General features: G+C 38.0%; 2 protein-coding genes across 4 annotated transcripts; both read right to left on the bottom strand.

Annotated features, from left to right (window-relative positions):
* Positions 1–5,983: 5,983 nt before the first annotated feature.
* On the bottom strand, positions 5,984–52,439 carry LOC150081029 (elongin-C). 2 transcript variants are annotated; one of them, XM_090382034.1, is made up of 4 exons: positions 52,336–52,439; positions 21,244–21,435; positions 9,844–9,892; positions 5,984–6,230 (listed from the first exon to the last, which is right to left on the bottom strand). In XM_090382034.1, exons 2-4 carry the CDS (start codon positions 21,404–21,406, stop codon positions 6,089–6,091), a joined length of 354 nt encoding a protein of 117 aa, XP_090238160.1. In that variant the 5' UTR covers positions 21,407–21,435; positions 52,336–52,439; the 3' UTR covers positions 5,984–6,088. The 2 variants fall into 2 exon arrangements, with proteins under 2 accessions (XP_090238160.1, XP_090238158.1); XM_090382032.1 differs by having other exon boundaries at positions 5,986–6,230; positions 52,246–52,358.
* A 27,177-nt stretch (positions 52,440–79,616) lies between these two features.
* On the bottom strand, positions 79,617–139,332 carry LOC150081028 (uncharacterized). Of its 2 annotated transcripts, none has more exons than XM_090381329.1 (3): positions 139,086–139,332; positions 84,880–85,023; positions 79,617–81,103 (listed from the first exon to the last, which is right to left on the bottom strand). In XM_090381329.1, exons 2-3 carry the CDS (start codon positions 84,967–84,969, stop codon positions 80,258–80,260), a joined length of 936 nt encoding a protein of 311 aa, XP_090237455.1. In that variant the 5' UTR covers positions 84,970–85,023; positions 139,086–139,332; the 3' UTR covers positions 79,617–80,257. The 2 variants fall into 2 exon arrangements, with proteins under 2 accessions (XP_090237455.1, XP_090237456.1); XM_090381330.1 differs by lacking the exon at positions 139,086–139,332 and adding an exon at positions 129,495–129,687.
* Between the last annotated feature and the right edge of the window lie 4,847 nt (positions 139,333–144,179).

Genomic DNA, 144,179 nt, shown 5'->3' with positions numbered 1-144,179 from the left:
TTTTTTTATAGTAACTTTTTTTTTTTTTTTTTTTTGTTTAGAAATTACAAAAATGATGAGCAAACGCAAGAGTTGTGCTTTCAAATTAAACAAAAACTTGAAAACTGTGCATCCGTTAAATCTTTAAAGAATCATTATGATGTAGGTGACCAAACCATACACGACATTGTAAAAAATAAAGGGAAGTATCATATTGGACACACGAGTAGTACATGTTAAGTTTTTTTTTCATTTTTTTCCCCATGGGTAACTGCATCGGCGGATAACTGGGGCACAACTTTACATATTTTAATGAGTGGTACCGAAATTTTTTAGTTTTGGTGGTACAAGTATTAAAAAAGGTTGAGAACTGCTGTAGTAGACCATGGTCATATGAAGTCATAAAAATTAGCCTATCTCACACTGCTTTCTAAACAATGCTTTATTTTATTACTACCATGCATTTAGACAATTTATAGTTAAAACCAATACAAAGAATTTATAACTTGTTATTCTAATATAGATTTAGAATAGCACAAATAAGAAATATACACTATCCTCCAACATTTGGGACACCTCACCCATATAAAGTGTTAATTCCACCACAGGCAGATGGAACATAATGGAATGAGAAGAGAACTTATATCTCTTCACAGGAGGTCTAATAGTGTTTTCACATAGTGGATATGCTCAGTTTGCCAGATACAGGTCATCAAAAAAAAAAGGTGTAACAGTTTTGAATGCCTATATATTTTGATGTATTCTGCTGACATTCGCAATTCTGGTTTCGTGTTTAAGCAAAAATATATTCAATATGTGATCCCTATGTATGCAAGAACACTCACAGATGTCAACCATAACTGTAGCCAGTCTTTCTTCAGAGGTGCTACCTTCCACATTTCCTGCAGACCTTATTCTTCAGGAAATCTCCACACGGAGTGCCTCCGTAGCCAGGTGGGCAGGAGCAGCAGTGTGTAGCACACGCTTCTTGATTAGACCGGGGTTAGAGCCCATGACCACCAAATATGGAGGATGTGGAAAGGTCAAGGAATGACCACTGCATATCCTCGGAGCAATATGGCCTCAGTTGCTAATGCTCCCAAAAACAGAACAAGTGGCAACAAATCTCCACAAGGAATCATATTTGGCTGTTTTGACAAGTTTCTCAAGCTTCCTGTGCAATATTTTGGCATCCACACAGACTTTTCTGGCGCCTCCGTAGCCAGGTGGGCAGGAGCAGCAGGGCGTAGCACACGTTTCTTGATTAGACCGGTGTTCCAGCCCGTGACCACCAAATACGGAGGATGCAGAAAAGTCAGGGAATGACCACTGCATATCCCCAGAGCAATATGGCCTTAGTTGCTAATGCTCTTAAAAACCAAATAACAATAACAAACAGACTTTTCTACCAATAATGCACTTATTATCTATCACAGATCCACACTACTCAAATCTCTTTACTAATCACTGTTGATCTTTCTAGACCTTTTCTGCAGACAAATGTCATTGTAACAAAACTTAATTTTATGAAACCATTTTACACACATAAAACTGTTGTATTTTTTTGGCATGACTATGCCACAAAGTGTGGCACATCTGAAATCAACTGTTGGTAAACATTATGCCAGCTGAAACAGACAGAGAGCACATATCAACCCATGTAGACCATTATTAATTATCCCAGAGCATTATGACAGCTGAAACGGAGAGTGTAAGTAAAAGGAAACTGCAAAAGTCCTTTAATGAAAGGACTATCAAACATTTTATAGAATGGGTTACTATCAAGTAGCAGAAGCAGTTCTTTGGAGAAGAGCAATATTTGTTTTAGAATGACAACACACTGTCACAAAGCAAAACTCTTAGTACAATAGTGATTTGAGGAAAATAATGTAACCTGCTATTTCCAGCCCAGAGCCAAATCCGAGTTAAACCAAACACCTTTTTGGATGTTTTTTTTTTTTTCCGAAAACTGCAACTAGAACAATATATCCTGGTGCAGGCAGAGAACTAGGTACAGCCTTATGGCAGAATGGAAATTCTACTCAACATGCAGAAAGTGTCCCACAGAGTTGCTGATGTCGCTGAAGCTCATATTCTATACCAGAATTTTTTTAAACCATACAGAGAACAGTGAAAATTTAAGCACTTAAACTGTAAACATAAAATACAGAGGTAATTCTTAAAAGAATACAGATAATTTTCAGATGTTTCATTTACCAATTCTTCAGTGACTGAATTTCTGTCCTTATTACACTGCCAACTTTTTCACCTCACAGAGTGCTTAAATTTTTACTATTTTCCATATTGATTTGCCTGTGCACCATGTAGCTAAAAACTACTCATAAGTAACCCCCCCCTCCCAAATTTAGTGTCCCAATACTGAGAGGTTAGTGCATGTTTGAACTACAAGAGCTTTAAATAATAAACCTTTCAAACACAAAGGTTAGGATTTTACACTATAAAAAAAAAAAAAAAAAATTTAAATCAATCCTTGACAATTAAACACCTGATTTGTGACAAAATGCAACAAATTTATCATTAGCTGTGAGTTAGGATATTCTGATACAAGCTTAAATTATTTGATTTTTTTAAAATTTTATTATTTTTTTGTCTCAAAAGTGGGTTTTATAGATCCAGGGTAACCTAAAAGCCTCAATTTCTGAGACAATTATAAATTTTATTTTCATTATGTATTCCATAAAAATATGCTGTTTAAATCCAATTATCAGTGATGATTAGTGGCTATTTTAACTGCATTTGATCTCTAACACCAAAAGGCAAACAAGCTTACAAGAAATACCATACATTTTGGCATAAATTGAATTTATTTTTTTTTTTTTTCGCAATATCTGCATAAAAAATCACTGTCTACTCTTTTAATTTAATTATTTCTGCTCTCTTAAAAGTTTTAACATTATTAAATCTAAGTATTTCTGTACTTACTGTAATTTGGCAATCATTACGGTTTACTTTGAGGACAACCTGTAAACAAATTTCTTCGGCTTTAAAATGTGAGAAAATTTGTGTAATTAACTGTAAATACTGGTATTAATTCATATCTTATTAGGCATGTGCCTTTAATTTGAATTTAAGAATTCATACTCTGTATACAAGTTGATTGACCTTAATATTTCAGATGATTTTTTAGTTTCAAAATGATATACCAGAATATATAGTAGTTTAAAACTAGGCATTTTTTTTATTGTGATATTTACTGAAGAAAGGGATAAATATTTAGCAACAACACCAAAATTTATCCAAAAGGAAATTTCTTTTTATTACTTCACTCCAAACCCAAGTGGTGAAAAAATAAAATAAAACTAGGTGAAACAGGACTCGGAATTGACTGGAGTGCATCATTCTCAGTTGCATTATTCATATGCATCGGTACTATCATTCTGCCTCAGATAAAAAACCTAGTTTTATTATTTGGATGCAAATTCAGTTCTGTGGTCGAACCTCTATACTACCACAGTGTACAGCCACTGTACTGCTTTTGTTCACTGAAAGTACACTTTTTTTTGTACACCAAACAATTACAAAGCTGCAAACTCCTAACCTCATCTGTCCAGAGAATAAACAAAAATAAAATTGCTGCCTCTCAATTTCTACAGAGATAGCTAGAAACATCATTACAGTTCAAAAGGATCCTTAATATGGACTGTTTGTTATATACATTCAGAGAGCAGAGCATGCTTTCTGCTGAGATACATAACATGGTTGAAAATTTTTTAAGAAGAGAAAGAAAATAGTTCCTGTTGCAGAAGAAAACTATATTTTTGATGAAAGTTTATAGAGCATGCAATATTTATGATATAATAAACCAAACTATCCAAATATAAGTTTTGCAAAATTTTTGTCTGTTTTCATCCCATATATATTTGAAGCTTGATCTGACTTCAGCTTTCAGTTCCAAACCCACTGATAAAAAGTGATATTTCTGTAATGATGATTGAGGATAATGTATTAATGGTGTTTTATGATACAAAATAACCACCATTACAAATGAAATGGTAAGCAGTTTTAACTGCTGAAAGCAAAGATAAATAAAATTGAATAGAATTATCAATTGTTTAGAAACTATACATTCATTTTTGGATCTTGGAAGAGATGGGAATTACTGGAACGTAATTCCTGCTTCCCATATTTGGTAATGTCATGTCTGTTTCCTTATGTTGATAATCTCTTTTTGTTGTGTGTTTAATAATTTATTTATTAAACACACAACAATAATTTATTTATACGAATCTCTACAATTGTATTTGTACAGTAGTAATACACGAGTATAATAACATTGCAAAATAACAGATTGGCCATTATAAGAAACTTAGATTATGGTGGTTTCCTGTCAGCTGCCTAAAGATTTTATATGTCATAATAATCCAAGGAAATATTTTAATAAACTACAGTAACACATCATTAATCCGAACTGCCTTTCTTATTTTAAGTATTTCATTTATGCACAATGGCAATTTTTTCTAAATGTCATGACACTTCCAAACTTTTATGTCAGAATGGTTTCAGTCACCCAAGACTGAAAATTCACACAAAAGAAAAAGCCATTCAAAAGGCAAAATTAAATGCAAACATTAAGGCATTGATATTGTTTATTACTGCAACTACTCCTTCCGCTAAAATTTTATCAAGTGACAATGGCATGTGCCTTTCCTTATGATTCAGGTAGTCGCACTCAGCTATAAATATTTATATTGAGGGATTCGAGGAATGATTTTTCTTACAGTGAGCAGCACAATAGGAGAAAAGTCTGTGACCAGTATTAAAAATTATAGCATAGGTGTTATTTATAACTAAGACTGGAATGAAATGAAGCAGAGTACAATGGTAAGTGAATGGAAAAAAAAGCTATTAAACAATGATGTTCTCTTCATTGATTTCAACATAATCAAAGATGAAGCATCTCAAAAATCATATGGGAAAGAAGAAATGACAACAGCAAATCAAGAGGAAAAATTTGTAGGTGAAGTGGAGAAATGAAGTTAAAAGTTGTCCCAATACTCTTTAATTTACTAATTCTGTCAAGGATTTTTAATATTTTTATACTGTAATAGAATGATGTTATGAAATAGGCAATACAATAGGATTGTTTAATTAAATTTCAAATCAATGTCTTATTCACATTGATTTGAACTAATAACATTAAGTCTGATAGTCTAAATTGCTCACTTTAGCATTTTTTTTTTAAATCTATATTCTGTAATGTAAAATGTAATGCTTCATAACTTTTTTTTTTTTTATTTATTAATAAAAACTCTGAATTTATTTTCAGAATTAGGAGAAAAACTGTTCATTCTTTGTCCCATCTGGGACAAAATGATTCCAAACCTTGTGTGTACACACTGTGGTTTTAAACCTAGTTATAAAGGCCACCTTAGGTGTCTGAATGAATCTACATTTTCATTGTACACAATTAGATTTCTCCACCTCCAACCTACTAATATGCTGGCTAGTTTTAACAGCAAAAAATTGGGATTTATCCAAGGTAATCTTAGAAGCAATAGGTCTTTTTATATGTCAATTTACAGGTATGTTGAAACTAATGTCTGCATAAATTTATTTACAGATCTGGGGAATAAATGTCATTAATCTAACAGTAGCATTCACAGATCCCAAACTGCACAGATTTGGTTCACAGTTTATTTTTAGGAGTGTCAGCATTAAGTTCAACTGCAGGCAATGAGATTTTACCATGCATAATTTGGAATCCATGTGGGCTACTGCTCAACTTGCCTATTGCCTTGCACTTCAAAAACAGATGACTTATTGTCTGTAAAAGAAAGAAAACTGTGGGCTTTTTTAAAAACAAACCCAATCATCATGAAACAAACAAGATATAAAATATACAAAATATGTTGCAGCCATATTTCAGCTGCATACTGGAAAGAAAGTTCTGTGGAGATCAACACAATTTCCTTTAAAACAAAAATTTATTTTTCTTGCCATACATTACAATTGTGTATATATAATAACTATACATAGAAAGTGACAAATCTTCAGATGCTGCACCATTAATTTTTTTTTCCAACCCAAGGAAAAAAGGCAATCTTCAAATCACAGCCAGAATTAATATTATTTGAAAACAATTTAAACATTAACAATCAAGAAAATTAGCAGCCATCAGCAGTTCAAGTGCAATTTCTGGGGCAATAGGAAATTCTGGTATTTCTGTTGAACTATTGGTATACCTTACTTTGTATATGAAGTACTGACATACTTTTTGTAGCACATGTGATCTGCAAGAGGGATAAAAAAAAATTGTTGCATTAAAAAAATTAAACTTAAATCAACCTATATGAACATTTTGGAAAACTTATAAATTAATAGTATTATCACTTGCAGCAACTAACTTAATACTAAGTATAACGAGAGATGATCAAAAAAGACAGGCATATTTTACTATACAATGTATAACGAGTATTAATTGTAAAGTATCTAAGAGGTAGAAATCTCAATTTATCTCCTTTTATAAATTAAAAGGAGATGGATTGAGATAGCGGAAACGGTTGAAATGAGAATTCAGGAACATTTTATAATATTCATCATCTTTATATAATCTCGGACTCATTGGCCTTTGTGCACAGGCACGATTAACAGAAGTCTCTCATACTTCTATTATAAATATATATTATAAATATTGGGGGAAAATTTGAAACATCAGTTTTACCATCCTTCTTGTGAAAACGTCTTGATAACGAAAATTTTGGTCCCTTCGAAGATATTACATGGTTTTCTGTGTAGCTGAGCACTTCTGGGAGAAAGATCAAACTTCTCCAGATGATGAAATTACTGTCATTTGTTTGTATAGGTATTGGTACCAGAAACGGCTCAAGAGCTTACAAATTTGTTGTCTGGAACATAATACCATTAATAGAGATAGGGGTAAGTTCTCTTTGAGACTATGATCCTTGAACAGGACAAAAAGTTCTGCCTGGCCATTGCAGGTCTCCATGCATGTGTGGAGGATAGCTCCCATATTCCTCCAGTAACACATATCAAGAGTTGTGATCCTGCTGGTATTATTAAGGATGTACCATGGCTGTAAAGTTTCACTGTCGACAAAGGAGGTGGTCGACAGTGAAAGATCCCCAATTATCCAGGAACAGTTTAACCAAGTTGCAGATTAACTGAGGATGAAAAAAGAAATTTGATTTAAATGTCTTAAAAAAATCAATTACAGCAACTACTTACACTAATTTATTTTTAAATTTAAATGTTTTTTTAAAAAAAAATACTGCTTACAGCCCACAAACTCTTAATCAGCCACCGGAAGTCTATTGTACAATACTGTTCCTTAGGGACTCCTTCAATTCCCGGGGCAATTTAATGCATCTTCTGCTTGGTTAACAAGATTTTTAATTAGACAAATTACTATCCAAGATGAATTCTGATGAACCTGCAGCAGATGAATTTAAGCACCAATTTCAACAATTCATTGAAGGGGAAGGTCTCATACCAAAACAAAATTTTCAATGCTGACAAAACCAGTTTGTTTTGGAAGCATTTACAAAACAAAACATTAGCATGTGAAACTTAATGGAGTGCTTCTGGTTACAAAGTTCTTAAACAAAGGCTGACCGTTTTATGTTGCGGAAACACTGCTAGAAGAACTATTTTATTCAAACCCTGTGCAACTTGGATTGCAAAAACCTCCTGCTTTTCTACAACTGGAATTGATGTTTCAAATTTACTCATTCATTATTACAACAATTAATCAGCTTGGATGGACTGTGAAATTTTTTCAGACTGGTTTACAAAAAAATCCCAACAGTGCAGCAGCAGTATTTCAAATTGCTTAATCTACCAGAAAAAGCAGTTCTACTTTTGGATAAAGCTCCTAGTCATCCAAGTGAAGAAACTAAAGTCAGACAATAGGAACTTTTTTTTTTTTTTTTGTAAAATATTTGACGTGGAAGAAAATCCATTGTCAACAAATAAAATCTCGCATAATACTGGTTTGTTTCATGTGGAGGCTCTGCTTGACTATGCAGAGCATGAAGATATTGCATAATGTACATTCCACCATTCGCAGGAATGGTCAGCAATGCCAAGAAACAAATTTCTTTATTTTCCTTTTTCAATAAATAATAGAAAATGTGAAAATCTACAATATTTACTATATATTAAATGCATATTGCTCATAATCCAATTTTTTTCTCTTATTTTGTGGATTTCAGGGAAAATTAATTTCCTCAGTTAATCAAGGATACTGTAATATGTAGGGTATACAGTCAACTGCAGGCAGGAATGTAAGAACACGTTGCAAACATTAGAACTAGAAACTCAGAGGGCAGCAATGTGACCTACCATACATAATCAGTCATAGAGAACCATCCAGTACGCCTCGCACACCTCAACCATTGTACATCACCAGAGGGGACAAGAGTTTGTAGGTCTAGTCTATATAATTAAAATTAGGTCAAAATTCTAATTAAATAGGAACAAGTTTTAACTATTCCTATTGGTTCATTTTCAAGAACTGGAAACTAAAATCAGGGAAATAAAGGTTCAACCTTTTTTTATTTTTGTGTTTTTGTATGGGCGTCTCCTAGAACAGAAGTTCATCTCTGCATCGTTGCTCTGTTCAGTTTTTACAGCCTCTGTCAAGGAAAGGCCAGTGTGTATCGTGTAAAAAAAACAATAATAATAAATAAAAAAAATGTTTTTTTTTTTCAACCCATATAGGAATATCCAATGATGGATGAAGATAGATGAAAAGGAAGGCGAGAAAGAAAGAGAGAGAGAGAAAAAAAAAAAAAGTTTTTCATCCCGCACGGGAGAATGATAGGAAAGAAACTGTTTGTGAGCTTGTGTGTGTTCTGTAGCGTGATTTTGTGTTTTGGCTACCTGGAAGCAGCGATCACCTGGACGACTTCCTCCAGGTATTTGTCCCTAGCAGAAGGAGGGCAAGGCCTCCCCTACTATCTGCACGCCCTCCTCCCTGGGGAACGAGTTTCCCAGGGAGGAAAGAAAAACTTGTATAAGATGAAGAGAGGGAAGGAGTAAAGAGGAAAAGGACTATCCCAGCCCAGGAAAGTCCCAATCCAGGATGAATTGCTAGAACAACAATGCAAACATACAAAAATAAATAAATTAAAAAAAATAATAAATAAAATAAAAGAAACGTATAGTGTGAGAGAGGAGCTTTCCTGGTCTGGGGAGCCCCAGCCCAGGTCAGAACGTGAAAAAAAAAAAAAAAAAAAAAAAAAGTTTAAATCCCACAACCTGGTCAAGGAAAGGAATAGAGTGCCGTTCAGGATGTCAGCAAGCAAAATGATGGATTTTTTTTTTTTTTTTCCAACATTGGTATCACCTGTACCCCATCCAATTGGGGGAAAGAGGGGGTTCAAGAACACTAACAAAGCAGTCCTAGATCAGCTAGAATAGTGGCCAAAACATCAGTAACTACACAACCACTGTTAACCTCAGCAGAGCCTATTTGTTTCTAGATGGGAACCAGAGCTCTCTGAATGCCATGGGGCAATTACAGTCAATTTGAAGCAGAATGCCAACACTGTTTCCCAGTGATATATCATTTATTGTATTATGGCAGTTGAGATGGTAAACATCTTGAGAAGACTACAATGTGGCACTATACCATTACACATTAATTTAACTGAAGCTTACCTATTAATAGCTTCACTAGCTATTAATAGGTAAGTCCTTGAAATAAAGTAGTTTGTTAACATTACTCTAAACTGTAATAATTAATATTTATCTAGGCATGCAGAGTTGTATTCAGTTTCCATGTTTGTTCTTGTGTTAAATTAAAGCAGTTATTTCACGGAAAAATATTTTAATTAAATGTAATTCAATACCTGAACATATATCACAAAATTGATTACTCACGGAATCTCTTTGAAGTTAACTTCATTTGTTTCATTCTCAGAAAATTGGCCTACAGAGAAGAGAAAAACTTAAATATCACTTTAATAAATAAGCATTAAGCACAATGTGTTTGATAAAATGAAATGGAACAAAAAGTGCTTTATCATGGACTACTGAAACAAAATAAGTAGAATGGTGGTTTTTTTTTTTTTTGAGTAATACTACAATACACTTATATAGAATGTTTCAATTAAAAGGCAATGGGCCTATCTCAACCAATAGGCAAGATGGACCTCACATTTTTAAATTTGGGCAATTTGTCATCTCCCCCCCCCTGTATTTGAGCTGAAATTGACTTGAACATTAAAACTGCATTAAATGTTAGCGTTTAAATTCTATCCAATTACCTGCTTTTTTCTCAATGGGAAAGTTGTTCCTTGTTATCAGTGTATTTCTGAAACAACCCACAATTAATTCGTCCCGCAAGCACATCACACAGAACAAACGTGTTAACGATAAAACATGTATAATAATTACTAGGAAAAATTATAATTGGTGCGTGACCTTCAGGAATGTATAAAAAGAATTTTAAAAATACCTTTTAAATAACTTTTTAACTGTATACCATGTAAAAGATAACGAAAATAATTATAGAATTAAATGTTTATTGCATAAAATATACCATGAAGAAACTATTTGTTATGGAAATATTTGAACAGAGTTGGCTTTGTTTTTTTTTTGATCAATTTCTGATAGCTGACAATCTTCTCTAGGCCCTGGCAAAATAAATATTGCAGAGAACCTCAAACCTTGCACTGTAAGAAGTGTATGTATATATATATATATATATATACACACACACACACACACACACACACATATATATATATATACACACACATATATATACACACACACACACACACATATATATATATACATACATACACACAGTAGAACCCCATTAATCTGGACTTGATGGGACCACAGTCAGTCCAGATTAATCGGAAGCTATCTTTAATGTACCAGTTTTTATTTAAAGTTACTAAATGACAAAATCAACTAAATTGGTTTTTATATTAAATTAATAAAACGATATTTTTAAAGTAAAAATTATAAAAAGTAAAAGAACATGGTAAGTAAACAAAATACTGTACAAAGCAATAAAGTTTTAATGTAGAACATTATATTACACAACCCAAAACAAAACTATTTTCAAAAAGTTCACTTGAAATAGTCCTCAATGTTTTTTGCGCTTTAATTTTGAAACTCACTTTCAAAATTAACGTACGTATGCATGGCCAATGCTAGCTGCAGCTGTCAACTGAATAGGCCAGTACTCAAGATTACTCTACGACTGTCTCCAACCTTACCACATGGCCCGGTCAGATTTCTGGAGGTCACAACCATAAAACAATAGCAGTGCCCTGTTTATTAGGCTTTTCTGTTAGTGCAATCTATTATAAACGGATAGTAAACATGATCTTATTGAATTTGCAATAATACCAACAGCTGGAATTCTGTGGATTTTTACGTTATTATGGTGAAATGCGTTTCCCCTTCCATGAAATCACCAATCATATCAAAAACATAAATAAATTTTCAGAATGTTCTCTTCATTCCTATTTAAGTTTTGTAACTTGTTACTCCGTTCTCACTTGCACGTATCGTGTTAGTTGCAATTTGTGAGTGCGGTGTTTTGTTATTGCTTTTTTTTTTATTGTTTTAAATTTTAAACCCCCTCCCAAATGTCAGTGAACAGAAATATTTTTTTTATCGATAGTTAGAATTTTTCCCAACTGAAAATCCAGTCTGGATTAATGGGATTCTGCTGTGTGTGTGTGTACACATACACTCACAGTAGTGATTCCCTGACTATTATTGGCCTCGTGGTCCTCTGTCGAGATGGGGAATAATGGCCAGTCTATTTTATTTCATTTCATTAATTATTATTTTCAACTTATTTGATCACGTAATGTTGTTAGTCCATGTTTACACCTTAGTGAGATTTCACATAATTTGGAGATGGTGCCTACAAGGGGGTGCCACTAAATTTCTTTTAATTGGCTTAATTTTCTACATTATTTTAGGAATGTTGCTTCAACACTACCCTCTTCTTTATTCCCCCCTTATATATTTTTCTGTTGTTATTTTATTTGGTTGAGTTCTTTTTCACTCTACTGGTTTGCATACTGCTGGCAAATATCCTATTTTAGCTTATTATAAGCAACATGTAGTGGATTGTGCTTTTCTGCTGCCAGCTTATAATAGAAAATAATAGAAAAGATAGCTTTTCTATTATTTTTTCTTATTTTTAATATATATTTTGATTACGTTTTATCTCTATTTAATTTTGGATTATATTTACATGGGGGTAGCGTGAGGATGTGCTAACACTGTTTGTACTGCCATCTATAGCCCAATTTGTTTCTATATATTTTCAGTAACTATTGTTTTGTCAAAAAACAGAAAAAAAAAAAAAAATTTAACTCTCATTATTCCCAAGTAATTACTTTAAGTTAACCTAGCAAAACTGGTATAGAGATAACAGAAACGGGTATGTATAATACATTCCTTTAGTATGGCCATGAGCGAGAATGTTAATTTCCACTAATTTTCTCCAATTTCTCCAGCTTTCTCTAATCTTTAAATTTAGATTAATTTGCTGTTTTAATATGTATCTATGTTATATATAAGGCTATTCATACCAGGGCTAGAGTTATATATAACTAGCGGGTTGGCTGGGGTCACTACAAACCTATGCTCCCAGGTAGTACCATAATTTAATAAGTAATAATGTATAAATAAGTTAAGTGTGTGTGTGTGTATATATATATATATATAGACACACACATACAAAATTGCAATTAATATTGAAGACAATTCAAGAAGACCATACCAAGATAGATTTATAGAAAATGCAAGGGATAAAGTAAGGTTTGTAGAGAGAAAAAAAAAAAAAAAAAATATATATATATATATATATATATATACACAGTTGTACCCCCCCCCACCATCTGCTGATTCAGTTACCCGTGGTTAACCACGGAAAAAAAATGAAAAAAACTGAACACGTACTACCCGCGTGTCCAATACTATGCTTCCCTTGTATTACTATGGAATACTATTTTTTACAATGTTGCGTATGGTTTTGGTCACCAACATTATAATGGTTCTTTAGAGATTTCGCAAATGCACCATTTTCAAACTTTTGAATAATTTCAAGTTTTTGTTTAATTTGAAAGCACAACTCTTGCATTTGCCCATCATTTTCGTGATTTCTAAACAAAAAAAAAAAAAAAAAAAAAAATCCAACATCCCTGACATAAATAATGAAACAAAATTTGTCCTTTTACAGTGCAACAGAATACAACAATCGATGCAATGTACTAAATAAAACTAAACTCTTTTTTTTTTTTTTTTTTTTGAGCAGTGTGTAAAGACAGCGGTGGGTTCCAAGATAATAGGTACACTAATCTCCCAATGATGACTTATAACGCCAGTTCTTGTCGCTTATTTACGACTTGCAAAATATCTGTTTACACCTATTCTAGTTATTACTTGAATTTTATGATTTCTGGTTGATTTTTTTTTTTTTTTGTTTATATTTGGAGTCTTAAGTGTCCCAGTTAATCCGCTTCCCATTAATACTGTGTGTTTAATTTATCAATTAAACTTTATTATACGTATGTATGTACAATAAAATCATGTTATATATGGATTCAAGCAGGTGCTCACTTATATCCGTGGTTTCAGCCATCCACGATAGGTCTTGGAACGTAACCTCCGCAGATACGGGGGTCTTACTGTACATACAAAAAAAAGGGGGGGGGGGGGAACGAAGAGAATATAAATTAAAATATATACACAAAACTTATGGATATTTACCTACAATCTAAGTGACTTCGTCTGGTGCCATCCACCTTGACTGAAGGCAAAAAAACAACACAGATTTCTCTGTTTCTGTAATGATCAATATCTGCTAAGTTATATGAAATAATAATAATAATAAATTTAGAGATTAAGTAATTTGAATCTAAACCAATAAAAGGTAGTTTAAAATTTAGAATCAAAAGAAAGATAATATAAAGTATTAATGCATCATTAACCCGACACAAAATGTAATTTAATAATTAAAATAAGAACTATAAAGCATTTAGGGAGTAAGCCTCAAGCTATGGAAAAGTCTAGACTAGATATAAGTATAGTGCGAAAGCATCAATAATACATAGCCAAATCTGAATAAACAGAATATTAGCAAAGCGGCATTGTTTTAAGTTATATCTCATATTGCGAATACCTTCAAGAGTTGCCATGATATTGCACTACTTCGAATAAGTAACGGCTTCACCTGAGGAGAAGACTAATGTTACTTATTCGAAGTAGTGCAATATCATGGCAACTCGTTGTGAAGGTATTCACAATATGAGATATAACTTAAAACGATGCCGCCTTGCTAATATTCTGTTCATTCAGATTTGGCTATGTATTATTGATGCTTTCGCACTATACTTATACATAGTCTTAAAATAAGAATAAATGTAAAGCATAAGGCATATCCAAGACGCGATGTAATAACAAAATAGTCGTCATGAAAGAAATGCAAATGCAGGATGCTGCATAATCGCAAACCTCTATCTATATTCAACAGAAAGAACATTCCAAGATAACCTACTTATGTTCAGATACGTAGATAATCTATGTGTGCTTAATTATCCACATTTCATTCAGGATTACAGCAGATTATATCCACATGAACTTGTATTGGAAAAACTAATAGTTCTGATACTATAGCAAATTACCTGGATCTTCATATAGAAATATTCCATAATAATATATGGTGTAAACGTATATAATAAAAAGAGATGCATTTAATTTCAATGTAGTCTGCCTTACAAACTGGAGATCTAATATATCGAAATCAGTGCATGCAAATATCATTTTATCCCAATGCCTCAAGGATTGCTTCTATTTGCAATAAAAATACCTGTGCAGCAAACATAATAGCACTGTACAATAAGTTGATAAATAATAATTTCCCTATCACTTACCTGAAATACTTCAGGAAGGCGATAAATATAATTAATTTCAAAAAATTATTTCCTGAACCCATTGTTCCAATATAATTACTTATATAATATCGGTGTAGATACACCATAAATAACTCTTAAGAAACTACGATGGTAGTGTGGCATCATTTGCTCTATATCTCATATTGGGCTCTTCCTTCACAATACCTTTCACTCTTCCTTTACCATAATTTACGGATTTAGAGCCATGTATATTATGTACATAGGATATGCTTTGCTTTCTTGGTGACTTACGGCTTAGAAAAATTGTACTCACAGGCCTGCAAATTATAGTGCAGGGGTGGCCAACAGGTCGATCACAACGAATTTTAAATATATATAAAAAATAGATTAGTCAAAATCTAAATGTTATTATTATGCGCCCCACTGCATACGCTTATTAAAAATCCTTTGACCATTTGACTATTCTTGTCGTTGTGCAGCCGCTAGGATTGTCTACTGAAAATTCACGCAGTGTTACATTGTGGAGAGCATAGTGTATGTGTCGAATTCTTATTTAGCCTACTTAATATTAATAAGTGTCCTATACGTTAATTTAATACTCTGATTTAAAATGAATACAAGGAAAAAGAGTAAAACGTATCATTTTCATCAAGAGTGGGATATAATGATAAAAGAAAAATGTTGTTGTTTGATTTGCAATGCTTCCGTGGCTATATCTAAAAAATGAAATTTAGGAAGGCACTTCAATGCACTCTATGGTAAATACCAATCTGAGCTTAGAAAAAATAAAATTACCACTATTTAAGCTCGTACCAATAACAACAGATGGAGCTAAAGCAATGATAGGGCATCTTAACGGATTCATCGCATTGTGCCAAAAGGATGATGAATTCCTAGATTTTTTTGAGTTACCACTGTATTAGTCAGCAAGATTAAATACTAAAAGTGTTATGGACATAGCTTTCAAAATCATGAATTCCATCAGAGGACAATCTCTTCAAAGGAGACTTTTCAAAATGCGACTCGATGAAAATGAACCAGATCTGACATTACACACAGATGTGAAGTGGATGAGTCAGATTAAGTTTCTACAGAGATTTCAAAATTTGCTGAATGAAATTAAAAAAAATGTTGATCAAAGGGTGATGATTATGAGCAACTACAAGATATGGAGTGGTTGTGTGCTCTGGCTTTTTTTGGCAGATTTTACCAGTAAATTAAGTGATCTCAATTTGGAATTACAAGGAAAAAATAAAAATGTGGGTGACATGATTAGTAGTATTTCTGCATATAGATATCAATTTTTGGTAATGGCTTAGGATCTCAAAGAAAAAAAAAATTCGATCATTTTGCAAATATGCAAGATCATTTGCAAAAATATCCTGTTTTTGAATTTAATAGTGAGAAGTATGTTTCTGAAATTGAGAAAGTTGTGGATGATTTTGAAACCAGATTCAGTGATTTTAAAACAATTGAAGACTGTTCAATATATTTAATGTCGACTTAGATACGAAACAAATTGCAGAAAATATTACTTGAAAATGAAATTATTACACTGCAAAATGATATCTTCCTAAAAGCCAGACATCAAAAAAGGACTTTCGTAAATATGTTTGCCGAGAAAAGTATCCAAATGTGAAAAAATGCAGTGAACTTTTAAATTCCTGTTTTGGTTCCACATATCTATGTGGCTCGGCCTTTTGTATTTGAAACAAACAAAGAATCGCTCTACTCTTACGGACTTGCATACAGAAGATTCTTTACGGTTTGCCTTATCACAGTATATCTCTGATTTTGAAAGCTTGTCAGATGACATGAAGACAAACTTCACATAAATTAAAAATACGTATGAATTTAAAATAAGAATTCTGAATTTTATTTAATTTTAAAATTTATAAACAACATTTTTCAATATGTGTTGATTAACTTTTTTAACCATGTGCAATGAAATTCTTGAGTAGGTAGATCGCGGCACATTTTGAAGAAAAAAAGTAGATCGCATCACAAATTAATTTGGCTACCCCTGTTAAAAGGTATAATTTATTTTATAATAACACTGTATATACTTAAGTCAATGGTAAGGTACATTCAAATTCAGCTCAGGGTCCTACTATAAGAACAGGTTTGCAATCCCAGGCTTACCCGAGCTACAACTTATATCGTCTTTAAGCTGTCCTACACTCTTTGTTCTTATTTCTCTGAAATTATTAGGGTAATCTGAGGATGTAGGAGAAATTAGTTATTTGTACTACTATATTTTCGCCTTCGCTGGGTTCAGGTACTATTATTCCTACTCTATTCATTTTTATTTATCTTGCTATCTGCATGTTTCTCTTTGCATTAACTTAATTTTAACTAATTAACTATTTACCACGTCCATCACAGAGGACATGCATATTCCCTCTCACTAGAGGGATTTGCATTTCTTTCATGACTATTGTTGTTACTACATTGTGTCTTAGATATGCCTTATGCTTTACATTTATTCTTATTTTAATTATTAAATTACGTTTTCTGTCAGGTGAATGATGTTCAATATGTGCTTGCATTAATACTTTATATTATCTTTCTTTCGATTCTAAATTTTAAACCACCTTTTATTGGTTTAGATTCAAATTACTTAATCTCTAAATTTATTACTATTATTATTTCATATAACTTATCAGATATTGATGATTACAGAGACATAACTCAGTGTTGTTTTTTGCCTTCAGTCTGGGTAGTTGGCCTAATACCAAGTCACCTAGATTGTAGGTAAATAGCGATAAGTTTTGTGTATATATTTTAATTTATATTCCCTTCTTTCCCTCTTTTTTGTGTGTATATGTGTGTATATATATATATATATATATATATTTTTTTTTTTTTTTCCTACTATACCTTACTTTATCCTTTGCATTTCCTATAAATCTACCTTGGTATTGTCTTCTTGAATTGTTTTTAATATTAATTGCTATATATAACATATTTTATACACATTATGGTCGTAATGCATCATTGCTGTTACAAGTGCGTTGGCCCATAAAAATTTAAAATTAAAAGGATATGAAAAGTACTCTAAATTTTTTTTCCCCTGATATTGTTACTTTAGTAACAATGTTTTAGAATAAGAACAACAAATTAAGTATATTAACACAGTTTATTAAGCATAAATTTATTATTCAAGTATATAAAAAAATAAGTAAAATGTGAGTAAAATAAGTAAAAATAATTTCATAATAAAGTTTTTGTAGGATATTCCAAATTTTTATTAAGTTCTCATTTGACACCCTATGCCGACTTCTTTTCTTCCTCTGTGTGTCGGTTGCTGAATGATGCTTCCGAAGCAGCCACGAATTGACATATTTTGCTGGATCGAAGCTGGTCAGCGGTGGGCCTATAGTTTTAAGAAACTGTTTTTGTCATCAACGAAGCGCTGGTTGGGCTGGCGATCAGATTCATTTGTGAAAATCCTCATTCACATTCACTCGACGAAATTGGTATCATACTCAGAGCGTTCATCAAATGCTTCAATTCTTCCGAAACCTTCTTATCAATTAGGTATCTCTGAAATCCACGAATTGCATTTAGCTGTAACCTAATTGACAATTTTCTAACTCCATTTTCACCAAATGCCAACAATTCATGTTTAGAAGGATTAATACCTTCGTTGTCCTCGTTTTCTTCTCTTGTCATCGGTATTGTCACTAGTTCCTAAATTGGAATTTTTTCTTTTCTTTTTTTGAAACTGTCCAAAATGTTGGTGTCATTTGGATATTCAGATACTGTGACTATGTAAACAGAGATAGGGAAAATTTACAGAAAAATGTGGAAAAATGTGGCACTTCCAAGAAACAACAGATGATTATTTGTCGCAATAAAAGAAAATCACCTTTCTAATTCTCAAACGGGGCGCTTACAGTTGATTCACAGAGGTGTCCAACCTACGGCCCGTGAGGAAAGTGAACTAAAACAGCATTTTAAATTTTGTCAATTATCAAAAAAAAATTCTCATTAAATGTTTTGTTCAGTATATGTAATCGTGTATTGTACTTAATAAAATTTTCGAATATTTTCAATTTTACTTTTACATGCAACAAGATATGAAAAATTTAACACACTAAAGAAATTAACTGAATTTTTTTGAATATGGTCTCTGTATGGGAAAAGGTTGGACACCACTGCAGTAGAAGGTGGGCCAGAGCCCATTGGGAATACACCTTGATCTGCTCACTCTTGACCAGTGCAACTTCTCCATTTGTGGGATAGGCGGTCAGATAGGTTTTACCAGGTACCACTAAGTTATAAAATGGTAATCCCTTTTGCTCTCTTAATTCGCGCAGCAGCACAAATTGCCTGAAGGCCAGAAATGCGAACAGTGCGTACCGAGTTAATTCTTTCCTAATCCGTTCGCTATATGAAAATTTTCTTTACTCAACAGAAACTATTTTAAATGTAACTTCCAAGGGGAATTCAAAATAATTCGCTATAAAAGGACTTCATTAAATAGAGGTGTGCCTGAGTAATTTAGAATTATAAAAATGGTTATACAGTTTTATATAGAAAATATCTTAACAATAGACAGTAAAAAATATAAATTTAGTTAAATAATTTTAAGCTTATTTGAATAGTAGGTAAATGTGAAAAAAATTTACGGAATATTACAAATTTCGAAGTGCATTGCACCCAAATGTCATGCGCCACTGTTAATAAAGGTGCCGGTACACGATACCGTTGCGTACCGTCCCCCCTAAAAAAGAGAGCACTGTGTGTGTGTGTGTGTGTATATAAAACAAAAATCAATAACTTGTGTGAACCGAGAAAGTTGTTTCTGTGCATCCACCATATTGCATATTAATTCCTCCAATCAGTGCATGGCAACAAACAATAAACAATATATGGATAGCCTATGTGATTTGTGTGAAAAAAAATATATATTATAAATAATAATTGAAGATTTCTATTGGTCCAATTTTATTGAAATTTGGGATGGCTCAACAAATCTTCCTAAAAGAACCAAAAAAAAAAAAAAAAAAAAATTATGAAAATTCATCCAACAGAAGTCAAGTTATTAGGTGAGAAGAGATGCGGTGAAGACAAGGGGTGCTTAACACATACATGCTGATGCATCAAATAAGACCAGAGGCACCCCAAATATAGTGATGTGTCAAGCAGATATTAGAAGAAAAGCATTTACTCTGGATAGGGCTAAAAACCTTATAGGAAAAACGTATAGCATGGAGATAAACAGTGAATGGAAGCCTTCAACATCAAAATCTGGTACACTTACTGGTTGTGTCAGATTTGGATGATAAGTATGTGCAAATAAACTGTCCATGATTTAAAGGCAGTCATATTCTGTAGGATGTAAAAAAAAAAAAAAAAAAACTTTCTTAATTTTGGTTTCTCATCCCAAAAATATTGTTTCATAATCCCAAGCCCCATCTGAGATAATAAGAAGAAAAAAATAAAGTCCCTTGTTAATGACTGGATTTAAACTCAGACCTTGCCAAGTAGCAGGCAAGGTTATTACTCTAAGTCATGGAAGCCAGCACAAAAACCAGGTAGTGCTTGAACCATATCTTGAAAAATTTAATATATTAAAAAGTAAGAGGTTACCTCAATCTTTTTTGTGGAATGTTTCCAGCTAATACTCTCCCATATGTGACGAATAAAATAAGATGAAAAAAAAATTAATGAATTCCCTCACTCATAGAAATACGACCAAACCCGATGCAAAACAGAATCGAAAGCCGAGAGCCCCAACCCGACCCCGAAACACATCAAACCACTGCAGCAAGACCATGAGTGCGAGAAGACTGTGTCAGAATAAATAGTTAAAACTGCTTCCGATAATAAATAATTAAAACCACAATTAAAAAGATTAAAAACACTATTAAAATTAAGTTACAATTTGGATGAATACTCAAATTAAACAAAATGCACAGCTGATTAATTAGTTTAATTTGAGTATTCATCCAAATTGTAACTTTTAATCCTTTTAATTTTAAGTGTTTTTATTCTTTTTAATTGTGGTTTTATTTATTTATTATCGGAAGCAGTTTTAACTATTTATTCTGACATTTATTCTAGTCTTCTCGCACTCATGGTCTTGCTGCGGTGTTTTGATGTGTTTCGGGGTCGGGTTATCGGCTTTCGATTCCATTGTGCATCGGATTTGGTTGTATCTCTATGAGTGAGGAAATTCATTAATTTGTTTTTTTCACCTTTTTTCATCTTATTTTATTCATTACATATGGGCGAGTATTGACTGGAAGCATTCCACGAAAAAGATTGAGGTAATCTCTTACTTTTTAATATATTAAAAAATCATGGAAGTTACTGAGCCCTGTAGCTCTGATATTTTACTAATTACTAGAAAATTTAATTAAAATTTGTGTTAACTAACCTGGCCCACTCAACATTGCTTTAATAGTACCAGAAGTAAGGGCATGCTCCCGTTTGATGATGAATTCGTGCCCATCTGATGATCGCAGTTTAACATACATAGCCTCTGGTCCTTCACAACCACCATATATTCTTTCTTCCTCCTTTTCATTATCATCTGACATGGCTGCTTCTCAGGAGACACCAACAATACCTTAAAAGCAAAATTATATACTTAATTTTTTTTAAAAATTAAGTATTACAATAAATGAATTACCCAAAAGTTTCTGAACTTCCTTTCTATCTGCTCAAAATTTCAGAAATATGGTGCACACTGAAAGACAATGAGCAAACACACATCTGGTTGCTTTGCCTCCATATTTATTCATTTTCTCTGCATGATTTTTTTCAATTTCTAAAATTAATTTTAACTCAAAAGGCACTGCAAGGTAGAGTGGAATGGGGAGGGGTTCAAGACTGGCAGAATTGCTGGAAAGGCATATTACCATATTGGCTAGTTCAAGGTGGCCCTTTGAATATTCTCCTTTAGGGGAGTACTTAAAGGGCCACAATGAACTAGCCAATAAATGAAAAGCTTTTTTTTTTTTTTTTTTTAAACAGGCTGGAAACTCTTGGGTAGCAACTTCATGTAACAAATTACAAAATTACTGAAAAAAGTGAATTTTTACTATATCCCTGCCTCTCCATAAAATGGAACAAAGTTTAATTTTCCACTTTCCAAAACAAAATAGCATAACAAGCCAAACACAAATTTAGCCCCTGATGAATCTTAAAATAAACATCTTAATAAGAAACCACAACTTATGCTTCTAATTGAACTAAAGTAATCTTTTGTTGAGAAGCAATTTTTGGATATTTGTACTGAGAAGCTGCAACCCTTGAGAAAAAAAAAAAGGTAATGATATAATGACTGTGTCATGAAGATGTATTATGAAACAATGTTTTCTGTAGAATTAAATTTTATAAATCCATGTTAAAATAATAATCAGTGGAATATAATTACAACTCACAAAATAATATTTATAAAATATATATATATAAAAAGTTAAAATTATTTAACAATAATGGAAACTAAAAACTAACATAAGACCTTTTAAAATATAACCTGCTTAAGCCACCAAAATAAACTGTCACCATCCATGAAGTGCATAATGTAGTCAGTAATCAGATGCAATGTAATATATAGTTTTTCGGAGTAGAGAAGTTCCATATTTTACTACTAGAAGCTAATGGCCTAATTTTTTCCCCCTTTTCCATGACTACGACTTTAAGGATAAGGACTTTAAATAGCTATATAAATGTCATTTGTTATTGGCAATACAAGAGCATTGTTAGATTCAGGGGAGATCACTGTGGAATGGAGATGTACAAATGTATGCCCAATTCACGAGAAGGATCAAAGGGTGACATGAGTAATTACAGACCTGTTACCTTAACTTGTATTCCATTGAAAATAATGGAGTCTGGTTAAAAAAGTAAGGCATGACCATCTAGACAGGCATACAGTTATACTTCAGTTACAGCATGGGAGATCTTGTCTGATCAATTTGAATGAATACTATGATTCAGTAACAAAGGAACTAGATGCAAAAAATAATATTGATATCATATATTTGGATTTCAAGAAAGCTTTTGATACTGGTGCACATAAAAGACTGCTGTACAAATTGGAGCAGCAGTGTGGCATTAAGAGAAAGTCACTGCTATGAATAAATGGATAGTTGAGTGGGAGAAGACAGAGTGGTTATCAATAGACACTGCTCTTTGTGGACTAATGTTATTAGTGGAGTGGTACAGGACTCAGTGCTTGGCCCATTGTTGTTTTCTGTATTTATTAATGATACTGATGAGGGTATATCAGGCTTAATGTCCAAGTTTGCAGATGATACAAAGGTTGGAAAAGTGGTTAACAACAGTAATGAAGATATGCTCCTGCTACAAGACTTTGCACATGAGGGGGCATATATTCAAATTGAGGAAGGATGGTTGCAGAAGTTTGCCTTCAGCTAACGGGTGGTTGATTGCTGGAATAAACGTCCATCTGATGTTGTCGAAATGGACAGCTTGAATAAATTAAAGGAAGAACTAGACAAATTGTTGGAGGGGGATGGATAGGTGCACTGGAATTTTCCTTTTTTTTTGGCTGATGCTACATAAGCTTGCTTTCTTACATCAATTGCCACTATGAATACTACATTTCAAAAATGGAATAGTATTCCATATTTGAATTAGTATATGATAATTCAAAGAGAAGATTTAATCCCTATGGAAAACAATGTTTATGGAAACATTATAATGAGTTCCTTTTCTGTTAACTCAGCTGTGAATTGCATTTATGCTCTAAACTAGCGTTTCCCAAACTGGGGTCCATAGACAAGTCCCAGAGGGTTCACGAAACTTTCAGAGGGTATCAAGTAATGTGTTTATTTCTTAAAAAATATACTGATAGAATCACAGCGAATTTCGTTATAGAACATTACTTATTTTTGATATGGTTAGTATATATAATTATATACATATTTCAAATTATTCATTCTATGTATAGCAAATTGATAAAATTATTATTATATATCTGTATAAAAATAAGAATAAAGTTGAGTTGTTTCACACAATACCTTGAATTTTCTTTTCAGAAAACACACACACGCTTTTCTGAAAGGGTCCATAAACTTGTTTTGATTTTTGAAGGGGTTCATAAATCTCAGTAGTTTGGGAACCGCTGCTCTAAACTATCCAGTTTATATACTGACCTCATATAAAAATGTTTCCAGTCATGTTATTAAAATATTTCATCATTAGCCCCAAAGAAGGCAGGGGTGAACATTTCTTGCTAACCTTAATGAACTTCAGTGTTCATGATAGAATATTTTCAGCAATGTTTTGATATATAAGTACAAACTTATATATCAAAACATTGATATATAACATTGATATATCAACAAAAAATTTTAAAAAATATTGGCAAAACCTGTTGAATTTAACAGAAGACATTAACCTGCCTTTAAACACAGGAACACAATAAATGAAATTTAAGTATTGGCTCATTATATCAACAAAAACGACTAATAGAAGTAAAAAGTATTGATTCAAAAATGGTACAGTATTCCCAAATGATGAGAGCTGCCAGTGAAATATAAAGCTGGTCTGATGTAGCAAACACTGGGAAAATAAATATGAATTGGAGTTTGTTACAAGGCAACTGACTGTAATAGGTATAATGAACAACTATATAGAAAGAACAAGTAGATCAAAGTAAATCAAAATGTCTTATAATGGAGGATTTTAACTTCACAGATGATTTAGACTTCTAGGTTGGTCACTTCATACATAGAAGTAGAACATTCTGGATTTATTGGATGACTTTTTTCTACACTACGATCTTAGAAGCAAGAAAAAGAATACAGCTGATCTGATTTTGTTCCCTGACGATGCTTTGCTAACAGAATCTTTGGATAAAGGAACCACTGGGTGGCAGTGATCAGTGTATTGAAGTGGAATTTAAAGATTTCAGTCTACAATGGTCTTAGACAGTTTTAAATTCTTTTCGATGGGATCAACTGGTAATCACAGAAGCTACTAGGCTTTTTATACCAACTATGAGATGCTGTTCAAGGTTAGAGCTAAATGGATGTGAAACAAACTGATGAAACTAGTGGCAGAGAAGAACAAGTTAGTTAATGTACTCAGTGCACACGTTTTTGGTACTTTTTTTTTCTTAATTAAATGATTTCCCCCCCCTTTTTTGAGACTAATAGAAGTAAAAGTAAATACAGTTATCTTATCAGTTAATCACTAAGATTATAAATTCTCTAAACTTATCCATACAGTTTACACAATTTTTTTTTTTTTTTTTTTTTTTTCATACAAATTGAATGGAAAAAAGAAATAATGATTGTTGGAGTTCCATCTGTCCAGTTTTTATGTAATTTGGAATGGCCCAACAAATATTTTTAAACGGTCCAAATATAAAATTTCATGAAAATCCATCCACTGAGAGTTATCATATGCAGACAGAAGGACATGGTAAAGAAAATATATGCATATGCATATACTGTGTGTGCATGCACAAACATGCCTAAAAATGCACAGGATGATTATAAATAATCAGGGGACACAGAGACCTGCACTAATAAGCCAAAGCAAATTATAAGAAGTCCTTGGCTAACAGCACAAAAGCAAAGCAGCAAAAAATTCTTTGCTTATGTTAATAGTAGTAAAGGCAAATGATGCAAGAAAGCAAGCTTATATAGCATTTGTCTAGTTCTCCACTGACAATTGGCATTCGAGGTGAGCGGACGTGCTTCGTCAGGGCTCCTCAGTTAAGTAGATTGGATTACAGTTGATTAGTGCTTTTAAATATTTGATTTATTTAGATATTGTTGGATTATTTTGTTATAGGTTTTCCTGCTTATAATTTATAATACAATAATAATAATAATTTATAATACTATAATAATATTATAGATGTAATTTTTTAATAGTTAATTTTCATTGATATTTAACTAATTTTATAATGGTAGTTACGAGATCTGCCTTAAACACGTCACAGGGTATCATGACTCACACGGAAATAGCCGATGGCGATTTATGGGTGAGTCATGATTTAATCCGTTGAAGAACCTGTGGAATGTTTTCCAGGGTCGACCTAGTGACTAATCATAGCTCACCTGGGGATTCTTTTCTTTGTGATTGATGTAAGGAGTGTGCACCGATTTTAAATTACAATTTGGTGCACTGATGGAACAATCTGAGTCACTGAAATAATGGGCTTGCCCTTGAGAATAATGAATCTGGGAGCTCGTCAGGGACTCAAGATTCCAGCAGTCTACCAAGTGATGCACACCCGATTCGGGCCACAAAACAGAAAAACCAAGTGCAAACTACTCTGGTTAAAAAGGACATTGTTTTATTAGGAGACTCCATTGTCAGGGAAACGGGGAATATTTTTTGTAATAAGGATAGGTGAAGTAGAACCAAGGTATGTCTCCCGGGAGCAACTATTAATAATGTCACCAACAGATTGTCAGGTTTTAAGGGGGGTAAAGAGAATATTATTATTCATGTGGGGACTAATGACATTAAACATACACGATCTGACGATTTGTTGGAAAAATACAGGACCATGCTGAGGAAATGCTGCAAGCTAGACCACAATGTCTGTGTGTCTGCAATTCTGCCCAGACACGATAGGAGGGATTATATGTTAAAAGCCTTGTGGATTAACTCCAAGACTTGAAGCACTCTGCAAGGCTTTAGGGAGGAAATTTCTATCAGCATGGCCCACACTTGTAGGTAGAAGGAATTTGTTTTGTAGAGATGGGATACACTTAAACAAAGGTGGTGCAAAAGTTTTTACCAGTATTATTGAGGATACCTTAAAGGTTCAGGGAAACTGCTAGTTGGAGGGGGGGATGTCGGTAATACTGACACACGTTTATCTGATAATACTGGTCAAAGTAACTCTTGCACGTACCTCAAGAGTTCTTATCTCTTACCCCAACTGGACATATTATCTAGATGTTCTGGGGGCAGAAATGTTTCAAGTGAACGGGTAGCTAATTAGCATTAGTAGAGGCATATGATGCAAGAAAGCAAGCTTATGCAGCATCAGCCAAAAAAACCCACTTCCACTTCACCCCTCCGTTTGTTCGAAATACCTGTCCAGCTGAGCCTTAAATTTATTTAGGCTATCAACTTCCATGACAAGGGATGGAAGTCTGTTCCACCAACCAACTACCAGCTGGCTAAAGGCAAATTTCCGCACGTCTATCCTACATCTGTCTTTCCTCAATTTGAATTTATGCCCTCTCAGGTGATTATTCTGAGCAAGAGGAAGAATCCCATCAGCATTGAGCATGCTCAAACCATTCAAGGCTTTATACACCTTGCTGGTGCCTAGTCTCCAGACACTGTAATTTGCAAAATTTAAAGCCTTTCTTCATAAGAGCACACCTTTGTTCCATTCACTAATCTTGTTGCCCTTCTCTATACTTGTTCCAGCAGCTCTACATCCTTCTTGAAATGAGGCCTTCAGAGCTGTATACAGGACTCTAGGTGTGGCCCGACCATTGCCTTATACAAGGGAATAACACCTCCTTATCCCTGCTAGAAAAATTCCTGTATATCATTGACAAGACACCATGAGCTACTCTTGTAGCCCATCTGCACTGCTCAGAGAACTTTAGAGAACTACCATCATAAAATTAAATAATTGTCAATGAAAGTAACTTTAAAAAATTATGTCTATAATATTATTAAAATCAAACAATTAGAGTACCACTGGATTCGGGAGCGATTCCATTGGATTGGAAAAGTGCCAATGTATCTCCAATACATTAGGGTGGTTCTAAGAGTGAAGTGGGAAATTACCGGCCGGTCAGCCGAACTTCACGTAGTAGAGAAAATCATGGACACAATGATCAAGGATGGAATTCAGGATCATTCACATAGAAATGGAATTCTGAAGGATACTCAGCATGGTTTTGTAAAGAGAAAATCATATTTAACTAATCTGGTTAGCTATTTTGACAGGGTCACTCAAGAGCTGGATTTAGGGAATAATTTAAGACTTTATTTGGCTTTCAGCAAAGCATTTGACTCAGTTCAACATGAACGGTTACTTTGAACAGGTTAGAATCACGGGGAAATCCTTAGATTAATAGCTGGGTGGCTTCATGGCAGGAGGCAGAGGGTTTTGATAAATGGTTATTCCTCAGATTGGGTTGATATAGGAAGTGGGGTTCCCAAGGATCAGTATTAGGACCACTGTTGTTTTTGATTTTCATAAATGACATCGATGGATAGAGGGCATGATGTCTAAATTTGCAGATGATGTAAAGATTGGTTAATGTCACTGCCAAGCAGAGCTGCTTCTTCAGAGTGACCTAGATAGATTTCAGAGATGGTCACAAAAATGGCAGCTATTCTTTAATCCTGTAAAGTGCAAGGTATTATACCTGGAGAACAGTAACCCCAAAATAACTTATACACTTTGAGTTGAACTAAAACCAGTAGTGGAGGAAAGGGACTTGGTTGTTACGATATGGTCACATATGAAGTTCTCCAAGCATTGTAAACAGGTTGCAAGGAAGGCCCGTGGTGTCCTATCGATGATTTATTAGACATTTGCTAGTAGAGATAAGGACGTCATAATCCCATTATATAAGGCTACTGTTAGACCACACTTGGAATACTGTATTGAAGTATGGAGACCGCACCTAAAGAAAGACATTGTGTTTCTTTTAAGGGTCCGAAGACAGGTAACTCGCCTTGTGACATTGGCAAAACGGCATCCATACGAGGAAAGACTTCGAATATGCAGGTTGCAGCTTGGAAACTAGGCAGCTTAGAGGAGACTTGATTGAAGTGTTTAAGGCTCTGAGAGGCATAAGTAAAATGAATGAGGATGAAATTTTCAGGGTTATAAATGATTCTAGAACAAGGGGCCATAATTTCAAGTTATGTGGGAGATGTTTAGACTAGATTGCCAGAAGTTTTATTTTAGCCAGTGAGTTATAAATTACTGGAATACGTTACCTACATGGGTGGTATAGGCTGACAGTTTGGGGAAATTCAAAGGTCGGCTGAATAGTTACCTACAAGAGGAGGGAAAAGCATAGGTTTTCTATTTATTTTTCTCTTATTAATTATTATTTTATATTTATTTAATTTTTTGGCTGGTGTAGCATAAGCCATAGGCCATTGCTAATACTAATAAAGAAATATTTTGAAAACACTGATGGTTTTTAATTTACTATAATTTTAGTTCCTTCTTCAAGAAACTTCTACTGTTGTAACCTAAAACCATGAAGTGATGCTTGCTCTTCAGATAAGATTAAATCAATAAGTCATTCAATTCTTCTTGCTTAATTAAGTGTAGTGCATTATAATTTTCTGGCTGGTAGTTTAAATCTGTTGAAGTTGACAATTGAGCAAAGTCTGCAATACAAAAATCCTCATTATATTCATCATCACTTCCTTTATCCCATGATTTTGGGAATCTGACAGAGGCAGGTCTTTATTATATGGAACAGACCTTATCGTAGATCATATGTTAGAACATTTGATGCTGTCTTTACTTTTTTCTGGGCATTCCTGATATTTTTGCCAAGAAGAAATAGCATCGTCAATGTTCTCACTATCAAAATTGTGATAAAATAATATGGCATACATGTGGAGCTCAAGTTTTGTCCTGATCACCGATCTTGCAGCCAAAGTACAAACAATATGCATGTTTAGTAATACCGTAGATTTTTTTAATAGAAATTCTGTCACCAGAAGATAACAATTGAATTTCTCTAATGACCATTTTCAGACAATCTCACCAGTGATACCAGATTTTTCCATATATTTATTCTTCCTTATTATTATTATTTTATTTTATTGTTGAATTATCTTTTAACCAGAGCACTGGTTACAAAACAAAAGTAATTAGCAAAAACTGCCAGGGTGATTCACACACTTTCTTTGCTTCTGTTAAATAAGTTAATGATAATGCAAACACAGAAGGAACAAACCATATACAACAGATACACATACATTATACTACATTACACTAATATACAACTACAGACAAGTTGCTAGGACAGCTCATGGGATTTTGTCAATGATACGTACAAGAACTTTGGTAGCAGGGACAAGGAGGTGATTATCCCTTTGTACAAGGCCATGGCTAGGCTGCATCTTGAGTATTATATACAAGTCTGGAGGTCTCATTTTAGGAAGGATTTAAATATGCTTGAACAGGTACAGAGAAGGACAAGACTGGTGAAGGAAAGAAAAGAGTGCTTTTACCAAGAAAGGTTTCAGTCATGCAGATTGCAGCATTTGGATACTAGGCACCTATGATATCTGATTGAGGTGTTTGATGCCTTAAATAGACTTGGTAAGCTCAATGCTGATGGCCCCAGCACCCTTCCTCTTGCTAAGACTACATGTGAGGGGGCATAAATTCAAATTAAGGAAGGATGGTGTTGCAGGATAATGTGTGGAATGTTTGCCTTCAGCCAGGAGGTGACTGATTGTTAGAACAAACTTCCACCTGTCGTGTAATTTGAATAAGCTCAAGGAAGAACAGTGGCATCACTAGGGGTGCAGACCGCACCAGGTGACATCAAAATGACTGTCTATAAAAGTTTTGTGCAGTGTTTCAGCAGAAATTTATTATTTTTTATAAAAATATCCCTGTAGTTATAACCACAAAAACATTTTTTGTAAACCCAGCTTACGTGTACTGTATCAATATACCTACAAGGCTAAAACTCTATGCTAATTTACTTTTTGAACCTTCTAATGCGCATGCACTCCGGTCAGAGCTGTCATTATTACTCAATTACAATGACACTTCAAATCACGTGGTTTCGTGCTACAAGCACGCACTGTTGTTTTCTTTGCTGCTGGTGTTTTTAGTCACTGATTTTGTCAAATTTTCTAGTATTTTAGCCACAATATTGTGGTAATTAGTATTTGTGAACCTATATCAATAACATTTTTGAGAATAGTGTTACATTTGATAGAACTAACATATCCAATATTTTTATATTTTACATTTTCTTATTTATTTTTTTTTTCAAATATTGCTAATGTCTTTTTTTTTTTTTTATTGTGCAGGGATATTCTATCATGCCACATGGAGTGCATAAATCAAAGAGGCTAAGTGGATGCCAGCAAAGGAAAGCAAAAGAGGCAAGAAATAAATCACTCAAAACACTAGCCAGATCCATGCTTCAATATGTCAAAAGACCGGATGATGGCCAGGGCTCGTCAAAACACACTGCTCATCAGTCTCCAATTGATAAAGCTGATTCTTCTGATGCTAGCATGCATTCTGCAGAAGAGCGAAAATGGCAGAATTTGAAGCAGAAGTGAGTGCTAAAAGTGACTCTAGCCATGATACTGTAAATGAGATGAGTGACGTTAAGGAGAAAGATTTGCTTTCGGGTTGAAATCATCAAAAGGGGAAGTGCTTCTTTCCAGAACAAAGATGGGCCTTTCAGTGCAAGGCAAGATGCAAAAGCAAAGAAAGATGGTGTGCCAGCTTTCAAAAAGAGTGGTTTTACAAGATGATGCCAAATGGCAAAAAAATTCTGTGGTCATGGATGGTTTACTCACTCTTCAGCGAGACAGATACGACATACAAATTTGTGACTGGGTTTCAGATGTGGTGGAAACTGAGCCTGAAAGTACATAACCATGAGACATCCAAAGAGCACCTACGTTGCCTTGAAAAGTGGAAAACATTGGCAGCAGAACTTAGGCTGCACAAAACCACTGATGCCGAAACTATTGCTTTGATGGAAATGGAGATGAAAAAGTGGAGAGACATCTTGTACAGATTGCTTGATATCACATTGTTTCTTGCCAAGCAGAATCTGACATTCCGTCGCCACAAGGAAGATGAATCTTCACTATTAGAAATTGTCAGTGGTCTCCAAAGTGGTGCGCGAGATGATCCTCAATAAAATCGTGAGGGCTGTTTTCACACTGACATATAATCTAGATATAATACATACCATATAAATTATTTATAAAGAAAACAAATAGTATTGCATTACATTTACTACGCTTGTTACATTAATGATTTCTTATCATTTTGTACTTGAACTTCGATTTAATTTTGTTTCGTATTTTTTTATTTGTGATCTTTTAAAATTATGTGATTTTAAATATAATGCCTTTCATGTAAATGATTTATAAAAAAAAATATTAAACATATATATTTTTTTTTTTCTGGGGTGTGCACTAGTCCTTTTAAGTAAAATAAGGGTGCGCGACCAAAAAAGTTTGGAGACCAATGTAATAAGTCACTTGCACACAACAGACCTAATGTGGGCAGTCAAGTTACAAACAAGTCAAGTTGCATTTATTTTCATAAAACATCCAAAATTCCACAAAGAAACACAAAAAAAGGATTAAAAAAGGTTTACCCACTAGTTTCTCTATTCAAGGACATTGCATCAAATATGGTCAAAATGACCAAGCATGTGTTGAAGTATAAGGCTACAGCAGATGACACCCAATACTTATTCACACAAGGTTCCAACAAAGTGGCCAACTCTTCTATATTATGAGCAAGTTGGTGCATGTTGCTACAGGATGCCTGCTTGTCTGCAGGTCTGAGTGTTCTCTGGATACTGTTACTGACTTTATAAGCAATTAAAACAAAACAATATGCTAAGTTCATTTGTCATTCATGCAATAACTCAAATATTGCAGTATTTAAATCAAAGACTACGTATCAATATAGTAACAGATTGTTACTCTCTAACAAAAATGTGGTGACTTACTTAACTTCTTTCTTTGGAGAGAGAATTAAGTTAAACTGCAACCTATATCACTAGCTTAAAAATAAAAGCAAGTATGCATACATTTAACCATAACAAACCCTTTTTTAAAAAATTGAGTGGTGGTTGTGTGGAGGGCTAGTAACATTCCAAGAACCATTTGTCAGTTGCTGTTCAATGAACTTGTAATGAGTGTAATTTTTTTTATTAGCTAACCAATCATCCTCAGCAGTAATATTTGTATATTTTTCATACGAACAGGATGCCATCAGAATTCGGCCACTATCAGTAGATTATTAGGACTTGCAACAGTAGTTGCTGTCAACTAAAACCATTCCAGTTATTAAGGTCTATGCATAATTTGTAACATTTATGCACAACACTTCAAACATGGAATAGATATCTTCAAATGAGTAAGGATTCATCATTTGGCAATATCTGCTATTTAAAAAACCACCACCCTTAATACTACAGCAGAGCCACCTTAACTGAAGCTCCCCACCTTTCCCCCTGTAAAACACAATTTGATGCCTAAAGCACACTGCAGTTTGCCATGGGTACTGGTGAGTATGTTTGTGGCTCGTGTAATACACCACACCATCTGTTGTGTTATAGAAAAGTCAGGGCGTTTGTTCCAAACCACGTTTCCATTAGTAAATTTATTTAATATTATAATTAGAATACATAAGTTAATGAAATATGGGAGAGAAAATAGTTGTTTGTATGAAAACTAAGTTGGATTTCCTTTGGAAAGACTCAAATAAAGGAGTATCTAAGAAAAACAAATTGCCATTGGATTAGGTGTGAGCAACAACTACAAAAGATTGAGGGGGGGAAAAAATAGAAGATTTTGCACCCAATTTGTTTTACAAGGGTTGTGAGCTTCCTAACTTCTTGCTCCACTTTAAGGAAACCAAAATTGGAGATAGAAGACCAGCAGTTCCAAATTGATGTGCTGCAACCCTTTTCAAGGGTGCTGTGGGATTATGGAAAGCTCCATCGAGTTCAACGGCAATCACTATTTAGACGTGCTATGAATGTGTCTAAACTTGAAATGTTACTTGAACAACAAAAGAATTGAGTGCAAAATCTCAATTCTTTTGTTGTTCAAGTTTAAATTGAAATGTATTAACACATAGACAATGCATTATGGCTGTGTTTTATGTAAGAAAGAAAATACAGTATAAAACTCCTATCAGCAGACCCATAAAAGCAAAGTCACAAAAAAGGCCTTGGTCTTCCATCAAAAGAATTATGGTGCAAAAAGTTTTATATCAAGTAACAGATGGCTTGGACTATCTGTCATGGTAAAAAATGTATTAAGTATAAGCAGGTAAAATTATCAGCTGATCACCTTGCTATTCAAAAATTTAGTGAAGGTCATCTATGAGCAGAGGAAAAACCAATCAGAAAACAATCCTATAATCTGGACCAGTGGTCAACAACCTATGATCCACTAGCATTTTTTTTTTTTTTTATGTGAACCCCAAACACGAGAGGTATTAGAACCTATAGTACTTAGTACTGTGCTTGGGTTGGAGATTGAGAAGACGAAAGAAGATATTTGTTGACATTGGACTTGAACTTCTGTAGATTGTAATTTTCAGGAAATACGTATGAAGGAAGGTTGTTCCAGAAAACGGCAGTTGAATGAATAAATGAGGAAGATGAAAAGTTGGTTCTGTGGGTTTGAAGTTGGACAGTAAATGGATGTTGGCTGGTGGCGGCACGTGTTCGGACTGTTTTGAAAGAGAGAGCGGGAATTATAGAAGCTAATTCAGAAGAACAGTGCCCATGGAAGTATCTGTAGAAGAGGCATGCAGCAGAAACAGTGCGTCTATGAGACAGCGAGTGGAGAGACTCTGTTAGAGATGAATCATTAATTAACCTAACTGCCCTCTTCTGAATGGAATCAAGAAGCCTGAGAGAGGTTTTGGGGGCACCACCCCAGATGTGGGAACAATATTCCATGGCAGGGCGGATTTGCGATTTATACACAGTGAGCAGCTGTTTGGAAGAAAAGTAACGCCGAGAGCGAAAGAGAAAACCAAGCTTTTTAGATGCAGAGGAAGCAATATTTGTAATATGCTTGTGCCAAGAGAGATTAGAAGTCAGGGTAATCCCCAAAAGAGATATATCCTTTTGCCTAGAAATTGGAGTGTCACTAAAGATAAGCATAGGAGCAGAAGAATCCTTTTTGCGAGATATAAGACAAGACTGAGTTTTAGAAGAATTGAAATCAACTAAGTTGTCTTTGCCCCACTGGAGAATTACCTGAAGATCGGCATTTAAGGAATTGGTAGCAGATTTTCAAGAAGTTGAAGCTGATTGAGCAGGACAAGGTTTCTCAAAATGGAAAGTTGAATGCAATGTGCTATCATCGGCAAAACTATGGATAGGATTTCCAGTCAATGGAAGAAGGTCATTGATATATAAGAGGAAAAGAGTGGGGGAAAGAACTGAACCTTGGGGGACACCGGCATTAGTGGAGAAGTTAGAAGACAGAGAGCCATCAACCATCACCCTCAGTGAGCGATCAGAGAGAAAACTGGATAACCAATTACTAAAAACAGTTGGCAAACCATAAGATGGAAGCTTGTTTAGAAGACCTTTAGGCCATACACGATCAAAAGCCTTCGAGATGTCAAGAGCAACTATTTGTATTTCACCGAACCTTTCCATTGAATTAGTCCATAAATGGGTAACATAAGCCAGAATATCACCAGTGGATCGACACTGACGGAATCCATACTGGTGATCGTTTATCAGACGGAAGGTTTCGAGGTAGTTTAAGAGTTGGCGGTTAATTGATTTCTCCATTACTTTAGAAAGAGTAGAAGTAATTGCAATGGGACAATAATTGGATGGGAGGGATTTGTCACCCTTTTTAGGAACTGGCTGGATATGAGCAAATTTCCAAGCAGAAGGAAAAACACCTTTAGAATAAGAAAGTGAAAAAAGGCAGCAAAGAATAGGAGAGTAAGTTTAGGAGCACAGGTTTTGAGAACAAGTGGAGAAATACCATCAGGACCTGGAGCTTTCTTAGCATCGAGATTCATCAAAATCCTTCTGATATCCTTTTGACGGAAGACCACAGGAGGCATTGAATGGAGTGTGTTGGGAATGGTGGGAGGTGTTTTACCAAGATCATTAATACATGAGCTGGAAGAAAAATGGGATGCTAGCAGGTCAGCTTTATCCTTGGCTGAAGTGACAACAGAACCATCTGGTTTGGACAGAGGTGGGAGCAGAGATGTGCAAAAGTTGCAGCCAATAGTTTTGGCAAGAGACCAGAATGCTCGGCTACCATTAGGGCAAGAAGCAAGTTTTCTACTCTTAGCCTGTTCAAACTCTAGTTTGGACTGATTAATAACTGCTTTACAATTGTTGCGAGCTTTGGCGTGGGCAGAAAATGAAACTGAAGAATTAGAAACAAGCCAATTACGATATGCAACATTATTTCTTGAACAGCCTTAGCACATTTATTAGAAAACCAAGGTTTAGATAAAGGATGAGATTTTAAAGTGGAGTGTGGGATAAAGGATTCCATTCCTGCAAGAATAATTTCACTGACACGATCTGAGCAAACGTTGACATCAGAAGTTTTGAAACAGTAATCAGACCAAGGAAAAGAAGAAAAGAAGTCTCGCAGGTCATCCCATTTTGCATTCTTGTAATGCCAAACAACACGAGGTTGGGAATAGCCTTGAGATAAAGGTTCCATTGGAGAAGAGACAATCACCAAGTTGTGATCTGAAGTGCCTAAAGGAGCTCTCACTTCGACCGTGTAATTAGAAGGGTTGTTTGTGAGAAAAATATCAAGCGTATTGGCTGTATGATTAGGATTGTCCGGTATTCTTGTAGGTAAATGAACAATCCGTGCTAGGTCATTAGTAATTGCAAAAGCCTCAGCATCTCGACCTGCTGGGTCAGTGTGACTAGAAAACAGAAGCCAGCTGGGGTTGTGAACATTAAAATCACCAAGGAAAATTACCTCACTGTTAGGAGAGTTGGACTGGAGAAAGTCAAGTTGCAACGAGAGGAAGTCAAAGAGCTCCAAGTGATTAGTCGAGTTGGGAGAACGGTAGAGACAACAGATGAATTTGACACAATGAGGTAGAGAGATTTTAAGCCAGAGAAGATCAAAGAGAGGAGATTCCAAATTGCCAAGTCTCTGACAGGGAATATCAGAACGGACATATGCACAAGTACCACCTTTGAGGCGAAAGGAATCATACAGTGAATAATTTGGGCATCTGAGATGAGCAGTAGTTGAATCAACTGATAACTGAGATTCTGTCAGAAAAAGTACATGAGGCTTGGCAGACTGCAAGTGGAAATGGACATCGTTGAGATTAGAATTGAGACCACGTATATTTGTGAAATGAATTAGGAAGTCCTTGGGAGGTTTAGATCTTTTCGCAGATAAGCTTGCTCTATTAGTTTGACAATTCGTGGTGTATTCAATAGTAAGAAAAAGTGGGTGGGACATGCTGTATGAAGTAATGAAATTTTTGGATATGGCGTACATGTGGTAAGAATATACCCAGATCCTTGACATGACGTGGCCTTGACAATGCTCCCTGCATACACACTACTCGGACTCCCTCCAGTCACTATCTGGCAGAGTAGAGGTAGCAAGATTATACACTAGCTGATCCGGAAGCCTCCTAGAGAGTTACCAATAGGTCCGGTCCGGTGTACTAACTAGCGGCCAGCCTGCGAAAACCGTTTTAGAGCTGTACCCTCGAAATGTAAGGAATATTGGACGTTCATCATAACCTCAAAAGTCATCAATCATACTGCATGATGGAAGAGATAGGGAAGGGTTGACCGGAACTTAGCTCTAGAGACTAAACATGGGTTCCACCACTTCAAGCCTCCAATAAGCAAAGTGGTGGTATTTGTTTAATCTGTAGCAGCAGTTTAATTCATTTAAAAAAAATTTAAAAATCTCCAACACATTTCAGTTCAAGAACTTTGCAAACATGGTTGCAGTATGAGGTGATGTGTTGCTTTCGTGATTGTTGACATATTGATATGCAAGTGTGTAACATCCCAAATTTAAATTGCCATTCTATCTAAATTTGGTTCTTCCTATACATGCAAACAAATATTTTCTTATATGAAATGTGTTAAATCCATTATGAAGCAGGCTAACAATATACAATTGAGAATCGTGTATGCAGTAACAAAATATCTATCATATTAAGTAAACCTTTTTAAAAAAATTCAGCATCAAGGAAGCCATTAAAAATTCTTACACTTCATTACTAAAAATTACATTTAAACAAATGTATCATTAATTAAAATATTACTACATATATATAAATAATGTATTTAGAATAGAATTTAAAAATAAAAAAGATTTGTGATTTTTTTTTATTTCATTCAACAATTTACAATATCTGCATTATATAGTTTTCGTTACATGATGGTTACTTTGGGTTACAAAGAAACTAACGTATAGGTTTGTGCTAGAGCATAATATTTACACATAGCCAACTACTAAGTAGTTAAAAAAAAAAAAAAAAATTGGCTTCATTTAAGTGTATCTCATATTGTAAATGCCTTCAAAACGAGTTGCTACGGTATCGCACTACCTCAAATAAATAATACTTCTCTAATCAGAGAAGACTACTGTTACTTATTATCAGTGGATACCACCACCCAGACAGCACCATTTCAGAGATTACTGACTCAATGGTGGGTGGGAAGGTACCCTGGTATTGCAATGATGATAACCCAGTTGCAAAGTATAACTCCACAATATGAGAAATGCCTGATTACAGTAACATGATGCTACAGCAAAAACCTGTACATTTGTTAACTTCTTCATCACCTGAGGCTATTAACCTAAACAAACCATGTAATTTTCAGTTACTGTACACCATCACGCATCTTTCAATATTGTGGAGTTATTTTTCACAACTGGGCTGTCATCATTGCAACACCAGAATACCTGTCCACCCACCGATGAAGAGCCAATAAGCTCTGATATGGTGCTATCCGTGTGGTGGTATCTGATGAGAATAAGTAACAGTAGTCTTCTCTAATAGAGAAGTGTTATTTATTTTAGGTAGTGCAATACCATGGCAAATCATTGTGAAGGCATTCACAATACAGTAATAGAGGCATGTGATGCAAGAAAGCAAGTGTATGAGCTTATGCAGCATCAGTCAAAAAAAAAAAAACATTTCACACAACCATTCCCTCTAAATGTTTGCCCAGTTCCTACTTGAATTTATTTAAGCTATCAATTTGCACGATGACAGATGGAAGTTTGTTCCAGCAATTAGCCACCCACTGGCTAAACGCAAATTTCTGCACATCTAGTCTATAACTGTCTTTCCTCAATTTCAATTTATACCCCATTAAAGGGGCTTAGAGGGGAACAGGTATCCTGTGTGTTATCAGACACTCAGCCTAAAACACTGATAAATCCAATATCTCTCTATTACAGAAGATTTAGGAGAAGTCCGGTTGGCCTGCCTCCCTAAAATCCACTCATGCACACCTTCTTGATGGTAAGCCCTGTTACGTCACTTAGGTGGCAACGAACGTGTAGAGTGGTTCTCTTCAAGACGCCTGGTCAGCGTGGAGGAAAAGACCAAACCCTCCAGCAATATGAAAGCACGACGAAACAAATGGCCCTCAGTCCCCAGCAGCTTTCACTCTCCCTCTTACGGCAGCAAGAGGATTAGAGTGGAAGCAGAGGGTGCTAAGAATCTCTGGGTACGACCAGGCTGCCATGCACGGAGACTGAACTTGGCCTGTTATAACGTAAGAACACTCATCGGTGAAGACAGGATATTAGAACTGGAAAAGGAATTAGAAAATGTGAATTGGAATATCATCGGGTTTGGCTGAAACAAGAAGAAGAAATGAATCACTTATAAGTTTATCAAGTGGAAATCTGCTGTACACCAATGGAAACAGTGAAAGGAGTGAAGGTGGAGTTGGGTTTCTGGTCCATAAAGATCTTAAAAACAACATTTTGGAATTCAAAAGTACATCACAAAGGGTGTCAAGACTAATACTCAAGATTTCTAAGAGGTACAAGCTAAAGATTATAATGATTTATGCACCAACATCAAGCCATGATGATGAAGAGGTTGAAGAAATGTACACCGAAATTGAGTCTTCTAGATGAGCAGAAAACCCACTACACTATTATTATGGGGGACTTCAATGCTAAGGTTGGAAAAAGACAAAACAGCGCAGAAAGGGGAACTATAGGAAATTTTGGAATTGGTGAAAGAAATGAAAGAGGTGAAAGACTTGTGGAATTTGCAGAATCTCAAGGACTGTCAGTAATGAACACTTTTTTCAAGAAAAGGGTGAACAGAAAGTGGACATGGAGGAGTCCAAATGGATTAACTACTAATGAAATCGACTTCATAACAGAAGATATATTGTGAATGATGTTACCGTCCTGAATAAGGTAAATGTTGGAAGTGATCACAGAATGGTAAGATGTACACTTGATATAGATGCAGGAAAGGAAAGGAAAAAACTGACTCAAGTAAATAATACAAAGGTCTTTGAGATAACAGAAGAGGAGACAAAGCGGTATGTACTGGAACTTAAGAACAAGTATGAGCTTCTGCAGACTGCTGAGGACCAAGATATCGACGAGGAATATTACAACTTTTTGAAAGTGATAAAGCCCAAGAAACCTATAGGGAAAAAGAAATCCAAAGAAGAAAAAATTAGTCAAGAAACACTTGTCATGATGAACCGAAGACGACAAATGAAAAGCAAGAAAAACACTGACAGGGAGAAAATTGAGTATACTGAGTTATGCAAAGCCATTAGAAAGAGACTCAGAGAGGACATAAGAAGATTTAACACAAGAAAAGTAGAACAAGCATTAAGGGAAAACAAAGGATTTAAATCAGCAGCCATGAGCAGTAATACAGAAAGACAAATGATACTGAAACTGAAGAATAGCGATGGTGTACTTATAAACAGCAGAGAAGGCATAAATCAAATAGCAGAAGACTACTATAGAGAATTATACAAAGAGTGAGGGAATGATACCAGCAGTGGGGAAGACGGATTGCAAAGTAGCAACACATACGACATACCCAATATTCTTCCTGATGAGGTAGAACATGCATTGAAGAAAATGAAGAATCAGAAAGCCCCGGGGGGAGATTAAGTTACTGTAGAGTTGTTAAAATTGGGAGGAAGAGACATAACACAAAAACTGGCAAGGCTCTTCACAAAGTGCATTAGAAAATGTGTGACGCCTAAGCAGTGGAATAATGCAATCATAGTTTTGCTGCATAAGAAAGGAGATAAATCAGAAATTGGAAATTATAGACCAATTAGCTTGTTATCCCACATCTACAAGTTGTTCACAAGGGTCATTACTAACAGATTAGAAAGAATACTTGATGAGAATCAACCGAAAGAGCAAGCTGGCTTTAGGACAGGATTCTCGACTATGGATCACCTTCATGTAATATCACAGCTAATGGAGAAAACAAATGAATATAAAACACCATTATGCCTGGCATTTGTGGATTATGAAAAGGCATTTGATTCCATACAGCATAAGGCAATGTTTCGGGCACTGGAAAGACAAGGCATTGATACCCCATATATTATGATTTCGAAGAAAATATACAAGAGTGCTACCTCCTTTATTAGACTAGACAAAGATAGTAGGAAATTTAAAATAGAGAAAGGAGTTCGACAAGGAGACACAATATCTCCAAAGCTGTTTACTGCTGCCCTTGAGGAAGCTTTCAGAAGATTAGACTGGTCACAGAAAGGATTCAATGTGAACGGAGAGTACCTAAACCATTTACGATTTGCAGATGACATTGTGGTCATAAGCCATGATCCCAAAGAATTAGAGGAAAATCTTAATCAGTTATGCACAGCTAGTAAGGATTTTGGACTAAAGATGAATATGGCTAAAACAAAAGTAATGATGAACAAGTATGCCACAGAAAAGGAAATAATGATTGAAGGAGCAGTAATTGAAAAGGTGGAGTCATGTACTTATCAAGGACAAATTATTAGCTGTAATAATGATAAATGGCTGGAAGTCAAGAGAAGAATAAATTTTGGATGGATAGCATTCAGGAAATATAGTCACATACTGAAGAGCAATATCCCAGTTTGTCTGAAACGTAAAATAATGAACCAATGTATACTCCCCACCATGACTTATGGAAGTGAAACTTGGGCACTCACCAAAAGAATGGAAGAGAAGCTGAGAACTACACAGCGAAGAATGGAACGAATCATATTGGGAATCAGACTGTTAGATAAGAAGAGAAACACATGGATTAGGCAACAAACTCAAGTAAAGGACATTCTTATCAAAACTAAAGAACTAAAATGGTCTTGGGCAGGACACAGCTTTTTTTTTTTTATGAAAACCCCAAACACGAAAGGTATCAAAACCTATAGTACTTAGTACCGTGCATGGGTTGAAGGAGAAGTATGGGGGGGGGGGATGCCGGAAACTTTGCTCTAGAGACTAAACATGGGTTTCACCATTTCAAGCCTCCAATAAGCAAAGTGGTGGTATTTCACTGGTTGATGAAAGTCATCTACCAGCTTGAAGACATGATGACAGATGGACTAAGAAATTAACAGAATGGTATCCAAGAGGAGCTAGAAGAAAACCTGGAAGACAAAGGCGGAGATGGATAGATGAAATTCATGAGATTTTGGGTAGTCAATGGATGTCCAGTGCTCAAAACAGAAGGAACTGGAAAGTTGCTGGAGAGGCCTTCATCCTGCAGTGGATTGAAAATGGCTGATGATGATGAGGTTCGTAATCTCAGCAAATGGAAGGATCCCATCAAAATTCAGCATGCTCAACCCATTCAAGGCCTTATACACCTCAATCAGATCACCTCACAGGTGCCTAGTCTCCAGCTGCTGCAATTTGCGGAACTTAAGCCTCTCTTGGTAAGAGGATCCCTTCATTCCCCTCACCAATCTTGTTGCACTTCTCTGTACACGCTCAAGCAAATCTACATCCTTCCTAAAATGAGGCCTCTAGACTTGTATGCAGTACTCAAAGCGCAGCAGCCCCAGGGCTCACATCTGGTGAGTATGGGCTTGGCACACCCAGGTCCTGAGCTGGATATCATCATTCTTCTTTTTCTGGGCAATTCCCTTTTACTTCTGACCATTGTTCTTTCTCTCTCTCAGGGTTAAAAAAACATTTTTTTTTTTTTTTTTTGGCTGGTGCAGTATAAGCCTCAGGCTTCCTTGCATCATATGGCTAATGATAATAATAACAATTGCCTTATACAAAGCAATAATCACCTCTTTATCCCTGCCAGCAAAATTCCTGTATATCATTGACAAAACCCCATGACCTGCTCTTGCAGACTGTCTGCATTGCTCAGAAAACTTCATATCTGCCTGCCCAATTACTCCCAGGTCTTTTTCATTTTCTACCACCCTAAGTGTAGTACCACACAGTTGGTACGTTCCTCTGGTGTTACTTCTACCCATTGCAGTACTTTGCATTTGTCAATGTTAAACTTAAGTGGCCACTTCTCAGCCTATCTGCCCAAATTTTCTAGATCCTATTGCAGTAGCACACTGCCATTACTGTCATTGACAACCCTGCCAACCTTTGTATCATCTGCAAACTTTGACATTAAGCCTGATATACCTTCACCAATAAAAATACAAAACAACAGTGGGCTCAACACCAAACCCTGTGGAACTTCACTAATAACATTAGTCCACGAAGAGCAGTGCCCATTGATTACCACCCTCTGTCATCTCCCACTGAACTGCCCTTTTATCCATTGTAGCAACTTACCCTTAATACTATTCTGCTCCAATTTGTACAGTAGTTTCCCATGTGCAACAGTGTGAAAAGCTTTCCTGAAATCCAAGTACAGTATATGATATCAAAATTATTTTTTGCATCCAGTTCCTTTGTAACCACATCATAGTAACCGATCAAATTTGTTAGACAAGACTTTTCCTTAACAAACTCATGCTGTGTCTGAATTATTGCTGCAGTCTTGTCCAGATGATTCTTCAATGCATCTTTAACCAGTGACTCCATTATTTTACCCGGAACAGAAGTTAAACTAACTGGTATGTAAATACTCGTGTCACCCTTCGATCTCCCTTTGTGAATTGGGGATACATTTGCACATCTACAGTCTGTGGGGACCTCCCCTGAGTCCAAGGATGCTCTCATAATTACGGCTAAGGGTTTGCTTAGTTCCTTTGCCACTTTTAATATAACTGGATAGATCCCATCCACCCCAGGTGCCTTTCTTATGTTTAACTTCAACAATTTCTCCTCCACTTTGCTCTCAGTTATTACAAAATCATTAAGCACCCTGCTACAATTTGATAATCTTCTGGCATTTTCCTTCCTTAATAACTCCTCATGTGTGAATGTAGATGCAAAATACTCATTCAGTTTGTTTGCTATCTGAGCAGAATCATCAACAGTCGAACCATCGATATCAAGTGGACCAATCTGATTTATCCCCTTTCTTTTAGAGTTTATATAAGTAAAGAAATCCTTGCTGTTTTTCTTATGAGATACTTTATTATTATCATCATTAGCCATATGGTGCAAGGAAGCTCAAGGCTTCCTTGCTGCACCAGCCAAAAAAAAAAAAAAAAAAAATTCTGAATTACCCTGAGAGAGAAAACAAGAGTCAGAAATAAAAGGGAATCACCAAGGAAGAGAAGAATGATGATATCCACTTAGTAGTTACCTACGTATAAACATGATGCTATAGCACAAACCTATATATTAGTTAACTTCTTCATAACCTGAGGCTATTGCCCTAAACAAATCATGTAATTTTCAATTACTGTACTCCACCACACATCTCTCATATTGTGGAGTTAAACTTTGCAACTGGGTTGTCCTCACTGCAACACCAGGGTACCTGCCCACCCACCGATGAAGAGCCAATAAGCTCTGATGGTATCTGCCGAGAATAAGTAACAGTAGTCTTCTCTATTAGAGAAGCATTACTTATTCGAGGTTCTTCAATACCATGGAAACTCTTTGTGAAGGCATTCATAATACAAGAAGCACTTAAATGATGTCATTTTTTTTTAACTACTTAGTAGTTGGCTACATATAAACATGATGTTATAGCACAAACCTATATTATTATTATTATTATTAGCCATATGGTGCAAAGAAGCCTGAGGCTTATGCTGCACCAGCCAAAAAAAAATTCCCAAGTTTCCCTGAGAGAGAGAGAAAAAAGAAAGGCATTGCCAAGAAAGAGAAGAATGATGATATCCAGCTCAGCACCCTGGATGTGCCAAGCCCACACTTACCAGATGTGAGCCCTTGGGGTGATATGATAGTTTTCATTATTGATTAACTGTTACGATCCATCAAAAAAAATTCAAAAAGCAAGATGTGACCTGCTATAGAAAAAGGACACTGTAACCTCTGATACAGACATAAATTATAAGCAAGTGCATATCTCCAAAAATGATGGCAAAAGAAGTGGAGCCTGCCACACCAGGTTACAAAAAATCCAAAGAAAGAATCACAGTAGCTACTGACCGTGAGCATCCCACCAGCCATGCCATTTCAGATATGCTCTGACACAGTCGTCTGGCTATTACAATCTGGCCTTTGACAAACTCGCTTAAGTCCACTGCCTTTCCCATCTGAAGAACAAAAGTAACACTGATTAACGGGGCTCATTATCAGATGTTTTTTATACCATGTCCAGACCCGTGCACATGCTGTAGTTCACCTGCAGTTGCTTCGATTTGCATAATGACTCGCTGGTCATAATGTTTTGGCTCATAAGTGTAACAATGGCTTCAACATTTTTTTCCAACAAATCATCTCAGATTTGTTAGAAAATGAAATTTTGGACTATAGGTATAAATATGAAGAAAAAGACAATCATATGCAGATCCAAAAATCTCTCACGTGCAGCCAAAAAATGACCTAGGTATAGCTTTACATTATATTGCTATATTGTACTGAGCAGTCTGATTAAATAAACAATGATGTTTATAAATAAAAAAGAAAAAATGAGGGATATGCTACAAAATGTTAGATTCTTTTTTTTTTAATAGATAAATTACTGATTTCACATATGTTTTAAGTGAAAAAAAATTCTTAATTACACAATTTTTTTTGATTCCCCACTTTAATAAGCAATTTTTGATTAACCAAACAACTACAGATCCTGATAATGTTGGGCAAGAGGACTTCTACTGTACTACTACTTTATGCTTTTTACCCTTTTGTACTAGGAATTTAACTACACATGCAACTGAGGGTGTCTTGAAAAAAAAAAAGTTACCTGGACTTGTCTTTGAAATATCACAGAAAGCCCAAACCACAACAGTTGTTCAAAATAAATTTATATTTATATTGTGTATGGCCACAACCAGTGGAGTTCACAACTTCAGTGCAAAATAAACAATAGTGTATTTTTTTTGTAGCAACATACACAAATTCAATCTTACAATAAGCATAATGGTGTCACATTCATTACCCCAGGACCACAACCAGCCCATCATGATCTGCACCAACTTATGACATGAGTTTTGGGGAAATGGTGGTACACATAAAATGCTATTTGAGTTCCCAACTGTTGTAGACTTCATATTATACATATGAAAAGCAAATATGCAGTATCTGTTGTTAAATCCTCTGAATTAAACTTTTAGAAAAATAAGACCAGCCAACTGAAAAAGTTACTAGGTTACATTCTTTTAATGAATATGTACTATGTAGGTTTTTATGAAAATTCTCAAACTTCAACTTTTTAAAGTAACTCACATTATTGCAACATAAATTTTAATTTTGGACAACTTATTTTGCATCGAAGCTTGGATGTACCGGATTCAGAAGTGATTTAAAATCACATTATTGCTGTTTTGCACAAGATAGGAATAAAGTCCAACTGAGTTTTTTAAAACAATTTTTACAAATTTTTGCATTTTGTAATACAGGTGACCCCCACTTAACGCTGATAATTCGTTCCTGAAAAACAGAGCGCTAAGTGAATCAGCACTAAGCAAGCACTGTATTCCCATAAGGCAACGTGTGTATTTGTGAGTTGCAGTCTATTCCATAGGATATTTACTAATCAATAATAAATGATAGTAAAAATACACACAAATGTCGGTTAAAAATATTTAATATTCAAATTTTTTGTGAGTTGCAGTCTATTCCATAGGATATTTACTAATCAATAATAAATGATAGTAAAAATACACGCAACTGTCGGTTAAAAATATTTAATATTCAAATTTTTGTACATATAAAATATTCTATATTACATACGTATATAATTATGTGTTAATTAACTAACTTAAATCATGAATTTATTAATCTGATGGCCCTGTGCTCTCGAGTTTTTGTATCTCTGGACTGAAAAATGAGTCGATTTTGAGTTGTGCTTTGGCCCTCTTCCTCTTGTTACATCATGTAGGGATTCATTTCTTTCTTCAAATTTCTTATTACCTTGACACTTCATTCATGTCAGGGTCATTCTCCTGGAAATAATCACACATTTTTTCAAAGTGTTCAAAAGCTTCACTAAGTCCTTTTGCAGTCAGTGACTTCATCAGTTCTTCATCTGTAGTATCTTGATCATCTTCTCCCTCAATAGCAAGCTCTCGTTATTTTATCATTTACATTAGGTCCTCATTAAAGAGGCCATCCCTGTCACTATCGATCATCTCTTGTATGTCGTCATTGTCAATTTTGTCTAATCCTGCTTCTTTTCCGAGCTCAATTTGCGTTTTAACATTTTCAACGGAGTCAACAGGTTCCTGGGAATGCTTTATGCAATTCTTCCAAACCTTCCTCCACACTTCATTCATAGTCACTTCATCCCAGGCACTTGAAATGTTATAGAGGTCGGTTTTAATGTTATAGGATTTCCAAAACTCCTTTAGGCTCGGTACATTTTCAGTGCTGATAGCTTTAATAGCTTGGGAAAAGGTGTTCCTTATGTAGTATGCTTTAAATGTTGCAATTACACCTTGGTCCATTGGTTGGATCAGAGATGTAGTGTTTGGAGGCATGTAAAAAACTTTTGTTTGTTCAAGTCTTCTAAGCTCTCTTTGCTTGGGTGACCTGGCGTGTTGTCCATGATCAGAATTGCTTTGTAATCAAGGTTATTTTTTGCACAATATCTTTCCACTGCGGTACAGAAGAACTCAGTATACCAATCAATGAAAAGTGGCCTGGTTACCCAACCTTTTTTATTAGCCATCCAGATTTGATTATATTTAGATAGGTTTGATTCAGCTAAACCTTTAAGAGCCCTTGGATTTTCCCGAATGCTAAACTAAAAGGGGTTTTAATTTAAAATCTCCCGCAGCGTTACCACCCATCAACAAACTCAACCGATCTTTCGCTGCTTTGAAGCCTGGCATGTTTTTTTCTTCTTTCGATATGAAACTTCTTTTAGGCATTCATTTCCAAAAAAGATCTATTTCATCTATGTTAAAAACTTCTTGAGCAGTATAACAACCCTCTTCAATAATTTTAACAAGTTCTTTTTTGAGTTTCAGCTCCTTCTTGATCTATACTTGCAGCTTCTCCCTGTATTGCTACATTGTGTAGGTTATAGCACTTTTTAAATCAATCAAACCAGCCCTTACTAGCATTAAATGGTTCCACATTTTTTTCAGGGTCAGCGTTCTTCAAATCTTCATATAAGCTCTTCGCTTTTTCTTTAATAATAATTGAACTTAATGAAATTCTGCATTGAATATTATCTTCAATAAAATTATTTAGAAGTTTCTCCATTTCAATCATAATAGCCGGCCTAGCCCTAGTCAATTTAGTTGCCTGCAGGGGAACAGCCGTTTTTCCGGCTGCTAAAATTGAGTAATTTTTTTTATAATTGTTCTTATAATTATCTTGTTAGTTGAACCTGCTAGTCCTAAATTATTGCACACATCCACTTGTCATTTGACCCGAATCGATTCTCTTCAAAACGACTAATTTAATTTTCAAACTCAATGTTTTTCTTACCTTTCCAGTCTTTGTACCGCATCCAGACGCTGTTTCTTTTTCATTCTTATCCACCATAACTCTCTGAAAATGTAACTGTTTGCACTGATTGTGATACGATGTTCGAGTACAGTAAACTGTCCATGTCTAACACTGTATGAACTGAATGATGACTACAATCCCTCTGGAAAGTGAGCTGAAGAGACAAGTGTTTTATTTATCTGTAACATACGTCACAGGGGTGATGTACGTTACATACAGGGTGGTACAATTCCCTGTTCGATTTTACCTTGTGGTAAAAATCAAACGGTTATACTGTAATCCTTTATTGCATGAAAAGTACTGTAATCAATTACGGTGCGAGTCATGGAGAATGTTTTCTGCTTCAAATGGATGGAAAGTACTTGTCAATATTCCACCTGGAATAATGTCAAGTGGCATGAATACAGTAACAATAGGTGTTTTATTCTGAGAAGTCCCATACAGTAAAATCAAACAGGGAACTGTACCACCCTGTATGTAACATACATCACCCCTGTATGTTACCAAAAGTAATTTGTTATGGTGGGGGAATGTAAACTGCTAACAGATGTATTTGCCAATATTCCCAAAGGGGATAATCTCAAGGCAATGCAGCTTAGAAGGCAGAATGGAGTACATATGGCCATTTGGACAGTAAAACAAAGGTTCTTTATTTCGGGATGACCACACAGTCAGAGGAGTTCAGAAGATAAGAGAATACAAGAAACACCACCACGTTTAGCACTTATGGGGTTGATTGTGTGAAATAACCTTTTCACAAGTTACAGTTCCAAATAAAACAAAAGAAGAGATAGGGAGGGCATATGTTTCTATTACAGGTCAGAACAGGTAAAGCAGACTTCGTACCAGCATGACACTGGATGGCGAATTTTTTCAACTTGTGTACTAAAAAAGAATTTCTCCCTTGAAATTTTGTGATAACATTAAATCCACACCAAGAAAATAGAGCATATTGAAAGTTTCAATTTTGTATATAGAGCAGAAATTATAAAAATAATCAGTAATTTCACGGTGGCTATTTTCTCCTGTTGCCAAAAAAAAGGCTTAAAAATGGACTAGACTGCAGCAGGGTTTGCCAAAAATTCAACCTATACGAGGACCTGCTGAACAATTTATATTATTACAAAATGCAATATTATTTATAATATATTATTAAATTTTATATAAATTATTTATATTTAATAATAATATAACTAACGTCTTTTCACAGCAAAAAGTTTAAATTTCTTATCAGTGATACAGATAACTGAACTTGACAATCTGGTACAAATGAATAGTTGCTGCCATTGTGTAGTATGTTATGGCTTACACTTACAACTAATTTTAAAATAACAGTTTTGAATCCACCTTTATTTTCAAACCAAATTCTTTCAAATAAAAAAAAAAAAAAGATCTTGAGTTTTTTTAGCAGTCACAAAGCAGAAAAGAAGCAAACTGTGCAGAATTATTTCCAAGATTTGATTAGTTGACAAATATTTGTATTTCCTTAAATATCTTGTAATTTTCTTTCTGCAATTTTATAAACTTGATTTCAGTAATTTTGTGAAGTTATTTCCTGTAATATTTTGTAAATTTAATCCTTACCTTTACTAAAACTAATTCTGCTACGTTAGATTCTTTTTGGTATCTTGTAAGCTTAAAAATCCACAGCAGTAAGTTCAGTAGCAGATAAATTTTTGGTAATAACTACAATCTTGAATTGATTTTTGCATTCCATGAAGTTCAATTTTGTAATATTTTGTTAGTTTAATTCTTAATAATGGTTGTTACAAGATCCACACAGAATACTTCATCTGAGGATATCATGACCTAGATTAAAATGGCCATAGGCTATTCTATAAGAGTACAGACTGTGGCATATATTCAAAGGTTGATTTAGCTGACAATCATAGTTCAGCTGATGGTTATTTTCTTATTTCTTGAAGTAAAGAGTACACCAATCTTAAATTAAAACTTGGTATGTAACAAGATGAATTTCAGTCACTGAAAAAAATGAGTACTTGGCCTAGAGACAAATATAACTGGGACTTGTCAAGCATTGAAGTATTTAGTGACCTGACAGGTGATGCACCTGAATTCAGACTCCAGAACAAAATAGTCACAATCACACCTCCAGGATCATACAGTACAAGCACGAAAGTGTGAGCACAGAATATGGTTTTTGTAGACCAACACAGACTTGGAAGATATTCAACTCACTTGAATATCTGTTTCAACACTTTAGACTCAAGTGGCAGGCTCAGCTACTGGAAAATTGCTGCCATTGTGTAGCGTCATGGCTTACAATTAAGCTCTGATGGCTACAACTAATTTTAAAATAAGTTTTGAATCCACCTTGATTTTCAAACCAAATTCTTTCAATACAAAAAAAAAAAAAAAAAGAGATCTTTAGTTTTTTTAGCAGTCACAAAGCAGAAAAGAAGTTTGGTAAAAGTCTGCAACTTTTACCAAACTGGTAAGGAAAACTGACCACAATTTACTGAATATGCCAATAATGCAAACTATTTTTAATTCTTTAATTCAGCTTGAAATGTCAGTCTCTCTCTCTAAAATATCTTGCAAGCAAAAAAATACTTTATATTATTCCTCCTACAAAAAATAAATTATATATCCCTACTCTTAGCAGCTTCCAAATTCAATTGAAATAAACTCCAGATATTAGAATTTTGAAATTACCACTTACAGGTTTAATGAATTTTGTAAAAGTATCAAGTCTATATTTATTCTAACCAACAACATTCTTACACCTTAAGCATGGTGCACAATTTCTGTACTTGGAAACAAAAAACAAACAAACTGTACTTATATACAGTATTACACAATATTGAATATACAGGAGTTTAAATTAAAATATACTGTGGTGGGGTCCAGCTGGCTTATTTTAAGGTTTAAAGTTTAAGCTATTTATCGTCTAAGCCTTTTCTGTCACATTTGGGTTGAAAATTTTTGAATTTGGTGTTAAAAATTGGACAAAATATTATTCGGATTCTGAATTAAAATTTGGCCTAATTAACTTTTTTCTTTTTATCAGCGGGAAAGATGTTCCCTGTCTTCAGTTTAGTCTAAATACGCATCTTTGTACTTCGGAAATAAACGTAAACCGCTTTTATCGGTTTACGTTTATTTCCGAAGTTTTCGTTTACATAGGGCTAATTTCAAAAATTTAATGTAACAAAACCTAAGACGACAGTGGTCAAAGCCACAAATAAGTGCACTCTTCCTCATCTCTCTCTCTCTCTCTCTCTCTCTCTCTCTCTCGATGGCAAGAGTACGTCAAGATCACGATAATTAACTAAGTAATTCAATTTGTCGCAACAAAAATGATGCCAGTCGCATAGCATTACTACAACATTAGGCGCCGAATTACAACTGCCATGTTGAAATTTAATGATTCATTTGTATATATTCTATTTATCAATAGTACCTATAATACAAAAAAAAAAAACCCTTTATTAACAAAGTACGGTATAACATTCACAACAATTCGTAGTAAATTTCATAGGTCAGTAGACAATATTAATGTATAGTATAAATACAATTGTAATAAATTATTAATAATTTCACAACAGCAAAAAACAGAATGCGGGGGGTTTTCGTACCACGAAGGGCAAATAATCCAGAAGCATTATTCTACTAGTTATATTGAATTTCCGACTATTAAAGCTAAAATTACAAATGAAGCAAAAAATAAAATCTTCTCTCTTACCTGAAAATAGTCCTATTTTATAAGTATATACATATATAGAGTATACAAAAATTAAAAAAAAAACAAATCCAGTACCCCAAAACTCTATACCTGCCAATGACTTTAAATTTTCAGGAACACAGGTGACACCTACTACGTGATGAAGAATACGTTACATAAATAATACAACAGAACTACAATATATTCTATAATTCTAACTAAAGAAAATATTGAAAAGATCGTTGACGTAATTGGTTGACCAAAGGGTTCAAATTTAAATCGTAATTAATAACGTAGAAGTACTGATATAACTAAAAATATGTATTGATAAAAAAATTATCATATAAGAATGGGTATTTTTTAAAATTTTATGCTTAAATAAATTGAATTAAAAATTAATATACACAGTATAAAAGATCTAACCAAAGGCATTGCAGGTACAGACGAAACATGATGTCATTCAGACAGAAGTGATACTGAATTTGAAAGTGGGGAGTGCAATGCATACAGGGCGGACAGACAGGCCAGTAGAGGTTGAGTGGTTATGCTCTTATTTAAAAAGCAATTAAATCTATGACAGTCCATCCAGTTGACATGGGTAACGAGTGCAATGTTGAGTCAGTTTGATGTGATATAAGCACTGAGAAAACAAAACAGAGAGTAGGACTTTGCTATAGGCCTAATGACTGTGACGAGTATACTAAACACCTATACAGAAAACTAGAATGTCCCATAATGGGGAACATCAAATTTCCAGATATTAACTGGAATTTGCGGGTTGGTCACTCAAACACAAGCAAGACCTTAGTGGATTTTTCTGGATGACTGTTTTCTACAGTAGCATGTAAGGGAAGCATAAAGAGGAAGCAATACACTTGATCTGGTTATCAACAGTGATTCTTCATGCATTAAAAATCTGCAGGTAAAAGACCCACTGAGTGGCAGCGATCCGAGTATGATACAGTGGAATTTAATTAAAGATATAACTATTGTCAAGGGTAAAGGGAAAGAATTTTGCTATCGTAAGGGTGATTACAGAGGACTCAAACTGAGTTTAAATTGTGTGCAGTGGGACAAACTGATGACGTTGGAAAAAGAAGAATATGCATCACAGGATCATCTAGACAAGACTGCATCAATAATTCAGACACAGCATGGGTTTCTTAAAAGAAAGTCTTGTTTGACAAATTTGATTGGATACTATGATGTGGTTCCAAAGGAACTGGATACAAAAAATAATTCTGATATCATATACTGTACTTGGATTTCAGGAAAGCTTTTTTTTTTCACTGTTGCACATGGAAGATTACTGTACAAATTGGAGCAGAATGGTATAAGAGTACGTTGCTACAATGGATAAAAGGGTGGTTGAGAGAGAGAAGAAATAGGGTGGTAATCAATGGATGCTGCTCTTTCTGGATTAATGTTATTAGTGGAGTCCTACAGGGTTCAGTGTTGGGCCCACTGTTATGTTTTATATTTATCAATGATATCGATGAAGGTATATCAGGTTTAGTGTCGAAGTTTGCAGGTGATACAAAGGTCGCCAGGATTGTTAATGACAATAATGCTAGTGTGCTACTGCAACACGATCTAGAAAATTTGGGCAGATGGGCTGAGAAGTGGCAGTTGAAGTTTAACATTGACAAATGCAAAGTACTGCACATGGGTAGAAGTAACCCCAGAGGAACGTACCAACTGTGTGGTACTACACTTAGAGTGGTAGAAAATGAAAAAGACATGGGAGTAATTGTGCAGTCAGATAAGAAGTTTTTTTGAGCAATGCAGACAGGCTGTACAACAATGTAGAGACGGCTATGGGGTTTTTTTCAATGATATACAGGAATTTTTCTAGCAGGGAAAAGGAGGTGATTATCCCTTTGAATAAGGCAATGGTCAGGCCTTGAACACTGCGTACAGGTCTAGATGCCTCATTTTAGGAAGGGTGTAAATTTGCTTGAACGTGTACAGAGATTAGGGCAACAAGATTGGTGAGAGGAATAAAGGGATCCTCTTACCAAGAGAGGCTTAAGTTCTTCAAATTGCAGCAGCTGGAGAATAGGCACCTGCGGGGTGATCTGATTGAGGTGTATAAGGCCTTGAATTGGTTGAACATGCTCAGATTACGGACCTAAGGGGGCATAAATTCAAATTGAGGAAAGGTAGTTGTAGAATAGATGTGAGGAAATTTGCCTTTAGCCAGGAGTGGTTAATTGCTGGAACAAACTCCCATCTGTCGTTGGGGAAATTGATAGTTTAAATAAATTCAAGGAGGAACTAGACAAACATTTATAGGGAATGGTTGTGTGAATTTTATTATTAGTATTATTATTTATTTTATTTCTTATTTTTTTGGCTGATGCTACATAAGCTCATACGCATGCTTTCTTGCATCACATGCCTTTATTACTCTTACTACAATTAATATGTTACCAACGGAAAATTCTAAATGGGAAGTATTCAGGAAAGCAGTCAAAGAAAAACTTCTGCTACTACGTTTTCATAGCAACTAAGAATTATTGTTCAGGCTTAGACTCTAAATGAATATCATATGGGAAAGAAGAAAAGTATATGGGATGGATATAAATTATCAGATGATACAGAAACCTATGGTAGATATACATTAGTCTGTAATCAAGTCATAAAAGAGGTTAATCAAGCTAAGGCACATTATGAGAAGTCTCTCGCAAAAAATGCAAAAAAAAAAAAAAAAAAAAAACAGCCAAGAATTCTTTAATTATATTAACAGTAGAAGGAAGGGTTGAATCACATTGGCCACTTGATGTCCATATGTTAACTGTTGATGACCCAACTCAGGTTGCGTACAAATTGAATAGGTATTTTACATCCACATTTATACACAAGAAATTCTTTAGAGAAGACAATGCCAAAAGTTTATTAAACTCTAGCGGGGAGCTAAATGACTGTGATAAATGAAAGGAAAGTGGAGGAGAATTTGTTGAAGATGGACATAAAAAAGGCACCTCGGCTGGGTGGAATCTATCCAATTATATTAAGGAAAGCAGCAAAAGAAATAAACAAACCCATAGCTATAATGGGTTTGCTTATCTTCTTTGCTATTCCTAAGAGAATCCAAAGGGTCTACCCAGAATCCAAGGCTACTCTTATGAATATCCTTCTTGGATTCAGGGAAGGTCCGTATGGACTGCAGTTGTGCAAATGTATCCCAATTCATAAAAGGGTATCAAAAGGCACGTGGGTAATTACAGACCTGTTAGCTTAACGTCTGCTCCAGGGAAAACAATGGAATCCCTGGCTATAGAAGTAATGCAGGACCATTTGGACAGTCATTCAATTATACCGAAATCGCAAAATGGATTTGTTAAGTGGCGGTGTGGTCCATTCTAGTCAATCTGATAGATTGCTATGATGCAATGACTAAGTAGTGGGATGGAAAAAATAATTTTGACATCATAAACTAGGATTTCAGGAAAGCTTTTGTAAAAACTGTAGCAATCTGGCATTAAGAACTAGTTACTGCTATGGATAAAGGGATAGTTAACTGGAAGAAGACAGAGAGTAGTTATCAACGGGCACTGCTCTTCGTGGATTAATGTTATTAGTGGAGTTCCCCAGGGTTCAGTGCTGGGCACATTATTGTTTTAAATATGCATCAATGATGATGAAGGTGCATCAGGCTTAATGTCTGGAGTTTCCCGTGATACAAAGGTTGGCAGGGTGGTTAACGACAGTCATCTGGGCAAGCTACTGCAAGATATGGGAAAATTGAGACGATTTGCCGATGGCAGTTGTACAGTTCGCTATATGCAGTAACTTATGAACTGTGTGGTACTGCACTCAGAGTAGAAGAGAATTAAAAAAGACAATGGGGTAGTTGTGCAGTCAGACATGAAATTCTCCGAGCAGTGCAAACATACTGCCACGGCAGCTCACGGAGTTTGTCAATGATGTAAAAGAACTTTGATAGCAGGACAAAGAGATCATTATCTCTTTGTAAGGCCATCGTTTGACTGCATCTTGAGTACTGTATAAAGGTCTGGAGGCCTCACTTTAGGAAGAATGTGAATATGCTGGAGCGGTGCAGAGAAGGGCAACCAGACTGCAGAAGGGAAGAAAAGGGTACAGGTACTCTTATCCAGAAAGTCCACAGTTCTGCTGTTTGCAGCGTCTCGATATTAGGCACCTGCAAGTAGATCTGATTGAGGTGTTTAAAAACCTTGAATGGATTGAATAATTGGATGTTAATGGCATCCTTCCACTTGCTGAGATATAAATAAGGAGATATAAATTCAATTTGAGGAAGTGTGTTTGCTGGATAGATATGCGGAATTTTGCCGTCAGCCAGCAGGTAGTGGATTGTTGGCACAGACTTCCATCGGTTGTTATAGAAAGGATGGGTGGAATAAATTCAACGGAGAACAAGTCAAATTCTTGGAGGGTATGGATGGATGAACTGTGTAGTTGTTTTTTTTTTTCTCTCTTTTGGCTGATGTTATATAATCTTGCTTTCTTGGATCGTTTGCTATTCCTGCTGATACTATTACAAAGCTGGGAGTGGAGTTTACTAAGCGAAATCATAAAAAACGTTTGTTCATAAAAACATTGGCATTAGAACAGGCATAAAGAAAGCTTATATAGCATCAGCCCAAAAAAAAAAAAAACATCCCTTCCCATTTCACCCATCCATTAACACCAAATGTTTGTCCAGTTCTGCCTTGAATTTATTTAAGCTGTCAATTTCTACAACGACAGATGGAAGTTTGTTCCAGCAATCAACCATCCGCTGGCTAAAGGCAAATTTCTGCACTTCTATTCTACAACTGCCTTTCCTTAATTTGAATTTAAGTTCCGACAAGCGACTAATCTGAACAATTGAAAAAGGCCAATCAACATTGAGTTCGCTCAAACCATTCAAGGCCTTATACATCTCAATTAGATCGCCTTGCAAGTGCCCAGTTTCCGGACACTGCAATTTGCAGAACTTAAGTCTTCCTTTGAAAGGGCAACCCTTTGTTCTATTCACCAGTCTCGTTGCCCTTTTCTGTACTTGTTAAAGCAGCTCTACACCCTTCCTAAAAGGAGTCCTCCAGACCTGTATACACTGTTCAAGGTGGGGGCTGACCATTGCCTCATACAGGAGAAAAATTCTTGTGTGTCATCGAAAAGTCATCATGCGCTACCCTTGCATATCTGACTGCACAATTACTCCCACGCTTTTTCATTCTCTACCACCCTGAGTGTAGTACTACCCAGTTGATACGTTACTCTTTCTGAACGTGCGTCCAGAAAGACTTGCCGAGTTAAAGCAATGGTTGTACTGTTGGTTGGGAAATGAATTGAAGGAGTTCGTTTGTTTAGTCGTCGCAGCAGCTGTTCAAAATGGCCTCGCTGAGCAACGAGTCAGGGACGAGCACATCTTCCCCTTGACTGTCAAACATATTAAAAATTATTAAGAGTGTTCCGAACTGAGTAAAAACAATGTACTCTCCAATACGATACTTTTTTTTTCTTTGCTACACTGAATTTAATAGATTAGAACTGGATCCCTACACGTCAAATTCTACTTAAATTTAATCTGGTAAGACGGAAGCTAAGCAGACGTTTTATTGAGCAACTCACGGGCAGTAATTCTAAACAAATCACGACGCAGTAACGCTGAGTGATGCGGTAATGTTGAGCGACGTGCAAGTAATAAGGCTGAAATGTGGGGAACTCTATCATGCATAAATTACATAAGTACTCTCGTCTATAATAGTATATGCTTATTTGTCCAGTACACGAGGAGGTCCCCATGGACTGGAGATGTGCAAATGTATTCCAAATTCACAAAGGGGAGTTCGAAGGGTGACAAATAATTATAGATCTGTTAGTTTAACTTCTGTTCGAGGGAAAATAATGGCGTCACTGGTTAAGGAAGTGATTCAGGATCACCTAGACAAGACTGGAGTAATAGTTCGGAAATCTTTTCTGAATAAATTTGATTGGATACTACGATGTAGTCACAAAGGAACTGGATGCAAAAAATAATTTTGTTATCATATACTTGGATTTCAGGAAAAATTTTGATACTGTTGCACATGGAAGACTGCTTTACAAATTTAAGCAGTATGGCATTAAGGGCAAGTTTCTACAATGGATAAAAGGATGGTTGAGTGGGAGAAGACAGAATGGCAATCATTGGACACTGCTTTTCGTGGACCAATGTTACTAGTGGTATCCCCAAGGGTTCGGTGCTGGGCGCGTTGTTGTTTTGTGTATTTATCAATTATATCGATGAAGGTACATCAGGCTTAATGTCCAATTTGCAGATGATACAAAGGTTGCCAGAGTTGTTAAGGACAGTAAAGACAGCATGCTACTGCCACAGGATCTAAAAAAGATAGGAAGATGTGCTGAGAAGTGGCAACTAAAGTTTAATATTGACAAATGCAAAGTACTGCATATGGCTTGCAGTAACCCAACGGAAACGTACTAATTGTGTGGTACTACACTCAGGGAGGTAGAGAATGAAAAAGACATGGGGTAATTGTGCAGTCAGATATGAAGTTCTCTGAGCAGTGCAGACGGGCAACCAAAGAAGGTCATGGATCTTTTCAATGATATATAGGAATTTTTCAAGCAGAGACAAGAAGGTGATTATATCCTTGTAAGGCAATGGTCAGGCCACTCCTTGAATGGCCTGACCATTGCCTGCATGCAGTCAGAAGGCCTTATTTTTGGAAGGATGTAAAGTTGCTAGAACGAGTACACAGAAGGGCAACAAGATGGGTGAGGGGAACAAAGGGGTGCTCTTATCAAGAAAGGCTTAAATTCTGTAAGTTGCAGCATCTGGAGATTAGGCACCTGCTAGGTGATCTGAGTGAGGTGTATAAGGTCTCGAATAGTTTAAGCAGCCTCAATGCTGAGGGGATTCTGCTTCCTCAGGTTAAGAACTTCAGCGGGCATAGATTCCAATTGAGGAAAGACAGTTGTAGAATAGATGTCCGGGAGTTTTCCTCTAGCCAGCGGGTAGTTGATTACTGTAACAGACTTCCATCTGCTGTAGTGGAAGCTGATAGCTTAATTTAAGGCTGAACTAGACAAACACATGGATTGAACGGATGGGTGAAATGGAAAAGTTTTTTTTTTTTTTGGCTGATGCTATATAAGCTTGCTTTCTTGCATCATATGCCTCAACAAATGCTAATGTCTTCAAGTAATGCAGGTAGATCTATTTCCATAAAATCTCTCTAGAGAATGCTCCCTAGTCTACTTGGCAGTACATTATTATTATTAGACATATGGGGCAATTAAGCCTGAGACTTTTACTGCACGGGCCAAAAAAAATTTGAGTTACCCTGAGAGAGATAGAAAACAGGATTCAAAAGTAAAAGGAAATCACCGAGAAAGAGAAAAATGATGATATCTAGCTCAGAACCCTGTGTGTGCCAAGGCCATACTCATCAGATGTGAGCCCCTTGATATCTTCTACAAAGGATGTTTGTTAAAAAAAATCTCACAACATGTTGTACCCATTTCCACTAAACGGCTCCACATATATAAATAATGAAAAGCAAAATGAAAGGTATATAATTACCATAAAAGAAGTAAATTCTACCACCACTCAAGGGGTCACTTCTACCTCACATACCTGTATTTGAAAAATCAGCAAAAAATAATTCAAAATTGAAACTTTCAGCACATGAGTGCTGAATCTTTAGCATACTTTCAGAACTTTTTTGATGCCACTTTTATTTTCAATATTTTATGAACACAAATATGAAAAATCCTTTTTTTTTTTTCTTTTTTTTTTTGTTTGTTTAAAAAACACATTTTTAATAACTCGGTTTAAACCTGCTAGCGACAAAATGCAAATCATTTTGCTCAATCAGCAGCCTCCAAATCAGATCTGGAGCAATTACAAATATGTGGAAAAGCTGAGAACTTGAGCCTCACCTTTGAAACCCCGAAACTTAGAGGGCCGAGCATTATCATCTTCGATGTTGACGTCTCACTCCAGAAGGAAGAGATTTTCAATGGAAATCTATTCGGACACATCGACAGGGAGGAGGCAGCCAATGAAATGAAGATTCGGTTCTTAACGACTACCAGTTCACGAGACAAGCTCAACTGAATTTTCCAGGTATCTCCCAGGATTAGAAAATTTCTGCATAATCAAGAAAGGAACTTCTTGGACTGGTTATCACACCATTTCCAGGATTTTGTACTAGTTAAGAAATGTTACAATTGCCCCTAGGACACGGCCATACCGCCAAGAAGTATCTCAAAAAGCAACCAATCTGCGGGCATCATGCAGAGGCAGGACAACTTTACAAGAACTGTCCAAATAAATCCTCCCCTTGTATATAAAAGAGCAGCTGACATAATCCGTAACAATACAAATTATGGATAATAGGCCATCTAACCCGACAACCTCCAGACTTCGCATTGCCCAAATAAATGTACAAAAATCAATCTCTGTGGCTTTTCCCATCATGGAAGAACTTGATCTCGACCTTCTCCTTCTTCAGTAACCCTATTGAGTTTGCGTTAGAGTCTCTGGATATCCACTTACATACCGGAAGATACAGACTACAAACCAGCTATGCCTTGCAGCCATCATAATCCGTAACCCGAACCTAGTTGTGACCAGACTTGATTCCGTATGGACCTCTCACCTGGCTGCTGCTACTGTGGAAGGCTGCTTTGGCCGCATCTCAATCCTTACATCCTACTTTCAGTTCGGCACTGATATCCACCCGCATATTGCCACCCCGGAACGGACTCTTGACCTGCTTGAAGATTCACATGTTTTCATCGCAGCCGACTCCAATGCAAACTCTACTAGTTGGTTGGTTATTTGGTTATTAGGAGTTTTATGGCGCATCAGCATCTAAGGCTATTGTGTGCCAACCACTAGTTGGTACAATGCCACCACTGATGCTAAAAGTGATCTACTTGATGAATTTATTGCTGCCCGCAGATTGGAGGTCGCTAATCTATCAGGTCAACCTACTCCTCAGGAACCGGGAATCCAACTTGGATGTTACCCTTATAATGCCTTCCCTCAGCAACTGTCTCCAACAATGGCAGGTGCATGAATATGCGACCACCAGTGATCACTGCCTTATCACACACTACATACATATCACATACAGTACTGTATTACTGATCAAGTTACCCCTCGCCAAATCTACATGCATGATACGTCCAGGTTCTTTATAAGCTCGGCTAAATGGGACGTTTTTGACGAGATCATCCGGGAAGTCACCTGCAGCCCATCTGCCCTCAATAGGTATCACTCCATGAATAGTACCCAGAAAACAGATTTTGTTCAATCATTACTCCTGAAAGCCTCACAAGCATCGATGAAGAAATGTTCTAAAAGTCCAAGGTCCGTCCCCTAGTGGTCGCAGGATCTTACTAACCTACGGAATGATCAAGCATGCACGTAGAGCACACCAGCGTAAACGCAGAACTGAGCCTCCCCACATTGCTGATCAATACAAAGAAAGATTCAGAGCCCTTCGCAGAGAATATTGCAATAGGATTTACCATGCCAAACAAAACTCATGGTGCACACTGGTAGAGACAGAAGGGAAGAAGAACCCTTGGGGCCTGGTGCATAAACTTGTCAGGAACAAAATCAGGTCTACAGACATCATCAATTCCATACGCAATAATGGCTCTCCTGAGACAACAAATTGGCTGGACACAATGAACAAAATTTTGGATGATTTTATTTACCAAGATGATGCTGCCCTAAACAGAGACTTCCATAATGAAATCACTATCGACAACCAAAACTTCCAACCTACCGCTATTGAAGATCCTTTTACTGAAGAGGAAATGACCATGGCCTTCAACAAGATCAAGAATGGAGGCTCCTGGTCTGGACCTCATCGAGGTGGAATCTGTCAAACATCTTTGGACTGTCGCTCCTGCTATCCTCATTCACCTTTTCAACACCTGCCTGAAAGATGGCATATTTCCATCACGCTGGAAGTTTGCAAACCTGAGACTCCTACCAAAGGATCCCACTGGCAGGACACCATCTTATCGTCCTATTGCACTTTTACCAATACTGGGTAAAGTATTTGAGAGACTACTGCTATTTTCCCTCCAACCTGCACCCAAGGAAGCTTGTGTGCAGGCTGGAGGCAAAATCAACCTGTCTTGCAGATCCCCTCCCGGGTTCAGGCCGAGTTGTTCCACAATTGATGCGCTGACCACGATTCTGAAACTTGCAAAAGATTCTGAGGGCGCCTATGTCTTTGCAATTTTTATAGATTTTAAGGGCGCCTTTGACACGATTTGGTGGCCGACAATCCTACAGAGGGTCAGGGCCACTGATTGCTCTCAGAATCTGTTCAACTGCCTCAAGAGCTACTTCTATAACCGACGTCTCACCATCAAAACACAGTTCCATTCCATCACCTGGCAGCTTACCAGAGGCTGTCTCCAAGGCTCCATCCTTGGTCCAGCAGTGTGGAATATGATTATGGATGACTGGCTTCTGAGGATATGTCCCAACGTCACACAAACTTCTTATGCTGACGGCCTTGTCATCGTTGTTGATGACCTATGAGAGCTACAGTAGAAACTAGGGCTAGTGCAGTACTGTCAGCCCTTTCCAAGTGGGCTGAGAACAACAAATTTTCAGTCTCTACTGAAAAGAGCAAAATTCTTCTACTGAAAGGAAAGTTGGATGTGAGGAGGCCTCCGACCATCCGTTATAAAGGGCAATCACTTAAAAAACCAACGCGCTGGATGACCGAGGAACTTTCATTCCCCACCTATGTTCCATCAAAGAGAAAATTAAAGCCTATATTACCATGCTGGCACGCTTCACCCGCAAAGACTGGGGCCTCAAAGGAATGTTTTTACATCTTTACACAACTGTATTTATTCCCATTGTCACATATGGCGCCGCAGTGTGGTATAACAGGATGACGATAGTAAGAATACAATGCCTGATTCTTCAGGTTCAGCGGCTTATGATGCTGCAAATGATTCGTGCATCTCGGATCACGTAAACCGCTGCACTACAAGTTCTTATTGGATGCCTACCGCTAGATCTCCATATTATGTACTTCAGCTTCTCTCATGCCACCAAGAAGAATAAAGAGGTTGAAATACTCACCATTAAAACGCGTACAGACGCTAACATAAAACATGATATGATCCGTGTGTGGACTGAACTGGTTTCCCTAAGGCAGACGCGATGGAATAACTCATCAACAGGTGAAATTACTAAACTCTTTATTCCGGATGTCAGCTTCCTCAACAAACGATGTTGCAATTGGTTCTATCCTAACGCCTACAGGTCCTTTCTTTTGACAGGCCATGGATCATTTAAAAGGCGTCTTCTCGACTTTAGTCTGGCCGTTGATGCTTTTTGCATCTGTGGAGAGTCAGAGGACTGGAACCATGTGATGCACTCCTGTCCGACCTATCTTAACCACTGCAACCAGCTTCTTTTGGTCCTCAATGCATCGACAATCCATCCAGAGGCTAGGGTATTGTTATCAGAAGAAGCCTACAAAGCATTCTCGACCTATGCCACCGCGGTCTTCAACAGACGCCGCTATCACTCACAACCACCAACTGGCACACTTATGACTATCGCAGCTCATTCTGTCGACTAGCTTCCCCAATGCCAGTCACACCAGTAATTAAATAACTTGTCAGCCATAAGGATATACCAAACCCAGTAATGATTCTCTACTTCACAGGATGCACCATTGCAATCAGGTCACCAAGTCTCTATTATGTGGCTACTCGAGAGCCGCCTCTAATTTTTTTACCTGTCCATCCACAGTAACTTCATCTTCTCCTGCAATGCTCCAACATGTTCTCTGCTGCTCAAAAGCTGTAGCTGAACAGCTAAGAATAAAAGCGGATGAAGACAACTTTGATATTCTGATCTTACAGGAACCATACACCTATGCAAATCAGGTCAGGGGGTACCCCCACATATAATATTACTCATGTTGACGAAGAGGCCCCCTGGGCTGCAATAGCAACTAGGAACCTTGACATAACTGTCACCAAAATCCCCCATTTATGCACAGCCTTGGCGGCATGTGCCCACATCATCAGCCCCCCTGGGAAATTTTTATATAGTCTCATTATACTGCAGACCAGGGGGTTGATATACTTCCATACACGAGGTATCTGGAGATCGTCCTGACAACTCTCCCAAATGAGAAGATCATCATCGGTGCTGACGTCAACTGCAGGTCATCTGTTTGGTTCAGCACTACTGCTGACAGGCATGGCTGTAGAAACAACCAAAAACTTGAAGATCTTCTGGCAAATTTCCAGCTTACTGTTCTAAACAGGCCGAACAACCTTCCCACCTTTTGTAATAACCTGTGGGAATCCACAATTGATGTCACCTTGGCTACGAGAAATATATCAAACTTCATCGTGGGTTGGACCACCTCAGACCACAGGGCCATAACATACAGATAACAAGATCCTTGGATAGAATCCCAACTCCAAGATTCACCCCTCAAAGGTACGCCATCTCCAGAGCACAATGGGAAATTTTCGCGGAGAAGCTGCGCTCCTTAGCCTAGCAGCTGCAAGTTAATAACTACCATCCCACTGATCCTGATGCCTACCAGAGAAAAGTCACAAATTTAATTATAGAAGCTAGCAACTGCACCATTCCTAGGAAAAAACCCATTCCTGGTGCTGTCCCCTGGTGGTACCCAGAACTCCAGCGGGAGGTCAACTTCAGAAGAAGAGCCTTCCAACGAGCGCGACGGTCCTGGCCAGTTGCAGAGGTAGAGGCTCTCCGCCAGCAATACAATGAGACTAGAAATATATACGCGACTACTATCAGGAAACGCAAGCAAACATCATGTTAACAACTAGTTTCCACAACCGGAAACACCGATCCTTGGGGTGTAGTCTATAAAATCATAACCAACAAACTCCCAAGAGGGGAGGAAATGACAGCAACAATAACCCCTCAAGGTAACATAAGAACCTAATGGGACAGATCCTTCAATAAAATATTGGATACAATTATCCAACCAGCAATGGATCCTAGTACAAGTCAACAACAACAACTCTGCCAGGACAACAGTATATACAGTCCAGAACATCAAGAGCCGCTCGTCACTATTGAGGAGCTGCACATCGCAACCGATAGACTCCACAACAATAAATGTCCAGGACCGGACCTACTTGAACCAGAGATTATAAGGAAGACTGTGGAGCATTCCCCATACCTCATCCTCGACCTGTTCAATCACTGCCTGCAGACAGGTGTCTTCCCATCCGATTGGAAGATAGCTAACATACGCCTGATTCTGAAAAACCCAACCAAGCCTCCAGAAATCCCATCTTCTTATAGACCGATTGTCTTGTTATCTGTGCTAAGCAAGCTTTTTGAATGCCTACTACACAGTAGAATTACAGTACATTATAATGCAGCAAATTTATCTTCTACAGACCAATATGGTTTCAAACAAGGATGTTCTACAGTTTATGCACTCCAGAATATCCTTACAACTGCCACAAACTCCAATAGAAAATATTTCCTGATTATTGCCATAGACTTTTCTGGGGCGTTCGACTCACTCTGGTGTCCGAGCGTCCTCAGTCGAATAAGACGTGCCTGTATCCCGGAAACCTTTATAACACCATAAGAAGCTACCTCACAGCCAGAGAAATAATTGTCAATGCACCATACTGCAGAGTCAAACACCAGGTTTACAGGGGTTGTCCCCAGGGTTCGGTGCTGGGGTCGCTCCTTTGGAATGTTGTACTTGATGACTTCCTCAACACTAACCTGAATGACGTTACCACCCAGGCCTATGCAGATGATCTGATCCTGGCAGTGTCTGCAGACTGCAGAGCGCAGCTAGAAAATTCTGCAAATCAGGCTCTCTTGATATTACAAAACTTGGCAAGGGATCATAATCTTCAAATCTCTTTAATGAAGACTAATTCCATCTTACTGAAAAGGTACCTCAGAAGACGTCCACAAATCAAGATAAACGAGACCACAATATGTTTCACTACTGAACTGAAAAATCTAGGAACAATCCTGGACTCAGGACTTACATTCCTCCCACATTTGAAACACCTTCAGACAAAGTTAAGGAACTATACTGCCTTGGTCGCCAGAGTTACGCGTCGGGATTGGGGCCTCAACCGCCGCACTCTCTCGCTGTTCTACAAAGCAGTATTTCTACCGGCGATTACATACGCTGCAGGGATATGGTATCCGAGAGCAAAAATAGCAGTAAACAGAAATAAGCTCGGAACTATTCAAAGATTTATCCTCCTCACCATTACCAGGGCCTGCCGTACTGTCAGCACCCATGCCCTTCAAGTGCTGGCAGGCGCCCTTCCTTTGGACCTGGAGGTGATACGTTGCGGGCTCTTCTACCAACTATTAAAAGGCACATCGGTGACGTTCATGGACCACACCATTGATCCCACTAATAACTTGATTGCTGAAAAGAAGCGCCTTAGTCTCCATTTACAGCAGATATGGCAAAATAGGTGGGCTAACTCTACTAAAGGAGATATCACTAGGATATTTATTCCATATATCAACAAGGTATATCCCAAGTCTCCTTCATGGTTTTCTCCCGGCTTGTACACAACTTTCATGCTAACAGGTCACGGATCCATCAGAGCCAAACTCTCAAGTCTTGGAATTATTGATGATCCCCTCTGCCATTGTGAGAGCTGGAGAGTTGGTCTCACCTAATGTATGGCTGCCCTTTGTATGAGGACCTTCGCTGAATTCTGATTACCAGAATTAACTTCAATCCAAAACTCCAGGAGCATTACTTGTTGGACGGCGACAGAGAGTACAAGGCCTTTTCGCAATACTGCCAGGAGCTCTTCACAAGAAGAAGATCCCTACCGCTGGAACGAACGTACACCTGATTAACTCGTCTTGCCCAAATTCAAGCTGGACTGTCAACGACTACCATCGTTAATGGTTAAGTTACATGGGAACATTCCTTTTAGGGAGTCCAGGTTTGATAGCTTCATCCTAAGTGGGTGATGGCTACTCTTTCTTCCTCTTGTTAGTGCGATGATATCTTCTATTGATGGGGCATCAATATGGTGAGTTAGCAGCTTGGTAAGTATTGACAGATTTTTTTTAGGACAATGAGCTTCCAGGAGGTCATACCTAGGTTGACTAGGAGAATGGATTTCGAGATGGTGAAGGGGTCCATCGAGGTCCATTTCGAGATGGTGAAGGGGGTCCATCGAGGTCGATTTCGAGATGGTGAAGGGGTCCCTCGAGGTCCATTTCGAGATGGTGAAGGGGTCCACAGAATCCAATGTTCCATTGACAGAAATTTATTACATCGAGAGGTAGATGCAGAGGACCAGATTTCTGAGGCATATAGTGGTATGGGTGTGAGACATCTATTAATGAATTGTCCAATCAGTTTGGTGTTGTGACAGCCTGGCGGATAGCCAGAAAGCAGCATAGGTCTTCTTCTTTGCCTTTAGGAAGTGTTCCTTGAAATTTAAGTCTTCATCCCACGTTAGTCCCAGGTCAGTATGAGATGAAACTTTGGGGACTGACTCACCAATAACCGTAACTCGAATGTCATTCTTGACCTTCGTCTTCGTGATTGTCATGTGGGCTGACTTGGCATTGTTGAGTTGGAGTCCAGCTCGCTGTAAAAAGTCAATTAACTGTTAAATTTGCTTGGAGGTTTCATTATTAATTTTTTGTATCTGTTTGGGGTCTTTTGAATTGATAAGGAATTTTAGATCATCAGCGAAGGAACTAAAATTTGGATTTTTTGCGAGGAATGGTTCAAGTAGCATTGCAAAAGGGTTGTCGACATCACCCCTGCAGGGTATAAACCAATGGGATTCCTACCTTCACCTCTTCTCCTTGAAGCTCCTTTGCTGACGCCTCCTCTCCATCGGCGTGGGATTAGATGCTTTCGGGCTCTTTTGCTGGCCTTGGACACTCCCAGGCGGGATTTTAACCACCCTCGATGAATCTTCATCAAAGGGATTCTGCTGACACTGGTCAACTGACAGGTCTGGGATCATCTGGCCGTTTGGCCCTCTGCTAGGGGTAGCCTTCCGCTCTGCCTACCCTTGCTTCCTTCCCCTTTTCTTACCTTTCCTATCCAACTCGCTCCGTTCCTCTAACTTGGCCTCTCTCCTCTCTTGCTTTGCAAGTGGGGACAGAGCCCGTTCGGCGTTCCTTCTACCTTCCTGGCCCGTCTCCTCGTGCCAGTGGACGGATGCTGAAAGGCTCCTTTCATGGTGATCGAGCCGCCCAGTAACTAAAAGGCCAATCAAACAACACAAATAACACACTACTCACACATACCCACACTAACTGGCCTTGCAATGTTGTGCATTAATACATCACAGAGTACTCAACACGGATTTGTGGGGAACGACAGGAACCGCTTGACAAAAACACTATGTCAAAAAAAAAAAAAAAAATGCACTGTTTACTCCTCTTTAAAAATTAACAAGAATCTGTTGGTGACATCATCTGTTGTTACTTCTGGCAGAAACACTGGTTCTAGTCCACCTATCCTCATTACAAAAAATAGTACTTGTGTCCCTGACAATGGAGTCTCCCAATAAAACTAAATCCTCTTGAACCACATCAGTATGGCAATGCTCCATTTCACAAACCAAGGATTTGGAACACTTAGTTGGAAAAGACAAATATCGAAAAATGCGATGGTAAGCAGTTACAAAGCTCCGACCGTAACCGAACTGATGTTGGATGAATGGGAATGTGAAACTAAGTCAAGAGCAAGACGGTCCTGTTCATTAATGGAGCAAACGAGTGCTTTAAAGGAGGAATTAAGCACAATGCTACCAACTATAAAGTATTCCATGACCCATTAAAGTAGCCACTAACGACAAAGGCGGACCAATACATTATTATTATTTTTATTGAATTAATGCTTGCTTTTTTCATAACTACAAAACGAGCATTTATTTTGCGACCAATGATATTTAGTAGAAATGGCATATATTTTTTTAAGGTTTTGTCTAGGGTTCTGAAATTTATAAATTTGTCCCTGTTTGGGTCCTCTTAGTGAACACAGTGGTTACCGTCGTTATTATTCCATACCTGCTGCCGTTTGTTGGTATGCCTTCGTGGGTAGCACAGTTGGTAGAAGCGCCGTCCTCCCCATACCGGGTTGAAAAGACCTGAGTTCGAATCCCGTCGATGACGGGAGGAATTTTTATGGGTCTTTTTCACAACGTGGCTGCGTTTGTGGGTCTCAGGCGAGGGTAGTATGGTTTTTTCTACCAGAAACTCGGGATTTTCATCCACCAAAGAGAAAATCGACCTTTGAACACACGCAATTTACAGACAATATACACGGAGCAACATGGCCGTAGTCGCACCTAAAACCCAATAGCAACAAGTTTGTTGGTGTATGATGTTTCCATTGGTTGATTTTCCATGGAATATGGAAACCATGGCAAATGGATTTTCAGGTGTATTAGCATATGTACGTAGAGAGCTTGTTGTCTTGACTCTGTCTGTCCGTATATAATAATCGATTCCTATTGGATGGATTTCATTAAATTTTATATTTGCCTCTTTTCGAAAAATTTGTCCAGCCGTCCACATTTATTAAAATCTGTAAAGGCAGATTAAAAGCAAGTAAACTCACCATGGCTTGAACGATATAGGCTATCAAAATAAATGAAAAAAATTGGCCGATGGTTCGACAGCTAAAGTTGTCTACTGGTAAATACTGTTTGGAGATGAGAACATATTTTCTAATGAAATGCACCATAGAAAGGATATTATGAACGACGAACTTTTGTGCATATAAAAATATGCCGTTCATTATTTACAAACAGACTTTTCACACACAGGGCACACAGACCCTAAATAATGATGAGAATGAGAATGCTGAGTGTTACAGAATCAATACAAAACAGTAATAATCAATACAAAACTAGAATTAAAATATATACAAAATTTAGATTAAGAGAAGAGAGTAAGAAGCAAATTCTAATACGTAGATGGATTAAATGTAAAATCAATGTTGTAATTATTCAATAGAAGGAAACGAAACAGAAGAATACCAAGATAATCTCCAAGTAATATTCTCCAAGTAATTCTCCAAGTAATACGAGGAACAGGCAGTGAGAAATTAGTTTTATAATGAGAATTCAAGGGGGGTACAGTGAAAGGTATTTGTTTAAGAAGAGATGGAGAATCGATCACAGGATTTATGATATTGTAGACAAAATGAGACCCAAGGAGATGCCGTTTGGAGTGAAGAGGAACGATTCTGAAGCAACCACAAAGAGCTCCATAATTTCACGGCGATTCCGATAGCATAAGAATTTAATGAATTTAATTTGAATTCTCTCAAGTCTGTGAAAAAGATGTTCCTGTTGCGGCACCAAATAACATCAAAGTAATCAAAAATGCGAAGCATAAACTGCTTGCAGAGAAGAATTATAACTTTGTCACTCTTGAAAATAGAGGAAGAATTCTTGATTAATCCAAGAAGTTTAGTAGTTTGAGATATTACGTGATCAACGTGGGACGAGGAATGAAGGCCAGATCGAAATAGGACACCTAAGTCCTTGAACGTATCAGTACTTGCAATTAGAGAGTTTCCAATATAATAATCTATAAAGACGAAGGGTCTAACTGCGCGATTCGAGCGAAAGCGACATAATTTAGAAACAAGTTAAAAAACAAGAAAAAAGATTTCGAAACAAGTTATTTTTATTGAGCCAGAGTGATAGGGAATCAAGACAGGACTGGAGGTCATCGCTCTCAGTTAAAAAACAAATAACTTTGTAAAGTTTAATGTCATCTGCATAGAGTTGCCACTCAACATTAACGGACTGAAATAAGGTTAACAGATCATTAGTATAAACAATAAAAAAGAGTGGACCCAATGGTGAACCTTGTGAAACTCTAAACGAAGTTGATGAAGTACCGCCAATTATTACGGATAGTTTAAGAAATAATATTTGGTTATTATTTCAAATAACTGATTTACATCAGTTTTTTGTAAACAGAAAATTTTTTTTAAATTACTACTAATTATAGATGCATTTTAAAAAAAAAAAATCCTCAGTTTTTTCCCTTAGGGCAGAGAGAGAGAGAGAGAGAGAGAGAGAGAGAGAGAGAGAGAGAGAGAGAGAGAGAGAAAGAGAGGGGGGGGCTGATTTCATCAACCTGTCCACTGACCAAAAGTGTCTTTTTCACCCAAGGGTGGACCGCCCGTACTGTTTGAATAAATTTCAGTAGAGGGTGTACAGTATCCTACGGGCCGAAGATACCGTGGGGTATTTTTGGATTTAGGTTTTTAAAAATTTTTATGAAATCGGTTCCTGTTTTCTGGATAAGCTCTTTATCAGCTAGTGCAATGTTTAATCAGAGGTAGGACATTACCCACGGCATAGTGTTTTTTATCTGATGGAAATATCCATGACCGGTATTCATAACGGTTACGTTTTCAAAATGACTGTAGGCGTTTGTTCTACAACGGTGTGAAGGTATAAGGGTAACAAAAACACTATGTATCATAGTTCCTTAGACATAAGGCTAGCGCAAAACTGCATAAAATTTAAGTCGGACCACAATCCCATTGAAATAGAAGCAGCACTGAAGATACACAAATACATGCAGGGTAACCACACGAACTGGGAAAAGCAAAGTAAGTATCTTTTCTCCGTGAAGTATATTAAATCAGAGGTCATTCTCAGTCACCTGACTAGTTACAACTGGAATGACCAGCAAGAAAAGCCAGTAGACGAAGCTTTAGAAATGATCACTAAAAAGCTATACCAAACAGCATTGGAAGGAGCAGCAAAAGAAATCAAAATATCTGAGAGAACAAAAGAATGGTTTAACCCACAACTGAAAGCAAGTTTCCTCAGGAAGCAAAAACTGTATAGAAAATGGCAAAGAACGGGTCATCCTGCCGATCACATTCGTTATAAGAAAGAAAGAGCACATTTCATCAAAGCAAAAAGACAGGCACACTGCAGTGTTGTTCGTAACAAACTAAAACGAGCAAAAAGAATTACTAGCAATAGAAATAGCACAGAGAATATGACCAAATGCATTTTCAAGGAATGGGCTAATAACACTTTTAGTAACCTGCATGGACTGAATCAAATTGAGAACACTGATAATGGTAACAAAATTTTTGAATTCCTGAAAGATTTAAACAAGCGAAACCATTCGGCAATAGAGGAACCAACAAGACCTCCTTTGAGTGAAATACAAATCACCAAAGAGAGCGTAATGAAAGCAATCAACGATCTGCCCAAAAAGGCCACTGTTGGACCAGACAAATTTCCAATGTTCATCCTTAAGATAAGTAGCCCATTTATAATAGATCTATTACTGCACATCTATCAGGAAATCATCAGGTCAGGAGCTTTCCCGCAAGCCTGGAAAAATTACATTGTAACCCCAATACCAAAGATTAAACACCCAAAATTGGCTAAGGATTACAGACCAATTTCTGTCAGCTGCACCCTACAGAAGGTATTCGAAAAAGCACTGCTTCCCACCATCAATCAACACTGCTTCAGCCATAGACCACCACATTTGCACTCAGTTATTTCGGGTAGATCAACAATAACAAACTTACTGGAAACCCTTTTTCGCGTGCAGAAAGCACTAAATGAGAAAAAGCAAATTGATATTATTTTTTTGGATATCTCCGCAGCCTACGACAACGTCTCAATTCCAGCGCTCATTGCGATTTTAAAGAATTATTTTAATGTAAGAGGAAATTTGTTAACTATAATAACCAGCCTGCTAGAACATAGAAAACTTATTGTTAAGCACCAAAAGCTACAATCTTGCTTTACCATCTCGCGAGGAGTGCCACAAGGGGGAGTTCTTTCGGCTACTCTCTTCGCGGCCGCCCTGGAGCCGTTTCTTGCACGGTACTACAATTTTATAACATATGCTGACGATGTAAAATTTTTCATCACTTCCAAAGACCATGAATCAGCAGAAGGTATTTGTCAGATGGCAAATAGCACAATCAGAGAATTTGAGAGCTACCTGGATTGCATCGGGCTCCGTATTAATGCGCAGAAGTCTGCCCAAATGACCATAACTTGCAAGCAGAATAAAAATGACATTTCGATCTCTGTGAACGGGTCTAATGTGGTAAAAGTGCACTCTCACCTGGACCTGGGTCTTAAGTGGGATGACAGACTCACCTTTGCTCAACACTTCGCCCATATGAAGACAAAAATATTCGCCGCTTTACGGGCTACTAGACAGGAACTTGTAGGAATTAGGGATCCTCAGCTAGCGACCAAGTACATTTTAATGTGTGTCCTGCCAATTGCAATGTATGCCTCGCAAATCTGGTCTTCAGCTCCAGATTCACATTATAAGTCCGTCCTTGGGATCGAGTACTGGTTCTTGCGATGGCTTAACAGAATTGCTGGCCACCCTTTTACTATCTCAAGGGCCATTCTCTACTCAAACCTTAACATCACACCCTGGATGCAGCGGACAATTAACAGGAACATACACACTCTCGCACAAATGCTCACAGGCAGAGTGGATGCTCCAGTCCTGGATAATATTCTAGTCAAACCGCGTGCCACTGCTAGACGTTGCGGGGAAGTAAATAATCCACTGCGTCCAGTCCTGAACAATCTTAGTAGCCTGCAAAGATTCTTCCCATCAAATGCAGCGAAAATATTTAACTCACTACACATAGATGCCGAAAAACTGTGTGAGGATGCAACATACCGGAAAGAGATCTTCCAGGATTCGTATAGACTTACCAAAATATGAATCGGCTGCAAAGTACCAAAGAATTTAGAGTAAAAGAGAAACTTTCTGCTTTCAGAACAATAATAATTTGTTGACTGTAAAAATATACCTTCTGTAACAGTTATGTAAATATGTAATTTATAGATGGAATTATTAGTGAATTGTAAATATATCAGTTGTATAATGTATGTACAGAATCATCAATGTGTAAATACTGTATATATTAAACATAAAATGTGTATATAATATTTCGGGACGAGACTACGTGTTCAGTATATGTAACCCACTGCACGTAGTATCTCGTACCCTGATATGTACTTAGCACCCTCCTGGCACTTTGCCGTCCCGGGGTGGTTTCCTTATGGAAATAAACGGATAATAATAATAATAAAAAAAAACAAAGGAAGCAGATACTATCTTCATATTATGCTTTTCATTACAAACAGAATGGATTGTGAGGGTGAAACACAGGATAAACGGCGAGATAAGCACTACTATATCGTTACAACTAGAGCGCAAATTAAGCAAAATCATTTTCAATTTTAGAGTCAGTGAGTAAGTTTCGGTTTTTAGAGCTAAAAACCGAAGCTTACTCACCCATATGTATTATATCTAAAAATTGCGTCCTACGGTGGGTTTGCTAATTTTTTGAATGAAAAACACAGGATTCTGTGATAAAAAGCCATGTCTACAACTAGCGCAGTTTTTCAGGAAGAACTTCCAGTTGGTTGGATTGGATTGGATGGTCTTGTGCTTCTCTTGTAGTAGCCATACAACTATTATTTTTTTATTTTTAGGCCACCCGAATAATTAAATTCATCTGCTGTGCTGTGTGTCTTATGTCTGTTAATTGCGTGTGTTCTATGGTCGATTTGTCTGTTTTGCTGGACGAAAAACCCCAGTTTCTGGGGGAGAAACCTTGCTATCTACGCTTTGCTAACTCAGCCGCGGAGTGAAAAAAGCCTATTAAAGCTCCACGCGTCATCGACGGGATTCGAACCCAGGCCCTTTCCACCTGCTGTGTGGAGTACGGTGACGATACCACTGTGCTACCGCGTAGACTGTAGTAGGTATACGGCATACGGGGGACAGCGTATGCAAGGAACCATGCATTGGAAGCAATTTTATCTGTGTTATTAATAATATTATTATTATTATCGACATATTTCTATACATTAAAATAATTTTCCTCCTAATGATATTTATTCAGCCAATGGGAGAAGAGAGATGCGGGTTACGTGTAATATGTAACAAATACTAAAATACACAACAGCAGCTGTTTTACTGTGGCAAAACAAGCTTCTCTTTAAGCATAGTCACGCGCTATGTTATCTAACATGACCATGCGGTACCATTCTTAATTTCCATTGTAACGCATTTATTTAAATAAACTAAATGCAACAAGGTATAATATTTTAAGATTCTATATCTATATAACATCGGTGTAGATACACCATAGATAACTCTTAAAGAAAAACTACGATCGTAGTGTGAAAGGCACCCACCGATGAAAAGCCAACTAGCTTTGAAAGTTATCCTTGGTGCCGTCTGGATGGTGATGCCCACCGGGAATAAATGAAAATAGTCTTCTCTATTAGTGAAGCGTTACTTATACGAGGTAGTGCAATACATGGTAACTCATTGTGAAGGATAAGCACAGTGTGAAATACAGATGAAATGATGCTTTTCACACTACGATCGTAATTTTTCTTTAAGAGTTGTCTATGGTGATCTACACCAATATTATATACACTGGTGTTCAAAGAAAGTGCATCACCCCTTAAAATTGTCGTCCGAATAACATAAGTATATGGCAATATTTCTTACAGATTGCATCAGATAAGATTTACACGCGTAGGTGGTGACGTAATATTGCATTAGCTGTTACTTTCAGCTATATAAGAAAGCTCTGCAAGAGTTGCAGTCATTCCTTGCTTGTGTCAGGATGTCGAGTTACGTGCAGTTGACGCTGCGAAGAAAGAGTGCTATTGTTGCTTTACGTGAGGAGGGATATTCTTCCTGTCATATTGCTTATAGAGTGTCTTGTAATCAGTCGACAGTGAGTAGATTATTTTCAAAACTCAAGAATACTGGTTTGCTGATAGGAAACAAAGGAACCGGACGCAAATGAGTCTCTATGCCAAATGAGGACCGCGTTTTGAAGCGCTTATGCCTTAAAAACCGTAAAGCTTCTTCGTCTGAGCTGAAAAGAGAATGGGAAGAACATACAGGAGTGGTAGCAAGTGCAGTAACAGTCCGAAGAGACGCCTCTCAAAAAATGGACTTGTAGCCCGTCGTAATAAGAAGAAGCGCCTCCTCACACAAAAAATGCAAAAGTCCTGATTAATTTGGTGTAAGGAGTATGTCAAATGGATCCCCGAGCAGTGGAAGTCAGTTGTTTTGTCGGATGAGAAGAAATTCAACCTGCATGGCTCTGATAGGAAACAAACGATTCGCCGTAGACATCGTGAATAATACCATCTAGACTGTATTGTGTCTACAGTGAAATTCCCTACCAGCCAAATGATATGGGAGTGCATTTCGTATCGCGGAGTAGGTCACCTGCAGTTTATAAAAGGTTTCGTAAATGCCAATGGATATCTGGCTATTTTGGAAGGCAAATTGCTGCCAACCATTAGAGACCATTTCAACTGCCAAGTAACTGCATCTTTCAGAACGACTCTGCTCCTTGTCATCGAGCAAAAAAATGTATGTAGGCACTTCTGTAGTTACTTTAGCTTCATTTCTGCCCTAGAGGATTCGACAGTAATGTGTTTACATTTGTTACAAGTGAAAAAATGTTGGAAGAATGGTCCATTACAACTGTTAGCTGGCCAGGAAACAGCTCGGATCTGAATCCTATAGAGAACTGTTGGCACCGTGTGGAATCTACAGTTGCCAGAAAGAAACCAAAGGCCCTTCGTGAACTTGAGGAAGCCATTAATTCGTGTTTGGAACCACGAACTATTAGTTGATTCTCTTCAGGAATTGATCTTGTCAATGCCTCGACGGTGTGCTGCTGTCATCAGGGCCAGAGGCGGTTCAACTAAATATTAGTTTGCACCTGGTGAACTTTTCATTTTGTTTTCCATTTAAAATTATAAACTGAAGCAAACTGAGGGCTTCTGATAACATTTCAGCCATAATTGCCGTGTTTACCAAAACTGTTGTATAAAGGTTGCAAATGCTCATTTTGGAATATTTTGAGAGCAGCTGTCAAATATTACTTAGCTTTGCCTTAACTTAACTTAACTCTTAATAAATATCTTTTTTTATATTTCTATTTGTGATGCTAGTCATTAATGTAACATACCAAAAAGGGTTAGAATCGCGAAAAAGGGTTAGAAATGTGAAATTCCTAGGTGATGCACTCTATTTGAACACCAGTGTAGATATAGTAAGGCATTTATGTATTGGTATTGGTGTTTAAGGGCACAAGAGATTCTGAGGCCAAATGTGCCAACGTATTTATGTATTCATAGCTGAGGAAGAGACACACACACACAGAGTCGAAAGTTTCTGTAAGTATTTCATTTCATTTTATCAAAAGAAGCGAGCAGGGGGGGAAATTCCCCCAGTTATTATTATTATTGGCTGATGCTGTATAAGCTTGCTTGCTTTTTTGCATTGTTTCCACTACTAATACTAGTGGACAGTGAAAACAGGAACAGAAATAATGTAATAGTAGGTGTCCTCAGATATTTATATAAATGGTTTAAGAAAATTAAGAAGCAGTTGCAATGACGGCGTGAGTTTGAGAGTTTAATTCAGTAAGTGCTTTCTTCCTGCAAAAACTGCATATGAGAAACCCTGTAGAGATTTAAAATTTGCTATAGAAGGTTATATTATTTGTTCTGACCCAGAAACAAATTTTTTAATTACTCTGTATCCTTTTCTAGTCATTCATATCTAAATGGTGCGATCAACAATTAAATATTCAATATTGTATTATAATTTGTTCATTTACGCATTTGAATATCCGAATGAAGATACTCAGAAGAATTTCAGAAGAAAGGAAGTGCGGAAAGAGCGTAATGCCAAGACGAAGCACCAGTAATCTTCATCAAAATGTATTTAAAACAATCAGTCCACAGCAAAATTTCGGTCGAGAGCCATTGTTTATTGCCATAAATCAATAGCATGCAAGATTTCGGTCTTTAGTTGTTGGACTGTGGCAAAAACTTTAATAAGAAAAAACTATCTCCTTCCTACTACCTGAAAAGGTTCTAGTAATGTTACATTCATTTGTCCACAGTCCCATTACATGAAGAGTTCTCATTTTTATTATTTATTTGTGTACCCTGAGGAGTTATCCTTGGATGCCACCACTTCCAAGCTTCAATATCAATATGACTCTAGTGGAGGAACAAGTCTATTATTTGTTTCAGAACATGCAGAACTTTTTCTCTTCTCTCTCTCTCCCTCTCTCTATTTTATTTTGGATATTTATTTAATTTGTTTATTTTCAAATAAAATTAACTCACTATGAATGTGAAGAAATTGTGACTAACTATGTACCTGTTGCTATAGTAACTCAAACGAACAAGTTAAATAAATCAATAAATTTCTTGAGGGAAGTCCATATAATTTATTCGAGGGTAAACATTTTCGACAACAGCTACAATTTGGAATACAAAATTTTCTTGCAGCTCGGTAACTATTTCATAAATATGAAAAATGCATTTGTTTCGAAAAAGTATACAACTAAATTCATGACAATATACGATACAATTGCCAATGGAATGCTGAGAAAATAACTGCCTTTCACGATAACTTGTCACAGCTGAAGTTAAAACACACATACATCATTACAAAGCAACAAACATTAAAGATAACTCTGCGGTACAGTATTTTACAGATCTCTTTAGAACAATAAGTCTCCCCAAGCTGAATAAAGTTTTTGATAAAGCAAACCAGAACAAAGATTTTTTTTAATAACAGTATCAGCTTGAAGGAGCTCTCGTAAACATATTGTACTTCAGTTATTAGGAAAGGATATACATATTATCATATGCGTAACCATTTTTCATTTTGGACGAATAGTTATAAACGTATGCAATAAACTAGTCAGTAACAAATCCACCTAAGCATACAATGATTTCACATACAATTTGTCCACCTCTGAAATGAACCCATGGACTAGAGTATGTGTACAAGTGGACCAGAGTATACGTAGTGTGTGTGTGTGTGTGTGCTTACGCGCATTTTTGTAAGCAGCAAATTCTTAATTATAAGAATTTTCTGGCTAGTTTGTTATAAAAATTGGCTAATTTCTTATCATTGTATGAAGTTAAATTAACTGAAATGGTCTGTATATCTTTTAGATATTCATAGAATAAATCGTTCCAATCTTTGTTGGCCTATTATGAGCGCCATTATGTAATTTTGAAGGAACCAATAGAACCAAAGATGAAGAAAAATAAACTAAGAAGGGAGAACCAAACAAAAAGCCATATTGCAAGATCTGGGGGAATTTGCTTATTATAAAACTTTTAAATGCAAACAATTTAAATTTAGAAATGAAACTGAGAATTTTACCACAGGGTCTCACATCTGGTGATTATGGGCTTGGCACACCCAGTCCGGAGCTGGATATCATCATTCCCTTCTACTCTCTCTCTCTCTCTCTCTCTCTCTCTCTCTCTCTCTCTCTCTCTCTCTCTCTCTCTCTCTCTCTCTCAGGGTAACTCATCATAAAAAGTGTATATAAGGGAGCCATGTTCATAATTCGCCTCAGGCGACAAAATGCAAGGGCTCAGTTCTGTTCACTACTTAAGAAACATGCCGATTTTAAACAAAATCCAAGACATTTTGAGGCATCTTTACTCGAATCTTACGGTTGACTGTGTTCTTTTGTATTCCGATGAAAATCCTAAAATTTGTAGATGGACCGACTCCTTCATGGAAAGCTTAATTTACGTGCACAGTTTCCCGATTTTGAACGGAAATAGATACATGAACACCTTTCTAGGGTGAACTAGAGTAAAATTTCATATTGCATATGTGCAGTGTGCGTTCGCGCGCACGCATTTTTGTAATTCCGGAAATTTAATTTAATTTCTCTCGGAAACAAGAAAGAAATACTCTGGGCTACGAGTCTAGTTAAAACTCACGGCTATACAATGGCCGTTTGATTTACTATAAATTTCCTATAGGATAAAACGATCTCCAAAAAGAGACATTTATTTTGACATTCTTGACATTTATTTTATTTTGAAACGGTTTTATAACATTATAACGACTTCATTAGTTATTATTTACGAATACCTAAGATGATGTTTTGGACGAAGTTCAGAGATGTCAAGGCATTTTGCGCAATCCTACGTTGGTCATGACAAGCTCATCGCGTTGCCCTCGTTTAGGTTGAACTACCGCTAACTCTTCGGTGGCAGGTATTTTCTTCTCCGTAGGCGTTCGAGGAGGTTCCAACTCATTCGCAGCTATTTTAAAATTTTCCTGATTATTTGGGTCTTCTTCATAGAATCGATTCAATATTGTTGGTAATAAGAGTACGCAGGCGATAATAAGGCCTCCTACACAAAATACGACCAATCCAATAATCTTGCAAAGATCCAAGTTCTGATTAAAAGTTAGGGCTGTGCGGTCGATGATTTCGATTTCTTCGCGATATCCAACAATGACTTGTCGCCTCGTCACTAGGTGACCAATAAGTAGCACCACAAGACCAAAGATCAGAAGATTTATTCCAAGCCATAAGAACCCCTTCCAGAAAATTGCTGTACGACGTCGCTTTCTTGGTCCAATGAGGTACCGAAAATCTTCATTTTCATAATCAGGTAAATGAGAATTGCGTGCTGTTACAGCTTCGTAGAAGTTGTGCAGGTATGATCTTATTCCGAAGAAATTTTCGCATTTTTCTTTTAAATTTCTTTCTTCCCCGTTATTTCCATTGGCAGATTCATTGACAGCGTCTTCATCTGTTCCATGTCTGGGAGTTTCGGGTCGCATCTCCTCTTCTTTCTCTTCTTCCTCCTCAACATCCTTTTCGGTTTCAGAAACGCTTTCTAATAGCATCCCTCTGGAAAGGCTTCCGGCTTTTTTCATCATCGTCAATCGGTGTCTTTTTTTTGATTCATCTGAATTACGAATTTTAGGACGAGCACCTCTGTACACATCAGAAAGACCCTGCGAAAACGTCATAAAAATAAATTACTTTGTGGAGAAAGTAAATTGAACAGCTTATTTATCATAGTGTGTAAAAGTAAAAAGTTGAGAAATGGAAACTGTACGCAATTACAATTTAAAAAAACTACTTTTTTTTTTGCAATTTTTTTATTATGAAGTATATTTATTAAGAATCCCTCGCCAACAGCGGGGGATTCATTCCTCAAAAGTACTAACAGCTGGTAAGACTATAGGAAATAGATTTCGGAAAAACAATAATTATGCCAAAAAATATATGAAAAAAAAAAAACAGTAAATTTTATTTTACATTTATACAGCATAAAAACGATTTTGTAAGGTTGACAATAAAATAAATAAGCTAAGAACAAGGTAAGGGAACAAGATATATACAGACATACACATAAAATGTCGGTAATCTTCCTAGGCAGGTGCAACCTTCATTTTCTATAGTGAAACATGATCATCTTCAAAGCGTTACAAAAAACAAGTCCAAAATACTTTCGGGGATAAACGCAAATTTAATTGAAAATTAGACTGCACTGATTACAAAATTGTGTCTCGGCATCTTGGTATGTCACGATTTTCTTCTTCGAGAAGAGGGAAACTTCATGAAATCAGCTGCGATCACTCTTTAGATGTGCCCGAATACAGCGGCTTTTAACTAAAAGTCTAACTTGAGTGACATGGGTTTAGACACTACTGGGACAGAACAAAAATAGAATTTCTACACTATACTACCCATCCCCATGATTTCCGGGATGTAGGAGAAATAATTGTGATTTACCTTTGTTTAAGGAGACTGGAATTAATCGCATATACATAAAAAATAAAGCGTGGAATGTAAAATTTTGGTGTACAAATATAAAATCTCTTTTTCTTTTAAATTTCATGAAAAATATAAAACATTTTTCATGAAATTTTATTGTGAACATAAATGTATTGTGTCGCCCAAAGCGAATATATGATAATATAAGCATCCTGGCATGCAAATTCAGAGTATCCAATAGGAATCGATCTACAACTTTACACAACCGCACTTTACGCAAATTATTCATGCCTATAAAAACACGAGTTGCGTCCATATCATTTCATTCCTATTTTTTGGCTTGCTCAGTGGAAGATAGCCAATTCTCCAGTACTCAAGATGGAAAGTCATCGTCCTTTAGATGATTCTTTGAGATGGCAGCGGTTGGACGACTTGAAGCCAGACAGTCGCAGGCGGGGGTGGCACTTTGATTTAATATGTTGTCATCTTGGCACGCCCGAAGGGTTGGGCGGTGCTTGAGGGGCGGCTGCTTGGGACGGAGGATACACGATGAGTTAATGAATATTTGGCAAACTAGATGGAATGACTCTGATAAAGGCAGGGAAACCTACGCTTTTATTCCCTCCATAACAACCGTGAATTGGAAATCAAGATCGTGGTTGCAGTTCAACTTGAGTGCTTGTTTCCTGCTGACCGGGCATGACTTAATGTCTAGGCTGAGTCAGTTTGGTTTCGTCCCTTCTGGCTTGTGCTTCTGTAAGGCGATGGAGACCGGCCTTCATGTCATGCTCTATTGTCCCTGTTATGAAGATCTGCGCAGCACACTTGAGCGGGAGACCTTTTATTTGGATTCGGATACTTTGCCGGATTTGTTTTCAAGTCGAGTGTCCTTTAAATGTTTCCCAGCTTTTGTTATAACGTGTTTAAAAGGAGGGCCATGTTGTTAAGTGACAGTAGAAGTATTTCGTCACAAGGTATAGGAACAGCAGCCGAAGGCACTGGACAGCACAATGTGACATTCAGTGCCAACGGGCTAATATACCGGCTCTGTTTTAATATTGTGCATATTATATGAAATCACTTCACTTCATCATCACTTCATCTGCGACTACCAACGTGGCTTCACCAGGGGCTGAACTACGACTAATCTTCTCACTATCTGGCAGCAGGTTCTAGACACCGTCGATCGCTGAGGACAGGTTGATGTGATCTACACAGACCTTACTAAGGCTTTTGAGAGTGTCCCGCACAATCAACTTGCTAAAAAACTAAGCCGCTATGGAATACTTGACCCTTTACTATCCTGGTTGATGAGTTATATTTCATATCGAAAACATAGGGTGATCATCGGACAGGAAGTCTCAAGGGAATTTTTTCCATCGAGAGGAGTACCACAGGGATCATCTCTTGGGCCTCTTTTATTCACCATCTTTATCAACGATCTAACGCAATTTGTTGAGAGAGGTGGTATTAAGATCCTAATGTTTGCCGATGATGTGAAACTAAATTCACGTATCAGCAGTCAAGATGATGCAGTTATCCTTCAAGCTGCTCTCAACTCTTTTGCTGATTGGGTTGCTTTGAATGGGTTGGAGGTTAATCCTAGGAAATGCAGCTCTATTTCCTTGTAACTTCGAGGGAAACAAAGGCTTTAGTTAATCAATTTTACATCAAGGAGATGCCGATTTCCAGAGCTGACGAAGTTAAAGATCTGGGAGTTACTTTTACCGCTGCATGTGGGTTTGATAAACATGTTAGAAATATATTAAACCAATCGAAAAAACAAATTGGCTTCATTAAACGGCAAACATACAGATTTCAAGATAATCAGTTCTCTGTGCTCCTATTCAAGACAACTGTATTCCTTAAACTGGAGTTTTCTTCTCCTATATGGAACTCATACCATTCATACTTGATACAGCAAATAGAATCGCACCAGATGAAATTTATCCACTGTCTTTCCAGATGTAACCCCATGTTTTACCGCAGAATCTTCTATCGGAATCTCTGTTCCTACTTCAAGCTTCAATCTCTGGAAACTCGGCGAACTGTTCTTTATTTAAAACTGTTGTACCATATCTTCGCTGGTTCAACCTACCTGCCGGATCTTCTATGCCATATTGACATTCACGCTCCAGCGGTGGCTACTAGACAGAAGACTGCATTCCACATCGGCAACTCTAGATTAGAGATATCGAGGAACTCCTTCTTCAAAAGAACATTGGCACTCATGAACAAGTTTGACTTGGATATGGCTGTGAACAAGAAACAGTTTCACAGAACTATTTGGAGTAGGTTGACTGATTGACAGATGAGTTCTGGGCTAAAGATGTCCTCATTAATTCGTGTGTGTGTGTGTGTGATGATGTCTCCTGCAGCAACCTGCTCTCTGCGATTTTTCATGGCGCTGGACTTGACGTCATGAATAATTTCCGTAAATTGGACTTTCCCCGTTTGAATGAACTTTCATAGTACAAAGCGTATTACGTATTCTACTATTTATTTTTATGTTTTGTACAATCTTTGTTCTGTTATCTTTTTTTCTACTCTGTCATACACTTTAACTGGGCGCTTGCCTGTTGTGTATATTATATGTTAAAAATAAATAAATAAATTTTATTGATATTGAATCAAGATTTAATTGGAAATTTTAGAAAGATTTATTGTTTTTAATTTTTTCCCCTTTTATTTATTTATATATACATTTTTTATTTTATTTATTGTTATTATGTTGATTATGAACACATACTTTTAAATCAAAGGCTGTATACATGGTCTTTGGACCTTGAGAATTAGTGCATAATGGCCTAGGCCCTTGAGCACGTATGGGGTGAAGTTGTTAATTTGATCTATCTAAAGATGTGGGTGAACTAAGGTTCTGGCTGGCCATTTTGATTATTTTCTCTACGGATTTACTCATATATAACGCTTATGCAAATAAACAGACTCAGCACTGTAAATAAAACTGTGTCGAATCAGCAGAAGGTGATCTAGAAAAGAATTAGCTTACCAGCTTTTCTTCGCTCTTGTTATTACCCGTAATCGGCTGCACACGTTTATTGCCTCGAAGAAGAGATACTTTTTCTCCACCAGATGTCATGAACTCCTGTGTTCTGGAAGTGGTAGTGGTTAAAGTTGCAGTGGCTTCGATATTCTTGAGAATATATATATATAAAATAAAACTTTGTCAGTATTGTCGTTATTTCTATGAATCTATTGAAACATGAAAATGAATAAGGATTTCTTTAATTACTGTAAGTATTAGCGTATAAAAATAATTGTTTTAATAAGTTAAATTTTTAGTTTCAGAAATTTAACGTAATGACTACAACAGTTAGTTCAAAAATTGAATATATTGTATAATACTCATTATATATTACATGCATGATGTTTCGTTACTTTCTTCATTATTCGGGTAGTTTTAATTTTAAGAGAGTTTACGCAGATACTTTTTTTGTCATATTTTTTAGATCTGGCAAGGTATCTAATGAAAAATCGATATAAAAGTTTCAGGTAAGATTTTACGATTTCTAACTTTAAAATTTGTCTAATAAACTGCTTTTTCGGCAGTAAGGAAGTCATTCGCTACTATTTGTTTAGTCTGAATACATCAATTTATTTTCAAATACCCTCAGAAACTTAATTTATTAAAGAACAAGAATATTGTTTCCACAACCTCAAATGTCCAGCGTGTCCTATATGTATAAGCCGAAAAAGCTCGAAAATGGGAAATTCTCGTGAACGCCCTCTTTAGCTTACTGCTATAGTTAAAAGATTTCTCAGGCGGCTCAAGGTCACGTGTTTACACATTGATAAGCACTGTGGTTTAAAATTTAGTGACGGGTACCCCTTCCAAAATGGCAGTGATTGACATGCCTAACCCGCTATGGTTAGGCATGTCACCCTATTTTAAAACAGCTTACTGAGCGAACTATGGATTTGGGTCATGCTCGCGGATGTTAGGCTTAGTGATCATATTTAGGCCTAATAAAATGAAGACTTTTTAACTTTTTAATATTAAAAGACTTTGTAATATATACAATTCAATTAACTAATAAGGGTTAAAATAGGGTGTTTATCCCCCCCTCCTCCCGCTGTTTTAAAATAGGAAAACGAGTTACCGGTTTTAAAACAGCGGCAAGGGGGGCGGGTAAACACCCTAATAATGGGGTTAGGTGTCAATCATAATGGGTTAGGGTGTCAATCACTGCCATTTCGGAGGGGGTACTCGTCACTAAATTTTAACTGCGCTTTGTTTGGGGAAAATACCTATCAATGCATAAAATACAAAAGGATAGTAATTATTTAAAAAACAAAACAAAACAAAAAATATATATAATTAGATAAAATTAAAATTACATAAATAAAATTACATCACTAGATTGAAAAAGCATTAAAATATAGTAATTAGCTTAATTACTATATGTTTCTGTGCATATAAATATATATACATACTGTATATTTTTATTGTACTGAATTATGTATATAATAGATGGTTAATAGTTCGTGGCGTGGCATTTTTTAATTATCGTGAGCACCTAATCAAGTAGCAATGAGTGCATTCACGTTGGCTGCTGGTCTTGCGCAAATGCTGCAAGGCGTCAGTGTATTATGTCTGTTTGTAAATTGCATATATTCTGTGGTCACTGTCTGTTTTGGTGGGTGAAAAACCTAATTGTACAGAGAAGAAATATACACTGTGCTGCCACTTTATTAGGTACACCTACCAAGCAGCGTGTTGAGCCTCCATTAGCCTTCAAAACAGCCTGAATTCACCAAGGCATGGATTGAACAAGATGCTAAAAACGTTGTGCAGGAATGGAGTACCATGTAGGCAAGGCCGCCGTAGCCTAGTGGGCAGGCGCGCGGGTGCATAAGTACACGTGCCTTGAGTGACTGGGGTTCAAGCCTGTGACTACTGAATACGGTGCTGTTTCTTGTATTCTATCTATCTTGTGAACCCCTCTGACCGTTTGGTCGTCCCAGAGTATAAACAGAAAATGTATTTATTTATTTATAAGTGTGTCACACAGTTCCTTGAGATTCGACGGAGGTGTAGGCCTGCAGCGAGTAGCCCTTTCCAGCTCATTCCAAAGCTGTTCAATAGGATTCAGATGCACGGACTGAGCGGGCCACTGCAGCAAAGAAGAGTCATTGTCATGATCCTCGAACCATTCCATAGTGATTCGGGATTTTTGCACCGGCGCATTATCCTGCTGGAGGTAACCATCTGACTGAGGATAAACTGTCAACCTGAACGGATGCACTTGGTTAGCAACGATGTTTAGGTACGATGTGGCATTCAGACGTGAATCTATGGGTATCAATGGACCCAACGTGTGCTAAGAAAACATTCCCCACACCATAACACTGCCCCCACCACCTTGCACAGTAGTCATCAAACATGACGGGTCCATAGATTCATGTTGTTTTCGCAAAATTCTAAGCCTTTCCATCAACATGATGCACCAGGAACTTTGACTCGTCAGAACAAGCAACTGTTTTCCAATCCTCGATAGTCCAGTACTGGTGTTGCTGTGCCTACAGGAGGCGTGCTCTCTTGATCTTCATTGATAACAAAGGTATGCGATGTGGCCATCGGCTGTTGTAGCCCATTCGGGATAAAATGCGACTAGTGGTCCGTGGCGATATTTTGTTCTCTGCACTAAGATTGTATTCCGACGTGATGTGCGACATTGTGTCCCTGCTGTTTGCTTGCACAATTCTAGCCATCCTCCTCTGACCTCTCTCATCAAGAAGCGATTTTCTTCCACAGGAGTGCCGTAGGGAGGATGTTTTCTGTTCGTTGCACCATTCTCGAAACTGTGGTGCGTGAAAAGTTCAGGAGAACTGCCGTTTCAGAGATGCTTTGTCCAGCACCTTCTCCCCATTCTTGCTATGCTTTGTACACCTAACTGATACAAAAAAAGTTGTTCTGCTGCGTTTATATCCACAACTGTGGTCATGTGACTTGCAACGTTGTGGGACAAACCATTTGTGTGCACAGCATGGGTGTACCTATTAAAGTGGAAGCACAGTGTATGTCATTGTCATTATTTATTTATTTGATCAGTTCATAATACATTACATATTATAGTCCATTATTATATTTAATAAATATATAATAAATCAATATATAATTAATATAAAAAGTTAATTGGAACTGTTAAATAAAGTGTTATTGCCAGTGCAGTTAGGTAGTCTAGACCCTGACGCACATAGTTTTAGAGCATCTTTTCTAATGATTGCCATATGCGCATGCTCGTAAAGTATTTTAATATGAATCGGATATGAAAGAATGGGAGACAGAAATAACTACGCCTCTCCGCGACCTTGTGGCCTCTGGAGCTACTGCACCTCGGTTAACTCGCCTTTGCTATCTCGAAAGAGCACTGTACGAAGAGTGTAAATGCAAGGGATTTATGTCAGTCACTGCACTGCTGAATATTGTATTTTCATTTAAGCTTTTACAAGTCATAATTGTCTTGCAAGATTACTTTCTCACAGAAAGAGTAATTTTGCAAAGACCCGAGTTCGATTCCGTTGCTGGGTGAAATTCAAAATTTCTTGTAACGATATTAGGAACTTTGTTAAGGCCTTTTTGCCTATCGTGGCCAAGTAGGTTTCGGATCGAGGGTTACATAACTTTTTCTCTCCTGAGTACCAGTGAGCAGTCAGCACGTACCGTTATCCAAAGAGCACCCACTCCCCTCGTTTTACATATATTTTCACAAAACTTAGAGGGAGTGTTATTTTAATTCGGTGTTTTTGAAACTGTTCACTACTCCATGCCCTTGGAATTTTCACTACAATGCCCTTTGAATTTTCACTACAATGCTGCCTCTCCTCCCTCGTTTTAATTTATTATTTTTTTCCTCCTAAACGTGAAAAGACCATTAGACCAATAAAAATATCGGCGCCGTAAATATTTTGTTCTTTGTTAACTTTAATTCTACAACGATTCAACAAAATTCAATAAAAATATATAAAACATTACAAAAGCAATTATGGTACAAAAGATAAACCTATCTTTAGAAACAGATAAATTTCGGATACAGTAACAACTAATGGACAGTGAAAACAGTATGGGAACTAGATAGTGATAACATTCTTCGATAAGGAAGAACTTCTGTTGCATTTCCTAAATGGTTTTGCTCAGTCCCTTTTTTTTTAATCCTCAAGCTGGAACATAATTAATTAATTTTGTGGCAGCTGAGTAGCTTGTTGCGAAAGTAATCAACAGTGTTAATTATTTCTCCCTTAATGAAAAAGAAAGTGTGTTCATATATTTAACAAGAAATCAGACAAAAACTGATTGTTAAATCTGATTTTCACAGAATAATCAATGGAGAGGATATATATATATTTTTTTTATCTTCTCTCATGTTTAATAAATCGGGTTTGCAATTAATAGGTTTTTGATTCAATTGAACTGAACTAAATTGTCTGAAAATATTTTTTATTTTTTTCAGTGCTAAGTGATAAAAAAAATGTCTCGGAAAAAGAAAAAGTTAACTAATTTCATTATCCTGTAGAAAGGGTGTCTTAAGAAACCTATCGATTTCGTTGTTTAAGCCTCCTAAGGTCTAGGTTTTCTGCGATTGGAGGAATTCTAAAGCCTCTTCAATACTGGCTGTAGTTTGCCGACCTTAGGCGAAGGGAGCAGAGTTTATCCCAGTGGTTTCGACCTTTTTTTTAACGGTTCCCTTAAGTAATTTATTTTATTTTGCGGCACCCCTACTCAATTTTCTGCCTGTTAGATCCGATTCTCTCTCTCTCTCTCTCTCTCTCTATATATATATATATATATATATATATATATAATAGTTATTATAATAATATAATTATAAGGATGTACCTCTTTATAATGAAATAAATACTTAAAACTGGGTTCAAGTAACTGAAACCCAAATTACGTGGCACCCCTGGAATGTTGTTGCGGCACCCGATTGAAAACCACTGATTTATCCTATGAGTTTTTCCGCCCATAAACATGCATGTTTGTAGTCACCCAATATGGATGTGTGGGGAAGGGGTACAAAGTAGGATATGACTACGAAAGAAAGCCGAATTGCTCCACTACCCACAGCAGCGGTTGTATGTTAATCATGCAAACGGCAGGTCAAAGTATTAACTTTGTCTTTCCAAAGAGCATTTGTTTTCTATTTTGTAAATAAAGTAAAAAAGCAACCTTAGTGTAAAAGTCTGCAAAATAATGGTTTTCTTCTTTCAAAAGTAGTGCACTTTTTTTTTTTTTTCTAAGTTTATAAATACGTCTGAATACGTTTACTTTGGGTAACCATCTTCACTGTCTGAAGAAAGAAAAAAAAAAAAAAGTTTTTGTTTATATTTCTGCACGACGACCAGGTCAGAGGAGTTTTCAATAAATCATGAATGCAATCGTTAATCGTATTTAGCAATCACGGACTAACCTCGGTCTACTCAAAGAGCGGGTGCCAGCACTTTCGTTCCTGACCACTTGGCTACGCCAGGCCAAGAAGTAAGGCATGGAAAGAGGTTTGTAGTGTGTAAAGGACTTAAAAGGTGCTTTAAACACTATGGAGAACGTTCTCATAGCTTTCGTATGATAGGTCGAGAGCTTGACAATCTCATTGTACGATATTCGTCTTCCATGGTTTCTTCTTTTTTTTTTTTTTTTTAGTGCATCAGCTTCTGTGGCCATAATGCACCTCCCAAAGTTTTTGCATTTTACTCTGATCCATGCCCGAGGCGGGATTCGAACCCATGACCTTTGGGTTGCCAGGCAGGCACTTGACCCACCTGCCTAGCCCGGTCGGCATGGTTTCTACTGATCCTGATGACTGACAATTTCTGTAAATCAAACTCACTATTGACAGTCACTGCAAATCAAACTTTATATGACAAGCATCCAAAATTCCTTTATTTAACAAGTTTTAGTTAACCTGATCTTATTTAATAACATTACGTTTCACAAATTCTTAATTTTAAAAAAAGTAACCACTAATCCTCTTTTAGGAAACCCAATCTTATTAAATTAAAATTAACCAATACCTCCTGACATAATATAAACAGAATATATATATATATATATATATTGTTCTATTTTAGGGCGCTTCCGTAGCCAGGTGGGCAGGAGCAGCAGCGTCGTAGCACATGCTTCTTGATTAGACCGGGGTTCGAGCCCGTTCCCACCAAATACGGAGGATGCGGAAAGGTCAGGGAATGACCACCGCATATCCCCGGAGCAATATGGCCTTCAGTTGCTAATGCTCCAAATAACAAACAAACAACTCCTATTTTAGGTAACCTAACCTTATTAAATAAGGTTTAAGATAAGTAGTGTTAGTGTTAAAAGGACCGCTTCATTAAATCTTGTTGACCTCATTTTGTTCTAATCTCATTTCTTCAGAATTATCTAAATAGTCTGTACTGCAACGGCCGGATTTTAATTAAACTGTTTTCATAATAATAGTTTGTAAGACTGAATTGACAGCAGAACACAATTCTTTTAATGCCGCTACTTCCGTGTGTATCACATTGTGTCCACATAATATTAAAATCTACTTTGATTTCAGTTTGCAGTTCTGCTCAGACGTGGGTGTGCCTGTCGGTACAAATTCCTCTGCAATTCAGCCAGAACAGCTTGTTCTGTCTTATGAAGCAATCGATAACACGTATTAAAAAGATTTTAAGCTTCACTAGCTCCCACGACAGTTTCGGAAAATAGCCTTCACTCAACACTTATTACTGTTAGCGAAACGCACGTAATGTATTAGATGTATAACCTTATGTATTGCCTTTCAAATTGTGGTATATCAGACCACAATTTGAAAGGCAGAAATGCCGTTTTATATTTATACGCCAAATATTTTGGCGTATAAATGTGATCGGCGATTAGCCCCAAATTCATTTCAAGCGTGTTCGCCAAACGATGGGTGTGCCGAAAGAGCTAATAGAGTTTCTGAGGGAAATATTAGTGGGATGTCACGTGGGGTAAACGTCTGTACGTTCTATTGTTCAGGAATTACAGTCCCAAGTCTGCAACTGGCCATGTGCTGAAAAAATGGAAGTCCAGAGATAGCATTGAGTCCAAGAAACTGCCAAGTAAGGGCAAAAGACGAACAGCAGCCGATGCGCTTTGAGACGGCTGGTTACGTCATCTCGCCATCAGCCCCTACACAGTCTGAGTTTGCAGCTGCAAGCTGCCACAAACCCATGTTATTTATTTATTTATTATTAACGACTGTGGATCCTTGGAAATTGGTCCTGTGGAGCGAGAAGTAATACTACACTCTCTTCAAGTTTTATGTTTGGGTGGAGGGTGTCCGGGGGATGCCTACTATTTGAATGTATTGTCTCAAATGTGAAGTCGAGAGGAGGAGGTATCAGTATCATGGTCCTGTACCATCGATTATTGATGGCGTCCTCGTCAATTCGTCAGGTTTTTTTTTAAGTCGCGTATATTCTTTTTTAAGACAAGAAAAAATTTTTTTTCATGTGAATTTATTTTCTACGTCCAAGTCGTGTTTTAATAAGTGTCGATAATAAACGAATACTTCCAAAAAAGATACACGCTTACTCCTCACACTAATTCTGGAATGTAGATTGTTAGAGAGCTTTTTTCTCTAGCATTTCTGGGAGCCGAGATATAAGCAATTACGTACTGAGCGGTCTGCATACAGACAAGTGATAAATTTTTATCTTTTTAAATCCGCGAACTTTGAAACGTGGAAGGGAAAACTTTGAAGGTAGACGAGAAATGCTTTTGTTTGTCGATCGTACTGTTTTATTATTGAGAACAAGAAAACAAAATGATATTTTATTTTGGAGATTTTCCAGTAAAGATAGGAACCAAAAGGAGTCTGGAGCCGACAAAGTTTGCGTGACCCTGCCCTAATGTAGGCTTCAGGATGTGATTTAATAGATTCTCGAAACACAACCAAGTTGTATGGAGGTGAATGAGTAAATATAATAAGAATAAAATTCTTTAATAAGTTAAATCGCATAGATTTGTGATCACATGCTCAGATAACCAGAGGAATCTTAAAAACATTAACTATACAAGTGACAAAGCACAGAATACAAAGTTCAGCTACAAAATAACCATTAAAAACCAAATATCAGAATCGAAAATTAATCGTAATTAAAACAAACAAGGCTACAAATTAAGCATAACATAAAATGACATCAGCATACTAGGACCGGCACTTACACACCTATCCTTTACCTACAATAAGATAGGCCAAGGTGTCGTCTCGGTATGACTTGTCAATAGAACATAGGTCAGTGTCGATGTTGAGCGATTTCAGAGTGTCCAAAGTCACATTTGGGAAGTGTCTATTGAAACTCTGTAACCTCTGAAGCCTTGAGCACAAAGAGTGGGTACTGCGGAGGTGTCTTTCTGGAAAACGCCAACCAACCGTGTTCCAGATGTTCATGTAATAATGCTTCGATGAATACAGATGAAGGAATGCCTTTATTTTCCGTAGATGGGCTCTGTGGACTGTGGGCGTGTATTGAAGGTTGGAGCAGAGTGCAGATTTGGATGTCGTGTAGATCTGTTGAGATCCACAAGTTGGCCCACTTCATCACCCAGAATTCTAGATCTCATAGTTTCTTGAGGCTGGTGGGAGGTGCAGCAGACCAAACTTCCACGGCATAGGAGAACACGCTATTGAAGTACATTTCGAGGTATTTCCTGATTATTTGTTTATTGTGAGTTCTGCACAAATCTATTTTCATTCCTCAGAAGACTTTGGAATACAGAGCTTAGATTTATCTTTTATAGGTGAGGTTCGCATCAAGGATTACTCCTAGGATTTTGACACTGTCAGTGGGAGCCAGAACCTTTTCTGCTAATTCCGGAAGTAAGGTATCAGCTGACGTCATCTGACTTGGAGAAAAGATGAGATAGCTTGACTTCTCGGGATTAACTGACAAACCAAAAAATTTGGCATACTCACAGAATGTCTTAAGGTAGTTATTTACAGTTTCTGAGGAGGTTTGTCTTGCTTGTGGATCAACAACCTGGCATTTGCATGGAACGTACCACACAATATCATCATACGACAAGAACGCTGGAACTTGTGCATAAGTGGCACGAATATTGCAGCGAATAGCAGGGCAGAGAGAGAAACCACCTTGTGGGATACCTACATCTGCACGTTTAGAGACTGTACTGTTATTACATGTGAAGTGAAGCATTTTTCTAAGTAGAAGACTTTTGAGGAGCTCAAGTATACTAGCATTAGCATTAGTTGAGGCATATGATGCAAGAAAGCAAGCTTATACAGCATATGCCAAAAAAAGAAAACCTTCCCATTTCACCCATCCGGTCGCTCCAAATGTATGTCTAGTTCAGCCTTAAACCCTGAAATCCAAGTACTGTATATGATATCAAAATTATTTTTAGTATCCAGTTCCTTCGTAACGACATCGTAGTATCCAATCAAATTGGTTAGACAATATCCCCCATAACAAACCCATGCTGTGTCTGAACTATTACTGCAGTCTTGTTTAGATGATCCTGCAACGGTTCTTTAACCAGTGACTCCATTATTTTCCCAGGAAAAGAAGTTAAACTAATAGGTCTATAATTATTTGTGTCACCCTTTGAATCACCTTTGTGAATTGGGGATACACTTTCACATCTCCAGTCCATGGGGACCTCCTCTGAATCTAAGGATGCTCTCATAATTATGGCTAAGGGTTTGTTACTTGCCCTCGAGGGAAGTTTGCTGACTTCCCTCGATGCCGTCTTCCGTATAACTGGATAGATTCCATCCATCCCAAGTGCCTTTTTTATGTTTAACTTCAACAATGTATCCTCCTTTTTTGTTCTCCGTTATTACAAAATCATTTAGTTCCCTATTAGAGTTTAGTGTACTTCTGTCCTCCCCTTCCTTACAGAATTCCTCATGTGTGAATGAAGATGTAAATTACTCATTCAGTTTGTCAGCCATCTGAGCAGGATCATCAATAGTCGAACCCTCAATATCAAGTGGACCAATCTAATTCATACCCTTCCTTCTCGAGTTTACAGAAGTCTTTGTTGTATTTCTTTGCATCTTTTGCCAAGGATTTCTCATAATCAGCCTTCGCTTGCTTAACCTCCTTTGTGACTTGATTACAGACTAGCTTATATCTGCCACAGGCTTCTGTGTCACCTGATAATTCATATGCATCCTATGCATTTTTCTTCTCTGCCACAGGCTTCTGTGTCACCTGATAATTTATATGCATCCTATGCATTTTTCTTCTCTGCCACACATTGCTGGATATCCCGTAGAATCTATTAAGTAAGGCAGGGAGGGGTGTGATTTGGACTGAGTGTAATGAAGATTTCATGTCCAGAAATATGCTATGGAGCTCTTCATTGTCATTCCAGGCGTGAAGTATTTTCTGTGATAAGAACTGTAGACAGGTTATAATAGATCTATTCGGCATGGCATAATGGGTATGATCGGGTCTTTGCGCAAAGATTGCGCCCAACCTTATTATAGCTGCACTTCTCGAGCCATTTCAGGAAGGGAGAGGCAATTAATATTGGCCTGAAGTCGGCAGGTGTTTTCGCATGAGGCTTTTTTTGGAACTGCCACGACTCTGTAAGTCAACCAGCTTCCAGGCACCTGTGCCGGTTTAAGCATTTTGTTGTAGTGATGGGTGAGTTCTCTGCTGATGAAATAGGAACAATTTGAGGCTAAAAAGAGGTATTGGGTCATTTTCCTATGGTGGACTTCTTTAGATAGTGAGCTCATTATTTTTATTCGCTTGTGCCACGCGCGAAGGCGCCTGTCGTGTTACACCAGGTATTTAGACTCATCCGACTAGCACACATGTTTCCGGTCCTCCGCTGTCCAACTAGCTTATTGTTGACGCCACAGCATTCACCGTCGACGATGATGAGCTGTAAGGAGAGGGTCGTTTGCTGTGGAACTTCATACATCGGAGTGTGCGGCGCATCGTCATTTGGGATATTGTATTGCCGTACCATACAGTGACCTACCATTGAGTCCGTACAATGCACTACACCCTTTGCTCACCACGAACATTCACCTTGCATAATCCTCTACAGTTCTGTGAGTGGGAGGTGGTTTGACCGTTCGACACCGTTCTTTATACTATACCTTAACCACAGCGAGCCGTGGGCAATCGATAAGACGTACCATTTCGATATGACGCACGACTCCCACAGTCATTACCTTTTGAAACTCTGCGATTATCATTACTACATCTCATAACTGCTACTTTATCATTTTGACTTACACAACCAGATGCAAATTAACGGTACTCTAGCGTAGGAAGCTGTTCGACTTCTTATACTGTGAGCTATGCGGCAAAGTCCATTACGGATGGGGGTGGTCACAATTCAGTGATCACTGAATATGATTTGGTTGACATGTAGGTCTGTTGTGTAAGGTTACAGTGCGTTATAAGAGATGTTGGAAGTGGCTGCCATTCTGCGTTAAATACCCTCAAACCCGACGACATATTTTCGGCGATGAGTCGAGGCATGTTCTGAGGAATGCTGGGTTAATCCACATTCCTCAGGACCTTTATAAATCTTTATTGAAATAATAATAATACAAGTAGATACCATATTTTCACTCCGTGGCTGAGTTAGTCGGTCTCAGGCGTAGATAGCAAGGTTTTTCTCCCAGAAACTGGGGTTTTTTTCGTCCAGCAAAACAGGCAAATCGACCAGAGAACACACGCAATTTACAGACATAATACATATACGGGCATATCTAAGAAATTATGATTGGCACTAATATAATAATTTGAATAGATACCATATATCAGATAGCTGATGACAGGGGTTAACAGTGATATTATAGTTGTGAAAGAAAAGTTAAAATGAATAAATAATAATAACAGAGAACATTGAATGAATCAGACGTAAGGAAATACACACGTGGAAAGATAAACTGAGGTATAGAAAGTTCAAAGTAAAATACAATTACATACAACACAATATACAAATACAATATAGGTAAGTACAAATAATTTTACATTGCAGTATGCAATAGGTAACTATACAGATGCTCATAAATCATTTCTGTCTGTAGAGAAAGAGTGAATCTAACCACGTGAGAATGTTTGCAAAAGTACAAAGTTTGTCATAACTCATCATCGTATTGGACAGACAACTTATGTGTTTTTATACATCATCATCGTATTGAACAAGTTAGTAAGCCACCTTCGCGACAGATAGATTTTATGGCTTGAAATTCCATTAAGGTGAGCGTCGTGGAGATGGGTCAGGAAGAGGGATGTACAATTCTAGAATGCGGCAATCTCCCTGTGACAAGCAAACTTATTAAGGTCAACATCAAATGACTGGGCACGTGAGAGCATCTGAAAGGGGAGAAAACTATCAGACAAGTGAAGATGGATAAGATGTGAGCACAAAGTTGGGGTTGCTCTGAGGGAAGGCTGAGGGACTCTCCAAGAGCACAAGTCCAAGAATGATGGTGCGTAAATCTGGCCAATGATCATTTTAACAGTCATGGTAAGATGCTCAGGGCCGTGCAAAAGGTACGTGGGGGCCCGGATGCAAAAGGGGTTAAGGGGCCTCGTTTATTTATTTTGAGACTTTGATGGCTCCCTCTACTGGGGCCCTGGTACGGCGCATTCAATGCACCCCCCCCCCCCCCCATTTGCACGGCCCTAAAGACGCTTAACCATAATCGGCGTAGGGAATCTTTGAATTTGTAGCGAACTGGCCATAACTGTGGGAAACCCCTGGTGTCGTTTGACACTAAACACTGGCCATAACTGTGGACGAAGTTTATGTTTGTTTACGGCCCATTTTAAGAGCCAAAACTCAACAGCGAAAAGTCGCTTCATTGTACTGGGACACCAGTTGCCCATACCACTGCTGCATATAAAATTGGAAAGAATACCATGGTTTTTATATAATTTCTGGTAGTCTTGACTTCCGAAATATATTGAAAATGCAGTTTGGCAGTCCATCAAAGTCGAGCTGCCAGGATGAGCAGCTTATCCACGTGATTACGCAAGCAAGCATAGCCTCCAAAAATACCCATTTTCGCGTTTACACTTTCCTTGCCAAATGTCTCCAACTTGCCTAAAATCGCCACCTCTGGCGCGATTTTAAGACCAAACTCCCGACTTCCAGATGCAGCTTAGATCAAAGGCGCTTCATAACTGGGTCCTATCGTTTACGCTCCTAGTAACCCTTTTCTGGCCTTACGCAAATGACCACTCCTTTCCTAGTAGGGCCACTGTTTTGTTTACCCTCAGTTCACCCTCTTTGTATTACTTGTTATTCTTGTCTCCATTTAACTGCTATTTAATTCACACCGTTTCTAACCTGCCCATTTCTAAATGCAGTACTGTATGTTCAAGCCTCAATATTTACCATATTCAAACCTCAATAATAATTCTCACTTTTCTCTTCCCTTCATGCATTTAATTCAAATAAATAATATTTTCATTATATTTGTAAAAGTGTACTCATACAGTATCATAACTGGATTTAATAAGTAATGAAATAAGCGCTGTAAACAAGGGCCCAGATAAGGCACCATCCTGTGGAACGGCTAAAGAGATACATCGCACATATGTTCGTCCATGAGCAGTAAGCCGGATTATTCTATTTTGAAGGAGTGACATTAGGAACTGCAGAATGTCTCTCTTGATTGCTAATGGTCTGAAAGTGGCTTTAGCACTGTAGGAACGTTTACAGAGTCGAAAGCTGCTTCGAGGTCTATATAGGTGACTGCAAGCTCAACTTGAGATTCAAACAGGATTTAGAGAGTATGGAGCTGGTGGTGACTAGGAGGTTAGTCACAGTGGGTCTATGAGGAAGGGAGTAATGATTTTGAGGAGGTGGATGTGAAAGAAGTAAAGGACGCCTAGGAATAAAGGACGTCGACAAATGCCTGCTATTTATATTTTAATATCATCACAGGAAAAAAAATCATTAAAGGTAACGTCTGCAGACCTTGGCTCTCAGAATCCATCAAAGATTATGCATTTTAAAACACAGCTTTCACTCTGCAGTACCACCACAGTTGGCAGTTACATAGTCCAGTTAGTCTATCACCCCTCATACATTCTAAATATTACGGTTTTGTAAAGATAATAGGGCCGATGAATCGTCATTTTAGGCCCTTCTCTACGCTATTTGGCGGTTATACAGCCGGTCTCATGAAATGTCTTAATCAACTCCCATATGGGATCTTGCTCGGTAATATTTACTGTGTAACTTCTGCAAAAGAATTGACTTTGACATATTGATCCACAATAAATTTGGTCGTAAAGCTTTGGCACACTTAGTTAGTGAATACTGCGCGAGTGACTTCGCATGCGTACACGATATGTACATCTTTCTCCGATATATATGTCAGCCAAATTATGTTACCGCATGTATAACAAGATTATATACTGTATATGCAATTCTGTAAGGACGTTAGGAGAACTCTACAACTTGAAATTAATATCGGAGGCTTGTCCTTTGGTGTTTATCTTTATACAAGCCTTCGTTAAGAGTGTCATGCTTGATTCACACCATCTGTAGATATTTATTTTTTTCATGATTCTGATTAATACTGTACATGTTTTTTCTTATGGCGTACAATAATATTTCGTTTTCATTTGTTTTATAAAATGGATTTGTGTAGTTCGTTGTGGGATTACTGTAAAGTTTTACAAGTCGCACTTAAAACGTTGTATCCCTCATTAAGTATTTGTTGGGCAAATGGATGAGACAAGCAATTTTCTCTTTTTTTTGGTCAAGTTAAGGCCTCGTATTAATTGGCTGATTGCTAGTCTGGGGGTTCGCTAGTACGTCTACGCTTTCGTTATAGTGCACTAGTTCATACGATTTTTGACGTGATCATTATCGTGTGTTACATTTGTAGAAGTGTGTTGTGTTAATAAGCTGATTTGCATGTTAAGCAAGCTGAAGTAACCCTAATCCCTCCTCCTGTGATCGTTTAGCTCTAGCTCTTGTTGTAGAGACCTCTTTAAATATTCCAATGGAATTTAAAAAGCAAATAACCAGGAAAGTGGCTAGTCAAAAAAAAAAATAAATAAATAAATAAACTTTTCAATCATTATGATTACTCATGACTTCGGTGTTCGAGAGTATAATAAACTTGCATCAGCCAAAACACTAAGCTCTTCCTTAGAACTCACATGATTATATTAACACACCTTGTTAAGATCGAAGGAAGTACAACTTCTTATCTGAAACATTTTCCTTTCCATGGTACCCTAGAAATAAGTCATATCGCATCCTGAGTTGGAACATTTCCTGAAATCTAAATGTCTTATCAACTAACGTACCAAACAAAAACTGTTAATTTTTTCTCGAAAAATTTATAAGTTTTTGTATAATAATTCTCCTATGTTTCATATATTCAGTATCCTTCTTTACGGTTTTCTTTCTTTCTTTATTTATTTATTATTATTATTTTTTTTTTTATTCTCTCTCTCTCTCTTCCTCCGCATGTGCAGCACATATTCTTTCTGTAGTCCAGTTTCTTCATTTGTACTGTGAGTATAAATCCATTTATTATTGGACTACAAAATTCGCACGTTATAATACTGATGTCATGGCAAATTTGAAGTAGTAGTAATAGTAATGGACGCATGTGATGCAAGAAAGCAAGCTTATGTAGCATCAGCCAAAAAAAAAAAAAAAACATTTCACACATTCATTCCCCCTAAAAGTATGTCCAGTTCCTCCTCGAATTTATTTAAGCTATCAACTTCCACAACGACAGATGGAAGTTTGTTCCAGCAATCATCTACCCGCTGGCTAAAGGCAAATTCCACACATCTATTCTACAACTGTCTTTCCTCAATTTGAATTTATGCCCCCTCAGGTTCGTAATCTGAGCAAGAAGAAGAATCCCATCAGAATTGAGCCTCTTCAACCCATTCAAGGTCTTATACACCTCAATCTGATCACCTCGCAGGTGTCTAGTCTCCAGATGCTGCAACTTGCAGAACTTAAGCCTCTCTTCGTAAGAGAATCCCTTTGTTCCTCTCACCAATCTTGTTGCCCTTCTCCATACTCATTCTAGGAACTCTGCATCCTTTCTAAAATGAGATCTGTACGCAGTACTCAAAGTGTGGTCTAACCATTGCCTTATACAAAGGGATAATCACCTCCTTGTCTCTGCTAGTAAAATTCCTGTATATAATTGACAAAACTTCATGACCTGCTTTGGTGGCCCGTCTGCATCGATCAGAGAACTTCGTATCTGACTGCACAATTACCCCCAGGTCTTTTTCATTCTTCACCTCCCTGAGTGTAGTACCACACAGTTGGTACGTTTCTCTTGGGTTACTGCTACCCATATGCAGTACTGTACTATGCATTTGTCAACGTTACACTTCAGTTAACACTTCTCAGCCCATCTGTCCAACTTTTCTAGATCTGTTGCAGTAGCACACTGTCATTAACAACCCTGCCAACCATAGTATCATCTGCAAACTTTGATATTAAGCCTGATATACCTTCATTAATATCATTGATAAATATACAAAACAACAGTGTGTCTAGCACTGAAACCTGGGGGACTCAACTAATAACATTAGTCCACGACAAGCAGGGTTCATTTATTACCACTCTCTGTCTTCTCCTACTCAACCACCCTTTTATCCATTGTAGTAACTTGCCCTTAATGCCATACCACTCCAATTTGTACAGTACTGTAGTCTTTCATGTGCAACAGTATTAAAAGCTTTCCTAAAATCCAAGTATTCTGTAACGATCAGCTTTATGTTGCGTTTCTCGTGCTTGAGCTTTAAATGATAAAGGATATATAATTAGTAAGATCGTAAAACCTACGATTAACACTGCGAAAAACGCTCAAAAATTTCTCCTCCAGGCAGTTTTCGAAACGAGCCTTTTTTTCACACGACGTAGAAGTACGAAGATGGTATACCTTGCTGGCTGCGCAGTTCAAGTTCCTTTGAATTCAGTATCCGACTGGATTCAAAGACCAGATTGGAGAAGCATAAAGTGGGATTGGCTGTAAGCCTTACTAGAAGTGTCTCACGACTTCTTCCTCGTTGAGTAGCACTGTTAGCTCTTGTCTTATTGCTCACATCGCAGAATATATTTTCGTTTCACGTTGGAGAAACGACTCTGAAAGCTGAGAACCCTCATTCCAAGCCAAGCTACAACTGTGTGGGACTTATCTTTCTTTATTTGAGATACGTTATAATATACTGGTGTGCAAAACTTAAGGACCGACACTATTTCTAAAGGTTACAACCACAAAATCTTTACTTAAGGTACTCTTTACTGATGACAGTAGATTCAGTCTCAGCAACTATTCTGGACTTCAGTTAATCTGGCGAGAGGTAGGCAGACGATATCACCCCTCAAACATCACTGAAAGGGATCGATATGGTGGTCGAGGTGTTCTCGTCTGGGGAGGCGTTATTTTGGATGGACGTATACAACTACAGATACTGGAGGGCGGTACTGTAACCGGTGCACGCTACTGAACTGAGGTAATCCTTCCCGATGTGCGTCTGTTCCGAGGTGTCATTGGCCCCGAGTTCGTGTTTATGGATGATAACGCCACACCTCATCGCACTGCAGCTGTTGATATGCTTTTGGAAAGTGGGGACATTGTTCGTATCGATTGGCTTGCCCGTTCCGGCGATCTAAATCCCATCGAACACATATGGGACGCTCTGGGGAGACGCCTAGCGGCACGTCCACACCCACCAGAAAATGTTCACCAGCTGAAGATGGCTCCGACAGCGGAATGGACGATGTTACCACAAGAACTTATCAACAACATTGTTCTAAGTATGGACAGACGGTGAAAAGCCTGCATCGACATTAGGGGTGGTATATTTCCTACTGAGGACCACCTCTTCCCTTTGTTCCATCTTTGGCAGTGATGCATCTGTATCATGGCAGCCTGTGCTATGTTGCCATTTTTGAACAAAGTCCCTCTGTACTGTTTTGTTTCCGTTGTTGTGTCGGTGTTGTTTCCTTTATCATTTCTGTACCTCACGAGGTTCCTCTGGTATGCTTTTCCCATATCCAGGCCATTCCTATGAGAAGCTACAGGTGAAAACCTGACTGGTCCTTAAATTTTGCACACCAGTGTTCTGAAGTCATTCTTCATTCTCTTTTTGGAAAAGTGATTTGCACTAATTTGAATATGTTGAGCCCCAGAGCTGTTTGCTGTAGACTACGAGACCATTATTAGGGGAGAGATTCGGTGATTAGGAGGTGAATTCGTACAGGATCTTATACAGACTCACCTCATAAATCTCTTTTACTGGATTTTTTGATCTGTGAGATCAAAAGATCCTGTACAAAAGATCCTGAAATTGTAGTATTTGAGGTCGTTGGCGTAGAATGACAAATCAGCGTTCCTTGTGGTTCAAGGGAGCAGCGAACAACAAGACCTTACAGGACTTCTTCCTGCTACACCCTGTGCTATAACGCACACTTGCTTTATGACTGATGATTAGTTATCTGGGCGTCAGAATTACATTGAAAATTTTAACAGGCTTTTTGTAATACCAAGTATTTTTCCAAAATGTAAATGAGAGCAGGGATTGAGAGCCTTCATAAGTGAAATTATATCAAAAAAAAAAAAAAAAAAAAAATTACACCCAGTTCAAATTTGCTGTTGAGAGCTGTTTTGTTTCTTAAATAGAGTGTCAAGTAGGTTAATATACATTTTGGAGATAACTGTATGAAGAGTTAGGTCTATACGAGAGGCACTGGTCAATAAGCGCTGCTAAGGTGGCTTGCTTAAAGACTTAATAGAGAGTAGCCCACTGAGATAGGTCTAGCCCTTGGATTTTAAGATCCGATTTTCGATTGTTGGAAGTGGCTCCATAATGGTTACCCTTGCACACTGAAATAATTTCGGCAAGAGAACATTTTAACGCTAAGAACACTTTTCCGTAACTTCCATGACAGGTCGATTTCTTAATAAAGTCGCTACATTCTTCTGTCATTGATGTCTATTGATCGTGTTGGAAAACTTTTGCCAGTTTAAACTATCGTTACTAGTTGTTTAGGGTTTTAGGTGCATCAGCAATTTAGGCCATATTGAGCCATAATAATGTCTGTAAAGTGCGTGTGTTCTGTGGTCGATTTGCTGATGAAACACCCGATTTTCCGAGGAAAAAAAAAAAAAAAACATGCTACCCTCGCCTAAGACTGACTAAGTTAGCCTCGTTGTGAAAAAGTCTATAAAAATTCCTCGCGTCATTGCGGGAGTCTTTTCAACCCATTATGGGAAGGATGGTGATTATACTAACTGTGCTACCACGAGAGCCTGTCATTACTACAATTTAAATCATCAAACATCACATGACAAACGCCCAAGTATTTTGCTTTAACCCATTTTAGGCAGTCAGACTTATTTCATAACATTTCGTTTTATAAATGCTTAATAACCACTAACCACTGATTAGCCCATTTTGGTTAGAGTAGCCTAACTTTACTTAATTAGTTTAAGTTACTTTATTAATAGGGGTAATTTCCACGTGTTATTGACTTTACATAGTAGATGTGGATTAGATGTGATGTTATTTTTTTTTTTGTTATTGGCGCATCGGTTTCTGTGGCCATATTGCACCTCCCAAGGTTTTGTATTTTCTACTCTGATCCAAGCCCGAGGCGGGATTCGAACCCGCTACCTGGTGGCCACATCCTAAAAAATATAACATCACAGAGGTTAAATTCATGCAGATAAATGCACATAGAGCCAAGGCGGTCGCCGACCAAATCCGCAAGAAGGCGGAAGAAGAAAACATTGATGTAGTAATATTACAAGAACCATATGTACACATGAAGGCTGTCAGGGGCTATCCCATAACATACAAAGTAGTCCAAACGGGGGATGACACCCCATGGGCAGCAATTTTGGTAAGAAACCCAGATATAACGGTGACCAAAATCACTCAGCTATGCACATCTTGGGCCGCATGTGCCCAGCTCACCACGGCCTTGGGCGCGTTTTATGTCATAGCCCTTTACTGCCGTCCGGGTGAGGACATCGACTTCGCAGTAAGGTACCTAAGTCTGGCTAGTGATATGCTCCCAAATGCTAAAATCATCGTGGGAGCAGACGTTAACTGCCGGTCGCCAATGTGGCACAGCCATACCCCAGATAGACAGGGTACCAGAAACGGGACCAAGTTGGAAGAGTTCCTGGCAACCTCAACATTAACTGTACTAAACTTACCCAACAATCTGCCTACATTCTGCAACACATTATGGGAGGCCACTATAGACGTTACCATGGCAACGAGGAATGCTGCCAACAACATTTCCAAATGGACCGTCCGTGAGGCCTGGACAACGTCTGATCATCGTGCCATTACGTTCAGTCTAAACAAATCACTGGCCACAGTACCTGTGAACAGACAAACTGCCCATAGATATGCCATAGCAAAGGCAGACTGGGAACTCTTCCAGACCACCCTACGGAATAGCATACAACAACGACAGAGAGAACTCCAATGTATCGAGGACCCAAGAATCCTCCAAATTAAAACGACTGAAATCATAAAACAAGCCAGCGACACAGCCATCAGGAAGAAAAATCCAACACCAGGGAAAGTGCCCTGGTGGAATCAAAACCTCCAGCGACTCAGGAAGGAGGCACAGGAAAGAAGAAAGGCCTTCCAGCGAGCCAGACGCTCCTGGCCGATGGCGGAAATTGAAACCCTACGACAGAGCTACAAAGAGGCGAGAAACGCCTATACAGCACAAATTAGAGAAAGCAAAAACCAATCTTGGGAGCGCCTGGTCTCCACCACTGGAAACAAGGACCCTTGGGGACTTGTATACAAGATCGTCACCAACAAACTTCCCAGAGGGGAAGTAGTTGAAGCCACTAAAACACCTGAAGGAAACTTGACTATCACTTGGGAACACACCATCAACAATATCCTTGACGCTGCCTTTCATCCAGAGATACAAATAATGACAACAGAACAGAGCCGAGTTTGCCAGGCCAATGAGACTCATCAAACGGCAACAAAAGAGCACCCTTTCACCTTGGAAGAGATCAGCAATGCAGCAGACCTAATAAAGGGAAATAGATGCCCTGGACCGGACCTTCTGGAACCCGAAATTATCAAAAAAACGGTAGAGTACGCTCCGAACTTACTACTAAACCTATATAACCTCTGTCTCAGAGAAGGTATCTTCCCGAATTCCTGGAAGATGGCAAACGTTAAACTCATCCTAAAGAATCCAACAAAGCCACCACACCTTCCGGACTCCTATCGGCCCATTGCACTTTTGACAGTTATCAGTAAGCTATTTGAACGACTACTTTACACACGGATCCAACATTACTATGATGAGGCAGGCCTGGCCTCAGCAAACCAATTCGGCTTCAGACGAGGAACCTCCGCCGTGGATGCCTTAACTCACCTCCTGACCAAGGTAAACAGATGTAATACAAAGTACTTCCTAGTGATAGCCGTGGACTTCGCTGGGGCGTTCGACTCACTTTGGTGGCCGAGCGTCCTGGCGAGGTTGCGCGAAGCCAACATGCCGGAAAACCTCTATAACACCATCAAAAGTTACCTAAGCAACAGAACCATCAAAGTCACTGCCCCCTATGGCACACTCTCCAGGCATGTCCATCGGGGCTGCCCTCAAGGTTCGGTCCTTGGCCCACTACTGTGGAATATTGTCTTGGACACCTTTCTTAACATCGATCTCAATGAAGTACAATCTCAGGCATTTGCGGACGACCTCATTCTGACGATACAGGCAAACTCAAGGGCTGCGTTAGAGGTCCTCGCAAATCGGGCCCTGACCACTCTCCAAGAATGGGCAAAGCGAAATCAACTCAAAATATCCTCCACAAAAACAAACTCCATCCTACTAAAAGGACGCCTTGATCTTAGGCGGCCTCCGCAAATAAAAATTGGACAGGAAACAATCAAATTCTCCAACCAACTGAAATACCTAGGCGTGATATTGGACCAAAACCTGTCATTTCAGGACCATCTGAAATATCTCCTTAAAAAAATAAGACGCTACGCAGCCATGGTTGCCAGGGTCACGCGTAAAGAATGGGGCTTGAAAAAGCGAGTCCTCAAACTGTTCTACAAAGCTATCTTCACTCCGATCGTCACCTACGCATCCGGTGCATGGTTTCAAAAAACTACAACAGCAGTAAACAGACGTATCACGGACCAAATTCACAGATCCATCCTCCTAACAATCACTCGCGCTTGCCGCACGGTGAGCACCCACGCCCTGCAAGTGCTCGCAGGCACTCTCCCGCTGGACCTAGAAATCATACAACGCGGCCTACTATACTACCTAGACAAAGGCACCCCACAGACTTTTCTGGGGTTCACTATTGACCTAACCAGCAACAGAAATGTGGAAAAGAAGAGGATACAAACTCACCTGCAGCAGGCATGGCAGGAAAGGTGGAGCAACTCTCAAAAGGGAGAGATCACAAAGAAATTTCTACCCAATATTGAACAAAACTACCCAACCTCACCCAACTGGTTCTCCCCAGGTCTACAAGCAACGTACCTCTTAACTGGACACGGAGCTATTAATGCCAAACTGTCTCTACTTGGGATTCAGGTTGATCCAACTTGCACTTGCGGGGGGCTGGAGAGCTGGCAGCACCTAATGTATGACTGCAGGCTCTATGAAGACCTACGTGGTGTTTTACTCACCAGAATCCACTACTTGCCACAGGGACAAGAACACCACCTCCTAGACACGAAGGAGGAGTATCAAGCCTTCTCGGATTATGCACAGGCACTGTTCACGAGGAGGAGGACGAGGAGAAACCAAATGGCCGCAGCCCACAACCCACTACCATTATAACCAAAGAACATCTGTTCTTCAGCTCACCGGGCTCCCTTGCCTGGTGCCTTTCCACCCCCTCCCCTGCGCCGGTGGTGGGACGGTCCCCCCGGCGCCCCCTGCTTTCTCCTGGTGAGGCATGGGCATGCCTCACTGACTTCTGGGGTTGCCTACTCTATCATCCCCATATTTCTGCCTTAACCCCCCCAGCCTTCAGTCTCCCACCCACTCTATCTTTATGCTAGCGAATGTCCTACACACAAAAACTTAATTATGTCAAAATTCCCGTTCGGCCATTCTTTCGGCCGTTATTATGCAAGCATTATCCCCCTCACCTAACAATCATCAAACCGACGATGATGGATATATGTCTCAGTCTGTACGTACGTGCATATAAAAGAGCGCGCGCGTTTTTTTTTTTTTTTTTTTTTTTTTTTAGGTCCTAGCCTCTGAAATCTCAGGAAATTAGGTGGCAGGACCTGCCAGAGTGAAACTAAAACTACTGGGTTCCTGGTCTGCCTCCACGGGGCGAAGGTGGGGCAACGTTGGGCCTCAGCAGGGGTCCAGCGGCTAAACGACCAGATGAACAACGGTACACGACATCACACAGATACAAAGCCCACACACTTTTAAATCTCTGGCATTTCCCAGTGAACTGGTACACCCACAATGAAAGCAACACGGAGATGGGGGAAACCCCTGGTGCCGTCTGACACTAAATACACCTTACACCTTACCTTACACCTTACCTGGTGGCCGAGCGTCCTGGCCAGACTGCGGAAGGCAAAAACACCCATCAACCTTTACAAAATAATGAAGTCATATTTATCCAAGAGAAAAATACAAGTAGTGACTCCGTACAAGAAACTGACCCGGCCTGTTTACAGGGGCTGCCCCCAGGGCTCGGTACTGGGACCGCTTCTCTGGAGTATGGTATTGGATGAGTTTCTGTCCTTCGACCTGGGGGAAGTCCACTCACAGGCATTTGCAGATGACCTGATACTGACTGTTGCCGCAGACAACCGACTTCAATTGGAAACCCAGGCAAATCAAGCAATTCAAATTCTACAAGACTGGATGAAGGTCCATTTTCTTAAGATCTCACCGGGAAAAACCTACTCAATGCTACTGAAAGGAACATTAAATCTCCGTAGACCACCGCAAATTAAAGTAGAAAATACAACTATCAAACTACTCAGTGAGATGAAATATCTAGGAATCATACTGGACAGGAACCAATCTTTCAACCCACACTTGAAACATATCCGAGAGAAAATCAGGAGATATTCTGCCCTCGTCTCAAGAATAGCTAAAAGGGATTGGGGACTAAAGAGGCACACCTTGGGACTGTATTACAAAACGACATTTATACCAGCCATAACTTACGCGTCACCCATCTGGTTCCAGAAAGCAACTACTGCAGTTAACAGACGGACACTAGATTCCATCCAGAGGACAATACTCCTCTCTATTTCACGGGCCTGCTGCACTGTGAGTACACATGCTCTGCAGGTTCTGGCGGGAGCACTCCCCCTTGACCTCGAGGTGGTGCGTTGTGCCATGGTGCAGCATCTCGCAAAAGGGCTTCCCTGCACCTTCCTGGGCCACTCCATTGACCCTACAGGAAACCTGAAAAGAGAGAAAACAAAACTCGCCACCCACCTGCAGCAGATCTGGCAGGATAGGTGGTCAGAATCCACAAAAGGGGAAATAACGAGGAAATTTCTGCCTGATGTCGGAAGATTATACCCAAAAGCACCATCATGGTTTCACCCTGGACTGTACACTACGTACCTTTTAACAGGTCATGGGGCCCTGAACGCCAAACTAAACAGTTTCAAATTAGTAAACGATCCCCGCTGTGTCTGTGGGGAAGTGGAGACATGGTCTCACATAATGTACAACTGCGAAAACTATGAGGATCTCCGCTGCCTCCTGATGACAAAGCTCACTTACTTCCCTCGCGATAGGGAATCAAACCTGTTGGACTCGCAAGAGGAGTATAAGGAGCTGACAAAATTCGCCCAGGAACTGTTCACCCGAAGAAGGACACTTATTGCTGTCTACAGGGATCAAGAACAGGCACCATAGTCCCACGACTAAACTAACCATCCTTGGACTCAACGAAGCTGGCTCTCACCCAGATACAAGACCTTCCTTTGGGACTCTATAGAAATTTTTTTTTTTTTTTTTTTTAAGCCACGCTCCCTTGCGTGGCCCTTTGCCTCCACACCCCGGGCGAGAGGGGGAGGTGACTTCTGGTCTCCTCCTCCCCTCGCCGCCCCCTCTCTTCCCTCTGGTGGGGCATGGGCCTGCTCCACTGATTTGGGGGTCATCTTCTCTATGGACCCCTTATTTCTGTCTTTCCCCCCAGCCTTCAGTCTCCCCACCCCTCTCTCTCTCTTTTAATTATAATTACTAGTGTCTGAACCATTGTTAAATTGCATGAGCCCTACACCCAAAAACTTAACATTTATTTGCATAAATAGTACTTCTTTTTGGCTGACCCATAACGTTATATAACGGTTTTTTTTTTTTTATTTATTTTATTTATTTTTTTTTTATTTATTATTATTATTTCTTTTTATTATTATTATTTATTTATTTTTTTTTTTTAATTTTTTTTTTTTTTTTTTAAGGTCCTAGCCACTGAAATCTCAGGAAATTAGGTGGCAGGACCTGCCAGAGTAAATAACTATAATAGTGGTGTACCTGGTCTGCCTCCACGAGGCAGAGTGTGGACAACGTTGGGTCCCATTAGGGGCCCAGCGGCTAAATGACCAGAGGAACAACGGTACACGACACTACACATGTACAAAATCCATACACTTTTAAACCTCTGGCATTGACAGTGTTCTGTTTCACACCCACAATGTATAGCACGCGGAGATGGGGGAAACCCCTGGTGCCGTTTGACACTAAACACACTCTACCTTTTGGTTGTCAGGCAGGCACTTTACCCACCCGGCTAGCCCGGTCGGCGTGATGTTAATGTGCTTTACGTCAATTACCAATTATGATTCGTAAAATACGACCGCCCCTCGTGGGTTGCACAGTTGATATAATCACTGTCCGTCTCATATCGGATGGAAAAGACCCGAGTTCGAATCCCGTAAATTACGAGAGGAATTTTTATGGGCATTTTTCACAACATGGCTGAGTTAGTCGGTCTCAGTCGAGGGTAGCATGGTTTTTTCTCACGGAAACTCGAGATTTTCGTCCAGCAAATAGCAAATTGACCACAGAACACGCAATTTATAGTATATATGGCGCAATACGGCTTAAGTTGCTGATGCACCTAAAACAACAAGAGGTGACCATCTTACTATTAATATCTAATATCTAGTAGTGAGAGACGGCCATCATACAGTGTGACTGTTAGGCTTTCTCTATCGACCAATCATACAGAACCCGAAGGTTCGTTTAGTGGATTCTTGCTGGTAGTTGTTCATATTCTGGGTGACGATGCTGTTGGTAAGATTGAATCACTGAATATGAGCAACTAGATTAAAAGCCCGTCAAAATTTTCGGAGAAAATAAGAAATCATGATTGGATTTATACATTTATTGTGTGTGTGTGTGTGTGTGTGTGTGTGTGTGTGTGTGTGTGTGTGTGTGTGTGTGTGTGTGTGTGTGTGAGAGAGAGAGAGAGAATGCAAGCACTTTTCTTCACGAATATTTCAGAGGACGTAAAGAATCTAAGAGGCATTAGTAACGGTAGCGAGGAAGATTGGGCATTGGAAGACAAATCGAAATTCCTCCTTATACGCATTTTTGTATTGTATTGATGCTTTTGATGGATTGATAAAAGGACATCTGCTGTCTATAAACACGGAAACATTCCAAATGTCTAGAAGAACACAAAATAATTAAATGGAAGCGTCACAGACCACGAACCCACACGATTAACAACCGGAAGTCAGCCTTCTTTCTTTACTCAGGATAATGAAAATAACTTGGTAGTGACATTTCACTTTGCTTGTGGCATTCGACACGTATGTTTCTTTCGGCGAAAGATGAAACACGGTCACCATTCCTTATATTGGAAAGCTGATCGCTCACAGTTTGTGGCTTAGGACCACACGCAACAAACAATTACGGATAAGGAATAGAAAATCACTTTTATAGAGTCGGCCGGGGATGAGTTCAACCTGGCTTAAGCATGTGACGGTATAGCTCTTTCTAATTTCGGAGTAAGTATAAAATTTTTCACTATTTAAAAGCATGGAATTCAGAAATGGATTGAAATGAAAGTTTTACGGACTTGAACCGCCGAAATAACCGTCACTTCTGTATCAATAGTTTGGTACATAATTCCACGAGTAGAGCTATGATAAATACGACTCTCTCTAAATATAGTTTACCAGAAAAATGATATAAAAAAAGTCATGGTAATCACTTACACTGAGTTGGCGTTGCATTAGCAACACCCCTTGTGTAGCAATGAACTGGTTTGTGACGCTGGTGAAGGCTCAAATTCGAAAACGGCTGATATAAGATTGTAGTTCGCACACGTGGTGATCAGTTTTTGAATGTCTGAGAGGAAGAGTGGGTCGGCATTGAGATCTTTCCGACTTCGAACGTAGAATGATTGTGGGAGAAAGCAGGTGCCAGTTCCCACGTTCTTTGGTGTCACGAGTCTACTGTGACTGGCTCAGCAGTAGACTCGAGACACCAAAGAGTCTACTGTGACTGGCTCAACAGCTGTCAAACAACTAGCCAAAGATCACATACGTGGGAAAGCCACGTGTAGTCGATTTCAATCCAATTTAGCATGTTTGGGACATACTGGAAAAGAACATTTGATGCTATAATCATTCACCAGACAAAGTCAGGCATTATTGGACACATTGTACAACGCATGGGTAGCACTACCACAGGACACCCTGAAACATCTTGTGGAGTCCATGCCAAGACGTGTACGGACTCTGTTACGGGCATAAGGTGGCCTCACGAGGTGTTAAGTAGGCGTTACCAATGCAAAGCTAACTTAGTATAACATATATTAGGCATATCTATAGTCAAGAACGACTTGTTGAAAGCCCCCCCCCCCCTCGTTAAGGTTTCGTTATGTTAACCATTATTTTAACCAAGATGACAGATATCCCTTAAAAGTAGAATATCCCAAAAACTATCATTAATTTTTCTAAGTATTATGTCAATTTCGTTCTTTCATTGTGGACGTTGAACTAACTGGAAGTGGATAATCAGTACTGATGATTTATTTAGTGTTCTTTGATTAATTCATTTCAAATTTTTATAGCTGGAAGGTAGCAACATTCGCACCTTGTTGCATTAGCATGTAGTGCAGTGGTGGCCAACCTTTTCTGTAGCGTGCCACATATGTTTAACTAACCTGGTAAGCTATTTTGATACAGTTATTCATGAGCTGGATGTAGGGAACAATTTCGACAGTTTATTTGGATTTTAGCAAGACATTTGACTCAGTTCCATCATGAGAGATTGATGGAACATGTTGGGATTACTGAAAATATTCTAAGATAGATTTCAGAGTGGCTGCTGGGCAAAAGGCAGAGAGGGTTGTGATTAATGGATATTATTCAGTTTGGTGTTACGTCAGAAGTGGAGTTCCCCAAGGATCGGTTCTTGGACCACTGTTGTTTCCTATTTGCATGAACGACATCGACTAAGGGATAAAGAGTGTGAGGTCAAAATTTGCAGACGACGCAAAGATTAGAAGAGAGTCGTTAATAAACAGTGCTAAGCAGCGCCCCTTCAGAATGAATTGAACAGGCTTCAAGAATAGTCAGAAAAGTGGCAGCTATGTTTTAACGCAGCAAAATGGAAGGTCGTACACTTGGGAAATAGTAACCCCCAAAATAACTGGGGTTGAACTAAAAATAGTAGAGGAAGAAAGGATGTGTGAGTTACGATACTGATAGAATATAAAGTTTTCTGAGCAGTGTAAAAAAAGGTGACTAAGAACGCTTATGGCGTTATGTTGATGATTTATCGAATAATATTCTGTAGAGATAAAGGAGGTCATAATCCCACTGTATAAGGCCATTGCAACACCGCGTTTAGAATACTGTGTCCAAGTATGCAGACGTCATCTGAAAGAAAAAAAAAAAAAAAAAAAAAAACAAACAACAAAAAAACATTGGGCTCATTTTTTTTATTTATTTATTTTTAACATATAATGTACACAATAGGCATGCGCCCAGTTAAAGTGTATAACTGAGCAGAAAAAAAAGATAACAGAACAAAGATTGTACAAAACATAAAAATAAATAGTAGAATAATAAGACTTTGTACAATGAAAGTTCATTCAAAAGGGAAAAGTCCAATTTACGGAAATAAAAAAAAAAAGGTATTCATGACGTCAAGTCCAGCGCCATGAAAAATCACAGACAGCAGGTTGCTGCATGAAACATCATCGCACACACACACACACACACACAAATTAATGAGGACATCTTTAGCCCAGAACTCATCCGTCAACCAGTCAACCTACCTACTCCAACTAGTTCTGTGAAACTGTTTCTTGTTCACAGCCATATCCAAATCAAACTTGTTCGCGAGTGCCAATGTTCTTTAGAAGAAGGAGTTCCTGGATATCTCTAATCTAGAGTTACCGATGTGGAATGTAGTCTTCTGTCTAATAGCCACCACTGGAGCGTGACGGTCAATATGGCATAGATCAGGGGTGGCCAACAAGTCGATCGCGGCTTTAATTCGATCAAGACGAATTTTAAATATATATAAAAAATAGATTAATCAAAATCTAAATGTTATTATTATTATCATTATGCGCCCCACTGCATACGCTTGTTACAAATCCGTTGAACCACATGACCACTCTTGTCGCCGCGCATCCGCTAGGCTTGTCTAGTGAAAATTCACGCAGTTACGTTGAGGAGAGCACAGCGTGTGTGTCGAATTCTTATTTGGCTTGCTTAATATTAATAACTGGACAGTGTTAATTTTATACCCTTTGATTTAAAATGAATACAACGAAAAAGAGTAAAACGTATCATTTTCATCAAGAGTGGAAATTAGAATAATTTTTTGTAATGATAAAAGAAAAATGTTGTTTGATTTGAAATGTTTCAGTGGCTATATCCAAAAAAGAAAATTTAGAAAGGCACTTCAAAGCGCTCCATGATAAATACCAATCGGATTTTTCGCCTAATAGTGACATTAGAAAAAATAAATTAAAAGAACTTAAATCCAGATTATTCGCACAACGAAATTTCTTCGCGACACCTAATTTACAATCTAAAGCAGTAACTGTAGCATCATTTAAAGTGAGCCATCTTGCAAAAAAGTGCAAACCATTTTCTGATGATTAATTCATCAAAAACGCATTTTTCGAAATAACAGATTCTCTTTTTGAAAATTAAGAACAAAAATGGAATTAAAAGTGCCCTTCAAGATCTGCAATTATCTTACAATACTGTGAAATATGCGATGCATCGAAAAAATGAATAAAAATATGAGCGAACAATTGCGTGCTCATATTGCTAATTGTGTGTCCTTTTCTTGACAACTGGATGAATCTACAGACGTCAGTGATACAGCTCAATTGCTCGTTTTTATTCGTATGGTTTTCGATGATTCTGCCACTAGAGAAGATTGGTTTGGTTTGGTTTGGATTTTATTGGCGCATTAGCAACGAAGGCTATAATGCGCCAAGGCCAGACTAGAGAAGAACTGCTGGGTATGGTTTCGTTAAAAGAAAGAACTAGAGGTCTTGATATATTTAACACATTCAAAAATTTTTATTGGAAAAATTAAATCACCACTATTTAAGCTCGTATCAGTAACAACAGATGGAGCTAAAGCAATGACATGGCATCTTAACGGATTCGTCGCATTGTTCCAAAAGAATGATGAATTCCCAGATTTTTTGGTTTACCGCTGTATCATCCACCAAAGTGTTAGCCAGCAAAAGATTAAATACTAAAAGTATTATGGACTTAGCTTTCAAAATCGTGAATTCCATCAGAGGACAATCTCTTAAAAGGAGACTGTTCAAAATGCAACTCGATGAAAATGAACCAGATGTGAAGTGGCTGAATCGGAGTAAGTTTCTACAGATTTCGAAATTTGCTGAATGAAATTAAAAAAATTGTTGATCAAAGGGGAGGTGATTATCAGCAGCTGCAAGATACGGTGTGGTTGTGTGATCTGGCTTTTTTGGCAGATTTTACCAGTAAATTAAGTGATCTGAATTTGGAATTACAAGGAAAAAATAAAAATGTAGTGTAGGTGACATGATTAGTAGTATTTCTGCATATAAATATCAATTTTTAGCAATGGCTAAGGATCTTAAAGAAAAAAAATTCGATCATTTTGCAAAAATGCAAGATCATTTACAAAAATATCCTGTTTTTGAATTTAATAGTGAGAAATATGTTTCTGAAATTGAGAAAGTTGTGGATGATTTTGAAACCAGATTCAGTGATTTTAAAACAATTGAAGACATTGTTTAATATATTTTTTGTCCATTTAAGGTCGACTAAGATACGAAACAAACTGCAGAAAAAATCGCTGAGATTTTTCACACGGAGAAAATATTACTTGAAAATGAAATTATTACATTGCGAAACGATATCTTCCTAAAAGCCAGGTCATCAGAAAATGACTGTAAAAATATGCAGTGAATTTTTAAATTCCTGTTTTGATTCCACATATCCAAAAAAAAAAAAAAAAAACAGACGAAGAATCGCTCTACTCTTACGGACTTTAATACAGAAGATTCTTTATGGTTGGCCTTACCACAGTATATCCCCGCATAAATTAAAAATTTAAATACGTATGAATCTAAAATAAGAATTCTGAATTGTATTTAATTTTAAAATTTATAAACAACATTTTTCAATATGTGTTGATTAACCTTTTTAACCAATGTGCAATGAACTTCTTGAGATGGTAGATCGCGGCATATTTTTAAGAAAAAAAGTCGATCGCATCACAAATTAAGTTGCCCCCCCCCCGGCATAGATGATCCGGCAGGTAGGTTGAACCAGTGAAGATATGGTACAACAGTTTTAAATCAAGAACAGTTCGTCGAGTTTCCAGAGATTGAAGCATTGAAGGGGTCAAAAGACGGACAACTCGCACGGTGAGATTAGTAAAAGGACGAATGTACGAGGAAAGACTGATTATGTGGGCTACCAGAGCTTCGCAACTAAGCACTTTAGCAGGGACCTCTGAGAGGGATTAGAAAAAATGAATGAAAATGGAATTTTCACTGTTATACAGAATGAAAGAACTAGGGGAAATAAATTCAAATTATAGGAGAAGCGGTTTAGATTAGATTGTAAGAAGTTTTCTTTTAGCCGGAGAGTTGTTTATTACTGGAACAAGTTGCCTCCCGCGGGTAGTTGAGGCTGACAGTATGAAGAAATTCAAAGGTCAGCCGGATAGTTAACTATGTGAGAAGAAAAGCGCATAATTTGTTTTGTGTTTTCTTATCCACTTTTTTTCTTTTCTTTTTTTTTTTTTTTTGGCTGGTGCATCAGAAGCCTATGGCTTCTTTTCGCTGTATGGCTAAAACTAATAAAATTTCTATTTGTTTTTATACATTATAAATAATATATTATATTATTCAAATACAAAAATAAACTAAAAATCAATTAATAAAAATTTATTTTTTTTAAACTAATCAAATAGGTGCAACCCAGGTGCAACTGATTATACAATCTAACAGCCCTATGAAAAAATTGATAATATAAGTAAATGGATTTAGCATAATTTAATTTAAACAGGCGTATTCTTTTGGTTGGCGTTCACATGTACTAAGTTAGTCGATCTCATGCAGAGGATACATCATTTTTTTTTTTTTTTTTTTTATTCCTGAAGCAGATAAACCATGGAATACATGTTCTTTTGGTCATAATATAATAAATAAAATTTCGGTTTCTAACGCGAGCCAGCCAGATAAAGCCACAGGTTATTATTATTTGGTTTTTAGGAGAATTAGCAACTAAGGCCATATTGCTCCGGGGATATGCAGTAGTCATTCCCTGACCTTTCCGCATCCTCCGTATTTGGTGGTGACGGGCTCGAACCCCGGTCTAATCAAGAAGCGTGTGCTACGTACTGCTGCTCCTGCCCACCTGGCTACGGAGGCGCCTGATAAAGCCAGAGGAGTTTAAAAGATAGAGAGAATACAAAAACAAAGAGAATACTGTATTTAGCAGTCACGTGAGGTATATATACAGTGCTGTAGTCATTTTTCTCAACCCTTTCTCAGTTTCATCGCCACACTGATTTAAAAAGAAAAGTGAATAATAATGCTACATTCCAACAAAAATATTTGTAAATTTTTTTGTTCAACTTACACAATTAATATTTAAATTACACACTGCCGTTGACATTGAATCGCTTGGTACTTTCACAAATCACGAACATCATATTAGTGTAGCCTTTATAATTGCAAGATTGTACGACTGCATCTATAATCATACATTCGAGCAATTTAATTTGAGTATTAAATTAAACTGTTTCATTCTGTAATCTGTCATTGTAGCATTCACTATATTCACAGACAAGCGAATCACAAGGCTCAAAATAAGTTTACCCACAAATTTTAAAATAAGTTTACCCACAAGTCTGCTTGTGGGTAAACTTATTTGAAAGACATCTCTTCCTACGATTGTGCGATGAATACTTAAATGCAGATTGTAAATCACTTTATTAAATAATGTGGGGTAAACTGATCGTGTTTCAAGAAATTCTCTTCTTGACTTACATTAGTTTAGGTAAGATATTAATAGTATGTATGGAAGTTAGATTACTGTTACCAACTACGACAATTTCTGAATTGGCCAATATTCGATGTTGTTTTTCTTTCCGTTTCCGTTTCCCTCGGATTCATGAGTTTAGACTCACGAATCCCAACTATAAGCTTATGGTGTTGTTCTTTCCTTTTATCGTCTTGCGATTTACTCTCACTCGTTGCAGAAATAAGCTTAAGATGTTTTCTTCTCTCGTGATCCCTTGAGGAATCGCACACATTCAGCTTTTCGGACGCGATCTTATTTTTGTCGACTGCTACTGACATCTTTAATTCGGCTTTCCGGCACACTTATATCACCAATCGTATCTTGTTTTTCATTTTCTTTTATTTCCTTACACTCGCTGTTCTTTAAAGTGTTTTTACAATGAAGAATATTTTACTTTGTTTTTCTTTTAATTAATTTTTTTAATAATTTTTTTAGCATAATTTAATTTAAATTGTATTTTCTGGTTGATGTTCACATGTACTAAAGTTAGTCGGTCGCATGCAGAGGTTACATAATTTTTTTTATTTTATTTCTGAAGCAGATAAACCATGGAATACATATTCTTTTGGCCATAATATAATAAAAAAATAAATAAAATATTCGGTTTCTAACGCGGGCCGGCCAGTAGATTCAGAGGAGTTTAAAAGATAAAGAGAATACAAGAACAGCACTGTATTTAGAGTCAGTAATCTACGAACTGGTCAAGGCTTTTTAAAAATAAATTTTTGAAAAAAAAATTTTTTTAAGTCGCTTTTAGCATTTAGATATGCACCCTTCTGCCCCTTTAATCTACTTTATTATATTTATTCTTCAAAAAATTGGCTGTTGACGGAGCCTTTCTTCGATAGTTCTTTGGACTTTAGTGTCCAAATTGAAATAAACTCTTTTGAAGTTTTTTCACCTTATCAAAAACACAAATCATCGAAAATTCTAATCTACTAGTTGTTTGTGGAGGACAGTGATCATCTAAATTTGTCTTTGTTGCATCCTTATATCACGATTTGATGTTGAGTAATTGTTTGAGTGCAATGTACATAAATTGTTCAAGTATATGTCTTCTACATAAAAAAAAAAAACCTTTATAACTGTATATTGGCGTCTCCGTAGCCAGGTGGGAAGGAGCAGCAGTGCGTACCACACGCTTCTTGATTAGACCGGGGTTCGAGCCCGTCACCACCAAATATGGAGGATGCGGAAAGGTCAAGGAATGACCACCGCATATTCCGGAGCAATATGGCCTTAGTTGCTAATGCTCCTAAAAACCAAACAACAACAACATAACTGTATATCAATTGGTAATTTCATAATGTGTAAAAAAATTATTTTTTCCTAATCCTCCATTGTCCGCAGGAGATCTTGTTATGTGGAGGCGATGTATAAAGAAATCTTGATGGCGACATGTAGGCGCGTTTCATGAAGCAAGATGATTCCATTTGGCTCTTGTTCCGGTTGCTTGCGTTTGATGCTTAGATGCGGTTCAAGGTTTCAGCATTACTGTTCAGAGCTAATTTTGGCCCAAGACCTCGTTATAATGACCACGGAAAAAAACGGTTACTATAGAAACTTTTCTGCAGAAATTTGGGGGTCGACATATTTTCGCTCTGTGAGACCGAGAATGCTTCCACTACTTTCTTTATCACTCAGCTACAACTGTTTAGAGTGTTCATCGTCACCATAGGCATTGTGATGTGAATTTTTTGTGATTGTAATTATTGAAATTAAAAATTGAATCATTGGTCGCGGATCCGTTTTGGACTTGTCAACAAATAGTAATAATGTATGAATTTTAACAAACAAAAAAAAAAGAATAAAAAAAGAGATTTATGTTCGAACCGAGAACATTTCTTTTCTATGCATATGACATAGTGTACATTCGTTCCTCCGATCAGCGGACAGCAACAAACGTAACACCCATGTTTTAGCTACAATATACATTTATACCCATATAGATAGTCTATGTGATATGTATGAAAAAAAAAAGAAAAAAAAAGAATAATAATTTCCGGATTTCTGTTAATTCGATTTTAATGAAATTTGGAAAGGCTCAACAAATCGTTTTGAAAAAGCCAAATATAACCAACTCTCTCTCAGCAAAGAAACGAAGCATCAGGTGCGAGAGTGCATAAGTACTTGAGTGACCGGGGTTCAACCCCGTGACTGCTAAATACGGTGCTGTTTCTTGTATTCTCACTACCTTATTTATTTATTATTATTGCTGCTCTTATATTATTTCTCCCTGATTGGGGGTTCCACCTCGTGACGGGTATTGCTACTAAGTACACAGGGTGGTGGTTGTTATGTCTGATGTTACTGTTGGTCGAGGAACTCTCTGACTATCCTACAGGTGTTCAGGATTGCGAATTTCTGGAGTTGCATGTAGATGTTCGCTGGGAGACCTATTGCTGCCAGGCTGTTAGGTAGGGTCTTTGGCACCATACCTGTGGTTGACACGATGATCGGGTTGGTCGTTACTTGTTGCATATCCCACACCTCTTTGATCTCCTGTCTTAGGTTGGTGTACTTCCTGGTTTTTTCCACATGGGTTTTCTGCTGGTTGCCAGTGTTGGGTACCGCTATGTCAATCAGATAGGTAGCCTTTTCCTTCTTGTCCACAAGGGTTATGTCCGGTCTGTTGTGCGGGATTGTCCTATCCGTTATTATGGCGCGGTCCCAGTACAGTTTGTGGGTTGAGGTCTCTAGTACTGACTGGGGTTCGTACTTGTAGTACGGTACACTTACTTCGATCAGCTGGTATTTCCTTGCTAGTTTCTGATGTATTATTCTGGTTACCTAGTCGTGCCTATGAGCCACGACCAGGTAGCCAGAATAGACCAGGTAGCCGCTCGCGAGCCATGCATTGGAAGCAATTTTATCTATGTGACCCTGATGGAGATCACTGTAGTGTCTGCCATGGATTGTCTTCTCTGCCCATCTTTCTAGCTTCGTTTATACCTCCTGGTTGGAGGGGGACTCCTCGCTTAGGTTGAGTGGGGTATACTGCTTGTCTATCTTCCTTATGGCCTGGTGGAGTGCTGCTGTGTGTTTCTGGAAGTAATCTTTCAGATTAACTATCGCTGTCTTCTGTTGCTCAGTGAGGTTTATCAGGCCTCTTCCTCCTTCTTTCCGGCCAATTATCAGTCTCCCACGGCAGATTTCGGGTGGCGTTGGAGACTCTTGTTCATCATTGTCCTTGTCTTTCTCATGATATCCTCCAGCTCGGTGTTAGTCCAATCTATGACCACCAATGAGTATGTCAGCACTGGGACTGCATAGGTGTTTATGGCTTTAACTGTGTTCCCTCCATTCAGCTTTGCTTTCAGCAGGCTTCTGAGCCTGTGATGGTATTTTTCGGTCAGGCAGGCGTTAATTTCCTTGGGCTGTAACCGCTGAGCCTGCATCATCCCCAAGTATTTGTAGGCCTCTCCCGCTGCCATGGCTTCGATCTCTTTACCAGTCTGCAGCTGGTAGTTTCGGTTGACTAATTTTCCCTGGTACAATCCGTGGGTCTTACATTTGTCTAGACTAAATTCGATCCTAATATCATTGCTGAATTCTTCTGTGATCTGGAGTAGTTGCTGAAGGTGCTTCTCGGTTCCCGCGTAGAGCTTGATGTCATCCATATACATCAGGTGTAGGGTGTACAGGTTCTTCCTTCCTTCTTTGAGGTTATACTTGCTACTGTTGAGCATGGTAGATAGCGGGTTAAGTGCTAGACAGAACCACAATGGGCTCAGGGCATCTCCCTGAAAGCTTCCTCTCCTGATGGGGATTAGCCTGGTTGTGATGTTTTCGACCTTAATGGTGGTACTCCGTTTCGCCATCGTTTCTCCTAGGAAGTTTGTCACTATCGGATTGACTTTGTAGATTTTCAGCGCCTCTATTAGCCAGTTATGAGGCACGGAGTGGAAGGCCTTGCGGTAATCGATGTAGGGTGTGTACATGTTGCAGCGCTTCTTGTATGCTTGCTCCATAACCGCAGCATCTATGGTTAATTGCTCCTTCATCCTTTGCTCAGTGGCTTTCATCCTTTCTGCTGTTCGGCCATTATGCTCTGGCTCTCCAAGTGGTCTGTTATCTTCCTGGTTATGCAGCTGGTCAGGACCTTGTACATTATTGCGAGGCAGGTAATTGGCCTATATTTCGCCGGGTTTCTTGTATCTTCGTCTTTAGGCTTCAGATATGTGATTCCTTGAGTGAGAAACTTCGGGATTGTTTCTGAGCCTTATCATTTGGGTGAACTGCTCTACCAGGTGCTTGTGTGTGCAAGTGAGCTTCTTGTACCAGTAGTTGTGGACGTTATCTATTCTTGGAATTCGCCAGTTGTGAGAGTTCTTGATCGTCTGTTTTACTTCTTCTTCCCGAATCTCCCATCCTCTCATTTCTTGTACGTCCTTGGTTTTCTTGCGTTCTAGTTCTATCCAGGTGGCTCGGCTGTTATGTTTTACTTTCCTGCCACATATGTTTCCCCAGAAATCCTCAATCGCCTTCTTCTCGGGTGGTCCGATCCCTTGTTTCCCGTCTTCTCAGAGATTCCTGTAGAAACCTCTTTGGTCCTCATCGAAGATTTGGTTGTTTATTGTCCTCTTGGAGCTCTCTTTGCATTGACGTAGTTTCTTGCTGAGTGCAAGGAGGTTCTGCTTCAATGTGTCCAAGTACTCTCCTATTCTCTGATTTTTTACCTGATGTTTGCTGTGGACGCTGTCTCTCTTGAGGATACTCTTCACTTTTCAATTAATTTCTTACTCCTATTGCCACGTTGGTACTGGGTCAATTGGCCTATCTTGATTCTTAATTCTTCTATCTTCTGCTGAAGCTTTCTTTCCCAAGCTGGTGGTTCCTTCTGTTTTCGGTTCTTGTACGTCCTCTCGCTTCTCTTCTATTAATCCTCGTGGCTGCTACCGCAGCACTACACGGTTGTGTGGATGGCCTCAAGTGTTGCACCATTGCTGTCGAGGTAATGCGGTATTATGTGCCGATTCAGGTGGTCTGTGACTATTCGTTCTATCCGAATAGACAAGGTTCTATTCGGAACCTTGTCTGTCCGAATAGACAAGGTTCTATTCGGCCTCTGCTTCGATATCACCTTAGTCTTTGTGGTGTCCATTCCTTCGAATTCTGTTAGGGCCTTCTTCCACTCGTCCTCTATTCTGGATATTATGACCTCGTCTGTTTCCACTTCAGCTGCTTCAGGTTGTATTTCCTCTTGCTCTTCTGCCTCTGGTTCGGCGGTGGTATGTTCTTCCTCCTCTGGTTCCATATTCTTTATCCTTTGTAGTTGATCGCTCAACTTTTATTATTGAATAAAATACACATTTTCATGAAATTTTATATTTGGGCCTTTTAGAAAGTTTTGTCGGGCCATTCCAAATTTCATTGACATCGGACTAATTCAAATCGGAGAAATCCAGTTATTATTATTATTTCTTTTTCCCCCCTACTCATATAAAAAACCTACTCCCAGTCGACGGATTTTTATGAAATGTTATATTTGAGCATTTTAGAAAGATCAATATGGCCATTACAAATTTCACTAAAATCGCGCAAATAGAAATCCGACAATTATTATTTATTTGTCCGTCCGCATGGAATAACGCGACTCTAAGTGAATGGATTTTCATGAAATTTTATATCTTTGCTCTTTAGAACGGTTTTTTGACCCTTCCCAAATTTCATTAAAATTGGTCAAATCAAGATCCGGCAATTATTTACTTTTTTCATACATTTTACATAGGCTATCCATATAGGGAATCGAGATTGGTGATAATATCGATTCCCTATATGGAAAATGAAGTTCCAGTAAAGTGAAGGTTAATGGGCAAGATATCGAAGAAGTTGATGAATTTGATTACTTAGGGTCAAGAATAAATAAAAATAGTGACTGCTCAAACGATGTAAAGAGAGGACAAGCAATTGCTAAAATTGGTCGCCGATCTGATAAAATTATGGAGAGATCATCATGATCTGCTCCTAAAGACGAAGCTGAGAATCGTTGATTTGTTAATTTTTCCAGTTGCCACTTATGGATGTGAAGGTGGAATCTGAAAAGAGTTGACAGGAAGAAAATTGAGGGATTTGAAATGTAGTGTTACAGGAGAATACTGCGTATTCCTTACTTGGATCGAAGAACAAATGAGTGGGTATTGAATAAAATTGGCAGGCCTAAAATTCTTGTTCATAGCATCAACAAAAGAAAACTCAAGTTTTTTGGTCATATAGTAAGTAGGGAAACCTTTCTGTTGAAGAATATAATGGAAGGAAAAACCGAGGGGAAGAGGTGCAGAGGAGCAATTGCTCCTCTGCACCTGCAACTAGATGGAAGGATGGGATCACTGAACTTCTGGGCATGACACTTTGCGATGCTGCTTGTATAGCACACGATCGATGCAGTTGGAGGAATTTGCTGGTGGCCACAACAGCCCCTCAGGGAACTATGTGACTGGAAGAAAACACATAGCGTACATTGTAGCTGAAGCACCAGATGTTTGCTGCCATGCGCTGGCTGGAGGAATGAACTGGACAATGTGACGGATGATCATAAATGAAATTTTCTTGGTTTGCTCATAAAAGTCGTTGTTTTTTTTTTGTTATAAATCATGAATTATTTACTATTTGCTGACGCACCTGAAATGTAACGCACACAGTACATTAACTGAGTTCTAGTTGTGGGCGATAAAACAAGACCATATACAAGTATGTGTGGTTGACAATTTAAAATATTAAGCTCGATTTTTTTAACCAGTTTTTATATATTATACATAGAACAAGTTAACGTAAAACTTCTAGCTCAGTCCTATTACGAAGAATTGTACTGTGCACAGAAAATAACAAACTAAGTCATGGTTCTGGAATGCATTTCATGGTCCATGAAAGGATTGTGATTCAAATCGCAGTCCTTTCATAGATCTGCAAATGCATTTCACAAACATTTCAGTGTATACTATTTCCCGTTGTCACAGTGCAAATCTGTACCTTGACATTGTCCATTGCTTAGAAAACAAAGTTAGTCATCACGATGTATCCGTACTGCAAAATACTGCATTTTGCCTTGCAGGTACATACAAAGTTTGTACAAGGTTTGTACAAGCGAAAATGAAAACTTAGACTAGAAGCATCCTAAAATTTTCAGGATCTTTTAGTACAAATAAATACAGGTGTCCTGGAAACCCAAAAGGTGAATTGAAAAAATTCATTCTCAGTTAATGTTTACCTCGGCATTTCATATTTTTTGAATGAATCAAAATGATTAAATGCGACAAACTTTCTCTTCACGAAATACCGCGTGTTTCTTTATAAGCTATTGACAGTTTTCGAAACGTGTTCGGATTACATGTGCTCCTTTTACCTTTCGGCTCATATCCTTTTGATGTCGCCTAGCAACAGATAACAATTGATAACGCAGCGGTTAAGGAGACTCCTTCTAAATTTTCTTCAAAGTCCCTCAGTCATCGACACCGAGATAAACCTGTGTTTCTGTTGAAAATGCGCAGTTCCTGTAATAAATATTCTTTCCCCCCCATACGCATGTAACTTGTTTTCAGTGCTGCTCTCTCTCAGATTAAACTAAATCTGCGACAGGCAATTATTTTGCCACATATTTCACAAAACTTGGAACAAACGAAATGGTAGATATCCTCTATTCTTATTTGAGTGGACAATCACTAATTCCTATCGGATTAGTTAATGAAAGGGTAGAAAAAAAAAAAAATAATAAAATAAATAAGTTAAGTAGAAGTAATGGAGCATACTTTCCGCTTTTTCAATGTTATGAATAATAGAATCTATTGCGGTCTTGAAACATGATTGAAATAGGCTCCATCCTTTCTATTTCTTTCTCTTGTACTGAAAATTTAGTTCGGATCAGATAACAAGTACAAAGTTATGGATGGCTACACATTGTGATTTCATAAGAAGGCCTGACGTAGCCGAGTGGTCAAGGGCGAGAGTGCATAGCACGCGTTCCTTGAGAGGAGCGGGGTTCGAGCCGGTGGCTGCTAAATACGATTAACATTTGTATTGATTGATTGATTTATTGTAAACTCTAGTGGTCGTGCCGGAGTATAAACAAAAATCCTTCATTCAGTCTTAAAGCAGACTATAAAAATGTAACTTAAATTTTAGCCTAGAGAAAGAATAAAATAAAATACGTAATTTTGGAAACAGATTTACGGACGGACAGACGTCCGTCCGCATCTAATAACTCTGCTCCTAGTAGATGGACTTTTATTAAATTTTGTATTTGGCCTTTTTAAAAATATTTTTTGGCCATCCCAATTTCATTAAATTTGAACCAAAAGAAATCCGGCAATTATTATTTATATATTATTATTTTATATATATATATACACTTTTTTTTTTCCCCGTTCGCATGTAATAACTCGACTCCCAATGGATGGATTTTGATGAAATTTTATATTTCGCCATTATATTTTAGAGCGATTTGATAAAAATCCTGCATTTATTAATTATTTATTACTTTCGTGCATATCACAATGTCATAGGCTATCCATATTATGTATATTGTAGCTGTAGCACTGGATATTATGTTTGTTACCACGCACTGATTGGAGGAATGAATGGACAATGGGCGGATGCGCAGAAAGTATATGTTCTAGGTTCGCGCATAACACTCGTTGCTTTTTGCTTTTTTTTTTTTTTTTGTTATAAATCATCAATTATTACTATTTGCTAACGTGCCTGATATTTAATGTACATTAACTAACTTATTTTAACTTTAGTAAGAGTTTTCTCTCCCTCAGAATCAGCATTGTCTCTTCAGAGAGTTCAGTAGTACAGTATTACCATACTCTTAAATAAAGAAATGTTTTTATATTTAGTTAAAATATACGTAATATGTGCATTAAATGCCAAAGCAATTAAGGCTATGGGACGTCGTTATATTGTGCCTGTAAGTTATTTTGATTTGCTTGTTTGCAGGATGAAAAACCGGAGTTTCTGGAGGAAAAAACAAAGAAAGAAATGCTCATACTGTCTACTGTTTTTGCATGCTGCTTTTATGATTTTGTGGTCCCGTTAGATATTGTTGTAAAGGTGAAATTGTTTCTAATTGAGAGAATTAAGATTTCTTTTTATTACCCAAGGTTCTTTAATAGTTCATGTCCAAAAAAAAGATATGACAAATATTTCTTGGGAAACTTTTCGCTCAAAAATGAACATGGAAAAATTAAGAAATTATTTTTTTTTTTTTCGTTAACTATCTTTTCAAAACTGGAGTTGGGGAAATATGCAGATAAATATGACAGGTTAAACCAAACAGAAAACCTTTAGAATTAAACCCGTGTACTTAATACTTTTAATGTAATTCATGATATGAACTGGATATCTCTCTCTGCCATGCTTGGACTGTATTGACTTCCTGTTGTAAATTTCTTCTGATTGCGAAAAATTGTTAGCGAGAAGACTGAAAACTTACTTCCGTTTTTATTTATTTATAATACCACTTGGTTTTGCAGTTTGCTTCTTCGCAATCGATTAGCAAAATTATTTTTCTTCTGTTAGAAACGTCTTGCAAGAGATAATCCAAGGAAACTAAAGTAATCTTCGCACTCAACGCTGAAACTTTTGTTTCGTCGGGGATAATAACCACACTGCACGAACCACGCGCTTTCCTGAAGGCCGTATACAGTCGAAACAGGATATGGTAATCGCTGAAGTTGACAGGAGAGTACTGCTGAATATTCAGTATCGGCAGAAAATACAGAAGTTTCATTTCGTGGAGGAGGGAGAAAGTTTCATTGAAACGACTTGCTCAAAAGATGTAATGTGAGATAAAGGAGAGTACATTACAATGTGTTCGAATTAAGTTGTTTAGCAAAAACTGATATTACATACACTTTGTACAAAGTAGCGACGTTCAGTTAGCACTAAATTTCATCATCAAGGGTACTAAGCGGGGATCTAATAATATTTAGTATCAGAAATTAATTAAACTGATGGTTTGAATAATTAAACTAATTAAAACAGGAAGAAAAAGGATAGGCGAGTAAAGACGGATTGAGAGAGAGTTCATTTGAAAAATGTACATAGGCCGCCGTAGCCTAGTGGTCAGGCGCGCGGGTGCATAAGTACACGTGCCTTGAGTGACCGGGCTTCAAGCCCGTGACTGCTGAATGCAGTGCTGTTTCTTGTATTCTGTGTATCTTGTAAACTCCTCTGACCGTTTGGTCGTCCCGTAGTATAAACAGAAAATTTATTTATTTATATAAATCCTAAACCAGTGCGCTTAGGAGGAATATCCTCCTGGTAGAATCGCCGTCCTTCCCGCACCGGGTGGAAAAGACACGAGTTCGAATCTCGTCGATGACGTGAGGAATTTTTATGTCTTTTTCACAACGTGGCTGAGTTAGTCGCTCTCAGGCAAGGTTAGCATGGTTTTTTTCTACCAGAAACTCGGGTGTTTCGTCAAGCAAACAACAAAGCAACCACAACACGCAACTTACAGACATACATACGGAGCGATATGAGCTAAGTCGCTGATGCACTAAAACACAAACAACAACTAGGAGGAATGAAGAGAATCGGACGATGAAACTGGGCTAAGCCTGGTTCTGTTTCATTCTAATTGGAGAAACAATTATTGATGGTGAGACTTAAATAAGTAAACTCGAATGACTAAAGGCCGCCGTTGCCTAGTGATCAGGCGCGCGGGTGCATAAGTACACGTGCCTTGAGTGACTGGGGTTCAAACCCGTGACTGCTGAATACGGGGCTGTTTCTTGTATTCTGTCTATCTTGTTAACTCCTCTGACTGTTTGGTCGTCCCGGAGTATAAACAGAAAATCTATTTATTTATTTTAATTACTGAAAACGGTAACTGATCAGATAAAGTGCCCAGAGACAAGGCCTTATATACCACTAGAAAAAGATGACTTGGTTCAAATGTGAGGAAAAGAGTCTAAATTGAAACTGAGTTCTACAGTAGAGGTTTCATGGTCTCAAGAGTCTGGGAAGGATAATACATCAGAGATTATGACAGCTAATGTAGAGAGCCTAAGGAACATGCCAGTAACAGTAACCAAAAACTAGAAACTTTATCTGAGAATATGCGTCTCAAACCTTTGAAGTTGTTGAAACTGATTCTGAGTGGGAGCCTTGGGTCTACTTGATTTCTTACGGCAATGCGGGGAGTTTTTATCAGGTCAGCGATATTAGAGGCGTCAAGTCATCCTGTCATCAGTCTGGCCAGTGCAAGAAGGTTAGCTGCTACAATATGTTTTTTATATGGGGTTACTTCGAAATTAATGTAGAGTTCGGCCCTAGAAATATAAGAGATAAGGAGGTGATTATCACTTTATATAAGGCAACGGTCAGGCCACACCTTGAGTACTGCATACAGGTCTGGAGGCCTCATTTTAGAAAATGATGTAGAGCTGCTGGAACGAGTACAGAGAAGGGCTACGAGATTGGTGAATAGAACAAAGGGTTACTGTTACCAAGAAAGCCTTAAGTTCTACAAATTCCTGCGTCTGGAGACTAGGCACGTGCGAAGTGATCTGATTGAGTTGTATAAGACCTTGAATGGTTTGAGTAAGTTTAATGCTATTGAAATTGAGGAAATACAGTAGTAGAACAGATGTGCGGAAACGTCTTTTGTCAGCGGGTGGTTGACTGCTGGAACAAACTTCCATCTGTTGTTGTTGTTGTGGAAGTTGATAGCTTAAATAAATTCAAGGAATAACTGGACAAAGTTTTGGAGCGAATTGATGGGTGAAATGGAATTTTTTTTTTTTTTTTTTTTTTTTTTTTTTTTTTGGCCGATGCTTTATAAGCTTGTTTTTCTTGCATCGTATGCCTCTAGTAATGCTAATGCCCAACGAGAACTAAGTGAATTTACGATGGCGAGAGCCAGAGAAACATAAGAGTGCGAAGTGGAGAAGTAGAAAGAAAGTATCGGAACGAAACGAGAGGAGTAAGTGCTCAACTCAGGAAGGAAATAAAGATTGATTTAAAATACTTAAAATATCATACTGATAAGTCTTAAATTGCCCCTACGACTTCATCATCATTACGGTGGTAGGTAAGTAGGTATTGGATTGGAATCTTTTTCTGGCGAAGGCGATTCCAAGTTTTTCAGTGATTTCGGCGTGAAGTAAGTTTGATCTAAGGAGATTTCTTGTTTCCTATCGATGGCCAAGGTTCTGAAACATAGACCGGGTGTAAAAAACCCGAGTTCGAATCCCATCAGTGCGGGTGGAAAAGACCCGAGTTCGAATCCCATCAATGTCGGCGGAAAAGATCTGAGTTCGAATCCTGTCAATGACGCGAGAAATTTTTATGGGCCTTTTTAACAACGTGGCTGAGTTAGTCAGTCTCAGATAAAGGTATCGAGTTTTTGCATCCAATACACAGACCAAGAACATACGCGCTTTATAGTCATATTTATGTACGGCGCAATATGGTATACGTTGCTGATGCGTCTAAAACCATAAAACAAACAATTATCCAATTTTAAACATAGGATGAAGTGCGCTCTATTGAAAATTCTTCTGATGTATGAAGTATTGGTTGAGAAAATCGTTTTGTTGGAGAAGTGCCACGTGCCTTCAGAGGAACGTGGCACTTCTCAGATGTTTTAATTCTGGCATATGTGCATCGTTCTTATGTTTTTCTACTCTTTTTGTCCAGTCTTCAGTAGGATTTACCTATGTACGATGAATTACAAGGAATATTAAAGGTGATAAACCAAACCACTAGTGTTGGACAGTGGTTGGTTACTTTTGGAGAGCATCTGTTTTTGATTGGGTACCTACACAGAAGGTATGAACGTTGTAGGTCTTGGCCGCTTTAGTAAAGATGTTGGTGCAACCTGGGATGTCAGGAATGATGCGCAAATACTTGGAATCCATTCTCTTCGATCACGAATTATATTGGATATGCTTCATTCTGACTTTATTTCGTGGTGCCCATTTCATATTGAAGTACTGAAAGTAACACACTACAAGGGCTCTGATAACTTCTATCTTTCTTTAGTAATGATGGAATGACCAGAAGTTCAGGATCTGTCTTGGGCCTATGGGTTTTCTGTAAATTGCCCTATTTAGACTTGCTCTGGTATGTTGCAGTGGTGGTGGCGGCAATTATTATTATTGTCAATGAGCTTCTGCACCATGTGGAAAAAGCCTAGGTTTTCGAATCTTGTCAGTGACGCGAGGAACTTTTATGAGCTATTTTTTTTTCCCCATACTATGGCCGTAGTCGGGTCGACTAATGTGGACAATGTATTTTTCTCCTTGAAACTAGGTTTTTTCCTTCCTGCAAAATAGGCGAACTGATCAGAGATCACACGCAATATGCACACAAAATAGACTTGGGTGTTATAAGCTACCGCTTGGATAACTGTAACTTCAAAATATGTGATGCGGTGTTCCCCCCACCCCCAGTTCAATCCTGAAGTTCATTTTGTGATGGAAGTTTGTTGAGACTATGGAAGAATGAATGAAGCTATTTTTTGATGATTCCAGACGAGAAGCACGTCATCTGCGTATCTCATCCATATTTTCAGCTCTAAAGGTTGTTGATAGAGGAATTTATCTTCTGGGTGGCTGTTAAAAATTCGTTGTGGTTCAGAAATTTATTAAAGCATACCAGTATGCTAGTCCACATTAACTTAATTGCTTCCCATAGTTGTTGGAAATTGGATTGTTCTGGACCTCTTCTCCGAAGGGGCCCATTCCATTTCATCCCGCAGGTGCTCGGTCGGATAATTTTTTTTTTTTAATTTATTTATTATATTAGGCAGCCCTGCCAAAGTTTGGCAAAACCGCTGTCGAATATACAGATAATTGACATAATTCTAATATACTCCCTCTCCTGTTTTTTTCCAATTACCGAGTGGGAAGACCCGCTACGACGGCACAAAGATATATATATTAAAGCAACACAAATATAGATACATATAGAAAACAGTCCAAAGTCCAGGTTATAAATAAGCCCATTTCAAATTATCTAGGGTCATTAATTAAGATGGCCATGGTAAACCCTACCAAACCACAAAAAATAGAATCTTTTAACGTTGGCGTATGGCTCAATCTACACCTTTTTATCTCTGCATCACAAGGAATTGCTTTCCACAGGTGCTGAATAAGGAAGTCTTCACGACCTCAAAGAAATCTTCAAGAATCTACATTTCAGTTTATAAGAAAGCCTGTACCACAAGGAGCTGCGCTGCCTAGAACAAAACTACCAGCTGAGATTTAGTGATTGGGGAAGGCAATGAGAGTGAATTTAGTCCACCACAGTGGACTAAATGCACTCTCATTTTCATGGAACCCTGTTCAGTTCTGTATAGTTTTTCAGTGATTTCGGCGTGAAGTAAGTTTGATCTAAGGAGATTTCTTGTTTCCTATCGATGGCCAAGGTTCTGAAACATAGACCGGGTGTAAAAGACCCGAATTCGAATCCCATCAGTGCGGGTGGAAAAGACCCGAGTTCGAATCCCATCAATGTCGGCGGAAAAGATCTGAGTTCGAATCCTGTCAATGACGCGAGGAATTTTTATTATTCTGTTGGCAGAATCCATTCACAATGAACACACTGCAGACATGAAGGAATGCACCTGATTGGAAACATTTTCCAGATAACTTATGGTGTCCAACTGTTGCTCCTTGGCTGCGAAGTCGCCAGGTTCCGGCACCCAACACACACACACACACACACACACACACACACACACACACACACACACACACACACACACACACACACACACACACACACACACACACTTGCCGGCCTTGGCCTTATGCCTTCTCAGATGCTACTGCGGCATATAGGGAAAACCCTGGAGACCGCAATTAAAACAATTACACCTTAATCTTGACTTGTTGCTCTACTGGTATCAAGGAGCCCAATGTGTACTACGAAACCACTGCCTACAGCTCCTAATCCATTATACGCCCCCCGCCCTGCATTGTTAACACCTGGCAGGATGGGCCATGAACTCATGCTGTTTTCACCATATTCTGGACCTCCTATTAGCTCGAATCAACGGGAATGGGATTCGTCAGAGCAGGCAACATTTTCCTAATCCATCAGTATCCAGTGTTGGTTTTTCCGAGCTCATTGCAACTACTTTCTTGTTTTATTGCTGATAGCAGTGGAACCCGGTTCGGTTGTCGGCTGCAGTATACCCGATTCACGTCACGGTAAAACGAGTTGTGCGTTCTGAAATACCTCTTTGGATGCCACTGTTGTGCTGAGTTGTTATTTGATTGATTGTAACCTTTCTGTTACCCTGCACAAGTCTTATCAGCCTCCATTGGCTGGTTGTTGGACCAATGTCAAAATCATCATTCGTCTCTTTCTTGGTGATTCCCTCTTGATTCTCTCTCTCTCTCAGGGTACCTCGGGATATTTTTTTTTTTTTTTTTGGCTGGTGCAGTGTAAGCCTCAGGCTTCCTTGCACCATATAGCTAATAATAATAATACACCTGAGATATACTCATACGTGCAAACTCCAGCAGCGTTGCAGTTTCCTCAATAGTCATACCGGTGCATCTGGCACCGACTACCATGCCATGTTCAAAGTATCTTAAACCTTTCGACGTACCCATTCTTGCAGTGAATTGCACGCATACAGCATCCCTACGTACCTGCTTTATATCGCATGTACGAACACGTGATACTGAGTAGCGATCAATTCATGAAAGGGAAGAGTATACCGAATAAAGTGCCACTCAGTATGTATTAAATATTTTCATTTTTGCTTGCACAAAAATACGGAAGCGTATGACCATCAGCACTTAAGATTTATATATTTACGAATTTTATTTAAATCTTATATTAGTATAGCTCCTTTATCCACATTTATCATTATTTTCAATAAATTTAACATTTAAAAATATTTCTTGACAATGTCTAAGAATATGAAAGAGGTTGTTTATGCATGGGTACTGCACTTCCATCATTTCTACTACCCAGGTAGTATGAATGCATCGTTTATTCATATCTCATATTGTGATCACCTTCACAACGAGTTGCCAAGGTATTGCACTGCTTTGAATAAGTAACGCTTGACCAGTGGAGAAGACTAATGTTACTTATTCTCGGCAGATGCCACCACCCAGCGGCGCCGTTTCGAAGTTTGTTGGCTTACTCATCGGTGGGTGGGCAGGTATCTGATACTAACCAGAAACTTAGCACTTCATAACCATCTAAACACATATTGTAGCTCAACTGGACAAACCAGCATTGATATCACGACTTCAACTAACGATCTACGAACGCAGATCAGTGACTGGAAAACTCTGGACTGGACACTGAGTGACCATAGGGTCATTCTCTTTTACCTCTCTCTCAACACCCCTCCTGCTGCCCTCAGTGCTAGACCGACTGACTTTGTGCGATTCTCAACTAAAATGATCGACTGGAAAGCCTTTGACGAAGCAATCAGGCGCGACTTCCCAGATCACTCCTGTTTTGAGTTAACAACCCCGGAAGACATGGTCGAAATGATCCAAAATTCTCTCACGAAAGCCGCTTACTGTTCCACCACCAAAAAGAAGACACACCCGAGGCCCTGCCCTTGGTGGACAACTGAGTTGTCTTGCCTTGGAAAAGAAGTACATCGAGCAAGAAAACGATATCAAACCCACAGGGTCTGGTCGGCCCCAGAGGTTGAAAGACTCCACATGGAATATTTAAGAATAAATAATCAGTTGGTTGGTTGGTTCTTGGGTTTTATTGGCGCAAATAATCAGTACACCATGCCAATAGCTAAGAGAAAAAAAGAAACTTGGATCTCTTTTGTGAACGAATCGGGTAATGCTAACCCCTGAGGTCTCCTCTACAAGATCGCTAGAGCTAAAACCTTTACTCCAGATGTATTCGGTACAATCCAAACGGATGCTTCTTTCTGAAACCACCAGTTGGGCTGATTCAATTCATACAATTCTGGACAAACTCTTTCCCCATGAAAACCCCTCAGAAGACCTGCCAGAACATCAGACCATTAGGCGACAAAACGGTGTATGCAACCCACCAGACATTGCTGACCCATTCAAGATGAATGAATTAAAGATAGTACTCAAAAAGATAAATTTTAATAAAAAATGTTCTGGAACAGACTGTATTGAATATGTCTTCATCCAACGATTCTTTAAATTAAAATCTTACCTCCTCCTACTTCTGTTTAACAAATACCTCTCCTCCTCTCAGTTCCCTAATGCTTGGAAGGTGGCTCGTCTTCGTCTCATCGCCAAGCCCAAGAAACCACTGACTGAAACCGGTCCTTCAGGTCCATTGCCTTGCTGGCCAACCTTGGGAAAATTCTTGAGAGACTGATGTCCTATAGGGCTACAAACCTCCTGCTGTTAAAATACCTGATACCCCTGCACAGTACAGCTCAACCCCGGGTAGATCCAGCGAGGAGGCCCTTTCGGACTTAGTCCTTCGTCTAGAGACTTCCCAGTCTAAATATGAGCTGGCCGTGTTCTTCGACTTTGAGGGAGCCTTCGACAGAGTATGGTGGGAGGGTACCCTCCAATGCCTCCGTCAAGCAATTGTCCCGCCAATCTATACAAGCTTTTTAGAAATTACTTTACTGAACGCACCATTATCGTCAAATCCAAGCATCAACAGGTCTCCAGACCTGTTCATAGGGGGTTCCCCCAGGGTTCGGTCCTGGGCCCCCTAATTTGGAACAAGGTCCTACAAAGCTGGCTGAACAATGCATTTGAAAACACAAAAATAATAGCCTTTGCAGATGACCTTACCATCACTGTTTCAGGTCGATCTCACTCAGTAATTGAGACGAATGCTCAGCGTGTCCTCGACCATCTAGCTTCCTTGGCGAGGCTACACAAACTCCATTTTAATCCAGCAAAATCTAATGTGATCATCTTTAAAACGAAGCTTGATATCAGAAGGCCCCCTCGGGTCGGATCGATGGCACTCAGTTACCACTTATCCTGAAAACTAAAGTCCTAGGAGTAGTTATAGACCACACGTTGTCATTTCTTCCCCACCTCCAGCACTTGAGTGCAAAAGTAAAGAAATTCACCGCATCCAGTTAGGATTTCCACATGTGAGTGGGGACTGTCTCGCAGGACACTCGTCTTATACTATAAAGCTGTATTATTGCCGATTGTAACTTATGCTGTCGGGGCCTAGTTTCACCGAGTGACTATTGATAAAATGCGAAAGAAACTAATTAATACAAAGAAGTATGATCCTTGTCACCCATCGGTTCTGCCGCACTGTGTGCACGGCGGCCATTCAAGTCATCGCGGGGACAGTCACGCCGGATTTGGCTGTGATCTTCCGAGGCCTTTGCTTTCCACTGAAGTAAAGAGTCCCGACCTCCATACTCGACATAGAGCTGAACCTCGATACTGACGTCAAGCGAAAAAAGACTAGATGTTACAATGAACTTACCAATCTGTGGCAGACCAGATGGGATACCTCTACCACTGGAGTAGTAACTAAAAAATTCCTCCCGGTCGTAACCTTTGCAACGTCTAAAACCACCATCTCCTGGTTTTCATTGAATCTGGAATCTACATACGTTGTCGCCGGCCACAGTTCTCTTAACGACAAGCTCCACCAACTCGGATTGATCAATACAGATATCTGCATCTTTGGCAATGAAGAAAACTGGTTTCCACATCCTTTTCGAATATGATCTATATGAAGAACAAAGTGAACAACTAAAGACAACTGTCTCTAGCTTTGCAACTGACCAACTGGAGCAACTTATCTAGAACACTGAGAAACTCCCCTCCTTCCAGTTGTTTGCCAAGACTGTCTTTTTACGGCGTCGTATCCTGTCGGCTAACACTAACCCAGCAATAATTAATTCCCATAATTCCATCATCATTATTATTCTTTTTTTATATATTTTTTTCTTCTCCTCTCTCCGCGCTCTGCTTTGGTTCTAGGGCTGTCTTTGGAGCTAGAGTAGCTCTTCTCTGCACGCCTTCCTCTTCCCGTTCTCCGTGCGGCATGAAAAACTTTTTTTTTTTTTCTGCGTTCTGCTACTCTCAGGCCAGAGCAGCTCCTCTTTCTTCACAAAAAAAAAAAAAAATAAAATAATAATAATAATAAATAAATAAATAAATAAAATAAAAAAATATTTTTATTATTTTTTCCCCCTCTCTCTCATTCTACCCTGGATTGGGACTTCTCTGGGCCGGGGAAGTCTCCCTCCTCTCTTCCCCCTTCCCCCTCTTCGTCTTTAGATATTTCTTCTATTTCCTTCCTGGGAAACTCGTTCCTCAGGGAGGCTGGCGAGCAGATAGTAGGGGAGGTTGTGTATTAGCCAAAAGGCCAATACACAACACAATATGATAGGACACACATTTACACACAGTTTTTATTTTCTTTCCTGTCTCTCTCCTGTGCGGAATGAAAAAAAAAAATAATTTTTTTTCCCTTCTTCTCTCTCTCTCTCCTTTTCCTGCCTGTGCGGAAAAATTTCCTGTGCTAGTGGAATTTTTTATTTTTTTACACTACACAGAGCGTGTTAAAAAAAAGTACAAAGTAACGAGGCGGAGTTGAACTTACGTTCTAGGCCCCCACATATATAATACATACTTCATACTGGGTTGTCACTATTGCAATAACAGGGTATCTACCTACCCACCGATGAGTAAGCCAACAAGCTTCGAAACGGTGCCGCTGGGTGGTGGTATCCGCCGAGAATGAGTAACATTAGCCTTCTTCACTGGTGAAGCGTTAAATATTCAAAGCAGTGCAGTACCTCGGCAACTCGTTGTGAAGGTGATCACAATATGAGATATGAATAAACGATGCATTCGCTACTTGGGTAGTAGAGATGATGGAAGTGTGCCGTACCCATGCCTAAACAACCTCTTTCAAATTTAATATTAATAACCTACAAGTTGACAACGCTCGGGAAGGTGTACTACAGAAATCAGAGAGCAGCCAGTTTAACATATCTGATCTAGATCAGACGAACTGACCCATTCATAAAGTTATTGCAATGAAAAAAAAAAAATATAGTATTCATTATTTTTGGATCGTAAAATTATAATTTAATTCTGATGCAACAATTGTAATATGCAAAATGCATTATGAAATTTATACATTTTAATGCTACCTCTATGTGACTGATTTACATAAATTATATCACATGCGTGTATATATATATGTTGCACATTCTTCCATATGTCTGCTTCTTTATCTTATATGGTGTTAAATGATAATAAAAACTTATTAATAATAAATTTATTAATAACACTTAAGTGCGAATAAGTTTATCGGCTAGCCATTTGATGCAACGTGCTTTACTGCAACGGTAAATTAATTTATTCATCCTCTCTGATAGCCTCTTTTAGCCTTGATGACAAAAACCGCTTTTGCTGGTCATTGTATAAGATGCATAATAGTCGAATGCAAAACATAGGCACATGGAATTCAAATTCATAACATTATTCCTTTGCAGGGGTGTAATGATATGAAAGCGTATACGCAGTGCATTTGATGAAATAACTATAGTAATGCCTAAGTCCACCTTGCAAAAAGTGGGATGTGCGCTAAAATGCCTATTTGCATTGAACTTATTTATCAACAGACATTTTAACAAGCCATTCATCCATGTGCCATGTGAACTAACTGTTGCTGTGTTTACCAGCATGCAGGGTCATAAACAAGACCGGATCGCAATGACAATATGTTGAAAAACCTTACCTCACATCATAGCTGGTGAGACCGGACAGCCTCTTCTCATTGCATCAACCGGAGCTTTTTTTCTTATCGTCGTTTCGGTGCTGGAATAAGTGTGCGTTCTTCTCTAAAGATATTACATCTAGCGGATGGAGGCAGCGTGCACACAGTGGTAGTTTCTGATACGGGTTCTGCGCATGGGTGTTGTAGAGTTATATGCGTCGTTCGCTGCTTAACAGAACATGGCAAACACTGGGGAAGAAAATGCATGGAATCGTAATACAGCTACACCGAACCCCCCATCCCCTCCAATAATGATGAGGAGTGTGTAATATATGCGGTTTATGGGGTTAATAGCATCAATTTGTCATTTTGCATCAGCAGGCCTACTTGTTCTCTCCTCCTCCTTGTTCACCGTTTCCTAGGTAACGACTGTTATGAAAGCATATGCACAGTGCCCCTGTGGATCAGACGTAAATCGCGCTGTTGCTAGTTAGAACATGGTGTGTATACTATAAATGAGATAATGCCTTTCATTATTATTAGTAACTCAGTACAATAATCGTTAGTTTTCTTTGGATTGATTTCGACTTTTTTTCCCTTCTTCTTTTGATATTACAGGCTGCTTATACTTATAAAGGACAACACAATACTCCACGTATTGGATTTACTCATCTTAACAAACCGCTCTTTGATGCTTTTAGTAGTATAGGAATACAAAGGGTCATTGCCTTTCACATATCATGTAATTGTATTTGATATAACATAGATGTTATGTGCGTTATAATTAGTATTAGTAAGGACAAATTATGTGAGAAAGCGGATTTTTTCCGAATCAGAAAAAATAATAATGATAAAAAAATAAACAGAATCTTCGTACAATTCCACAGGAGGTAACCATCAAATTAATTCCGCTTTGAGTTTAGCCAGACTGACTGCCTCGGCCACTTGGGAGGAACTTAATCTAGTATTCAACGACCCGCTGCCCATAGGTGAACCTCACGAGATCCAGTACTTTTGTCATTCCCTGATATTTTATATATGCTATGAGGAAAAACGGACCTTCCTCATTCCATTTGGTGAACCCCTTTAGCGCCTTATACACTCGATCATACTCCCCTTAGATGTCTAGTTGTCAAATTTTGCAGTCCTCTTAACACCTCTTAAGCCGTTCTTCAGTATGTGCGTCGATTTACACTGATTACTAATCTGGTTGCCCTTCTTTGAACCCTGTGGAGAGCGTAAATGATGGTGCTTTATATTATATTATTTATTTCTTCAATACCTTTCCTATTATCACACCATTTACTTTAACATTACAAGCTCATTGTACACTTTTTCCCTTTATGTTGTTTTTTTCTTCTTTTTTCGTATTTTGCTGTCCTGCCTCCTAAGTGAAAGTGTGTGTGTGTGTGTGTGTGTGTGTGTGTGTGTGTGTGTGTGTGTGTGTGTGTTGGGGCTCCGCACGGGATTCTTTTGAATGGTTCCAAACTCGCTTTGGACGTTCAGTACGTGATAGTGGAGGTTGTCCACAGTTATCTGTGTCGTTGTGGCCCACCTCCTCGAGGTGTAGACCTGGATGGGTCTCCAAGTGATCGCTTTCCTGGTGGCAAGTGGCCAGGAACAACTAAACAACACTTATACTGTACAAACACAAACATTACACACTGGCCTTTTACAGAGTTCTGTATTCATCACAGTGTACTAAGGCGGAGTTGAACTGATGTTCAAGTGCCGCCCTACGTGAGTTACTGTACATGTCTCCTTGTATGCCTAAACGATGAGGGCTTGGGCTATGTGCAGAAATCTATGAAAAAATAAGTAAATTGAAGAGGTCACATAGTATGTAACGTGTGCAGGAAAGCATTATAAAGTGTGTGACCCGAATGAGGCCCAAATCATTTCACTAGCAATGAGGGAACGGACAATTTCATAGAAGTGTGATTGTCGGTGGGTTTTTAGCAGTGGCTACAGCAGAGAAGACAATTGTACTTGTCGAGTGTGAAAAGACTAATGTCATTTGAGTCTTTAACGGCGCAAGTGTAGCCGAAAATCTAAGGTGATGACACGAGTTAACCAATGTCTGAGGCCGATTATCAACTATTACCGTCGTCCACCAATGAACGATTAACCTCTGTATTTAATTCCAGAATAAGGCATCAGTACCCGCACCCTACAAAGAATGAACTATGATAGGGGTTCTCAAACTGTAAGTCTGAAAGCCTCCACTGGAGGGCCGCGAACCACTTAGAAGGGAGAAGTCGCAAAAGTTTTTAAAAATTTCCCTCGAGTTTTAAATATGATCATCTTATGTTTATTTCATTTCAATTTTATAAAGTTGTAAGGTTCTATTCATTGTTTTTTAATCTGGTATTTAAATTATTTTTTTTTATTTAAAAATGGAATTTAAAATTTAATTAAAATTTAAAAGTAAGTGGTATACTGTATTTATTTATTTCTTTATTTTTGTCCAACTCTGATCCTGATGAAATCGTTAGTTTTATTCATAGAGGGCGGGGGGGGGTGTACTCAAATTCATTTATGATTTTAGGGGGTTACGTTATTGCAAATTTTGAGAACCCCTGAACTACGAAAATACGAGACCTTCATGGAAGCTATAATACGGCTGTATTGCTGGCGACTAGAGGCGTCACGTGGTCCGATTATTTCCTATTTACGCTTTTCAGTAGCGATGGAAGAGTGTACGTCTGGAAGAAACTACACGCGGCACGGGAACCACCTGGGACATTTCTGAACGCCCCTGCGTAATATCTAATAACCATACCAAACTAACCATCGGTACCCTCTTACTCTTTCCTGCGTTGGCAGGCTTTTCGGTGTGCTAGTTTCGCCACATAGCCTGTAGTAATTTGATTTGAAGGCATATGCGTACCAAAGCTCGGTTTGCTTGTCCAGAGCTCTGACCTTAACCCTATTGAACATCTCGAGGATGATTGGGGCGTTGGCTTCGGGCCAAACTAAAACGCTCGCGATCAGTAGCTGAATTGACTTTTGTGTCGAATGAGGAATGGACCAAAATACTGCCTTCCTGTTATCAAAATTGGTCCGGAGTCTACCGACGAGGATAGAGTGTATAATTAAGGATTTGAAAGGTGGACCGACACAATTAATTATTGTATCAATAAAAGATTGTTTGAAACATGCAGGTGTCCAATTACTTTTGCCAATATAGCGTGAAACAGAATTAAGTTTTAGTCATAAGCTCGCCCAGCACAACATATTTGTAACTTAAATAACGTTCATCCTTTTAGATTATATGAAAAGGTTTGTTATCTCCTTGAAAAAATAGTACCTGAGTATTGGTTTATGTTCATTTTATCTCAGTTAATTTTATTTTATTCTATTTCGGTTGATTTTAGTTTAAATAAAATAGCTTTTTCAGCGATTGTCAGGTAGTTTTTATAGTTTCAATTCATATATGGCTAAATTTTATTTAATTTTCTCATATTATTGTAAATTTATCCGCTTTTTTTTTTCCAAATCTTATTATCGTACGTAAAATATATGGCAAAGGAAATGAGAAATGATAGAAATAAAACTGTTCTGAAGTTCACGAGTTCTTGGAACGCAATTTCAAAAACTCTGGAAACCTCTAGAACAAATAAAATTGCTTTTGAATTAACCTCAATTAATATTTAAAAATATATATGTTGAGAAACAGATTCAATCATTTTGATTTCTCTGCGAGTAATGTGATAAATATCTCATAGAACCCATTTAGCCAGTGGTCATGAGTGCAGTAGCACACTTTCTTTGAGTGGACCGGAGTTCAAGCCGTGACTGCTAAATACGATTAATGTTGTTGTTATTTTGGTTTTTAGGAGCATTATCAACTAAGACCATATTGCTCCGGGATATGCGGTGGTCATTCCCTGACCTTTCCGCATCCTCCGTATTTGGTGGTGACGGGCTCGAACGCCAGTCTAATCAAGAAGTGTGTATTACGCACTGCTGCTCTTTCCCACCTGGCTACGGAGGCGCCACGATTAACGTGTGTATCTATGATTTATTGTAAACTCTACTGACCTGGTGGTCGTGCCGGAGTATAAACAATACGAATCGAAACTCTCCATTCGAAAGTTCGATAGCGAATTAGTAATAGTAATAGAGGCAGGTGATGCAAGGAAGCAAAGCGTATGAGCTTATGTAGTGTCAGCCAAAAAAAAAATAATAATAATAAATAAATAAAATAATAATAATAATAATTCACACAACCATTCCCTCTAAAAGTTTGTTCAGTTCCTCCTTGAATTTATTTAAGCTATCAACTTCCACAACGACAGGTGGAAGTTTGTTCCAGCAATTAACCACTCGCTAGCTAAAGGCCAATTTCCGCACATCTATTCTACAGCTGTCTTTCCTCAATTTGAATTTATGCCCCCTCAGGTTCGTAATCTGAGCAAGCGGAAGAATCCCATCAGAATTCAGCTTGCTCAACCCATTCAAGGCCTTATACACCTCAATCAGATCACCGCGCAGGTGCCTATTCTCCAGCTGCCGCAATTTGCAGAACTGAAGCCTCTCTTGGTAAGGGGATCCCTTCATTCCCCTCACCAATCTTGTTGCCCTTATTTCTGTACACGTTCAAGCAAATCTACACCCTTCCTAAAATGAGGTATCTAGACCTGTACGCAGTGTTCAAGGCCTGACCATTGCCTTATACAAAGAGATAATCACCTCCTTTTCCCTGCTAGAAAAATTCCTGTATATCATTGACAAAACCCCATAGCCTGCTCTACAGCCTGTCTGCATTGCTCAGAAAACTTCTTATCTGACTGCACAATTACTCCCATGTCTTCTTCATTTTCTACCACTCTAAGTGTAGTACCACACAGTTAGTACGTTCCTCTGGGGTTACTTCTACCCATATGCAGTACTTTGAATTTGTCAATGTTAAACTTCAGTTGCCACTTCTCAGCCCATCTGGCCGACCGGGCTAGCCGGGTGGGTAAAGCGCCTGCCTGGCAACCCAAAGGTCGCGGGTTCGAATCCCGCCTCGGGCTTGGATCAAAGTACTACAAAAAACCTTGGGAGGCGCACTATGGCCACAGAAGCCGATGCGCCAATAACTACCAAAAAAAAAAAAAAAAAAAAAAA

The sequence above is a fragment of the Mastigoproctus giganteus genome, chromosome 9 (assembly GCF_048544385.1).
Source record: "Mastigoproctus giganteus isolate SK-2022 chromosome 9, ASM4854438v1, whole genome shotgun sequence".
In the NCBI taxonomy this organism is placed as follows: domain Eukaryota; kingdom Metazoa; phylum Arthropoda; class Arachnida; order Uropygi; family Thelyphonidae; genus Mastigoproctus; species Mastigoproctus giganteus.
This window is presented reverse-complemented; position numbering and strand designations above follow the sequence as displayed.

Excerpts from the sequence above, each read along its gene's own strand:
- LOC150081029 (XM_090382034.1), bottom strand. The coding sequence starts at position 21,406 with ATGTCAGATGATAATGAAAAGGAGGAAGAAAGAATATATGGTGGTTGT. Across the intron at positions 9,893-21,243 it reads AGCAATGTTGAGTGGGCCAG|GCCAATTTTCTGAGAATGAA; the intron begins GTTAGTTAACAC and ends TCTTCTCTGTAG. Across the intron at positions 6,231-9,843 it reads GTTAACTTCAAAGAGATTCC|ATCACATGTGCTACAAAAAG; the intron begins GTGAGTAATCAA and ends TCCCTCTTGCAG.
- LOC150081028 (XM_090381329.1), bottom strand. The coding sequence starts at position 84,969 with ATGACATCTGGTGGAGAAAAAGTATCTCTTCTTCGAGGCAATAAACGT. Across the intron at positions 81,104-84,879 it reads ACAAGAGCGAAGAAAAGCTG|GGTCTTTCTGATGTGTACAG; the intron begins GTAAGCTAATTC and ends ACGTTTTCGCAG.